This window comes from Tympanuchus pallidicinctus, unplaced genomic scaffold (assembly GCF_026119805.1).
Source record: "Tympanuchus pallidicinctus isolate F22 unplaced genomic scaffold, pur_lepc_1.0 scaffold3, whole genome shotgun sequence".
Taxonomy (NCBI): Eukaryota; Metazoa; Chordata; class Aves; order Galliformes; family Phasianidae; genus Tympanuchus; species Tympanuchus pallidicinctus.
The window spans coordinates 67392648-67532790 of NW_026294747.1; the positions used below are offsets into that span (position 1 = coordinate 67392648).

At 40.8% G+C, this 140143-nt stretch overlaps 3 protein-coding genes and 2 long non-coding RNA genes across 7 annotated transcripts; 1 reads left to right on the forward strand and 4 right to left on the reverse strand.

Moving 5' to 3' along the window:
* Positions 1–4172: 4172 nt before the first annotated feature.
* LMBR1 (limb development membrane protein 1) lies at positions 4173–67472 on the reverse strand. 2 transcript variants are annotated; one of them, XM_052693313.1, is made up of 17 exons: positions 67129–67472; positions 54582–54654; positions 52605–52644; positions 50207–50346; positions 43504–43607; positions 26518–26644; positions 25974–26042; positions 23523–23587; positions 22384–22456; positions 17069–17149; positions 16039–16115; positions 15739–15816; positions 14844–14917; positions 14515–14605; positions 13009–13075; positions 8727–8888; positions 4173–7587 (listed from the first exon to the last, which is right to left on the reverse strand). In XM_052693313.1, exons 1-17 carry the CDS (start codon positions 67189–67191, stop codon positions 7505–7507), a joined length of 1467 nt encoding a protein of 488 aa, XP_052549273.1. In that variant the 5' UTR covers positions 67192–67472; the 3' UTR covers positions 4173–7504. The 2 variants fall into 2 exon arrangements, with proteins under 2 accessions (XP_052549273.1, XP_052549274.1); XM_052693314.1 differs by lacking the exons at positions 50207–50346; positions 67129–67472 and having other exon boundaries at positions 54582–54652.
* Positions 57488–60786, reverse strand: LOC128085632 (uncharacterized). Its single transcript, XR_008209033.1, has 2 exons — positions 59174–60786; positions 57488–58014 (listed from the first exon to the last, which is right to left on the reverse strand). It is a non-coding gene; the product is annotated as an uncharacterized LOC128085632 (long non-coding RNA).
* A 14201-nt stretch (positions 67473–81673) lies between the features above and the next one.
* LOC128086640 (uncharacterized) lies at positions 81674–85738 on the reverse strand. The gene is made up of 3 exons (XR_008209453.1): positions 85316–85738; positions 84836–84937; positions 81674–81863 (listed from the first exon to the last, which is right to left on the reverse strand). It is a non-coding gene; the product is annotated as an uncharacterized LOC128086640 (long non-coding RNA).
* A 1996-nt stretch (positions 85739–87734) lies between these two features.
* NOM1 (nucleolar protein with MIF4G domain 1) lies at positions 87735–102590 on the forward strand. Of its 2 annotated transcripts, XM_052694888.1 has the most exons (11): positions 87741–88610; positions 89376–89500; positions 90055–90250; positions 92416–92739; positions 93208–93318; positions 94211–94378; positions 95008–95129; positions 98712–98844; positions 99238–99369; positions 100374–100483; positions 101324–102590. In XM_052694888.1, the coding sequence occupies exons 1-11, from the start codon at positions 87756–87758 to the stop codon at positions 101499–101501; spliced, it is 2454 nt and encodes an 817-aa protein (XP_052550848.1). In that variant the 5' UTR covers positions 87741–87755; the 3' UTR covers positions 101502–102590. The 2 variants fall into 2 exon arrangements, with proteins under 2 accessions (XP_052550849.1, XP_052550848.1); XM_052694889.1 differs by lacking the exons at positions 100374–100483; positions 101324–102590 and having other exon boundaries at positions 87735–88610; positions 98776–98844; positions 99238–99361.
* A 9087-nt stretch (positions 102591–111677) lies between these two features.
* Positions 111678–114336, reverse strand: MNX1 (motor neuron and pancreas homeobox 1). The gene is made up of 3 exons (XM_052695764.1): positions 113739–114336; positions 112292–112452; positions 111678–112139 (listed from the first exon to the last, which is right to left on the reverse strand). The coding sequence occupies exons 1-3, from the start codon at positions 114271–114273 to the stop codon at positions 111795–111797; spliced, it is 1041 nt and encodes a 346-aa protein (XP_052551724.1). The 5' UTR covers positions 114274–114336; the 3' UTR covers positions 111678–111794.
* Positions 114337–140143: the final 25807 nt, after the last annotated feature.

Genomic DNA, 140143 nt, shown 5'->3' on the forward strand with positions numbered 1-140143 from the left:
CTTGCTTCTGCTTGAACAACTGTGACCAATCCCAGTTCGCTGTTTGCAAATAAGAAATGACCCTCAAAGCCCAAGGATCACTTCAGAACTTCTTAGAACTAAGGAATCAGTAAGTACCCATCTATTTTAGCAGGAATAAAAATACGGTTACGACTTTTCAGCTGTACGTTGCTGAAACCAATTCAGGTCACCATGTGTAACTTACAAAAAAGTGACAACAAAAGAATCATAAAAGTAACAAGAAAGATCATTTTGCACAAAAAGGCAATGGCTGATTAACTATTCAAATGGAGAGCTTTCAAATAACACTGACAAGATCAGATTGTGTCAAGCATCAAGTGAGGCAGACATCACATGCATTTAAAGACTTGAGCTAGAATAGATCAATATCCTACTAGGAGTTCCTTAGGTAAGAGGTTTCTACAGAGGACAGCATCAAACTGCTGAGAGAACTAGGGAAGTCACTTGTGAAATAGAAGACAAAGGGAAATACAGTCTTTGAGCCTTGGAAATGCTCACGCAAGCAGAAGAGTTGTCTTGCTTACTGTGGACACCTGAGAACCAAATTAAAGCTTTGCAAGGCTTTGCAAAGCTTGCAAACGTTGCAAGGACCTCTTACACTTGGCATTTAGGGAATCTTGGACAATTAAACAACAATATATTGTCAGAAGTCACAGATATTCCTGGTATTGAACCTGCATCTTAGGGACTAACATAAGTATTTTTGATCCTGTGCAGTCGAATGGCTCAGGTGTCTGCAGGTCCTTTCCAAATGTACAATTCTTGGACTTCTTTTAAAGAAAACACTGAAGTCTCCAGTGAGAGTTTCAAAGAGTTTAAGAACCGTCACATCATTAAAGAAATTAAGAATTGCACTTCAGTCGTACTGTTAACATCACACAATCTGGATACTTTTCCATGAACAATCCTCACTTGCTTGGAGTGCTGGAATTCATCACATCCTTGTTTTAAGAGCAGGGCTGTCATTCCCCTCAGTGTACACGATATGTGGAATGTGATGGAGATTCACGTAATTTTTTGTAAGAGAATCCCCAGAATACATTAAATGCAGGAGGGATGGAAGGGAATGCAGCTATTCACACCAACTACTCACAGAACCATTCAGAATGCTTGGGATGCCACAGATCTTTCTCATGGCTTTAAATAATAGAATCAAAACCCCATTATGAATCACACTTTATTGAAAACACAGTTTAAAAAAAAAAAAAAAAAAAAAAAAAAGCTTCTTCCTACAAAACACTGGAGGTAACATTTCAAACAATGGGGAAAAAAACTACAAACATGGCTTTTCACACAAAAAAAGTCAACCTGACCAAGGCAGCAAGAATTATTTTCATCAAGTTTTGTAACACAGCAAAGTAACCACAACTGAGAACACTGCGAAACATATTTCTGGTTGACCTAAGATACTCTAAGAAGGGTTTGGTGGGGAGAAGGTATTCATACAGAATATCGTTCTGTTTGCATTAGCAAGGAGAGTGCTATTTTTCAGCAGTTTTACCTTGGTCCAACATACCACCATGTGAGAAAAGCTGTTGCTTAAGACTACAGACTCAACAAAGCTTTAAGCACAAACTGAACCAACAAAGTACAACTAAATCCATTCAACGTCACTCAGGTTTGCATACAGTTAAGATTGTGCAATTTTTTTCCATTTAGAAAAACTCAGACCAATCTAAATGAGTAACACTATAGGGAAAAAACTGGAAGTGCCTGAGGAGAAGTACCTGCTGCCATTCTTACAGTGACAGCAGTAGCAACATCAACACGAACACTCATTCAGTGCTGTAACTCTTATGGACACACCAGCAGAGGCCACCTGAAGGTGGCCAGGTGTGATGGATGGCCAGCAGCATCCTGGTGCTCTCATCTCCTCAGTGGGGATTTTAGAGACAGTGCATTTCAGAGTAATGCACGTTTTTTATCTAGGTAATGTAGGATTTGATTCTCAGCCCAAGGAAGTAAAGGACACCTACCCTCCTTTTGTGTACATGTACTTTTTATGCATGTTAAGATTTCAGATTCTTGACCCAAATGCATCCATTTTCTGTCCGCTTACTTTAAAGCAACAGGACTCAGTCCAAATTAGTCAAAAGTACTTTGAAGTCCACATCTTAAAAAAAAAAAAAAAAAAATGAAGAGGCTCCAATTTGTTCTGTAAAACAATATAAAGTCAGGGTGGAAACAGCCACAATGATTTTGTGAAACAAAGTGTTTTGGCCCAGGTTGAGAAAACCCATGGCTGGGGGGAAAACATGTCATACATCAGCTCATTTCCTCCTTAGGCATTTAAACACAACCATTACATTCCCAGCACAGGAACTGCCATCACACTGCATTTCTTTATGGTCATTTCACATGGAGGTCTGCAATGTTCATACATCGGCTCCTTCATAAGAGCAGCCTTCTGCATGATCTCAGGTACAAGGAAGTTGCTTCTTGCACTGAAAAGCAGGTAGATGGCCTTCACGTTACTGGAAGCCAAAAGCATGACTAAAGGATTTCCGTCTCACTCCAAATTCAGATCTCTTGGTAAATTCTTAGAGCGGCCACACTCTAATGACAGGACTGTTTTAATGGAACCCAATAGCAGAAAACAGATGAAGTGCAAATGAATGAATAAATACTAATATGTTCGTGACTGAAGAACATCATCGCTGCATCTCCAGTGGTGCTCATAAATGGACTTGAAAAGATGTCAATAACCAATAATTAAGGCCAAGCATAGCACAGTTTCATCAGCCCTTGAACGTCATCAACTGAATTTAAAATAAGGATTTTTTCTGCTGTTCAATTCTAAAGATCAACTAGGAGAAGGATGGAAGAGAAAGAAGACAGTCAGCATAGAGGTGAGCTACAGCCTTCTCCCCAACTCTTCTGCTCCAGTTTCCTAAAACTGTTGTAAACAGTGGGGATTCTGAAAGTTACATTCAGTCCTAATTTCACACAAGATGCAAACTCCTTCCCATGGTTTTGACTACAGACTCTGAGAACATCAATCACAAGTGATCCAAAAGTACAGCAACTAGAACTGTGCAGCAGATGGACAACCCATGGGCCAAGCTCCTCATGCCTCAAAGAAAGGAGGAGCATCACAGGTTCTTCGGGCAGTGCTAGAGACTTCATCTGAACGAAGGGCACTGGGCAAGGCAGGAAGAGGTGGCAGAGGTTACTGCCAGCTGCAGACATCACCTGCACACCAGGTTGGTCTGGAATCCACATCAAAGCAGCTGTCAGCTTGGACTGCTCTCTTGATGAGATCAAAAGCAGAATTATTTTAACATTCAAATGCTAATAACGTAACCAGAACCAGACTGGTAGTTAACCAACAGCAGTACATTTAAGAGCACAAGATACTAGGTCCTGAAAGATACAGGTGAGAAGAGTCAGGTATATTTGCACCCTTAGACAACCTTTAACGTTATTTCAAGTCAGCACTAAAATGAAAAAATACCAACAGGAAGGGCATGGGGACCTTACAGCCTTAGTTGAAGCATTTAAAGGTTCACAGTTCATACAAACTTTCTGATCAAACAAAACAAAATTTATTTCTTCTTAAAGAGGTTATAAAATCGGCTGTAGTGTGTTGTCCCCATTGAAATGACTTTCCCTACATAAAGAATTAATTTAAAAATCAGAGTATGCATAAAATAGTAGGATCTAGCTGCACTCCTGCACTTGGCATTCCCAGTTATACACACTGCTTAAATACAGAACAGATAACGCTCAACTACTGTGCACTGCCTGAGCCCACCAACTTTCTGAAAGAGGAGGAAAAGAAGAGAGAAAGTAGGCCAACCTCAACAAATTCATAGATAGTTGGATGGATGGGATTGCTCTTTGCTTTTTACCTTCTTCCTATACATTAGAGGGTAAATTCATTGCAAAAAGGGCCAGCTTGTCCTTCCTATGCAGCAGTGACCCAGATGAGCTGCTGTAGACATGGGTGAGGAACAGGAGGGACTGCTGCAGCCCTCTCACAGCTGTTGTTGCTGGTGGCACACACGTCAGTCACATGGAGGAGAACACGTCCAACTGCAGCACTGTGTGCATCCGTCCCACTCAGCACAGGGCTGCACGAGGTCCTGCCCACACACGCAGCTGCCCCCCGTGTGTCACCCAAGGTGGTACTTTGGAACCAGACAAGGAGAGCAACTTGTCAAATCCTTTAATTTCTATGACACCATGAAGCAGTCAACAGGGGAAAAGACAGTGGAGGAGCAGGGCCGAAGATGAACATCACATTACAAACAGTAAACAAAGCTTCCTACGAAGGCAAAAAACTGTCACTGTATAGTAACCAATACTGCTATTTATCATTTTAAGGTGTTAAATATTGACAGTGTGCTTTACACTTAGAAGAAATCCCACGATATTACAGCTCTGCCACTGCACTTAATATTGTGCTACCAAAACAGAACAAAGCCAAGAAATGGCTGATCTAAAACAACTAATTTACATCTACTTTTTTGGTCTTGTGTGGTATCTCATTGAAGATGGAAGCATTTATGTGCTTTTTGCCTCCTAAGAAGTGAGGCAGATGTTAATGTTACTAAGATCAGTTGTATATACCTTGAAGGTATAGACCACCTGACTCTACATGAGTCAAAATACTAGGAATGCATCATCACATCCATTAATGAATTACCAGTTGTGTGTATTTAAGTGACCATATGCTTCTGTGAAAAGTATACAGTGACCTGTATCTTACACACAGGATATTTGAAAGTACCATTGGATCTGTAAGGAGTTCTGCATAAGCATGTCATTTTCAAGGCCAAACATATCATAATGCAGACAGTGTTACAATATAAACAGTTGGTTTTTAAACAAAACACTGTCACTAACTGCACAGGGTAGTTCTGAATTTCTTATCCACCATGGAAACCACACAGCAATCCTTAAGCATCTGTCATATTCCAATGTAAAATGTTCTCTTACAGGCTTTACCCATCTCTCTGACCACAGAATCCAGAAGGGCTGGGAGCAGGCACGGCTGTAACATTCACTTTGAAAGAGTTTTCAAGTTTTGCCTGAACCTTGCAGGCTCCTCAGCAGGAGCTGCCTCTGTTCAGCTTAAGTAATTGTCCAAATCGCTTCCAGAAGCCACACGCACCTCAGAAGCCCATCTCTTCCTGCCTTCTTGGATGCTGGGACAAACATCTCCGAAATGTTCTGTCTCTACTGAGAGAAGTGTGAACACCAAGACCTATGTTGATACACCCTCAAATCCATTCACTCAAAGACCATATTTATATAAATGCCAAAGCTGCAACAGAAATACTTTAACAAAGCTAACTAGCCTCACTCACAGCTCACCTGCCCCAGTAAGACACTAGGACAACTTTAGTCATACTATCACTTATGTAGACGAGTGGATACATTTCAGATGCTTTTAGCTATAATAACACATAAGGCTGCAAGCTCTGAGAATACCTGAATTATGGCCCTAATAAGAAAACTCCCCGTGTTTAAAATGTAAACATTCTCAAGCAAATTCTAATTATACCTCCCTGTTCTTGGCTGAGGAACTGACTCAGAAAACCTTTCTCACTGAAAGAGCATTAAACAGAAAGAGCATTAAACAGAAAGAGATGCTTGTAAATCTTAGTAAAAAATCAAGCAATTTTACTTAAAGTCCTCCAAGACTCAGTACAACACATCAACAGTCAGTTTAATAACCCTTGAATTTATACTAATCACACAAAAAGTAACTCCAGCATATTTGCTACAGCAGTATTCATATTATGCCCCAGTTCAAGTCAGAAAAGGCAACCTGCAAAAAAACAAATTCTCAGGTACACTGGAGCATGAATTTTGAAACTGTCTCAGAAAACAAAGAAAAAAAAACAACTGTCACATTCACACACACACACACCTGTAAGCCTACAGCCCAGTGCAGCCATCTCAGTAGACACCAGCCAACAGCTTCTGACACAGAGTTTATCTCAGAACCCCGCTGGAGAGTTAACTGTCACAGCCTCATCACACTCAAGACCTAAAGCCACAAACAGACCTACTTCAGTTTAACAGCAACCAGAATAATCAGGAATATTAACTGATCCACTACATACGGAGCACATACTGAAGTTGTCCTCATTCCAATCCATTTGAACACTACCTGTAACAGAGCAGCACAAAAATGCAACTAGAGTTGGAACAGCTGGGGTTCTGTTGGTGGGTGCTGGTTTTGCCATTTTTATATTTTTTTTATTATTACCATAGACTGCTAAAAGAATTCCTAAGGCAGCAGTGATGCTAAGAAAAATGACATTACACTCTCTGATGCCATTCTGAATGTAAGGCCTTTGGGCAGTTAAATTGTAACATCACAGAAATTTGTACTACCAAGCTTGAACACACAAGCTTTACTTATCAAACCAACTATGCCATCTCTATAAGCTTAGATTTAATTTATGGTATCTACACATGTAGTCCTATATACATGCTTGTGTGTACATTAAAAAACAGACTAGTGAAAGATAGTGGATTATGCCACTGAACAGAAATCCTCGTAACTACAGTATAAATCCAGAGACATAATTTACTTCAAATTAAAGAAGATTGTAAAAAAAAAAAAAAAAAAACAAAAAAAAAAAAACAACTACAACCACAGCCTCCTAGACTTGTGCAACTTGCATGAGTTACAAGTACTACTTATACACAGGAGTTCATACAGAATTTTACAGGGATGTACTTGGTAGGGTGAGTGACCTCCACAGCACCACATCATTACAGAATTGTAAGAGTTGTGACATGGGGTCTACCCAGATTTTTTTTTTTTTTTTTTTCCTCCAAAGCACACTAGGCTCAGATTTAACACTGAAGTAAATCTTCACTGTGTGGCTCACTATTTCATTAGACATTGCCTGACTTCCAGTAAAGCAACTGGCATTTACAGCTGGGAACAGAGAACTGAAAACGTTGGCCTTCCAAGAAAGCTTCATGCTATCAGACCTAGTCCGACATCATCTGTGGTCTTTATCAGTAACTTTCTTTTTTAAAACATTTTTAGTGGAACTGCTTATCTACTGTCAAGGATGCCCATTCCAAGTAGCTTACATTTCCAATAAGGGTCATACCGGGCTTCAAGTGTATCTTTTTTTTTTTTTTTAAAGTCCCAAAGTTATTCTTTACAACCTGTGTCTGCATTACACAGGAGATACTATGCTTTCAGAGGCTAGCAGGTTTGTATCTAAGAATATGAGACTGTCAATAAAAAGAAATTAATTATTCTCTTCAGCTTCCAGTCTTCAAGGCACCTCCTGCATTAACTTACTGGGAAATAAACAAGCAGACCAGAAGTTAACTGGAAAGAGAAGAATCTGATACAGCTAAGTTCCTCAGAAGCACACAGCATCAAGAAATGAGACAAGGCTGGACCCAGATTATCAGCAAGAGAACAATATAAAAAAGCTGATGAGATGTCGGGAATGCCATGAGGTTGATGTTTTCAGCTCTGTTGATTGCAGGTGATTGTCAATCACAGTGTTTTCTGATGCCCATTCGCAGACGGCTTTGTCTCTGAGTCTCTTGGATTGTTTGACAGATGAAGTTTATCTAATCCTGAAAAACATTACACAATAAGGAAAAAAGTGAGATTCCTCCAAATTTCATGCATACAGCCATTCAGAAAAATACATGCAGACTAAAAATTGCTTCAACTAAGCACTCTCTCAAATCAACTGTGCAACTTCTCTGAAAATATTTTAGCATAAAATTCAATGGACAGATTTACACACTACTTCCCTAGGAGCTTGAAAGTATTTCAAGTTCCCCTGGAGCTTGAAAACTCAACATCAAAAAAGACAGAATGGCTTCTGTTAGTCCTACAGTATCAGTCATTTTGCAGTGCCCTATTTAGTAGCTCTGAAACTAACTTAATTGCCTCCAGAAGAAAGGCTCATTCTAGGATTTTGTTCAGCAAGTTCCCAACTCGGAAAGCAGTAGTCAGTGAAAACTAATACAAGTACCTTTTAGACACTACAAACTGAGTCCATGTTTATAAACAAACCCTGAAGTCTCACTGTTAGCCCATTCCATTTAAGCAAATACTATTCTCTAAAAAGGAGCTTCATTCATCAGTTGACATGAGATGCAGTAACAACTTCTTAGTATCAAACATTTTTCTCACCTTTTTTGTATGGCCAGACTTGCAAATTTCTGAACATGAAAGCATGATTTGATCAAAATCCTGTTATCAACGCTAGTTGTTACTCAGCCAGTTATTAAGATCCCATACATTTTGTACAAGGACTTTGTAAACATGTAGCACTTAAAAAAACATCAAAACAAAGCAGCTGAGATTTCCACTAACCTATTTTTAGTGAATTAATAAGTTGCTTTGAAAAGCAAACAAACACAGCACATGAACATTTACATTTTGGAATGCAGAATCTGAAAGCAGCTCAATATAATACACATAACAAGAATTTAAGGATTAGGTGTCTCTGTCAGGGTAAAAAGACAGGAAGAAAGATTAAAATCTCCTACTTCTGCCTTCCAATTGCCAATAAATGCCAAGTTCCCCTTAAGAATTACTGACAACCACTGCTCACACTTTGATACATATTCAGACTTCTGCATGCTCAGGAGCAGCAAAGAATATGTTCTGTGCCTTCACAACATGGAAGTAACACTACAAGGTATCAATGCTAGAGAAAAGTAATATGAAGTACAAACTAAATTTTCAGTACTATTATTACCTAATGCCTTCAGGAGCTCTTCTCGCACAGCAGAAGTGAACTTTCTGACCAGACATAATGTTGTCATGATAGCAAAGAGCAAGTTGTAAGATAATACAATATAGAAGTTTCCCAGCCAGTTAAACCTTCCGAAGTCTCCAAGCAGATCAAATCGAGTAATTCCTGTTAAAATTGAATTTGAGACTTGCATTAAAACATTGATTTCATTTTCAGAAAAACACACAACTATCACTCTGTGGAAGTGAAGTAGTTTCAGACAACATACAGTAAGACGTGGTTAAATAGACAAGAAAGTGCTATCAAGTCACTTGCCTCTATGACCACCATAAAACTAAGACATTTAGCAAAATGCTTTCTTAGGTTTCCTAGCAAAATGTTTGAATAATGAGAGCTCAACTCCTTACTTTAAATAAGAATTCTGCCCTTATAGTTTCAATAAAAATAACTGGGAAAAGTCAACACTAGAATGAAAAATGCCTGAAATTTCAGTTTCTGTGAAATCTGTTTCAGAAAAAACGTTAAAATATATTGTGGATTTTCTTGCTGAAAAACACAGGCAGCACAGGTTCCACGAGAACCACAATACTGAGCTTTTGTATGTCTGTGCTCTTCAGAGCATCTACTTTTGAAACTGAAGTTTAAAGACTTCTTTCCAACCACAGCTTTCTTCCCAGAGCTATCCGCCTCTGTTTTCACAGAAGGAAAAGAGCCTGGCTGAAAGATGGCACCGACAGGTCATCTTCACAGCTTTTTACAAAGGTAGACTGTGATAGACAAGGAGGAATGGTTTTAAGCTCAAGAAGGGAAGGTTTAGATTGGATGTCAGGTGGAAATTCTTTTCAGAGACAGTAATGAGGTAATGGAACAGGCTGCCCAGAAGTTACGGACGCTCTGTCCCTGGAGGTGCTCAAGACCACATTGGATGAGGACCTGGACAGCTTGGTCCAGTACCAGATCTGGAGGTTGGTGGCCCTGCTTGTGGCAAGGGGTTGGAACTTGGTGATCCTTGGGGTCCCTTTCAACCCAAGCCATTCTATGACTTTATAATACACAAATAATGATTGTCTAGGATCAATGAGCTGTTACATACCTAAAAACTCGACTCAGAAAATGTCATGGCAACACGTTCTCACAGTTCAGACTAACATTGTGAAGGAAGGAAACCTTGTACCAGAACTAATGGCATCATAAACTAGAAGTGGTCCTGCAGGATCTGGAATATTTTTCTATCATCTTATTTTTGAAAAGACTGAGGTCTTTGAGAACTACAACTTCACCAGCAATACTAAGTGAAGAGACAGAATGAGAGGTCAGCTGCCTTCCTTTCAAAGGTAAGCTCAGCACTTACAAACCTCACTGTGCCATAGTTTAGGTTCAGACCCTCAAGACTCCTCAGCCAGCCACCATCATATTAGAAGGCAGATGTTTCTTGTACTCATTTAAATTGAAAAAAAAAAAACTGAATCAACTTTTGGGTTCAAGCAAAACATGACACAATGAAGAAAATGAGAAAAATTTGAATAAAGGAGGTTTAAAAAAATCAACCTAAAGTTGACCAAAACAGCAAAAGAGAAGCAAGTAGAAATAAAGCAAGAGAAATGAAGCACAAGCTGACTGAATAAGTGGTAAGCAGTTGAAAAATAACAGTTGTTTTCACACTTGAAGCCAAACAGTGCCCTTAAGAACATTTTCAAAGCAGCAGAGTGTTTTACTCAGGCTGCAGAGCTACAGGAAAACTGAGAAAGTCAAACCTGAATGTATAGACTTCCAGACCCTCAAAGGAAAAGAAACAAAACAGGCAGAAAATTGGGTGAATTTATCTGGACACAAAGGGGTTCAGAAGAATAGCTGGCAATGGTGTGGGAGTTCCAAGGACAAACAAAAATGAAGCACAACACTTCTGTAACATAAGCTACACATTTTCCCCTTACAAATACAAAAAAGTCACTGCTCATGAGAAAATCAGACAGCATCATTCTGTAGGCGTGCTGGGGAAAAGGTTAACAAGCTTTTGTGACTCCTCAGAAGCACAATCTACACAGCCTGTAGAAAAAAGAAAGAGTTCCCAAGACCACAACTTGAAAAGCTGCTCAGAACTGAAAGCTGCAGCTCTAGTGGACATTTATCCATGAAAGTTCACGACAGTTTTCCAAATGAAGCACTAAATAATTGTTCAGGCTTAAAAAAAATCAGGTTTTAAAAAAGCTGTTCAGGTTAAAAAAGAAACACTATTTTAAATTGTATTTGCAAATGAGTTTCATATGGTGTTTTGCTCTACCATTACAAGCAAGAGAAGAATTCTGTAAAGCTTTCATCATATCAGAAAATTCCATTTAGTTCACAATTCTTTGTTTCTATATTTCTATCTGTTAAGTGCCCTGTTCTCCATTTGCCTCATAGCAGTACAGTGTTGGTGGGAAACAATTTTCAAGCAGGACTACTAAGGCTGAAAAGCTCTGATAAAATTAGTTTAGCTTAGTAAAAGCTATCACGGACTAAGATTAGAGACAGCTCATCTACATAAGCACACTGTTTAACATTAAAAAGCTCTGCTATTTCCATCGTTAAGACTTGAAGAAGGTCCCATACAAGTATCAGATAACTTTTGCTATTTTATCTTTCACATAACAATAATATTTAGTGCTTTCTGTACAGTCTAGAAACTTACTTATTTAATCATCTGAAAAGACGATGAATCTGCTTAACATATTTCTTTCTTTTCACCTTCTCAGTCCCACAGGGCAGTAGCATGTAGTGCAACACATGTTGATATTTCTGCAAAGCGCCACATGACTCACTGTACTCTAACACACTCTATTAATCCTGTTTGGACAGCTGTGTCTGTGCATTTGTTAGCTGTGTGTTAATTGTTCCATCTTTTTTCTTCTTTTATTTATCTCTATGGCAAACTATTCAGGAATTTCATTTGTCGGCCTTTTTTTTTTTTAAAGTGAGTTTTACCATTAATCTGTTTCCTACGAGACAACAATGCACCCAGCATGTATACTTTCTTCCACAGAAACCACTTATTATCAACCGTTAATCTCATAGATCATTAACAATGATTTTTTTTAACAAAGAAATGATTATTGCAGTAAGGCAGCGAACACAATCCTAATGTTACAATTCTATTTTAATACACTGATTTTTCAACACAATCTTCCTCAGCACTGGAAGTGTTGTACGAAGGTCTTAAACTAGCTGTGTGCTAACTCTGCCTTAAATACCTGACCTACTCCTTTATTTATTTCAAGTTTTGCTACAGTTTTGTGTTTGTTTCTTTTTTTAACATGTGAGTTTTAGAGAGCATACTTTAGGATTCAACATTCCCACATGCATTACACTGCAGTCATTCACTCATTCATCATGTTATGCTTCTTTATGTTAAAGAACTGATTTAGTATGTAACACTCATCTGTAGATACACACCACAAAAATATACAGTGTAGCTTAGTGAAAACATAGTTACTCTTGATTTGACTGTATTCTGGTTGGAAATAATCAGCTACAGAACTGCTGTAGTACAAGTTGCTGCTATGTGGACCTTTAACTTTTAGAATTTGAGCTGAAGATGAACAAATTCAACAAAACTAAGATACAAAACATCTTGAACATCTTGTCTTTCCCACTGGCTAAGTTGTTCATTTTGAATGCTACTGCTGGTTCTTTAAAAAAAAAAAAAAACAACATGAGAATTGCTTCAATTCTGCAATGTTAGAGTCGTGTGATTTGCATTTTAAAACTGAAGGAATGCAAAGTGCAAGAAGATTCAGTGAAAATGAAAGCAGCCTGGTTATCACAGTGCCAAACAGAATGAATCAACAAAGATTCATTAGATTATTTTAGAAGGCAAGTCCGCTTAACGTTACTTCATTTTATATTTGAAATCCTCAAATGTATTTTCTCCATAAAAACAAAGGGCTGTAATTTGACAGTGAACATGACACTATTTTTTTCTGCCCTGTATTTACCATGTATGTATGTATGTGCCATGTATGTATGTATGTGCCATGTATTCTTCACAACATCTCCTTTCAATAATTTTGAAATCTGACCTGCCCTTTTAAAAGTATTCTCCAGAAAATGCACTGCTGCTGTTTTTTAAATGCACGTTTATCAGAATAATAAACAGCTCATGTTATAGAAAGGGTCCCAAACACAGACAACAACATGAGAATTACAACTACACGTTTTGCTGCTCAGTTGTTCGGGTTTTTTTAACCCATTATTAAATGCCCTTTATTCTAACATTTTGTATTACAACATTCTACGCTTCACTTACCCAGTGTCCTTGACATCACTGGCAAAGCTGAGCTCAGCACCAAGATTGAGACACAGTTTCCAATTATCTGTTTGAATATGTCAGATAGCATTGAGATGATAAACAGGACCGTTAAATGAAAAAACAAACAAACAAACAAACAAACAAGAAAATCTGGTCAAGATATAGGAAAAACAATTGCATAAAATATTGTTCAAAATGTATCTTAAGAATTCTACAACCTGTTGGTAGTCTTGATTACCTCTGTAACACCTCTCTATATGGTGTTGCACAATTCATCATCCAAGAGTTTAAAAAAAAATCAAATATGTACTCATTGATTTTTAATCAAAGCATTAAGATTCAAAGCTACTATGTTGCATCAACTATTTAATTCCTGCAAACTGTTTAGAAAAGAACCATTCCATGAGCTTAAGTAGATGACTGATACATCAGCTTAAGCTTTGTATGTAACTGCTTGCAGGATTAGAATTGTTTGAAAAAATTACAACAAAGAGTTTCCTTTCAATTGAATGCCTGTTGGCCACTTTAAATAGTATGAAAAAAATCACAGCTGTTACATTTTACTCCAGTTCTGGTAAAGCCTTTTATAAAGAGTAATTGAAACTTCTTTCTCTCAGGAAGGATCACTTTCTTCAGCCCCAACTCTATCAGAATTCTAAAGAACTCCAAACACCTTAAAAGAGGGTAGATATTCACGCATCACTACTTATTTCTATACAACTTTTGTATACTGTAAACAAACTATACAACCATTAAGAATATTCTAACTCCCTAACTAATCTACTATAACCACTCCATGTTTACCTACTTCCCCCTTTCCAATAATTTATGGCAAAAACATTTTTATCCAATACCTTTTCTTCATAGTGAAACACACTGATATATAATTAAATACAACATCTGTTCCTTGGTTACTGATCACCTCCCCTTGTCAGCTCTGGGAATATTTTGCAAAAAAAAAAAAACAAACAAAAAAACATGTTCTTCAGCATTAGGTAACAGCATTTGTTGTACTCAAGCCAGTACTAAATTGCAGAAAGTCAAATTAGCCTCAAACTGCAAAATGTTGCTGAATAGACCTCCTCAGTCTTAGTTTAATTATTCAAATTTGAATTACTCTGTCTGTATTACTTCTAGCAACCAAGCTCTTCAGATTTCAAACAAGCTCCCTGAAGTACAGTTAGGCACAATCAAAGTTACTCATTAGCAATACATTTCCTTTGAAAAAAAGTTCTTTCACCAGCTTTTCTATAGCTGGTAAAAAGCTGGGAATAGCAGAGCTTGTTAACAAGTGAATGGATGCCATCCAAACTAAACAGAGCACATCCCTTTTCCCACTCATTCAGCATTTTGAAAATCTTCCAGTTTGTGTTTACGCAGCTTACAAACAAATAATGATCACTGCAAATGAGCCATTCGGGGCAATTACTAACCAAAAGAGTCAGTTTGTCTTGGGTGGCAAGAGAGAGGAGGGGGCTGTCACCACCACAGAGTTTACCTTACCTTTGTCATAGTTGTATCATCCTTCCTGGGAATGAAATTTTCAAAAAAACGAAGGCTGTAGAAGCCGACGACAGAGGATACCATGAGATAGCTGTGAGAATCAAGGAAAAAGGAACCTCCAAAGAATGTAAGTTTCACTCAAGTCCTCAGCAGTCTCCTAAAAGTCTGAAGAACCAGAAGGGGGGGAAAAAAAAAAAAACAACACTTGGAGTGCTTGAGAAAGACTGACCTCTCTCTTTCTTCTTTCCAAACGCCTTAGTAAATCACCACTGTCCCAGAAAACTAGACAGAATGCTTGTTAACAGACAGAATTCTTAAAGAAAGGATACAAAATCAAAATGATTTCAAGTGCTGCTCCCACAAAACCAAACGTGGATAGGGATGCATTTCCTATTCCAGGTCCCTAGGAGAAAAATATTTTGCATAATTTAATAACATACACACAACATATATACACAGTTCAATTATACATCTTAGATGAAACAAACCTTTTTCTTTATTATTTAAGGATCGTTCTGATGTTCTGTAACCTGTAAGCCTCACATCCCTTGCAATTGCATCATCTAGCTTTCAAACTTGAGTGAAATGCAGCATAAGTTACAAAGTTTTGCAATTCATGCATGTTGCATCTATCCACCATATTAGTGGAGAACTCCAGAAACTAAAACAGGAGATTGCCAAAGACAAGCAACTGTTCACAATGCAACAAACAGCACAGCCAACAAACTGAATGGCTTTTACTGCTCTGCAACCTCATATATAGCTACAGGCAGGGGAAAGCATTACCAACTTACATACCCTTGTGATTAAAAGGACTACTACTCAGTATGCTATCCTTTACTTTCTTGAAGTTTTTTTGGTTGTTCATCATGAAGGAGGAAAAAACATGTTTTGAAAGATGAACACAATGATCTGAAAGGCCTTTCGTATAGTTTCTTTACTACCTTTTTTTTTTCCTTAAACCGATCATTTCTAGACTGTATAAAAGTAGATCATGCCAGAAAAATGCAAAACTCCACATCAGTTATTTACTTGACTGACTGTTACATGTTTGTAAAGATTATGGATTGGTTTATTAAGAACTCACTATATCATGATGTGTAGTAAATGCTTCAGCAGAGCTGAAACCCAGAAGCAACTTCATAAAGTTTCAAAGTGCACTTTTGTAAAGTCTCCAAAGTGTTACCGAGACTATAGAAACTGCGTAAGAAAAGTTTACTTTACCCCTGATCCTTTTGGCATTGCAGTCTCATCCACCAACAGGTAAAGAATGTTGAAAGCGACTAATAGAACTGAGATGGACTATGAAGAAGAAGAAACAATCTAATTAATTAAAAGGATTCCACATTTGAACAATGAGTATGTATATCCTCACTGGAATTCACAATGGTAACTTCTTTCAAAATGATCAGGAGAAGTATTAAGTTTATTGCTTAAAGATGTTACCCAGAATTTTTAAAACAACACCCCCAAATGACTGAAGAATTCTTCATTATTCTTCCTTTTAAAAATTGGAATTCTTACTGTCTCAATCAGTAGTAATATCATAACAGCTGGATACACTAAATTCCTCTCCCAAGCAGAAGCTTTTTTCCGACGCTCTGTTCAGAAGAGAAACACAGAAGCATATTAACATCGATCAGCTCAAAGTAAAACAATCAACAATTATTTAGGGTTCCATAAAGTCTTGCATGCAGATAACAAAGTAATCTTCTCTCAAATTGACAACAATCAGTTCATCATATTAACCACTCTGAAGAGAGGTACAAAGCAATGCCCAAAAATGAAGACTACTCTGAGAAAAGTTAGGGAGAAGTACAGAAGCAAATTTTTCTTTCTTGTTTAACAGTATTTCCACCATAACATTTTGTCCCCTGGCATGCAGAGGTTAAACTACAATGAATTTAAAAAAACTTTGTTTACTCAGTTCATAAAGTCTTCTAGATAATGGCCATGCTTCTGTACGGTAATATTACACTGAATATTGAGATAAATAAAAAAGGGCAGAACTGTATGTATATTATAGTGTGAACTCAAGGGTAATTTAAATATCTAAATTTTTTTTAATCACATAAATGACAAAATAGGAGACTAGCATACTTTAGATATACTGACATACAATACGACTAAAAAGAAAAGTCAGCAGCTTCTTACTGCAGTCTTACCTCTGCACACTGATAAATGCAAAGTATTGCAAGCCTGTGAATAAGTAAGGAGACTCCTACTGGGTGGCTGCCAAATAGTCACAAATGTCACAATACACAAAAATGATTGTGCTACTGATCTCCATGCCAGGATGCCAAGTATTACAATTTCTTCATAATTGCGTTAAAATTAAGATCTAAATCAGACTCTCTTTTAAAACATTTGTTAGACAGATACAACGATTCCATGTAAGGCAATTCTGGAAACCACGGCAGTTTGAAAGGACTGAAAATGCACATATTTAATTAGAAACAATCGGAATTAATCAGGTGACTGTTGCAAACTGAACATAGTACCTTAAAGTCACTTAAGTTGCAATCCACGTGGAACAGTAAGAAAAGCATATTACCTAGATTTGTTTTCTTGCACTTCACTTTTTCAAGCTCCCATTCCAACTCTACTGTCTGGTTTTCCAATGTGGAAGATATCCCTTTTAAAACACAAGACATTATTTTGTTTTGGATGGGACCAAATATAGTACTGCAGGACATACTGTGAATATTCAGATTTAGGAGACATTAACACTTGTGGGTTCAAACTGCAGCTGTCTTTCTGATATTCAACAACTTTTTAAAATCACTAATGGTGTGGCAGCCTGACATAGAATTGCTAGTATGCCTCATTCTTTTGCCTCCATACGACTACCATATCAAGAAGCAAAGAATCTCTGGATGTCCTTCAAGAGCATTATTATTTAGCAATTTAAAGACAAAATGCACTTCTGCCCCAAATTAAGCCAGGTTGTGACTGGACCTCCAGTTTCAACTTCTATCTCTCCTTCCTCTTTCTTAGCCTCTCAGCCTCCATACTGCTGTTCTACCTCTACCTTCTGCCTTTATCTCCATTTTACCACCAGCCCATTGTAGTCAGCTACTCTGTGCTGCAGCGCTCCTGCCAACAACAACAATTCAATCTTCCTCACAGCCACCCATGAGATTCCATTCTTTCACACTCCTTAGTTTATAGCATATACGTGTCACTAATAACTAATTCCTCAAACTCCTTCCTCTACACCAGCTGAAAATTGGCAACAGCATCAGTACTTCTCTGACACGCTCATCTTCTGCCTAGAAGTTAATCATCAAGTCTTTCTCCCCTCCCCCAGGTAGGTCTAGGGAAGTCAGCCCATCTTTCCTCTCCATCCTTTTCAACCTCCAATTCTCCTTCAGCCAATCAAACTGCCCAGTGCAAGCACACTTAGGTTTCTACCCTTGACTCCAATTGCTGGCTATCTCTTGGCCTCACCTCTGATGGCAGGCTAACCTGTAATAGCATAATATTCCAGCTGTTTTTTTGTTGTTGTTTTTTTTTAATGCTAATAAATTTCCATGAGACTAATAGCATGAACAGGCTTTTATCTCATATCTCAATAATTTGCCTACAAAAACTAGATAGCACATAGATTGCTGGCATGCTAACATGCTGTTTCCTTATTTTCTCTTCTCTGTTGCTCAGTCTAACAATTTCAGTACAAGGCAAGAAGATAAATTTATCATCCTCCACCCTTCATATTCTTGCAGTATTCTGCTATGTGACATGCTAAATGAACATTAAAATAAACAAGCATATTAATTTTTTTTTTTTTTTGGTGAAATATTGAGTAGGAATTTTTCAATGCAGAAATTTTCAGCACAAAAATCTTTCAGAAATCCATTTCTGAAATGTTTCACTGCATGTTTCTTTAACACAAAGGAAATGTGTTATATGCAAAAATGTGTGATGTTTGAATTTATCTTTCTTATGCACGTTGTATCACTGATATGATAATATTTATATTGGCTTCGAATCTTATAAAGATCTTGAATCCTAGAACTTACCACAAAGATGTATAAATGCTGTTTGTTCTAACAATTTTCACTGACTTGAACTGAAGCGTCTGCAATGGTCATTATTTAAAATATATGGTGAGAAATGAAACAGTCATCAAAATATGGTGGTGTTTTGTGTCAGATTTTTTTTTTTAAGAACAAAGGTTGCTCTGCATGTTTGTTTTAGTTTTTAAACAAGTCTCATCATCATTGTAAAAATAAGCTGATGCATTTCCTACTCCTAAGACAGTGTTTTGTGGAACAACTAATTACTGTAAGTTGAATTAAGAACACAGCTTTAGAGCTCAGTTGAAGAAGTTTCCAGAACCTTAATGGAAGCAGTTAAAATAAGAAAAGTTGGCATCTAATATTCTCCTCTCCATAATTGACTTAGTGGACTCTAGGGGAAGCCTTTATTTGAGGTACATGCAGCTTTTTCCCTTTCAATATAAGTACTCAGAGCTCAAGACTGATATCTATGGGAGTCTTTCCAACAAAGTCAGCATAATCAAATTAGATCTCTAATGAGACACTTTCATACATATTCTGAATCGTATCTAAGTGCTGTTGTGGTTCCTCCTTAAAAGTAGCAAACAGGTTACTATACAAAAGGATATTTTATGAGCAGGGAAGGTGAAGTTTCAGATCAGTCAAAAGAGTGTTTGAAAAGGATGCAGCTAAATTCTTAAAAGCTATACACCATTAGCTTTATTTCAAACATGCACAAAGTTCAATGTCAGCGCTGTCTAGCCAATAAATCAAATTGGTAGACAAGACTTGTTTGGACTAGCAATGAAAAGTTAGAAGGGATTCTCCAAGAAAGCCACAAAGCAGCTCATTTAAGGTCAATTTAACGGTATTATTCTGTTTTTCTTCCAGCCCCGACATAAGATTTCAGTACCTCAAAGGAAATTGTAAGAGTATCTATTTGCATTCCCCCTAGGTGATTGGCAGTTCAACACCAATTAGTTCAAAATTACACTGTTACTAGCGTGCAATAAAAACAACACCTTTCATCTTTCTTACATAAGTAAGGATACCTTCAGAGCCAATAACTTTGATCAAGTAAGTATTTTTGATCCTACCCCACCCGTCTCTTTGGATTCAGGAAAACTAATAGCTGAAGGCAACTTTTTTCTTTTAATATAAAAAAGTCCCAGCTTTATTCTTCAACTGTAGGAGTGATGTGGGTACTGAAATATAATACACTGGAAACAAACATTTTCCCAAATCCCAGTATCTCTTCAACAGATAAAAATACTAAGGTAGATAACGTGATCAAACCCCTCCCTCTCTCCCCCTCCAATTTTCACTTCGGTACTGGAGAAGGGAGAAAATTAATTTTCACAAAGAAAACAAGCAGTTTCCCAGATAGATTTGTGTTCAAATAAGAGGAGGTTTACATAAAATTTTATCAATTACACCACAGCCACAATAGTTACATCCACACTGAGAAAGAAGGGCACAGCTCACACAGCCGAACTCTTCAAGAGATGTTTTACCCAGCCAACCCTCTCTGAACAGAGATTCATGCTAACCCCTGACTACATCCAGGCATTGTCTGAGGAAACATTAATTAGGACTGACCACAGTAATATTAGGTGTGAAAGCAATTATTCCACCACAAAATAATCAGCACTGATAACCACCAAGTACTGTTTAAGGCTGTGAAGAAAGGCCAAGAGGTCTGGGGCTGTTCAGTCTGGAGAAGACTGAAGAGGGGTCTTATCAATGCTTATAAATATCTAACAGGCAGGAGTAAGGCAGATGAGGCCAGGCTCTTGCCAGTGGCACCCAGTGCCAGAAGAAGAAGCAAATGGCTCTGGCTGGAACACAGAACTTCTCTAGGGAACCTGCTTTAGCAAAGGTTTGAACTAGATGATCTCCAGAGATCTCTCCCAATCCCTATGATTCTGTGATCCTCTGAAATATGGACTCTATTTTCCCAGTGTAATTTGTGTCTTAGAAAGACTTCTGGCAGAGAGGATGAAACTTTCCAGCCTTGCCACATAAATGAGAACTGTACTTAATTACTTAAATAATTACTCACAGAAATCTTGCAGAATGCCTTGTGCATGTAACATCCACCTCCACGCTATTTAGAAGTTAAGCTAAAAAGCAGATAAAATCTTAAGTCCACTATTTTTCTCTGTATACTGAAGTATATGTTCTCTAGCTTTTCTCCAGATAGCAGTGTCAACATCATTCCTTCAGCATGTGAAGCAGAAGAATTCAGTTCCCTCTTCTAAGAAGAATTAAGCATCACATCATTCATCTCTCCAGCTCTATGAGATATGTGTGGATTGCAGTTCTACTTTATGCTGGATTCCAAACAATTCATCAAAAAAGACCCAATCTTTCTGCTAGCACAGGTGACTTCCTTAGCAAGAAGACCAAAATGTAGGTCCAATTAAGGTTTCTAGTAGATCCATCTCAGAAGTGATTGCAACAGACATCAACACAGAAAAACAGCCATCATCTAAATTACATTCTCCTCCCCAGTGGTGAAAACCACTCTGCAATACTTATAATAGATACTTGAATAACTTCATTTGTTCATTTTCTGTATTGCTTTTTCTCATCCATAAGCACCATCACCATGACAACATAAAATATTCAGTAACAAATATTTTACAGGTGCTAGCCAACATCAAACACACAAAATTATAATTATCCCATCATAGCTTCTAAGATATTCACTCCAAGCATCTTTTTGCATGCTTGTATGTATATGCATATATATGCATACATACATGTCAGTATTAAAACCAGTAACTTCCAAAACAGCAAATGCAAATGTTACTTTTAAACTGAAACGATGCCTGATTACTCCTCCTCCCATTGTAAATGTTGAAACAAGGACCATTACCTACTGTTATCAAAGATCCCTTCCCTGATCAACTTTTACCAGAGACTTACTGAGAACTGAAAGAAAAGATTGAGGTATCACTGAAGAGTAGAAAAGAAAGGCAAGAAATGAAGAAAATTAAAGCTAAAATAAGTTGCTTCTTCCAGAGAAGACAACAGCAGATAAAAGCCATGACATGAAAAATCTTTTTTCCAAACTGAAACAACTGCATAAATTGTGGATCAATAACTTACCCATGCAGCTAACAGCAATTTAGAAAAGAAACGTATAATGTGATTTCTAGATTTAAAGAGTTAGAACTGACACATTTTTCCATAACTTGCATCTCTTATGCTGCAATATTCTTTATCTTAGAAGCTAAAGTTTCACATTGCTTTTAAAATACTTTGAAACATGAACACTTTGTCAAGAATGGCAGAACTGTAATACTACCATCAAAAAGCTCTAAATATTTATAATTTATTATCTGTAATTATTCATTAATGGATGCATAGCAACAATTAAATTAACCATACAGCTCCTAGAATATAATGAACTCCTACAATACATAGATTCTATGCTAACAATTAATTAAACAACTGAAACAGCAACAACAAAAATTCCTGCAAATAAACAGAACCGACAGTGTAAGACATCGAGCCTTCTGATGGCAGAATAAGTTACTGCTCTTTGCAAAGGGATAAAATACAATTGTTTATCAATCCAAATTATTTTTACAGCAAGGGTGGTAGGTTTGGTCAACTTCTGTTTCATTTCTTATTCTGAATATTAACATATTAGCACTGATGAATATGTTAAAAACAAACAAAACACACAAGCTAATCTTGAACACAGTAAGCAATTAATTGTAAGCTTATACTGACTGTTTCGTACTAAGATCTCAAATTCTTTTGAGAGAGGAACCTATCTAACACTGAGATCAATACTCATAACTAGGAGCACTGTACTCTAAATACTGTGTTTTAAGCAGCAGCAGAACAAGCATACCATTAAGCTTCCTCTGAATTGCTTCTTCCTCTAAAGTGATGATATACATCTGCTCATCTAGGTCCTCAAGAATCTGTATTTGGAAACAGAAACATGAATTGATTGAGTACCAACAGAAAGAATCACCTTTTTGATTTACTCAGGCTTGTTTTGTTCCAGTAACCTTTATTTTGAATATATATTCTACAACTTCAAAATATCAATACAAGAAAACTCCATAGGAAATGATTCCATTCTGTTACGGATCTGTTTCTTTGCTGCAAGCAAACTGTTACGTTTTTATTTCAGGTTAAGACTCTTACATTTACTCTCAGCCTAAGGATATTAGGGGAATGGGACATTACAGTGACCTACGCTCACAACCTATTGACATTCACTTCCAATTCGATTTAAACAAAATGAACAGCAGATCTTGAAAAAGTAAATTAAAACCAGTCATTTAAGCAAATAAATTGCTGTTGTATTTTGTTTCTAGCTTCCAAGAAGCCTATCTATATTAATGTCAGGCACTTTGAATTTAAAGCTTACAAGCAGCAAAACAGTTGTATACATTTTCTTTATATTTTCAAAGTTGCCCTGACCAATGAAAAGAAATGAAAGACCTAAACACACCCAGATTTTAGTAAACACAAACTAGGAAACATGACAGCAAGGTGACTAGAGCATCTGCCCATGGTACAGACTTTTTCCATTCCCTCACATCATTCAGCACAACTACAATACAGTATCTACATTTAAGAATTCCTCACAGTTGCCAGCTACCCTCAGGCAATGCCAATTTCTCTTAGCTAAGTGTACTCCCAGGTACCTCTCTGCTCTTGTATCCTTACCTCTTGAGCTCAGAACAAGAAGACACCTTTCAGGCACTAGTAGGCTATATTGGCAATTAATACTAGCACTTGTGCATTAATATTAACACCAGAGGAAGTCTATACTGTTAGAGAAAGCTCTTTGAGAAAAGCAGGCTCTTGTGCTACAAGAAAAAAAACTGAAAACAAGTATATAGGTAACGACTATAGGAATTCAGATAAACTAAAGAGAGAATTATATAGCAGCACAAGTGTTCTGCAGGAAAATACCGAAATGCCACTGTACCTTCTCCCAGACAGCACACAAGGACAGGTCTGTGTAACACTTACTGTTGGCTTCACCAGCAATTGACCCATTACTGTAAACATCCGTGAAAGTCCCACTGGCGTGCATACTGCAGAGGAAGAAATATTATATAAAACAGTCATTTCTAAGTGAAAGACTAGCTTTTCTTTGCATGAAATATGTTAACAGTCCACATGCAACCACATACAGTTTTCAAGATAACTGAAAGATCTTCAAACTATACTCTGAGCTTTAAAACCTTTTGCTATTATATCAATTCTGAACAAGACAAGCATCTCTCCTTCAAGGGCACAACTGATTTTCTGTCATCCTGGAAATCCCTGATAGTGAGAGATCTTATGCTTTGAATAAATAATCCTGTGAGCAAACTTATGACATAGCAGAGGCTATGCCCATTCTAGTGAAATCAGCAGTGCCAGAAGACATTCCTGGGTGCTCAGGGTACATTGCCTACACAAGTACATTGCTGTTAACTATCTCTACCATGAGTTTGCCCTCAGCCAATTTGTATTTTCCCAAACAATTCCCAGGTAGTTGTGGAGCTCATGCAGCCTAGGAACCATTACCTTGGGGCAATATGCATACAGTCAGCTTCTAGAAAACGCAATGTCATTTGTGTGGATGGAATGACGTAGTGGCCACTGTGCTGGTGAACATCAGACATTCAATCTGCTCTCACAGGTGCAGTTGTAAGGTAAGAGATCACAAAGATGTAAAATCACACTGCAACTTCAGTTGACAGTAGGCTCAGACATAAGATTTTAAGCTCTCTTTTCTATGAAATAACAATTTTTTCCTTTTTGACAGTGATCACCTGTGATAGCCTCCAGATACGGAGCATGTAAGTTTCCTGGGAGAAAGGCTCAATCTGACTTTTACTCAATTAATTTTTTATTATCAAGTATTAGGAAGACTAGCCTTCAAATACTGAAGGCTGAAGGAGATGGAAAGGACTTGTATGTAACAACATAAATTTGGACATTTATAGTTTACATTATCATAAATGTTGTTAAAAAGGGAAATGCAGCACACAAGATGTTATAATGAAGATTACATTTGCTTTCATTAGCTAGCACAACACTACAACTACTATATATCACAGAAATAAAGAAGCATTCACAATAGCTAACTTAAGCTAGTCTTCCTTGACTAAAGAGAGAGCCTGCAGGCAAAAGAGAAAAGAAAAAGTAGCACTGCTGCAAATCATCCCAGCAATAAGCCTGTCATTTCCTTACTGGTACACTGCTTCAGCAATTAGGCCACCTGAAGTTCTAATAAAGCTCTACCCCAGCATCTACCATGTTTCAACTACTGAAAGTTGCCCTTTTCTGTTACGCTCATAACAGCTTGGAGGGCTGTGACTAACTGGAGTGATTTGGCTCTTTGAATTCAAAATAACTCCAAAAAATGGCATTTAATCCCAATTATTATGATGTGTATTCCCAGAACACACTCCGTGTTTTCAGCTCCACTGAAATAAACTGCAAGACACACATAGGAAGTTTTGTAAGCCAAGTTCCCCACTGAAAGATTTCATCTCAAATATCCCAAATGTTCATGAGTAAGAATCAGAATGACAAGTTTTCTTTCCCCCCACCTTCACTCCCTACTCCCTGAACATGGGGTTTAGAATCACCACATACAAAGAACCTAAGGAGATCCACTAAGTTCTCCAAGCAATACCTTTCCCAGGTTGACACTCTTGGTTAAGCAAAAGTCTCAAAGTACCAATCCCCACCTTTTCTCTGTAACAACAGTTCTGTAAATGTTAACTGCCAACCTCTCAAAATCAGAGAACAGGTGAAATCACAGTTTATAGCAAGGGAGATGTCCTGATGCTCCCCACACTCTCTATTTCATTTTATTTTAAAGAAATAACATGTGGGCAGTGGAGGTGAAAAGAGCCCTGATGCAAAGTCTGATTTGGAGCATCCTGTCATCCTTCCTATTCCCCTAAGTAAGGATGATGGAACTCTGCTAGGACTAGTTGGAATAAGACTGGTTTCTAACTGTGCTTGTTTTGTCTGGAGGTCTGCTATACAACTGCATACCAACCTGATACCAGTCCTGGATTAACTGTATTATGTTCCAACTTTTGCCTTTACAGGAATATTTTCAATTAAAAACAGGAAGAGCATAGTTTACTGAACACAGGACAAACTAAGTGCTCTAATTTCACTCTGTACTGGTGATGTTTTGCTGACATTTCATGTAAAAATTGTGTTTTCATAAGCAGAATGAGAGCCTCTCCTTTTCAAACATCTGCTTTAAGAAATTACAATTGCAGGTGCAAATGCAACACTGCATTTGTTTACAAACTTCAGAATTCCAACTTATCAAATTTAAACCAAAATTTAAACTTATAAAAATACACAATTTTTCACATCCAACTTTCACAAAGAAAAAGTTTCCTTCAATCTTTAAAAATAAAAAAAAAATTACACTTTTGAAAAAAAAATCAGGAAAATACTTACAGAGAAGTAACAAGCATCCCATTAGTGATATACAGGAATATAAATATGGGAGGTAGAATTCCCAGAGGTCTGCAAGAAATACAATAGGCACAGCTTCAGCTTATTACAAATAGGCTACTTATGTCACAAATACAGCCAAAGTAACTCCTTTCCCTTAGCTTTCTTCCTCAGGAAGAATTTCTGTATTTTGAAGTGTAAACTAAGAATTACTCAGTTAACAAATTTGCAGGCAACAAAATCCTGTAGCACTTAACTTGAAAAATATCTTCAGCTTTGATTCCTATGCCGCTAAAATCATTTGTTTTTAATCATACACATCCAACACCTTGTCCACCCAAGCATGTAAAGTATCAGCATACCGAAAACTCGTCTAATAAACTTACTGAAAGGGAAAAAAGTTATTGACTAAATTAATACAACCTCTCAATCTGTGTAATAGTCAGATAGCATTTAGTAGAAATAAATTTAAAAGAAAACATCTGTGTAGAGAATAAAAGCTAATGCAAAGGAGTCTTTTATTTGGTTGTTCTTCAAAATTCCATACCGTACAAAGACTCCATACTGGCAGCATCATTGTCTATGAGAGCTGAAGCCACCCATACGATTCCAAGGATAAGCAGTGCAAGAAGTATGAGCATTACCAGCGTCTCTAGAATGCGTGCTCTGATCCCCTGCAGGCAGAAGAGGGGGAAGGGAGAAAAGCCAGAGACTTTCAATCAGACATTTTCAAACATAAGACAAATACAAATAAATAGCAGTTTCTTCTTCCTTGATATATACCTGTATTTTATCGCACAGACAAAAGGATAACATGTAATGTGCTTTTAAAATAGAGTCTTCCATGTGCATAAAAAAGGAAGTACTTATGGCTTTAGAATGCCTGGGTTGAGTTTTTTCCCTTAAAACCCGCTTTATGCTCCCCATAGAAAACTGTTTTAAATTGCATATGCCTCACAGTTCTCATTAATCTCATTATTTCATAAAATATTCTTTATACCGCATGATTTTGTCTGAGCATTTTTAAAAGATGGATTACTTTTCTAATACTTTCAGCAAAGAAAGTGGATTAGCAAATTTTTATCTATGATTCCAATCAAGGGAATGGAAAGCCAATTATGGCAAATAGCCCAGCAAGCATTAAACCTCACATAGGTACAACACACCAATTTAGTTAAAATACATTCTTCAACCGAAATTGCTTCTGCTCCATTCCTCACAGTCTGCAGAGCCCTCCAGTGCACGCTCGCAGTAGTGCTCCTTTTCCCAGCCAGCCTGCACACTGCTGCTGCATTGCTTCCAGCAGCACCAGCCATGAGTACTGAGCCGAGCTGCTCTGCAGGCACACACAACACATGCCTGCAGAGCTCTGTCACAGTTGTTTGTGAGTAAAAATGTCACAGCGCACCAACAGCCAAGTGTTACGTTTGCACATCTATGCCAAAAAGCTTTGTTTCACCTATAATACACAATATTATAGTATGCATGTACACACGTGTGTTTTAATGCTTAAGCAATGGAGCAGTCAGAACATCTTCAAGTATCCTCACTATTAACAATACAACTTCAGACTGCTGTTCAAATGGCCATTTTATTTTTCCTCAATTATCAGTATATGCATCTCCACAAACAAACTTATTTTCCTGTTTCTCGTATCCCAGTTTGCGTGACAATACTGAAAATCTACATCACAGTTCATTGAAGGAAGATTTACCTCATTCTTTGCCCACTCTTACCAACCTTTACAAGAGAGTAATAAACTCCACACAATACCATTTACCTTGAAAATTAGGCTCTCAATGAAACTACAGCATCAAGCAATGAATGAAGACCTAAGACATCTTAATCACATGCATTTATTTCCTATAACCACCAACTCCTCCCTGCCATCAATCTCCTGCAGAAGGTTAGCATGAAGGTAGCACAAAGGGAAAACCAGACAACGAGACCTTCACAACATTTCCCTTAAGGCTTCAGTGGGCAGATGGAGACAAATGCCCACCAAGGCATTCAAACATCAAACTTCATATTAGAGGTAGTATGGATAAGAGATTAACTTAATCCTACAGTGTATTTTACATATAGTAGAAGTGGCTTTGAGAGTCATTTATTAAAACGTAATTTTTATAGCGCTCAAAAACTTGCTTTACTTCCATAAGCTATTTTCAAGTCGAGTGTATAAGCAAAACACATATTTAAAGATTAAATATATTCCATAGACATATCAAATACTAAAGTTGTGAATTTAAGCAATAGGTTACCAGAAAATCAATGCATTAGAGCTCAATCTCTATGGTTACTCCACCCCACACCACAAACTTCTTACAGACTCGGAGAACATACTTAAAACAGTGACCTAACCTTAAGAGGTAAATAAAATATGTTAAATCTTCTACACTTGACTGCATCTGTCCTTCTTTCACTACAGGACAGATATACAGAGGCTTTGCTTTGCAGCAGAAAAAAAGACAATGGTTGAAGAAAACCAAAACATTCCAAGATATACAGGAAGAGGCCTGCTCCATGCTTTACAAGAAACTTGAAGACTCTTCTTCTAAGCAAAGGAAAGTTTGGAGTTTCTGGCAGCTTCAAAAGCAGCCGCAAACCCACCTGAAACAGCAGCTTGTAAGAGTACATTCATTGTTCATGTTCAGCCTGCATCGTATCTACCTTGAGTACAGAGCTAAGAAATGCAGGTATACAAGACTACTTCACGCTAGCATTTCAACTATGAAAGGAAAAACAGTTGCACAGTGCAAAATCTTAACGTTGAAGTAGTGATTGCATTTGTATCACACCTGGACATGTTCTTTAGATTTCTTTCCGGTGCGCAACTGGAAACTGCTGAAACCTGTACAAGTGTCAGAGGTGAGCTACCAGCAAGTTGCACGTGCAGGTACACACAGGGTTAGGGCAAGTTCAATTGTTTAATTGGGAGAAATAGCCTCATCTACACTTGTGATCTTTGCTTAACATTCCCATGAAAACTAAACTGATTACAAGAAAGAATAAGGGAAAAACCGTTCATGTTCTTGGTTTTCTGCATTGTTTTCACAAGGGAAAATGATGATATTGAGTCCTCACCTGGAACCTGATGATTCTGTCAGGTAGGTAAGAACAAGAAAAGGAAGGACTATGAAACCAACCACCTTGCATTGGGGTTTTTAGAAAGTTTCTCAGTATCACAACTTTGAAGCCTGCATGATAATACAAATACTAATTCCTGTGGTGTCCTTGATTTAAGAAAAATGCGCAGATCACGATTCCGTTTCATTAATTACTTCAGTTCAATTTAATCTGCAATTCTGGATTTATTTCCAAACCAAGCACAGAAAACAATTCAGAGCCAAGAGGGTACATCAAAGATGAAAAAACTGGATTGTATCTATTGCACATTCTGGTATATAAAGGAAAATTCAATACCTTCTTTCAGTTTGCATTTTTTTTCTGTAAGTATCTGTGGAGCCTGTAAGAAGGGGCATTAAGAGCACAATCTTAACAGCACTATGAACTAAAGATAGCCAATTAAGATATCAAACTCAGATTTCAGTACAGCATTAACCACACAGCCTTAAGTAATATTCCCATGCTGCAGACTTATGAGATGAACACATTCACAACCTTTCGAAATAATTAAACATGTTCCCTTCTACCTTAGGCCAAGTTGTGTTGTTGTTAAATACAGCAATAAGACAACTGTAGAGAGAGCTCCATAATGCCCTTGCATTATTTTTCAGTAAGACAAGCTTTATCCCTGCAGTACTTCTATCAGCATGTCAATTTTAAGGAGGTCAAATCCCCTGCTTTCTCTTGGTCAATTCATTGCTGGGATGCTGGTTATGATGCAAAGACAGAAGATTTTAATTTATTTTTTTTTTTTTTAACTGTGTTGCAAGTACAAAACATTAAAAAAACAAAAAAAACTGCATGAAATACAATTGTGCTTGAACTAATAAAATGAACCGGTGAACGGAAATAAACATTAAGGTATTCCTAGTTTCACTGCTCTGCAGCAAGAGGAGCACTGTGACCTCATGACTTCAGTTTCCATTTGTGGGCACAAGCAGGAGTGGGAAAGTATGAATACCCAGGGAAAAACAATTCATTCCCTTTAAAAAAAAAATCTCTAATGCCATGCTTGATTCTCGACGAATTGACAACTTGTCAGTTAGAAAGACTAGAAAATTTCCATCTTTGACCAAGATGAACAGTCCTCATAATGAAACAGATGAAGTGATATGTATCATAGTTACTTCTTCAGCTGCTCTCTGAAGATCTCAAAAGATAAACACACAAGAGAGGGAGATCAGGAAGCGTCCTGAATTGTGTAGCTGCTGATCTTGCGTCTCAGGAAACTGCAGGAACGAGGGGAAACTATATAAAACCTTAAAAAGGAGAAAGATGAACTGGATGTGAAAGATAAAGCCCAAAAGGGAAAGGACAGCAATAACAAGAGGTAAAAAGAACACATTAGAAGTGTCAGGAAGAAGAATCCAATCCTGTTCTTCAGTCTTCAATTTGTAGGCTCAAAAAGGAGAGGAAAAATTCCCCCAGTACAGACTCATCTACTCAGGGCCATCCTTTAGGAACAGTAAACCTCATCTGAAAGGAAAATGTCATTTCCTTTGTCAGGCAATGATTTTAGTTTTGGTAGACCAATCTAAAATCTTTATCCACAACGTTATCTGACAACAGATCCATTACCACTGTTTCCAACACTTATAAGCATGTGATGATCTTTGATAATTGCTGAACAGGAAATCAAAACACATCAAACAGCTTGCAATTTCCTCAAGTGAGTTTCAGATCATCTGCAAAGCAAAACAAACAGACTTCTCTAAGAAAATTACCTACATGGTTCCCTGTTGTCAGGAAAGGAGAAGCTTGGCATCACACAGGCCAACCTGACACAAAGTGTTTTCCAGAGGGAGAATGGAAAATTATGCGGTCAAGAAAAACTTTAGAAACTAATTACAAGTTCAGATATTACAATTAAATTCTTTATTAAGAAAATTGGGAAGGAAGACTGGCAGATGACATCCTTTAACCTCTCCCTTTAAGTCTTTTTCAACTTCAAAGAATGTTTCACAGTCTAGACAAAAGCTCACCTATGCCTTTACTCACAGCATTTTCAAAATTCATGCAGTTCTTTAAAGTGTGCACTTAACCAAGTGAAATACTTTGTTAAAGAAAGATGTTTAACACATCAATCCCAGCAGCCTGGAACTTGCCAGAAGCCTAGTAATATCTGTCATCTTCTGTGTACTCTAACGAGAGGGGGAAAAAAAAGCCAAAAGATGAACAAAAAAAGCATTTGAAGCTTCCAAGGCATGCGTACCAATAAAGCTGTCCTAAGAACAAATTCTGAGGATCTTGTGGTTTGTAAAGCCTTGCAGATATCAGACTTTCAGACTTCCAGTTCTTTAAAATTCAATTGCTGAGACATTCTGAAGTTTTTATACTGCTTAATCCTGAGCTACTTGTACTGCCTGTAGCAGCGGGCCTAGGGGTTCATGTTTCCAAAAATGCTGTGTTTTAACAAGAAAGGTTTTAATTATTCTAAGTGTTCTGACAATCTTTTTTTTTCCTTGCAACTCTGGAAGGCATCATCAGAATCTTACCATGTCGCTTTCATCCCGGATAACAAATATCCAAAATGTATTAAAAACAGCATGTGGACAGAAGAGGTAATTTGTGCTGAAAAGCCCAATGAAGTACAAAGAGCAACAAGCATTCTGAAAAGATGATAGACGTCATAAGAAATTCAAAACTAATATATAATTACTCAGAAAAAATTCATTTCTGCTCTTCAGTAAACAGGTATTAAATGGGATTACTCTTAAGTAATTGCAACACATTAAGATCTGTTGCACACTGTGTGTTCACACAACACCCAGAGGCTGAGTTTTACTGCAGAAGAGAATGCATATTTGATAATAGTTGTAGAATTTAAAATGAAAATTAAAACTCCGCTTATTGTCTCAGCTAACAGGAAATTCTTATTTTCTTTATTGAAATTTTGTATTGTTACATTTATACCATCCTAAACATTTTGTCATCAGACAGCATACATAACAAATGAAGACCTTCCTCCACAAAGATTGTCCAAAAGGTTTTGGGTAGTCTGCATAACTAGCAACCACCATGCAATAGTGCTGCTGTCTGCTCCTCTGTCCATTTAAGAGTCACACAAAATCTAAAAGGCTTAAAAGAACATCTCTGATGACTGCCATTCTTGCAAAATTAAAACAAAACATGCACTATATGGTCAAGGAATACTCTGGTTCCAACCCAGAGCCAGAAACACACAAAATGGTACATCTGATAGAGGGACCACTATATAAATGACAGCAATAAAGCCTGTTTGGGCTCATTTGTGATCTTCCAGTTGTGATTAGGAAACAACTGTTCTTTCCCAACAGTTTAAGCATTCATTCATAAAAATACACACTTGTATAGAAATTTGCCAAGAGTTTCTGTTTTAACACCAATTAAAGAGCAGAAGAAAGTGCAGAACATTATTTTTAACTTTCCATAAATAGCAAAACTCCTCACCAAACCAAAGAACCACTGCCTATCCCAAGAAGTGTTTTTTGTGCCATAAAACTTCCTGGCTACAGTAATTTTGGTGAACAAATTATAGCTCCTGTAAGATGAACATTTCTGGAAGTACATTACAAAAAACACAGCTTTACATGGATTTGGGTAGATTTTACAAGGGAAAAAGGTAATGATCAGTGAAGTAAAAATCACAATGTGTTACATACAAGGAGTCCTAACAATGTTTCTATGGTGCAGAAAATTTAAACACAGTTCCCCATGGACATCTTGACCTCTCGTAAGGTAGGTAAACATTACTTCTCTTTTCTACACTATGCCCTCACCCATAGGAAAAGCCTGGGAAACATTTCTGCCATCACAGCACATTTAAAATACACACGAGACCTATTGTTTTCACGTGACAAAAAAGAGTCCTAGTAACCTTAAGATGTGCTTGTTGAGACACTGGCTGCAACAAACACCACTCTAACATCTGCAAACATAACCAGAAGCACTACAGAATTAGAATTATGGAAGGCATCAGGTTGACAAATGTTATTTTTTGACGTTCTATATGTTACCTTTTTAGCACCTCATACCTCCTTTCTTTCTTGGTCTGTGAGCATTAGCAAAGTGATCAACTATTCCTGCAGTTAGAAACTATACTTTAAACATCCTTTGCTCTGGCCTATTCAGAACAGCATAGAAACATATTTCCTAATAAATAAAAGAGAACCATACCATCAGGCAACAAAGGAATAAACTAAATCTAACATACTGATACTTGGTCAAATGGAGACCGTATCTCCTCCAACACTGCTTCTTGCCTTGCATTTCTGTCCCATAGGAATTTAAAGATTGAAATGAACATTTTTCACGACACAGCAAGAGTAAAATCTGGATTTCTTTTCTGTACAACACAAATCTTAAAATTCCATATTTGTAAAACACTGCCAGCAAATTTCAGCTGATTTCTGTTGGTATCTTTTCCCAAGCGATTACTGTGGTTACCATTCTTCCAATGGAGCTAGAAGAGGCAGATGAAATCACTCTACTCTGTAGAAGCTTATAGTTATACAGTATAATTAACAAAATATCAAGATTATAAAAAAGAAACACAGAAAATAAAAACAAAGTGAAAACTATAGGATTTTGATGGAAAAAGAAATCAAGAATTTTTGGGGTACCAGATAAAAACATGAACGCAGTATTACAGGTGTGGCCCACACCATACTGGAAACAAAAGTCCAAATTTACCTAATCAGAGATCAAGAAAAGATGCCTATTTAATAGGTTGGTGAAGACATCTCTCCTGGATGCAGTAAACCCACTGCACCCACTGGAGTGACTCTCTCCACCACGACTCTTGTTTTCTCTGCTGACCCAGAAGAGTATCATACCCACTTTATTACATTATATTTTGTGCTCTACAACTGTCCATCTCTCAACTAGCCTAGGATGCTAAATGGACTCCTTGCAGGTTTGCATCTTCACATCAGGATGGAAGAGGGTTCTGACTCTTTTTTTTTTTGTTTTTTTTTTTTACCCTAGGGTTTATTTACTTACCCAAGACAAGTCAAACATCAGGAAGAATGATAACATGAGATTTATTGGTGTCTGGCAGCTAAAGCATTGTTTCAAATACATGGACTCATACTACTTGAGGAAAGTGCACGTCTGACTCTTCCCACATCAAGGCATCATTCAACTACGTCAAAGATCATGTTAAAAAGGACAGATGCAGATCTCCTATTGAGATAGTAGTAGAAGCACAAAGCCAAAACTTTTGGGCGAAGAAAAGTGAAAGGATACATAGAGTAAAACAATGGCTGGCCGTGCTGCCCCTTTCCTCCACAAGTTTCCTCTGCTGCTCCACTGGCCAGCTCAGCTCTCACTAATTAGGCCTTTGGTGCTCCACTCCCTCCGCCTACCAAGTTTCCCAGACTTCCCAAAGCCACCTGCAGCAACAACAAGGGAGCCGTGGGATTTCTGACAGCGTAAGCCTCCCTACAATCACTTACTTTTGGATAAGAATCTTTCCTGCTACACAGAAGTGATAGGAAGAAAAATAGATATTTTCCACCATCTTTGTAGCTGGCAGAAGATGAAAATAAGTCATCTGAAAATATAAAGGAAGACTTGGAACTTATAATAGTGGTCTGGTGGAAAGAAGCCATAAAGATGAATTCTCTGAAGCAAATGACACATAGAAGAATACAGATTGCTACTAAAGCTCTAAAATAAAATTAAACCTGAAGGTTTTTTTTGATGCTGATCACGGCATAGCTAAGTAAGATCAAGAAAGCACATTTCTAGGAACTGACCAGAGCACCAGACTGCTGGAAGCTCCTTGCAACAAACTGGGAAACATTTTAAGAAGTGCCTGAAAACAAATAACATGGAAGCTGCCTGGGATGGGAGACAACCTGATTGCTTTCTTGAAGCCTTTAATTCAGACATGCTTAATTCCTACACATTCCCATTCAGATAGTTTTGAACTGCTCATTTCTGCCTTAAAAAAGAGTACCCAAAATGTCATTTCAAAGAATTCCAATTCCAAGTTAAACACTTTGGCACACAAAAAGTTCAGTAACAAAAAAAATATAGCTCCCATGGGAATACATTATTTCTAGAACCTACTGCTTCAAGTTTACAATCTAAAGAGATTCCACACAGAGCTGTACCATCTGTATACTTTACAAACAGTATCTTAACATGTGTATATTTATTTACACAGAGCTCCAAAAATTAGCCTAAATTCAAAGAAAAACTGTAAACAAAAAAAATCAGAAGATATATTCCTAAAGAAAGCAATGATTGACAAGTTATTTTATTTCCAGCTCCATGTTAAAGCTTTTAATGAAGAATTATGGAAATTCCACAAAATATAATCACGTTAAGTACAGCAGAACTTTGTAACAGCTGCACTGTACAAGTTCAGAACAACGTAGGAGTGGGGAGAGCAAAAAGTTCAGCAATGCACTTCGTTCCTGGCTCAGATGAGTTGGAATAGCTAATTCTCCAGTGCTAACTTCTGGAGCCTGATTAGTTTCACAGATGACTATCTACTCATGCAGGAGTCATCTAATATGGTTTCTCACACTATGCTAGAGAGGTAATGGTCAGAAATCTACTTTTTGAAATAACACTAAACTTGTTTGATATTTTTATTAAAAAGCATTTTTACTCCAATATTACTAACACTGTTTCATTCTGTTATCCTATTGATTTTCATAGATCAAACATGAAAATGCTACACAACCATACATTAACCCAGCACAATTTGCTTTTCTGCCTACGTGGAAGAGCTCATCAAAAAAAGTAATTATAACCTCAAACCCATAAACTACTGCGCAAAAGCAGAATCACTGCTCAGCTCTGAAGTCACAGTGCAGCAGGTATTACAGAAAAGCAATGCAGAGTGAAGTATACTTTTAGTTTATGTCTGGTTACCCTATTTTCTGTAACTTGCTCTGAGGCATTTTAAAAAGAAGTACATTCTAATTTATGGAAGTAACCAACTGACATTTATCTGCTTCAGTGAAACGGAGCACAGATCACATCTCCTCACATTTTGATCCAATGTGTGCAACAAGCAACATCCACTTACTCCCCTCCTCAGTTGCCTCCAGATTCAAAACTGGTACGCACCTTCAGCAAATCATGGATCTCCTTATGGTGACAAAGAGGTCAGATTTTGCTTGTAATGCCCCTGAAGGAGTTAAGAAGTCTTACAAAGCCTTATGAAATGTTTTATATGTCTACAAAAACAAATTCTCATTAAGCCATTCTTTCTCAATGGCCACAATTTTTTCCACCCTAGCCACCGATTCTCCAGTTTGTTTTTATCTTGTTCTTACTGAAACACAACTGGATGTGAGGAATGCATGTTATCTACCAAGAAGTTGCTGTCTTGCATAATCTTTGTTCCTACATGTCTAAATACGGACACATTACACACACGGAACTCCAGACTTTGAAAAACAAAAACGAACAGAACCAATGCTCCCAAGCTCTTTCTGACCTACACATAGCACTTCTCAGGTTCTGTCTTTAACTTAACCTTACTTACATTTATTTTGATCAGGTAGTAGAGATCCCTGCTTCGCTTTAATAGACAAATCTATTTTAATCTTCTACTAATCTCAAGTATAGTGACATATTCCAATCACAGGTCCTCAAAAGTCCATGCACTCACCTCAGTCTTTTTCGATTTATTTGCTGGAAAAAAATTTTCCTTTCCTCTGCAGAACTGCAAGTAAAGGATCTGGTTTTACAGAACTGCAATTTCAATATGATTTCAGGCAGTTTAGTGCAGATACTCATCAATGTGACGTGCTAACTGGCCTGCTAATCCTCCTCATCTACTTTTTTCCTGTCATTTTAAAGGCACTTCTCATATTCAGTGTTAAATGTGCCTGAATCACCTTCTACATCAAAAATGAAACCACCACATATCACCGCTCACTTGCTGTTTCTGAGACTTCAAGGAAAGTAGGAGGCATATAGAGAGTCAAGACACACATTCTTTTTGCAGGATTTACCATTAAATATGTTCCTTAACTGCTACCCACCTTGCATCTTACTGATTATGTTATAGGTTTGTATAACTGCCAGTTAAATATGCTTTTATTTCAGTAAGGGAGGAGAAGCCCTGATCTTGCCAAATCAGAATCCCAAAAAAAGCAGGATCTGCTTCTAAACATCAAAAATAGTCTAATAAACATTAAATGGTGTCATTTTAAATGACTCAAAGACTTAAACTAGCCTTCATATCTGGAGCTAAGATGTTAGCTTATGTCAAAAATACAAAACCAAACAGCTGCCTTTGATGTGACTGATTAAACAACTTTTGTCTCTGGTATTACTAATGGAAAGAGCAAATGGGCTGCAATATAATGTACAATAATTCAGTTACATACTAGTAAACATTTCATAGACATCAGAGCCCTAAAGTTTCAGTTCATGCTGAATGATTTTATAGACAAATAAATATGAGCTTAAACGCCAAATAAACATCCACTGCTAACAGGGTACCCTGGGACTATTTGGTGAGCCACTACACACAGTGGCCCATGGCTATTGCCATAGAGGTACACATAAGCACAATACATGAAGTCAAAAGTTTTCCACTAAGGTACAAGTCTCTTGCATTCACTTTTGCAGAGTAAGTGGGATAAATTCAGAAAACTGATTGGTGAACTCAAGACCATCTCATATTAGGAAGGATTTCCAAGCAAGCTTCCCCAGGAATTTGCTATAAAAACAAATCACATTCCATGAAATACTTCTTGAGATTAGCAAAACAGTTTCTAGAAGCACATACTTCAAAACCAACTGTGAGCAGACTTCCTATATGTTCATCACCTACCAAAAATATTTTGCTGTGTTCTACACCTACAGTAAAATCTGAGACCTGTAAATACTAATAAGAAAATTAGGAATGTTTTATTTATATTAAGCCTGGAAAAAAACAAGGAAATTACAATTTCCAGTTTGAAATGCAATACACTGTAACACGTAGCATGCAACATTTAAGAAGAGTTTAGCCTCTTTATTAAGTCTAACATGAGTGGGAAAATCTATCCATAGCAATGACAAGCATATCAACCAACTCAAATGCTGGAGATGTAAGCTGTATATACTATAGCTCCTCAGCAAGTTACAACAGCTTATCTTTACAGAAATAAAAACAACATTCATTTGCAATGTCCGAACATTTTTGCCCCCCCCCTAATAAGTGATTATATTTACAATGGACACTTTCAAAAGTTGAGCTCTGAAAAGGTACAAGAAGGGAAGAATCAGCCTTTACTAGCAAAAACCAGGGAATTTCAGTATTAAAATGGAACGTACATCCCAAGTTTTACTTTCAAGGGCTAAGCTGCAACTGCTAATGCAACTGCTAATGCAACCAGGACTTCGCAGCCACGGCAACTGAATTTAATACAGCAGCAAGCACTATGCAATAAACTGTTCAGAACACCGGCCCATCTCACCTGCCTTAAGCATATGAACATGTTGCTACATTTTTAAGTGGTGTTTTTACTAAAATAAACTAAATGAGACTTTGGGAAGAGATATCAAGGAATGGCAAGCAGATGGAGAGCCTAGCTGACACATAACAATAGCTGGTGAAATATTACTCTTATTTTCTGTAATAAACACCAAGATCAAAACATTATGCAAGTTAAATTTCCTTGAAAGGTTCCCAGCAGGAGTTTTCCTTTTTGTTTGTGCAGTACGCGATTTCCTCTCACCCACAAAAAACATACCAAGAATGTGCATGTGCCACTAACACTAAGCAGCACTTCCTTAATCACTCATTTCCAACAATTTATGGATGATCAGTGGCAAAAAACGAGCAAAAATAATGAAAGCATGCAATGAAAGCTCATTGAGACAAACCTGTTTGGACTTCCTACTCATTTCTGTGTGTCTTTAAGATGAGGGTCTGATACAAATTAGCCACTGGGAAAAAAGTCATCTGGTCATAAAATACAGTACAGGGTCACTTTTATGTAAGTTTGCCAAAAGGGACATAAACCAGGACAATTTCAAACTGTGACACAGGATAGAAGTATATTAAAAAAATCTTTGTTCCTCCTCCATTGTGCTGTCATGTTGCTCAGCTTTATAGACATTCTGAGCACCAGCTCTGGCCTCTTCGCTTCCACCTGGTCTACCTAATTAATTAAGCAAGGAAGTTACCTCAAATTTTTGTACTATTTGGTTTTATTATCATGCACTACTTTGATGTTCCAGGAGTTAACCTCTTAATCCAAAGACTCTGTGTGTTGTGTTCTGAACATTTTGGGATGTCTGGATAATTTGGATAATTGGTCAGGATGTTGCTGTCGCTCATGTTAAACTTTATGCCGTGACTTCGAGTTCAAAGATCAGTATTAAGGTAAAATACTTCATAAAGCCTTTTTAGAACTCTGCACTCCTGATTACGCAATACCCAGTTATACCAGTTTCTCACGGTGGTAAATCGCACTTCTGTATTTTCTTACAAGGAAATTACTCCTAAACATCTTTATCTTTGTCATCTTCAAACAAATACAAATTTCAGTTGAAGTTACATCAAGAGAAAGCACATTTTAAGGTCAAGGAAGGTACAGCAATTATCTCTTCAAAAACCTTGCCTTCTTCACACAGCAGCATTCATGCAACTCTCTGTGCGGCCTTATCGCACACGGAAACATCAGCACTGCGAACTGTAGATGCTCAACTACAAATAAGTTTCTTCTTTTAGAACACTATAGAACAAGGTTAATTCTGACATAAACGAACACAGCTGACATTTTTTTGTTCCACAATTGTACTACAGAACATGAAGGCCCATGACAAAGAGCTGTCAGAGGATCTAAACACAAAATACAACTTGATGTAAAGACTCTACAAAGACAAAAAATTTATAAAGCCATGCAGTGGTGCAAGATATTGAAGGTACTTCAGACTATTCCAGTTAATAGCACTGGCTAAGGAAAATGTTACAATGACACAATGAACTCTGATTACTTCAATAGTCTTGAGAAGCCTAATTCACACCTGTTTACATGTAAATGTGTGCACAAATTCACACTGCAAAGTTTTGCACGTCTCTGTAGATGTACATACACACACACACACACACACATTATTCCAGATAATAATGGCATCTGTTATTAGATGGAAATAAACTATAGCAAGAAAGAGCACTTAAACTCTTTGAAAGTGCACTGTCAGCCCTCCCTTAGGCCCCAAATACCCTTTCTGAATTAAAACAGTGGTTTTAATTAAAAGCTAAGCAGAGAATCAGTTTGATTTTTCAGTACAGCGCTGCATCCGCCCATGGTGAGTGTCTAATTTCCGTATTTCTCTCCTCTGCATAATATGCAAGCGGTTGGTTGTTTTAAACTGTTGCCCTAGGGAAGTCAATGAGTCTGTAAGAGGGGCCATGTGCCATTTAGAAAGTATACTAGCGACCAAGAAAAAAGACATAGTAAATTGGAAGATGGTTAATCAAACCCATTCAGATTCATGAAACTTCAAATAGTTAAGGGGGCAATGCTTCCATAAAAGAGCATGGAAATAAAAGTATACAGAGCTTGGAATACTAACCTCTGTGCTATCTGAAATACAGCTTGCAACATGCGACAACAAACAGATTAAAATTAACTTCTAGCATAATTCATGATAAGCAGACAAACATAAAACTTAGGGATTCAGGCCCATATGTAATGAGAACAAACATTACTGTCACAATATAAGCTGAACAAAGAAATCCAATAGCAGAATAAAAAATCAGTCTATTTCAGAACTGAACGTCTTATTCATTTTTCATTGCTTCTATTAAAATCCAATATGTAATTCTTACAAGGACATCTTCAAATTGATGGCTTAACTGTACACCTAAATCACAGAGGACCTACTTACTCATTGTAACAAAGATTCATCATAACAAAGGCAATTCAATGATCCATTTAAAGTAAAGTCCATAAAAGCCTCCAGTGAAACAGTCCTTTCATCCAAATTAGATCTGAGCAGGTATCTAAAATCAACTGTTTTCCCCATACCACATATCCAACTCCCAACTGAAAGAATAAAGATTATATATTCTGCACCAAACCTCTTTAATCAACATCCTCACATCTACAGTAGTTCACTCTTCTCTGAAATGCTGCAATCTTTGCTACACACATGAAATGCTCCTTTAAATGAAGACCACTGAAATCTGATTTTGTCAATTAGCCGTAATAGCTTTCAGTGGAGCATTTGAGCATCTTTTTTTTAAACCTCTCTGGCCCATTAGTATAATGCAATGAATGACAAGACTTGCACAAGTATTAAGAAACTGGCTTAAAGTACCACAATTTTACAAGGCAATCATGGTTTCAAAGTCTTCATTGAAGAGAAAGTGTTAACCAGTGCGTTAAAATATAAGGGAACTCTTTTATTGACATCTACAGACAGATTATGGTTTTATCTCATCTTGAGTTGTAAATGCTTCCAAGTGTACACATGTAAAGGTGACCCTATTTATCTTGTTACTAGCTACCAACAAACTTCATTCATAAGTTTAACAGCTACCACATAACTTTTAAAGTTTAATGTAAATTCCAAGTCTAAAGCAGCTAGGATACACAATGCAGTCAACAGAAATCTACAAGTGAAGGGAACACACTGTACATATAATGCCTGAAGGAAAAACAATAATTCTTGTCAGCACTCCAACCAAGAACAAGCTTCACTAAGACTAGCCAACCTACTTCTGAAATACATTAACTATAGCAAGACACAGGCAAAAAAGCAAAATGGAACACTCTCCACTTGAAAACTGAAAGGACAAACTGAGCTGCTGAATGTGTTATTAAGGCCTATGGATATCAGAAGGGAAGGAAGGACCGGAAAGCAGAATGTTCTGCAGTCAAGGTTGGATAAGCAGAACTAAACACAGTAATACAGACAACAGTTAATCCACTGCCAGACTTCAGAACTGAACTCAGTAGCGTGGTCATCCAAGCTTACACTGCAGTAATTTGCATACATCTACAGTTCAGTCAGTAAAACAGGATACCAGACAGGTATTTATACACCATCCCAGTAGGGTCCCACAAGTCCATTCTGACAGTGCTATCTTGCTCAGTCTATGTAATCTACCAGAAGCTTCAACTGTAGAATACAATCCCTAATTCTTCACATTATTTGTTCCAAATTGAAGTTTTCTTCATGCTATGCTTTCAAAGAATACTTCTTTTGTTTTCCCTTGTTCCCTCAAGCGTCTATATGAACTCAACAATCCCAAACTGAATGTTGGACTTGTCTGGAAGCTTCCCCAATTCCATCAGAACAAAACAGTGACTTCAATTCTGTGCATATGGCCTTGTCAACGCAACCAAGAATTCTGTTTTCCTCCCCACCACAATCATCACCTTGCTGATTTTACATGCAAACCACTGATATCTCAATAGTCTCCTGTGCTCATTCTTTTCATTTCCCTTATTTCAGGGCACTTTCCAAAGTCCTTTGCTACTAACTGTCATCCAAAGGGTGTGCTATCCCCTCAAACACAGTACCATTAAAACCAAAGTGCTATCTTTTGGATGATGAAAACTAAAAAAAGCACGTGCTTCAACTAGTCCCTAGATGGTCATTCTCATTTCAGTCATTTAATGTTCACCATTTGCAATTCATTTTGCTGTGTCTCTCATTTCTTTAGATCACATTATTATTCATATATTATTATTATCACATTATTGAGAAATTGCTTTCCCAAGTTCCATGCTTCATCAGAAGTCAGTCCTCTCAACTTTACTACATTCAATAAACTTGAAAATTGTTTGTTATTTTCTACTTGTTTAAGATAGCTTTCTTAACACACGGTTAATGCTGGTCACAGTATGCCCCACGCGTGTCAGTGCTCAAGAAGCACTTGGATGATTCACTCAATAAAATGCTTAAACTTTTGCTTAGCCTTGTAGTAATCAGGCAGATGATTTCTGGAGTTCTCTTTCAACTGAACTGTTCTAAATAAAATCTTTTTTTGTAACATTCTAATTTTTAGAACTCACACATCACACTGTTCAGTTTTCTCCAGTTCATGTTGTTTAATCAGCCATCAAGAAGCCTGTACTTCTTCCCACTGCTTTGTTTCTACTGCATTGATTGAACTTGTTTGTTTAAAAAACATCCCAACTAAATTATCTTCCTCAAAAAAGCCTCAGTTAAAACATTATTAAAAAACAAACCACATGTTAAACCACTTTCTTGTGTTTTCTTGATGTCAGCATTCACGGGACTTTTCCTAAAGATTACTCACAACCACATATATTGTACTCACTTCATCTGCTTGTTCAAGTTGGCACATCTGTATATACACATTCACAAAAGCATACACAACGCAGCACAGAAGTCCTCCCAAATCTGTAACTTGTTCCACTAGAAATGAGGACTGAGAATGGAACATGTACTGCAAATACTCCACGTGCATTTCACAGCATTTTCCTACCTTTTTTAAGCCAGCAAATCCTTCTGATTCCAAGAAGAAAAAGGCAAAGGGCATCAATACAAACAAACACAAATTGGAAAAAAGAGAAGCAAGATTCCACAAACCTGAAATGAACAAGAAAAAGTTTACATTACAAGTTTCTCTATATTAGAAGTTAGTTATGTTACATTTTCCTTTGTTACATACAACAACAAAGCAAACATTTAAGTACTAACAGAAGCCAGAGTGTAATGGATACATATCTATCTATGGGTCACTGCTTAAAAAAGAAAATACTTGAATCATTCTGTATTATAAGCTTTGAACAAGAAGTGGGTACCAACTTCAAGAGGGAAACTGGGTGAAATCTTGGGAAACAGGCTGCAAAATCAGGTTGACTACTTTCACTATATCCCACTTTTTGGTGTATTCAAAAAATAAATTTCAGGAGAAAAGTACTTTACCACAAGCAAATACCAAAAAATCAGATCTATATATTCACTATCTCACACATTTTTCCTTCAGAGAAACTCAGACAAACTGTGGACATTTTGAAAAATATTATCACTACCTCCAAAGTGAAAGACTGCAGTAACAACAACAGCAGCTCCTCAGTTACAAAAGGAGAGTAGATTATCTGAACCTTAATAATGCTTTCAGCATTATCTCCCAGAACACTCCCATGGTGTAGCTCATGAAATACGGGACAGACAACTGGACAATGAGGCAGACTGAAAACTGGCTGAGCTTTTGTGATCTAAAGGTTGTGAATAACAGTGTAAAGTCAAGCTAGAAGCCTGGCACCATTGGTGCACCTTGGAATACTGAGGTTAACATCTTTATTAATGACCTGGATGATAGGAAGGAGTGCATCTTCAGCAAGTTTGCCAGTGACAACAGGAGGAGCACGCTGAGGACCAACTGGTGAGAAAACAGCCTTGTAGAGAAGGTTCTGTTAGGTACCAAGTTGAAGAGGAGCTCTTGCAACAAAGACATTTAATTGCATCCTTTGTTGCATTAGGAGAAGTGCTATCAGTACTCCAAAGGAGGTAACCCTTCCTCTACTCAGCACAGGTGATGGAATGCTGAATCCAGCTGTGGGCTCCTCTATACAAATGGGAATATATTCTAACAAGCCCAAAGGACCCCCAAAATAATTAATCTTCAAGAAAGAAGAGCTGATCTTATCAATGTATATAAATATCTGTTGGGGGAGATGGTAAAGAAGCAGAGTTGGACTTCTCATAGTGGTCTCCAGTGAAAGGAGACAAGGCAACAAGCACAAACTAAAAACAAGAAGGAAAAAAAATCTTTTTTACTGTCATTGTGGTCAAGCACTGCAACAGGTTGCCCATAAGCATTCTGTAATTTCCATTCTTAGGGATATACAAAACCCAACAGGCCACTACCTTGAGCAGCTTTTCCAACAGATTACATTGAGCAGGGCATAGACAAGACAGTTTCCAGAGGTCCCTTCCAACTTCAACCTCTCTGACTTAGAAGAAAAGCCAGCAACTGACTACTGCTAGGACATCTGTAAAACACGTGACATCTGCAGGAAGGGAAAAGGTTTAAGAAGCAATCTGAAGTGATAACTGATCTTCATTAAGGCTATCTACTTTATTAAGATTTTCTGATATGGGCACGTTCTGAACAAATACACAGTCATCAACATCACCCTATCAGCTGTTTACATGATGCTGTGTTTCTTCTTAAGTATTACAGCTTAACCTGCAATTTCATACTAGTGTAACTATCAGGTTTAGCTAGTGTTACAAGTACTGCATCTGAAAATACAGCTTCTGTTTTGCAGCTGAGAAAAACACACGCATATCCACAATTCTACATGACTAGTTTATCATCTGAAATCCAAAAAAGAACATTCTCCATGATAAAAAAAAAAAAAGAAAAAAAGAAAAGAAAAATCAAAATACCACCTTCCTTCTTACAAACAGGCTTGTTTCCTTTCTAAAAACTGTCCAGTTTGGAAAAAATAGGAAGAGGTGTGCGCTAATGGTATGAGAAGTCATTATGGAATAAAATCCCTGTATTTAGTTCAAAATGTGAAATGGTTAGAAGTTATCTTGCACCTTAAAAAGAAACAAAAATGAAAAGTAAAAGAAGAAAAAAGACTTTCACCGGACTTATGTTTTTTCCCTGTAAAATACTGAAATTTAAAGGAGAAAAAAAAATGACAGGGAACGTACTACATCAGTTGATAGTGCCAGGACACAAGCTTAGTGATACAAATAAGACAAGAAAAACCCAAAAGATGCATGAAATACAATACTGAAAAATGCTAAAGAAAGCAGACTGCCTGAAGGTGGCTAAACTTAGCTAACAAAGAGGGGGATTTTTCTCTTCAGAATTTGCTGTCAGGAAGCTCCTGTTACCACGTGAGGAACATTAATTAACACACAACAACATCAGGAAGAACAGAATCATAAGTCCTTATCAGAAATACAAGAGTTCTGTTTACATGTGTATATATCTATATACATGTATGTATGAACACATACATACACACCCACTCCTCCAGAAAATGCACAGGAGTTTCTGAGCTGAAATATTACCCGATTTTGGGTTTTTTTGGGGAGGGATGGGGAGGTAGGAGTCTTCCTAATTTAGATATTTTCTCTAATGGAAAATACATCTGACACTAACAAATTGAGCTAACTAAAACTGTATACACAGTTGTCAAAATTTCATCAGCTGTGTTACATGTATCTACAGATCAAAACAATGCTAAGGGATGCACATAATAGTACAGAGCATTTTGAGATGGGATGGTGGCACACATCTCAAGTGATGCCTAAGAAGCTGAGAACTAAAATTTACACATTAGCAGCTGATACACAATGTTAAACTGCAAAGGTACAACAGAAATACACCATTTTGAGAGGTAAGGACAGTGCTGTAGTGCTGACATACATACACACATATATATAAATATATATGCATACATTTCAACAAGTTCTCGTTTTTCTTTCTTTCCACCTACTTCACTGACTGAACAGAAGGCCTTCTTCCCCTATTACATTTCTAAGTTAACAAATTAGGATAAGAAATCAAATTAAAATACACCCTGAAAATAAACAGTTACTATTATATAGATTTTACCATGAAACTGCCTAAGATGTTTGCAGATCTTAACATATATAAAGCTTTAAGCAGTTCTAGTGGTTTGCTTTGGGGGAAGGTCTCTTTTTTTTTCATAAAAGTTTCTGCAGTGACTTAAGAAAATCCCCAAAGTTAATAAAACAAAAATTAAACACTTGGTCTTTGGCAACCAGAGAACAGCCTCAGCAATTCTTTTCTGATTCATGACAGTTTCTTTGCATTCTACCTCCACCTGGTGGCTGTACCTAACAACAGCACAAGTGAACACTTTACAGCTGTTAGAAGCTCAACCCCGTCTGGGTTTAGCTCAACACACATTAGTTAAGGCTATTTAATCTGGGCCTAGCTAAGGGCCCTCTTCCTAGTTTCAAAAATTGAAAGCATATACTTTATTCTACGGGATTATCCTATATGACAAAACTAAAGCAACAGCCAACAGTAAAAACAATACACCTTAACATTACAATTAATTAAGTATCTCACACTACACGTGCAATTGATAAATTAACACAAGCATTTTAAAGCAATACCAATTTTCCCATTCAGTAACATTTAATAATAAATGTTAGTAATAAATACATAAAAGCAATGCCAGAAAGTTACAGAGATGGTAACATTTTCTCTATCAGCTCTCAGGACATATTATTCATAAATCACTTCAAGAAGGTAGACTATTCATTCACGGGAACAGGGTTTTACAAAGCAAAGCAACACTACTCTGCAAACCCAGTGAATGCCACAAGAGGGAGCCCCTTCCAAAGGTAAAGTTTTGAAATAAACACCGACTTGTTCCCAAGTTCTGAGAAGCCCCTCGTCATACCTGAAACCTGCTAAAATTCTGATGGCTTCACACCAACTGAGGTAAATCCTGGTTTAGTTCAGTCACCTCTACCACTAGCATCAGCTTTGATCAAACTTGGAAACACACTGGTGGTGACTGCCTCACATGATGGCCGTTGCTATTGGCCTTAGAAATGTTTATGACATCGTGCAGGCATAAAGACTGCAACTTTAGGCTGTGGATGCCCCATCCCTGGAGGCATTCAAGGCCAGGCTGGATGTGGCTCTGGGCAGGCTGATCTGGTGACTGACAGCCCCACACACAGCAGGGGGTTGAAACTCGATGATCATTGTGGTCCTTTTCAACCCAGGCCACTCTGTGACTATGACTATCATATTAAATCAAAAGATGATGCTCACAGGATAATTCAGAGGCCTTCCTATCTGAAAACTACATTTTTCCAGCAAATTTCCAAGTAACCTGCATTTTCTGAAGTACTGAAAGAACTCTAACATACACAGTACTGCAGAATTGCTCACTACAGAACTTTCATCCTTTGCAACACATTCTCCCCAAAATAAACTCAGACACAGTGTGAAGGATTATTTTCTATGAAACAGTCTCTTTTCCTGTGTTTGAGAGAAAAGAATATAACTGCCTGAACAGCTGAACAGCCCATTACCAAGTAGGAGACATGCTAAATTAGCAGCCCCCAATTACAAGTGTGACTACCAAAAAACTTTAAAGTCATGGAGCCTGATCTCTCACTTAAAATAGATAACCAGCAGGTCCAGTCAGGCTACTCAAAGCTTTAGCCAGTTAAATTTTGGAAAATTTCCAAGGATTTAGTCTGTCTGGATGGCCTTTTATCCATCCATGCACACATCTTGCTTCATACTGCATGCAGCAGAAAAGAATCTGGCTCTTTTCTCTCCATCCCCATGTAGGTCAGTAAATACTGCAGTCAGCTCCCTGAGGTTTCTGTTTTCCAGAATCTCTTTGCACCCAGGGATGCAACCCACTGATCTGTTTGTTCCCGTTTGTTATTTAGCACAATCCTCTCCTACAACACTCAGGGCCTTTATCCTCCCCTGCCTCCTTCTCTGTGCCACAATTTGGCACAGAGACTCGTGAAATCCTAAAGCAGACCTTGCTAGCAAAGATGGAGGCAAGAACTACCTCAAGTTAACAACAGGATGACGCTTTCCTTCATCTTGCTGTTTGTGTCCCTATGTCCCAGTTAGGAAATCAGGTTTCCCTAATTTCACCCTAGAATATTAGCACAGGTGCTATTTCTATACTCCTCCCAGGCAGCTCATCCCCACTTCAACCATCCATGAAACTCCTCTTCAGATTTGACCTCAGGAGTTCCCATTAGGCCAAATCAGCCTCTATCACATCACACCTACTTGCTGTCATGCACAAGCAGGTGCACTCTTACAGCACTTTAAGGAGGTTATCCCTGGAAATAAGCATCTCTCCTGGGTTGCTTCGTCTTTGGGGCATTCTCCATCGACATTCCACTTCCTGAACAGTACAGAGTCCATTCCCTTAAAGTATGTCTTTATCCCATAATTTCTCTTATTTTCTTGTTTTGCTATCTAGATCATACAAAAAAAAAAAAAAAAAACACTCAACTAATTTCAGAAAGATAACAGATGATATGCTTTATCTCCTGGCTTTACCTACCCACACATTAAATCTGTTGTAAATTTACTTCTTCTCATTAATGAAACCTTCCAAGTTGGGGGATGGGGAAATTCAGGAATTTGCTATGCATATTATCAGATGTCTTACTGAAGTGTGTATCACCAAAGAAAAAATGAGATTTCATGCAATTTCATGCAGAGCCCAATTACCATCTTAACTTCATTCATTAGGCCCTGGAATGGGCTGCCCAGGGAGGTGGTGGAGTCACCAACCCTGGAGGTGCTCAAGGAACATTTGGACATTGTGGTGAGGAACATGGCTTAGTGAGAACTATTGGTAATGAGTGGATGGTTGGACTGGGTGATCATGTGGGTCTTTTCCAAACTTGGTGATTCCATGATTTTATGATTTCAGATTAAGTACCTCTGAAATAAATTAATACTCTCTGAAATAACACATTATCTCCTTCCTCCTACCAATTGCACTGAAGAACATCATGTTCCCACTAGCTATTTCCCTAGACACGTAGAGGTGTGCAAAAAGTTTTCTAATTAGTTAGTATTCATTACATATATTTTCTTACACTCAAGCATATTCATCAGTATTGGAAAGAATACAAAGCTCAAGGCATCATCCCTGCAAATATGTTACCAGAAATTACACTCTTCTTGAACTGTTTCAATGAAAACAAGTTGCATTTTTATCATGCCTCTTTATTACACTTGATGCATTTACATTCTGATTTTCCTTGCTTACAAACAATTAAGAGTTGAATTTAACTATCTAAACATAACTAAACATAACACAGCTAGCATCTTTCTTCAAATGAAATATGCCCTTTATATACAAAGTTATCATCATCAACAGGCTTATGAAATTTCCATTTACACACCAGGAAGTTTAACAGAATGTTTTCAAGTTACTTAGGCTCAGGCAAGTCTAATTTACAACCGTACTCAAAGCAGTCAATTTGGTTTATTAAAGAATTACTCAGGCTTAAAGGGATTAAACAACAGAACAATGAAAACAGATTTTTATGATGCACAATCCAGCAGCAAACCCATCTAACCAGGAAAATATCAACAATTCATCTAACATCTCAAAAGAAAATAGTGTTATTAGTTTAAAAATAATGAAGATATCCATTTTAATTACATTATGCTGAGTACTAACCATGAATTAGTGAGCCATTTAACCACTGAATATAGTAGTTTTGTGGAAAAGAAAGCAGGATCTCATTGCTGATTATTGAGAAAGGCAGAAGCAGGACTGCACCAGCTGAAACTGCTAGAGTGAAGGTGCTCAAGAACAGCCTGAAATTTAAAGAAATGTACCACTGTTACCAACATCAACATGCTCTGAACAGGGTTAAACAAAGTAGTTAGCTACCTATTAATTGGTATCTGAAGGCAATCCTGTGATTTCCACAATATTTCACATCAAAAAAGCAAATTCTAATACCAAGTAGTTTACAGAATATATTGAAATACTTACTAGTAACTAATTACTAGTAACTAACTAGTAATCCTCTTTGGAATTGTATGCATTCAAAATTACAAGGTAAATTGCTGAAATTCATGAAGTTTCTTTTGATAATTCCTTTTAATTTCCTCCTAAATTCTTACTATACTTTTTTAAAAGCAGAGCAGCTTTTTAGTGTCTACAAAATGGGTACAATTACACAAATATATTAACATCAAACAAATAATTGCTGCTTTTTTTCACAAATTAGATATTTGAACATCATGTCACATCTTGGGGCTTTTTGGTAACTGTGAAGTCAATACAGAGGCATCATTAGGATTAGGTAAAGTATTCAATCTTATTCCTTTCAGATCAAATACAATTCAAATGAAATGCCATCTTGTGGCATTGGAAAGAACTGTGCTCTTCAGAAAAAAAGGCAAAAATTTGTTCTCACAGAACAAATCCACTGACAGAACAAAGCTGCATAACAAAGAAATTGGGAATTATCTGAGTTTATAACAGGAAAGTCAATAAGCTACTTACAGAAATGTTACTTTTCCATAATAGTCTCTGCAAATCTATTATTCACTCCACAGTACTTAATTTGCAGAAGAAAGTCAGTGTGGCTAATTTCATTTCAGAAGAAGGTACTGCTACATGCTTTTGTTGTTGGTTTGAACTACTTTTCTTTTCCTTAAGGATACTGAATTATTCTAAGCCAGAACTTAAAAGCTAACACACTATATACTAAGATGCTACTGCAGTTTGACTGTTTTCTCCCCCACTCACCTGTTAAGTCCTGAAAACTGTGCTGGGAAAACAAATACCTATCTGCATGATTGACAGTCGTTGCTTTCTGAAAAATAACATTCCCACCACTTTCTATGAAAAGATATTATACTGAAGTGCTAATGCTGTCCTGACTTACACAGCAGTCTTATAAAGTACAGAGTATTTAGAATTGATATTCGTTATGTTTATAAGCTAAACTAGGAAAGAAGATGCAGGGACATAACAGCTACCAGTTCTTCGGATGCTGAAAAATTCAGTGTGGCTAAGATCACTGCTGTCACAAAAATCATTCAATCTAGAAGAGTTTTAATTCACTGCAGTTTTAAAGCAGAGGAGAGAACCTTTTCTCTAAATTACAGCTGAGAGCTTCCTACACTAGAAAAGTAGGTAGTTTTTACCTCTCTTCATCTGAAGGCCTTGTGGCAAATGAGAATTTTAAATTCACAGAAAAATATCAGACATCAGTGGGCAGAGCATGTCTGAGATTTGTTTCATCTTTGTGCGCCTTTCAAGCCTGCCACAAGTGCACAGCCAAAAGTGAACAGCTTGCAAATGTACTCGGCACTTTCCCAGAGTACAAGACAAATCAATAAAACATGCAATGAAGCTCTCCTTCCAACAAGATGACAGTACCACCACAGAATAGCTAAGAACATTATAATAAGTCAGTAGCAAACCCACAGAGTATTGCAAATTACAAAACTGAGAGGGCAGCAACAGCTTACAGATGTTCTTTAAATCTTCAGATATATCTAAATAGGAGAGATTAATATCTAGCTTTATTAAAAAGAACAGGAAGAGGACAGTCTCTGGCAGACCAGCAGGCCTGGCAAGAGTTTCACTTCCATTCATTACTCTTTTCTAAGCACTCTTCAGATGATCAAATGCAGACGTCTACTTCATTGTGAGCGAAGTCGCTCCCCAGACCCCACTGCTCCCCTTGACAAGATTGCCATTGAGTACAACAGTGGGACATACTTCATATATAGACATCTACATTTTAAATACCTTAACTTAGATGCAACCCTTGCACTGCACTGTACCTCTAGCATCAGGTCCCCATGCAACCTTTTGACCAATACAGTGCTTACCAGGAAGGGCACAGGTGAAAGAAGTCCTACACCAAACTGCCTTCTGTCATTACGCCTTTCAGAATGCAAGTTGCCACATAATCAAGTATTTTTCCTCTGCCCTATGAAAGCACCATTTATTTGTCATCATATTTCAAATAGATTTTTACTTGATTTGGAAGCATACACAATTCCTATCATATATTCAGGTAAAAAAGTCTTAAAAAGAGAGCTATACATACGATATTCTGTTAACTATGGCATCTTCATCCTCTTGCTCATCTGAAAAATAAAAAAATTAATTGTAGCCAGCAAAGGAAAATCTGTTGTTGCACATTCCAATTTTTTTTAAATAAAAAAAGGTCAATCACTTAAACCCTTCTTCAGTTCTTTATAACCTTTTCTGTACCTCTGGTGTTATTTATGCATTCGATACCATCTTAGAGTGAGTTTTTTCCTTTAAAGTCTGAGGTTTTCCATGAGGTTACTCAAAAATTATTTTTCAACTTAAGAAGAAACAAACCTGATGTTTCAAGCTTAAGTCATGGACACTCAAACTAAATGTGTAGTCACCAACACAAGTACTTCTGTACTAGAATAATTTCATAAGAACAGGAGTTTTGCTTCCATTTCTTTGAGCAGAATCTGAAGCTGTTTTGATGGGAATCTTACGGCATTTTCAGAGATCAAGTGCAGATTTCTTATGAATTACTTCGGCTAGAAAAGTTGTACAAACAGCAACTTTTCCAAAAAACCTCCAGAAGCGCTAACTCTACAAACTTATCAGTAAGAGCCCAGCAAGCAAATGAAATTTGTCTGTGTGAACAGTCACAAAACTTTCAAAAACTAATGACAGCTGCAAGCATTTCTTCTCACTAGCTGATGAGATCAACCGCCAAAAAAGGAAAAAGCATCCTTACAGCCAACAGTTTGTCATAACAATTCTTTCTCCCCTTTCTTCTACACACCTCCAAATAGCAGCAGATTTGTAACACACCAGGACACATACCAGGATAACAAGTCATTACATTTTATTCACTTGTTTAACTATTCACTATGTTTAAAGAGCATACATCATTTAAAAAAAAAAAAAAAAAACACTAAATTTATTTAATATTTTACTTTTTATCTTGTATACAAGTCCATCTATGAAATAAACTTTATTCTTACAGGTCCAACAATCAGTTTCTACCCAAATTTGAAGCATCAACATCTTGTAGCAATCAAATGTTTTTCCAGCATGATTGATTGTGCATTAAGTCCCAAATAAGCCATCGAAAGTCAAACATTCTGCTGCTGTATATATTTGTATGGTATTTGCCTCTAGCAGAGATAGAAGAAAATGACAGGGATCCCTACAGATTACAGATTAGTTTCAGACATACAGCGTTTCAAAAGTAAGGGAAAAAATTATTACTTCGAGGAATAAGAATTCAGTGAGGAGGTCATAAAGAACAGATTAAGGAAGAACACCAAAACAACTACACCTGAACAAAGCAAAATCATTGCACTAAATCTACTACTTCCCTTCAGTAGTACTGGCAACCTTTTCATTTACCAGCTAGAGTTCTGAAGTTGATTTTGACACTAAAAGACACTGATTCTAGTAAAGATTATGTGAAAGGAGAACAAGATCTGAAGGCAATAGAGGCAGAATTTCCCACTTGAAATTCTCCCCTTTCTTTTGTTTCAAAACAGTTAAAATCCAGGCTGCCACAGTGCCATAATGGAACAGGTTGTGGCCACCGTCACCTCCTCCCCCCAACCACATATTTTCACTCAATCACAGTGGCACACACTGATCTTTACAGACACTTAAATGTGTTTCCACCCTTCACTCCAAACTGAGTTTTAATCTCCACTTTGATCCGAAATTGCAAAATTGCTCCATGAGACAGCATTTAAACTACTTCTTTAACTGGTTCTTTAAAGATCTGTTGCCTTTAATGCACACTGAAGGCTCCAAGTGCTAGAACTGGCACAACAGAAGGGATGGAGAACTCATGGCTTGGGGACAAAGGGAGCAGACAAAAGGTAAGACAGCAACATATACCAACAGATCAGCACAGGATGACATGATACAGCAGTCAGAGAAACAAATTTCATCAGAGATCCAGGCAGATTCTTCTGCTGTTCTTGTGGAAGCAGAGAGGAAAGGAATCACCTATTCACTCAAAAAATAAAACAAACGTTGAAGATATTAACAACTTCATGCTTACCTGCTTTTCTTTTGTATCTTGTGATTATGAAGTAGGACACTATGTAGAGAACAGCAAATAGGAGAAAACAGATCTGGAATAAAAAAGTTGTATTTTTTAAATTGTGAAAAATGTCTGGGTATAATAAAAAATAAGAAAATACAGTATCAATAATTTAAAGTTCAGTGCAGATCAACAGAAGCACTGGTACCACTATCATAAAATTAGCACTGGATTTATGGGTTCTATCTTATAAATAGAAAGTTAAACCAGTGAGAACAACTCAAAGTAATACTACTATAGAAATCCACCACAAGTCCATCAGGTTTTGCCTTAAAATGGAAAAAAAAAAAAAAAAGCCCTACCAGCAGCAGTATCTTCAGTTTGTTTGTTTTGTGTTTGGGGTTTTTCTTTTGTTGCGGTTGTGGGTTTTCTTTTTTTGTTTGTTTTTAAGTTTGAATCCATCTACGTTATGACAATATAAAGAGCAGTAACACATTTAACATAGGGGTAATTGTACAATGGGCTTTTGAAGATCTGTAACAGAATAAGCTATCAACATACATAAAGAAAAAAGCAGCTGTTTGCTGTTTCCATCGCATCTTGAGCCCAGCCAATTCTAGGCAACAATATACACCAGTAAGACTGCCACAGTGGACATCCATGTGTGAGCCAGTCAAACACAGTCTCCTCTACAGTCACTGAAGCCAAGGGCAGAGCTCCTCTCCTCACAAGTCAGACAGCTCATTTAGGTCAGACATACCTGCAGCCTGGGGTGACTTTAAGTCTCTAAGATTTGGCACCAGAACTTCAATACAATTAGACAAGGCCAAAACAGCTACAAATACTTCAGAAATTTGAGAGGGAAGGAATTGAATGATAAGACAATTTTAATCCTCCATGTCTTAGGGGGTAACTAAAAGAATCAAGTCTCTTGAAGGAGACTTCAACGGCTCAGCATTGCTTCCTTAATCTAGTTCACTGATGCCTATTAAAAACATGAGTCAGTCAGAAGACAGTAAAGCATGTCTCCCTGTGATGATGTGACCCTTAATCTTCTTTAGTACTTGAACAATAACAGTAAGGTGGTGTATACCAGCAGTGTAGTTCATTTTTATTAGCTTGCAAACACAGTAGCTATGCACAAAGGCTGAGAAATTACTTGAAGTAGCCCTAATGATTAAGACTATTTCTCTATCTCGTTTTGCTGGTGCACAATACCAGCAGTCACCAAGGTCTCAGAACACAGCAGTTAACTGAATAAGCCCAAATTGTTTTAAGAGGTTTTATGAATACAGAGAGTTCACCCTATTGCCTGCATAGGCTTCTCAGTCAGTTCTGCCTCTATCTGCAAATCATGACATTAGAACACAGATACGTTTTGCTCCAAACTGAGTTTTAATCTTCACTTTGATCTGAAATTGCAAAATTGCTTCACGAGGCAGCACCTAAACTACTTCTTTAATTGGTTCTTTAAAGATCCGTTGCCTATAATCATAGCACAGCTTGGCTTGGAAAGGACCTTGAATATCATCAAGTTCCAACTCCCTATGAGGAAAGAAGGACTTATTAAAAAATACAAATAAAAGTAAACTTGTGGTGTAATTTCCCTCAAGCAGCCAGACAGATAAGAATCAAAGCACAGCCAAGAGTCCGAGCACGGCTGTAGTTTCCCTACATGCTCTCCCCAGCAATAGTACCATGCCATAGGTCTGAAGTGACAACTGAGCTCATTTTGAACTGATAACACACAGTGGTGACGTCCAAAATACTGATGCTAAAAATCAGATTTCATAACTATGTCTTTGAATTCAACTATTTCATCCAAATAGAGCTCACTGCCCCAGCTTCCCAGAGACTGCTTCAAAGACAGCAACTTCAATAACGGAAAGTGGTTTAATAAAAAAAGTAATAACATGCTGGTATACTTCTGAATTGGAAAGGGCAAAAACCTTGAGAAGCACCTTGGGTTTTCAGAGCACTTCAACACAGCCCATCCTGTCAGTAAGAGATGACGCAGTGCCAGGGCTGAAAAGAGTCCTTCTCTAAGTTTCCAGTTCCTTTGAAACTAGACCAAGCCTGCAGACAGAGGCATCTAATTTTAGGCATCCACCTTGGAAAATTAGGTATGACATACACGGGGTCAAGTAGAATTATTCTGAAAAGAATCCACAAGACCCAAATAACTTCGTTTCTGTCTAGAATACTGTTAAGCCCTCTTTTATTAAAAAAAAAAAAAAAAATCACCACACAACTATGACTGCAATCTCAAATAAAATAGATGCCCTTTACTCTAGCTGTGATTGCAAAGTTACAGTGAAAATGTGGGTCTGTACTTAGAAGACAGCCGTGAGATAACCGACCTATTTGCAGGGCACAGCAGGAGAAAGCTGCCCAGTAACATGAACTGTCAAACACTGCATTTGTGGTCTTAGATGACAGCTACTTAACAACTCAGCAGTAATGTGTAACTATATATCTTGGTGTAATTACCCTTCTACTTCTGTCAGAATGAAGAAAAAATGTTGCCATTGTAAACATTTGGTGAGGTGTTTATTATTGAAAATACATCAAATTTTTAAAATAAAGAAAAGAAAGCAGCAAATTCTCATCAGTAGAAGCTTCAGGTTCTTAACAAGTAAGGGTGTTCACAAGTTAAAGCTATGTACTGTTCAAAAGAAGTCAAGGAAACTCAGAAATGTGTCTCCAGTCTCAATTTATAACCTGTGGAACCCACGGAGCTGTTTACAACCAGCTTTCCAAAGGGAGCAGCAAAAGCCAGCATCCTAACTATTTTTAGAGTAGAACTCCTTTAGGATGAGAAAAAGGAATGTGTTTGTCCATGAAAGCCAAAGAATAGACTCCACTGTCCTGTCATGCTGCAATCCTGGGCTCTTACTCCTCACACTGCTCTTTGTTTCAAGGTATTTTTGGACAGCATTAAAAAAAAAAAAAAAAAAAAAAAAAAAAAAAAAAAAAAAAAAAAAAAAAGTACTTGCTCATACTTGTTCTAGTTTCCGTCCATGTTTCTTAATTACAAATGAGAGAGCTGGCATGCAGTGCTCCAGGTAGGCTCATGGCTGCCAGCAGCACTACGCCATCCCTTCTGCACTCAAAATACTTCAATCTGTTCACCAAAAACCATGTTAGCAATTGAGTTATCCTCCAATCACCAAATTCATCCCTGCTGTTCTCCCCATCTGCTGAGCAGCTCTCAGCACAGGATAGAAACTTGTTTTCAGGGCTCAAGGGCATCACCACCTCTTTTTTTTATCCCTTTTAGAAACCACACCTTAATCTCTACTGCCTCTGTTTCAGGGTAGCCAGGTCCTTTGTGCGCTGTGTTCCACTGACGCAGCGTGTTTACCAGATCTCCTAAAGAAACGAGTGCATCCCAACAGCAAGAGTTCTCTTCGTGGTCAAAGCTGAGCATGAATGCTCTTCCTGCTGAGACCTGAGGAAAGTGAATAGCACATTTTTCCCAGTGTGACATCTGTTGTCACAGACACTACAAGCTCCTTATTCACTTCAAAGCTCCACTACAAAGGCGTACGTACTCAGTTTAAGAAGCATATTTATATGTATTCTCTGGATATAACCCTTACCATATGCAAAGGAAACAATCTAACAGTCATGCATCTTTGAAAAATAATTCTTAGCAACTCTTTCTTTCCCCCCTTCAAAAAAAAAGCTTAAAATAGGGCAACTCCACAAATAACTTTTATTTCTAATCACAGCTCTTAAGAAGCATCCAGGTAGTCATACTGAAATAGAACACCATTCTAAAAAGCACACCATGCACAAAAGTACATTGGTATCTTTAGTGAAGGAAGAATCCATATTCTTTAAAAAAAAAAAGCTTTCCTTCAGAAAAGTATTATATATGACAGTAATATACATAAGCTAACACCACAACATGCTATTAAATCCAAGTCATGCTGCAAGCCATGTTTTCCATCAAGAAACAGCGTTCTATGCCATCATTCATCTCTGCAAGAAGATCTGACAAAAGGTGAGGATGCTGCAAATGCAGTGAATCTGGGACAAGTTGTATTGCTCATAACCTAAAATCTTCTGCAAAGTTTTGTCACTGGAGCTCAAATTAAGCTCGTCCAGATGCAAAGGGAAAGTGAAGACAGAATGTACACCGCTGTGATTAATGAGGATTCCTGACACCGATAGCATTAATTAACAACCTTATGACTTTAAGATTTTTCAGTTCCTTAAATTTATTTTAATTTTACAGAAGCAGAAAGCAGTCATCGTGCTGCTGTAGTTAGGCTGCTCCTAGGAAGCTATGTCAAAGCTAACCATGGCATGTTCTCACATTATAAAGGAAGCACACAATCTTTGATTGACCAGGTGTACCCAAATGCAAAGGAAACCAACAAGAATATAAGAATTTTTATTGTCAGAGCCCAACAGTTACGCAAAATAATTTGTGTTGTTTGCTTTCTTTTTCTTCTAAACACCACCAAGCAACTGAAAACAAAACACATGGATGTGGTGCTACGTTTAGGGTCTTCCTTTTAACTGGGAGTAAGTAATTCATTTGTGTTTCTCTGCATAGAAGAAAAAAAAAAAAAACCATCTGGCTCAACAAGCAAACAAACCCATCCTTTCCTGGAGGTCTTTCACATTCATTTAGGAAACAAAGTGCTCTGTTAGACACTGGACACACCAAGAGAAACCACTTCTGGAGATACACTGCACTTTGTTGTCTTATATCCAGCTCTTCCACAGAAAATCATACTTCTGGATCTGTACCAGACAGCTCAGTTCCTGTGAGGATGAAGCTGGAGATGAACTGCATGCTTTTCAGCTTGTTGCTACATGCATCTGAGGGGCTGGCACTGCAATCTAATATTAAACACAAGTAACAAAAGTCTGAACTAGCTCAAGTTACCTTGTACATATCCCAATATTTATAAAGATCAGCTGACATCAATTTGTCCATGCTGATGACCTCTAAAACTTTGGAGCTAAAGTTCACGCCGTGGACTGAAAACCATCATACTCTTTTGTTAACTACTCCAACTCTAGCCAGTGATGCTCTTCTGCTATGAAAAAACTGGGTATCTTACAGAACACAGTGCTTTAACAGTAAGGAACCACCACAAAACTCTAATTTAAAGTCTTTAGTACATTTTCTTGATTTAACACATATGTAACTTTCTCACTAGAAAAGCATCCAAATGGACAAACAATCACTCCTTCTCACTTAACTGCATACCAGTACTTAAAGCAGGCAAAGTAAACCTGGAGAAACAAAACAGAGAAGACAGTGTTGTACTGTGCTCAAGTGAAATGAAAAAGGAAATATGGAACAAAAAGGAAGAAAATAACTTCAAAGCAGCAACTATGTCAGATAGAAAAGCCACTGTTATTACTCATCCATCAGCACTTCTAGGTGAAGCACACACAAGAAAAAGGCTATGGACATAACAGAGAGTACCTCCACTTCCTCCTGTTACATGACAACATATCCTTTTCCCTAAATAGAAAAAACAGCACAGAAAGAAAGAGAAGGCAGAATACACCATGCAACACCACCCTGCAAAACACATTTAAGAACATGCTTAAGAGTTGAAAACTGAACTGATGGCGGTTTTGCTTGACCAACTGTTACCTAAAGTAGTAGCGTTAATTCAATACTCTTCATTATCTTTATCGATGACCTGGATGACAGCACTGAGTGCAACCTCAGTCAGTTTGCAGATGACACCAAGTTGGCTGGAACTGTCGATCTGCCTGGGGGTAGTGAGGCCCTACAGAGGGATCCGGACAGGCTGGAGAGCTGGGCTGGTGCCAATGGGATGAGGATCAACAAGACCAAATGCCGGGTCCTGCACTTTGGCCACAACAACCCCAGGCAATGCTGCAGGCTTGGGGCAGAGTGGCTGGAAGACCGTGTAGAGGAAATGGACCTGGGGGTATTGATTGATGCTTGGCTGAAAACATCAGGAACGTTGCTGCCAGCATGAACAGGGAAGTGATTGTCCCTGTGTACTCAGCTCTGGTGAGGCTGCACCTCGAGTACTGTGTTCAATTTTGGGCCCCTCACTGCAAGAAAGACACTGAGGCCCTGGAGCGAGTTCAAAGAAGGGCAAAGCTGGTGAGGGGTCTGGAACACAGGCCTTATGAGGAGCGGCTGAAGGAGCTGGGATTGTTCAGCCTGGAGAAGAGGAGGCTCCGGGGAGACCTCACTGCTCTCTATAACTACCTGAAGGGAGGCTGTAGTGAGCTGGGGATTGGCCTCTTCTCTCGTGTGATAGGACCAGAGGGAATGGCTTCAAGCTGTGCCAGGAGAGATTTAGGCTGGATGTTAGGAAATAATACTTTTCTGAAAGAGTGGTCAGGCAGTGGAATGGGCTGCCCAGGGAGGGGTGGAGTCACCGACCCTGGAGGTGTTCAAGAAATATTTGGATGTTGTGTTGAGGGACATGGTGTAGTGAGATCTATGGGTGATAAATGGATGGATGGACTGGATGATCTTGTAGGTCTTTTCCAGCCTTGGTGTTTCTGTGATTCTGTTACACTACTGAGTTTCAATTTTCGTAATATAAAACACAGCACTACACATCCATCCTGCTGCTTATATAGTGTCTGAATGTGCATTAAAATGCCACACAGCCACTGAAAACCTTCCTCCTACTGTTCCACTTGGCAAGTGTTTTTGTTTACACCTGGGAAGAATGGCAGGAATTAAGAGTAGGGAAGCACAGGTGGAGATGGATCAAAGCTGAACATAGGAGTCACCTCTTGTCATGTGAACAACCAACAAGTCAGCTGCAGCAGTACCAAATCATCTCTACCTAGTCACATGCTTTGCTTTTATAGTGATGCATCATCCAAAGCTGCTAATTGCTATATGCACAAAAGCAAACTATAATCATGATGTTTAAAGTCTCTCCCGTTCTCACCTTACACATTATGCAAATGCTTGCACACTACTAGCTACCAAGAAATCAGTGCCTCTAGCCATTTACAGAAGTATACATTTACAGCCTTGCAGGGACATTGCAGAAGTTAAGGTTTTCTCAACAAGATCATCACTAACCTCCAAAAACAAAGATATATACCAAATCAAATATGAAAACAAGACAATACAGGAAAGGTGAAAACACATTAAAAATACATGAATTAATAGATAACTTGAAACCTTTAAATAGAATTAGCAAACTGACACTGCATTAAAAGTATAGTTCAAATAGTTTTCTTTAACCCAGAGCCAATCTCTCCCTTGCTTACCACAGCTTCACTGGGAGCACACTTCTGACAGCTGTACTTTCACCACCACCTGGCTCACCCTGGAGGCACTTCTCTCAGAGGGTCTGGGACTTACAAGTTCCAGCATCCTCCCTACATCACAGCAAAGCCTGAAACATTCACACCTTTCTTTCAGATGCATCCTGCCATCTCATTCAATCCATGTGTAACACAACCAGCTATCCAAACAAAACCCAACTTTGGGTACACTTACCTGTGGTCATAATCAGTAACAGAGCTTGTTTGCTGTCAGTTCTTCCACTGTTTCTTAACTTCGTCTCAAATCCTACCTGCACCTTGACAGTATCAAGTCTATGTTTCCAATACAGATTTTTTTTTTTAATATTGAATTTAAGTCGATCTAAAGTCTTAAAGAGACTTCTGCACCCTCCACGAAACTGGCCTCCCTTTTGGTCAACTACAACAAACAAACATATCAGCTTTCTAAAGGAATTCTTTTGAACTGCAATAACGTCTAACACTTCCGTCTTCCTTGCTCCTTTTGTATAAACAGAAAAAGCAGAACTGTCCAGAAGTTGCTTGTTTTGAGAATAAGCACATCTCTATCTGCTCATCCAAGCCAAGTTTAGAGATACCTATTGATTCCAAATGGATCCACCACCACTGATCTTCAGTATCAGCAGCCAGAGGATGACTCACTGCTTCACAAGTACAAAACAGCACACATGTTTACCAGTAAAAGTGTACTTTTAAGATAATACGATGCTGTGAGCATTTTATATATATATATATAATTATGTTATTATGTGCAATCTTCTGTCTTGTTTCTCATGCCACTGCCACAAGTACTCCTTTCTCTCTTTCCACCCCCCACCTTCCCCCCCAAAGAATGTTTTGGAAAAAGGGCGATACTGAGAAACCTAAGCAAAACCATCTTTGAGATGCAAGCAGCAGTTCAACTTATAATGTACTCCACAAATATTCACCGCAAGGATAAAAGAAGAGAAGAAACATTAGTGAATAAAATAAACTTGCATAAACTTTGAGGTTCTTCTTCTACATGAATTAGAGTAATGCAGTTACTGCTGGCATTTGTCCCCTATATGGCTGTACAACAAACCAGAAGACGTTTTACAAAAAACAAAAACATCAGTTGTTTTTAACAAGCTGTTTTTAAAAATTACCAGTGCTGCTAGTCAGCATATTCCTCTTGGCCCACAACCAGAATATCATCACTTCTGGCATAAACACCGCTCTGCAAGGACCACAGCTATTGTCCAGAGCAGAAGCTGAAGGAAGCAGAACTGGTCACAAACAAGAGCAGGCTGCCAGCAGGCACACAGCACTCCGGGGAATCGCTCTCCCGACAGCCACATACGGGACAAACACCAGCAGCAGCCACACACCAGATCCTAGTGAAGAATCCTGAACACCTCTTTACCCTGAAACACAACAAGAGGATAGAAAGTATCAATAGAAAGCAAGAGAACAAAGCTGTTTCAATATTTGCTTATACTTGCATGAAGGAATTAAAATAGCATTTTTGTGTTCAAACTTCTTCTGCCAGGAAAGGGTGGTCAGGCACTGGAATGGACTGCCAAGGGAGGTGGTGGAGTCACCGACCCTGGGGGTGTTCAAGGAAAGACTGGATGTTGTGTTGAGGGACATGGTTTAGTAGGAGCTATTGGGAATAGGTGAACGGTTGGACTGGGTGATCTTTTAGGTCTTTTCCAACCTTGTTGATTCTATGATTCTATGACTGACTTCCCCCCTTCCCCCCCATGTCATATTTAGTATAATTAATCATTTCCAAATCTATTTTGCTTTTTAACTAATGACTCCACAGTCACCTAGTTATTTTCCTCCACATTTTCCCCTCACTCTATACATAAGCACAGGCACACCACTGATTTTGTCAAAGAAGCCTCATAACCAAGTGCATGTGTGTGATTTTATAAACTGAAAATTTTCTAAGCAGAAGAATGCTATCAAGAATTAGCAAACTTAAAAAAAAAAAAAAAAAAAAAAACAACTAATATTGCAGAATAGAAAACTCAAAATGGGAACAAATATTTTTCAAAGCCAGAGGAACAAAGAAACTGAACCCCCCCACTTAACTACTTCAAGTTTGGCTGTGAAAAGTTATAGCAGCAATCAGGACATTTTAATTACGTTGTATAAACAGATGTAAAAATAGGACACAAGCAAAAATCAACGCCCCAAAAGCTTACATAGCTTCCATGGACGTGCAAGAACTCAACAAACAAGAAATGAGTCAAAGGATCAAGAAAGGTACACTAAGTGTACAACAAAGACAGCAGTAGACTAACACACATTACCTGGCATTTATGTATTACAATACTTGCGCATGCATGCTGATCAAATAGAGAAGGCATGCTGCCATGCTCTGCTGATTTGCAGAACGATGCAACCAGAACAGAGCACGAGTTCAGCTCCGTGAGGGCAGGGCTTCACCCGACTTAGAGCAAACCCATTGTTCTGTCATGTCTCATGTTTCCAATGCTGGGTCATCAATCTCCACATTTACCTTATAGAATTCTAACTACAAGACTGACAGTTGTTTGTTCCATTAAGCATTCCAAACAACAGGCCCTACAAGCAGCAGATTAACCCAGATTCAGTACGATTCTTGAAACGTGAGAGACCTGACCTCTTGTAAGGAAGGGATCATCCTCATGAAGCAATAGAACAAGGCAGGCTATTCTCGTGCAGACAGGTACTCCTGAAAAACCAGAAACCATCCCGACACACCAAACAAGTGGCTCAGAGGTGGATGCACCTAAATTTAATCACACGTTAAACCACAGGGAAGGTCACCTCAAAAGCAGATTAAAGATTTATTTTATTTTTTGAAAAGTCTTTAATTATACTTGCTTGATCCATAAACATACATCAAATACATTTCTCCTTCAATGGAAAAATTATCAGAAGGTGGCACTTACAGGGAAAAAAAAGTCAAACACTGCCAGCTGAAGGGCAACAAGCCTTTGTTTTACATTACATAGGAAAACTTCATGGAAACTCAGAAGCTTGCTTGCTCTGAACACAGATGAAAGAGAAGTGAAGCATTTCACTGAAGTAAAGGTTTGCATGCCTTTAGGAGTCCTTTTAGAAGCACGATCTAGAAACTCCAAAACCATTCAAAGAGGATGAATACAATTCACAAAACAGAAGAGAAAGGAGTTTTCTTTTCAACTACGTCAAACTTGCCCTGATTTCCTTCCTCTCCTGAATGCATCATTTTGGCTTCCAGTAGAGGTCATGCCACAGAACAAGGTCTGCAAAGTCAGGAAGATATCAACAGATTCCATAAGCTCAAGCTGTTTCTGTTAACATACAGGTTTCCTCCACTCTGATACTGCAAAAACTTCAATTCTTTCATTTACCACCCCAGTGATCCCACTCCACCTGCAGCTGGAACAAAAGCCTCATGCACATCAGACAGCAGAACACATTCCCTCCTTCAGTGAAGGCCCACACCTGTATCCACAGCACAAATGTTCATCTACATGTTTGACAACATGATTTTCACCATGCAGCTTCAAGACCAGCCAAAGCAGAACTAATTGCACAGGCTGTAAGCATAATGGTACATGTAAACAACATGCTCTGTGTATTTCATTATCTGTAAGCTAACAAGAGCAACAGGAGGCCAGACAACATGCACTCTTGCAATACACTTCTGAAGCTGTGCAAGTGCTACAAGAAATGTGCACACAACTGCAGCCTTCATAGAGAAATTAAGGGCAAGAACACAACACTGTGTGTGTTTTAAAAGTGAAAACTTACTATCCTCACTGATTAAGCAATAATGTAGAAGGCTTTTCACCAAACCAAAGATCAAACTGTAGCTGGACAAAAAGTTTTTGCCAAATATTTTTTCTTCACAAGCAGCAGCACTGCACTTCTGAATTGTGCATTCTTGCTTTCCCTTGTGAATACTTATGTGACTACACCAATAGGAAGAATTACTAGTTGCTCTTAGAAGAGCTGCAAAGCTTCACAGAAGTAGCTGCAGTATGCATTAGTTAGTTCTTTAAGAATTCAATACACTTCAATGAATTAATGAAAAGAATTGGTTCCCTACGTACATAAACAGTACATAGCACACAAGGTGTCAGAACAAGACTTTGGGGACAAAAGCATGAGATTCAGCACACAAAAAAAAAACTCAAATGGTAAAACGTACACTGGGAAACTATTCTAGTACCCAAAAGAGCTGCAAGATTTGTGTATACACTTCTGCTTTCATTACAGAGGACATAAATACTTCCTTACAGAGAAGTATTAGTCTCTCAGTGCTCCTCCACAGGTCACGGCTCTCCTGACATACCTAACATCCATTCACACAAACAGGAAGAGCCAGAAAACACTCCAAAACACCAGCTCTCCTCATACCAACGTGAGTTGCACTCTCAAGAAAAAGGTATTCTGAAAGTGTAATACCACAGCACGAGAAAGTTAGTGTTAACACATGGATTTTAAAGATACAGAGATTATCAGACTAGGGATCCAGTCAAGTCTCTTATTAAATAACCGAGTTACGTAGGCCTATGGCAAAATTGACAATGACATTTAAGACTGCTTCCTCATACAGCTGAAAAACACTCAAAGCTAAATTATGAGATTATATTTTTATTCAAGAAATCTCCTAATACTCACACAACAGTATCTGCAAAAAGAATGCAGTTAACCCATAAGAGTTAGGATGGTATGTGGCAAACCAAAACACTGCCTCCTATGTGCAACAAGAGATAAGCCCCACCAGAACACCCCAAGGGCTTTGAATAGCCCTGCAAATAATGATGAGGCAATCCGGGAGGAAACCACAACAGCTCTCTCCATCTGCATGTAAGGCGCAGGGCTGAGGAAGATGGGACAGCACAGGTGCTGCTCTATGGGCTGTATTCCTTCACCCAGAGACGGACCTGAGAGATGTGAGCAACTGTGAAGGTTATACAGCGAAGGATGCGCGTTCCTGCAACCGGAGGAGGGTGCGAGCAGCACAAGCAGCGCCATCGGAACCCACACGTATCCTCACGGACACAAGGCTGCACTTAAAGGCTAAGCTGCGCAGCACAGCACGCACGGGCTGCTCAGAAGCACACCTCTACACACAGCTGTACGCACACAGCCGCATCCACGCTCACATCGCGCTGCCCCGCCTTGCCGGAGGCACACAGAGAACGCGATGCCGCGGGGAGCCCGGCGCAGGGCCGGGCACGGAGGAGGCCGAGCCGGAGGGCAGCACGGCTGCGAGGAAAGCGGCTCTCGGGAAGGGTCGGGAGGGGGAAGGGCCGAGGGTGACGGCGCGTACCGTGTACTCCCGCACTTGGCTGTGGAAGTTCTGCTCGCGGATCGACACCTCGTCCGCCTCCATCCTTCATAGTCCCGCGGCCCCCGCTCGCAATGGCGGCCGCCGCCGCCGCGCCTGCTGCTGTCCTCCCGGCGGCGGGCGGGCCACCATGGCCGGTGGCAGCGCCCGCTGCTCCCCCCGAGCCCGGCCGGCGATCGAGAGACTCCAGCGACGATCAGCTCCGCCGCTCTGTCAGCGTGCGATGGGAGGCGGAGGAGGAGGAGGAGGAGGAGGAGGAAGGGCGGGCAATGCCGCCTCAGCTCCTCCTGCTGCGTCACCACGCAGCGACAGCGCGCACACCGCGGCCGCACCTCCGAACCGCCCGAGGGAGGGGAGGAGCCAGTGGGCGGAAGGGGGCGGGGCTCCGTGTTGATTGACAGGAGGAGGGCACTGTGCCTGGGAGTCTGCCTAGCAGGAAGGCGGGAGCTGGGCGGGGACGGGGCGGCTTCACCTCTTGTTTGCTCTCGTACGTGGTATCTGTGGAAACTGTCATTCTGTGTATGCTTCTCTCCTAGCCTCTGTCCCGTTTTCTTGCTTAAAAGAACATATCGAAGTGTTTTATTAAATTTTATCGTTAGAAAAGGGGGAATGGTTTTAAACTGAGACAAGAGAGGTTTGGTTTAGATGTTAGGAGGAAGTTTTTCACACAGAGGTGGTGAGGCACTGGAACAGGTTGCCCAAGGAGGCTGTGGATGCCCCGTCCCTGGAGGCATTCAAGGCCAGGCTGGATGTGGCTCTGGGCAGCCTGGTCTGCTGGTTGGCGACCTGCACACAGCAGGGGGTTGGAACTGGATGAGCACTGTGGTCCTTTTCAAGCCAGTCTATGATTCTATGAAAAGTCATCTTCGACTTTGATGCATTGCTTGAAGTTCTGAGTTTACAAAGAACTGCCTTCTGCTTCAGCACAGCTGCAGTTTCATCCTGGTTATTTCCGCACTTTCAAAGACACACGAATTTTGCAGGCAAGAATCGCAAAGTGAGTGTAAGAGGTGAGAAAAATCCCACCTGTCCTTCTGAAGTCCACTGCCTGTGCAGGGAGAGTGTCTCAGTACTTACTGAGACCTTAGCAGTGCAAAAGGACCACTGAATATAGATCTGGAGGAGCAGTGAGAGCAGCGTTTTTGACACAGTTCTTGGGAAAAGCTGTCCTGCTTCAAGCAATTCAGTCCACAGCACTAGATTGTATCTGGCAGATAACGTAATTACTTTTTCGTGTTTTCTTCCACTACCCCCCCTTATCTTCAGTCATCTCTTTTTCTAGGGGTGCTCTGTGCTGAAAGCGTCTGTAGCTGCCAAGATGACTTTTGCATGAGACTAGCTTGTGAGAAGGGCTTGCTCCAGACTAGAGAGAACAATCAGAGATTAAGCCTGCAGTAAGCAGGTAAGAAATACACATACTGATATGAAGATGAAGAAGGAGCATGGTTGAAGTTCCAGCTGTAAATTCAATTTGAAATACACCCAACAAGTAGATACAGGAAGTAATTTGTTTCACATCACAGACTGGAAAGTTCTTTCTTTCATTTCTAGCAGCTGCATCATCAGAAACTTGAAACATATTTATATTTGCTGAAAAGACAGAAAAAAAAATAGCATAATTCCTTTGTTGGGCAGAAGTTATTGCTCAGTTCCAAGGTTCCTGCACCACAAAGGAAGGTCACAGTAGCCACCACTGCAAAAGCTATTTATATGAAAGGACATGCAGTCTTGTATAGGCTACTGTAACAAACTGATGAGAATGTTTAGGGACAAACACACTGATGTAGGCTCACCAGTACGAAAGTAATATTTGAAGCATACCAAAAGAAAAACACAAAATACAAAATGAAGCCTGAGGTATCTTTATGAGTAGGTAAAAGACTGCTGGAGGCTTTCATCCATACCTCAGACACAGAGAAAAAAAGATAGTGTTGGAACTGTCCTCAGTGATTATTTTGACCTCCTCAGTGAGCCTTAGTTTGTTCTAAGTGTAATCAAGAAATTTTTCTCAAGTTGCCAGTGTAGAAGTACATGCACACCCAAAAAGAGTAATGAAATGCAGACTATTAAAATGACTCGTAGTAGTGCTTAACCCCTGTGTGTAAGAGTTGAGAGGATTTAATAGATTGTTTGTTTTGTTCTTTTTCAGCCTTTTTTTCTACCTTGTTTTTCAGAACAGTTTTTCTACCTCAAGATAATACAGTATTCTTAATCTCAAATGAAGGTTTTACGTACACTGGGTTAACTGAGATACTCATGAAAAGATGCTGGGATATTCAAGCTAATAAGTTGAATTGGCTAAAATTGAAATCACTAGAGCTGGAACTGCTTCACTGGGAACATTCTCATAGAATTTGTCAATGAATTTTAGATCACCCTTTTTAACTGTAAATATGAATTGGTACCATTTACCAAGCAACGTTGGAATAAGTGATGCTTCTTTTCATCATCATTCAGCCAAGTGCAGTTTTGAATAAACAGAAAATGGAGCATTATTCTGTCAATTGATATGACTACTCACATTATTACATTCCAGATGCTACCAAAGAATTGGCCAGACTGAAACCTAATGCCCAACTTATTCTGTTGTTGAGAACAATCACTGATTTTATATGGAACTTGGGGCAGACACATGCCACAGATGATACCCAGGACCTTACATATTCAGAATCTATTTATGGAGGAGAAAAAAAGATTGAAAAGTTAGAATAAGTGGTATAAAACAATATATATATATATATCATTATTATGCACATTAAGAATATTTCTTGGTTGGCCATTGCAAAGTATGTATTTTATAAGTTAAATCACAGCAGTCATTACATTGTAACTTAAGAAAGCAAGATCAATCAGTCTTGAATCTGGATTCAACTTCAAATACTGCTGACTGGTTTCGTTTTTATTCATACCTTCTCTCTATTTTCTATTTGTTTTCTTTTTCTTTATGAAACAAGTGTGATTTTTATTGTTGTTCCAAATATTCCCAGACTGCATCTTTTCACTGGTCAACACAGTAGCATTAGCTCCCCCTCTAATATATGCCACAAAATTGATACAGTCAAGAAAAAGAACTTCAAATTAAAAATGAGAATGCTATCACAAAAATTGGATATAAACTAGTTCAGTACAGATCCACATAGGTACATGCTGGATTTTGTATATGTATGTATATATTATCCCCAAAAGTAAAATGTAAAAAACACATCAAAGTAATATGGTTTTTCATAAGCTTTCAAAATGAACATTAGAGTAAAATATCTCCACTATTGTTACCAAAGGACACTGATAACGTGGAGTTACTGAATGCTCTCTTTGCTTCATTGCTAAGATTGCCCCTCAGGAATCCCAGACCCCAGAGGTAAAAAGCTGGGGAAAGGAACTGTTTCCCTTTGTCAAGAGGATCTAGTCAGAGATCAACTAGGTAAACTCAACACACACAGATCCATGTATTTTAATGGGATCCACCCACGAGTGCTGAGAGAGCTGACAGAACTGCTCTCTATCATCTTTGAAAGGTCATGGAGAACAAAGAGATGCCTAAGGACTGGAAGAATACCACTGTCACTGCAGTCTTCAAAAAGGACAAGAAGGAGGAGCTGGAAAACTGCAGGCCAGTCAGCCTCACCTCCATGCATGGAAAGCTGATAGAATAGCTTATTCTGGATGTCATCTCCAAGCAAGAAGATTGTCAGAAGTGGTCAGCAGGGATTCACCACAGGGAAATCATGCTTGACCAATTTGGTAGCCCTTTAGGATGTCATGACAGGGTACATGGTACAAGGGTACACGACAGGCTGGGTACCTGAGGGGAGAGCAGTGAATGCAGTGTACCTTGACTTCAGTGAGACTTTTGGTACTGTATCCCATAACATCCTCATAGGTGAGCTTAGGAAGTGTGGGATAGATGAGCGAACGCTGAGGTGAATTGAGAACCAACTGGCTTGGAGAGCTCAGAGTGTTGTGATCAGCAGTGCAGTGTCTAGTTGGAGGCCTGTAGCAAGCAGTGTTCCCCAAGATCAGCACTGGATCTGGTCTTGTTCAACATCTTCATTTATGACCTGGATGAAGGCATAGCATCCACTGTCAGCTTTGGTGATACAAAGCTGATACACCGGCAGGCTGCCTTTCAGCAAGACCTGGAGAGGCCAGAGAGCTGGGCGGAGAGGAACCTGATGAGGTTCAACAAATAGGAATTGGGAGGAATAGCCATATGCATCGATACAGGTTAGGGACTGACATGCTGAAGAGGAGCTCTGCAGAGAAGGATCTGGGTGTTGAGGGAAACAGCAAGTTGGTCATGAGCCAGCAATGTTCCTTCACATGCAAAAGGAGCAATGGTGTACTGGGGTACATTAAAAAGAGCACTGCCAGCAGGTTGAGGGAGGTGATTATAGAATCATAGAATCATAGAATCGCAAGATGGAAATGACCTGAAAGATCATCCAGTCCAACCACCCTCCCATTCCCAGTACCACAAGCTACTAAACCATCTCTCGTAGCTCCTCATCCAGCGCCTCTTGAACACTGCCAGGGATGGCGACTCCACCACCTCCCTGGGCAGCCATTCCAGTGCCTGACCACCTTCTGAGAGAAGAAGTTTCTCCTAATGTTCAGCATAAACCTCCTCTGGTACAACTTCTGGCCATTTCCTTGGGTCCTACTATTTGCCTGAGAGAAGAGGCCAGACCCTTTTTCATCACAACCTCCCTTCAGGAAGTTGTACAGTGCAGTGAGGTCTCCCCTGAGCCTCCTCTTCTCCAGACTGAACAATCCCAGCTCCCTCAGCCGCTCCTCATAAGACTTGTGCTCCAGACCCCTCACCAGTTTCATTGCCCTTCTATGGACACGTTCCAGGGCCTCAATGTCTTTCTTGTAGTGAGGGACCCAAAACTGAACACAGCACTCAAGGTGCGGCCTCACCAGTGCTGAGTACAGGGGGATGATTACCTCCCTGCTCCTGCTGGCCACACTATTTCTGATGCAGGCCAGGATGCCATTGGCCCTCTTGGCTTCTTCCCCTCTACTCTGTATTTATCAGTAGTCTGCCAGGGTCAATAAATCACCAAACAAAAAAAGAAAAACAAAGTCTCTAGACAAGCCTTGCTTTCATCAGTCTGTCTATTTTGAGCTCAGAAGTTAGTTTCTGACAGGTATTCAGCCAGATTGGATGGATCAAAATAATAAAAACTCACTACTTCTTCTCATGGTATGTTCAATATTTAATTACCATCTACATTAAAAATCATACTTTGCTTCTGATTTGAATTTTACTGCCTTCAGCTTCTAACTACAATTCTTGTTCTGTCCTTCTCAAGTACAATGAAGAACTTTAATACTTGGTATTTCCTGTTAATCATAGCAGTTCACCTCAAAATCTCCTTTTCAGTCAACTAAAAGATTTGCTCTAGGAAAATTTACTCCTTATTTTCAACCATGAACTCATGTGTTGTTTTTTTTTTTTCTTTCTTCCTTTAATTCTTTGCAATCTTTAAACATAGGCTGAATGCCTGTTTAAAGGCATCATCTGTGAGGAGAAGAGTGGTTTGCAGGTAGATCTTGTTGAGCATTCGGACCTGGAAGCTAGGGAAGTTTTGTGGTCCCTTCAGGTTAGTTGGAGTCACTAAATCCATTTTAGGAATATAGTGTTTCCTCACTGAGATCTTGTATCAACCATCAGCAATCCATAATTTCTATTCTGAATCATGGTTTTCCTGGAATATCTCTGGTTCAATAGACAAGATCTTGAATCCTTGTTTTTCGTGCATCCATTGACATTTAATTGAATTTGAACCCATTCTATTTTCTGTTTCCCAAACACTTCAGATTTCTCTGTATAATTACTTTGAATAATAATAATAATAATAATAATAATAATAATAATAATAATAATAAATATAATTATTATTATTATTACTGTTATAACAAATAATTATTAATAATTATTATAATGCAACAGCAATAATAATAATAATAATTGCATTATAATAATCATCTTTGTAACTCACCTCTCTGTTATTTTCCAGTGTTTGCCAACCTTTTCTTTCTTGTGTGTATCATCTGCCAGTGATGTTAGCCGTAAGTAGTTTATCAACTGGAATAAATACTTGCACGGAAAAAAAAAATTGTTTCCTTTTCTACATTTTCATCCAGTTTTGCTCATACTTTTTCTCATCTTTGTGAACTTCCTTAAGTAGTAAATATGCATAATACTTACTGTACTGGTTGGAAATGTTGTTTGCTCATATGGGATATGATCTTGCCAATATCATGTGTTGGCTCCATGGCAACACTACAACAGTATCCAAAAGAGTCATTTAATAGTGAAGCCAATATTTTTTGTGTTAGCAAATAATCATTAGAAGCTTTAGTGTTGTTCTACACTAGTGGAATGACAGCAGCAGCATATGTCAGTCCAACCAATCTCAAACAGTTTTTCTGCTCTTACCCAATACATGCTTTCTATTCTGATATGCTTTCTGCTCAGTGTTTAGTTCTCATCTTTAAAGCACTTACATTGCATGATTTAAAAACAAAACAGTCTCTGCTCTGCTCACACTGCACTATAACATTACATCTACGCAACATTCTGCACTGGCTTTAGAGTTTCACTCATCATTAGATTTTTGGTTTCTTTGCAAGTTTTGCTGATTGCTTATCTTCCATTGTTTCTCTCTTTTTTTAATATTCTCCTTTGATTTTTGAGCCATTCAACACATTTCACTGGACTTCTTCTTACAGCAATTCAATATTGATTGTAAAACTTGACCATGCATTAGCTGTATTATAAATGCAATGCAAATGTCCACCCATACCATCATCTCCTGACTACCTAACATGGCTGTACTCATTGTCCTTTAAAAATAAATAAATAGATAAATAATTGGCAGGACTACATGCTTATTTGGAACTATTCTCAAATTATTTTTCATGACCTCCATATTTTTTCGGCATTCAATTTTACAACAATTTTTTGAGAAAATGGATTGCAATGCCAAATCTTTAAACCATAAAAGCCACTTTTCTATTAGTTAAACCATTTTATTTTTTTCTCTTAAATTTAGTATCTGACTCATCATGACTAAGATAACTGTACTGTTAAATACCACATGGAAGGCATTTCAAAAATCTATCCAGTATTAAACTACAACCATTTTTCAGTTAGGTTCACAAAATCACATATATAAATTTTGTCTTTGACAGAAAGCCCTGCACTTTTTATGAAGGACTTTTATCCAAAATGCTAGGAATTTTAAAGGGAATAAATCATCTTAATTTCTAAAATTAATAGGGGCAAGATTTATTCTTAAATCATGGATACTCATTTCTAATTAAATTCAAATGTGTTTAATGCATCTCAGGAGTGTTAAGATAATAAGTAATCCTTTTCTGGAATTTAACAGCCTCGATCCCTGTCAATATTGGGTGACTAATAAAATATGATGCAGGCGTTTTTTAAATCTTTATCTTTCTCCTCTGTCTCATTAGCAAAATGAATAGGTTTGTTCCACAGGCACCATGTAATTTGGAGAATTCAATGTAGCTCAAGGACATTCCATACAAATTTCAGCAGGTATTTCTTCATGCACTACTCATTCATTGAGTAGACTTTCCCATGTATAAAATGGACTTCCACAATATCTGCCAGTTACCATGCTGAAGTTTTAATTCGATGCGTAAGGTCATTGCTAGTGTCAGAGGCTGGAAGGCCCAAAAGGGCCACTGCAGCTAAGGTCTCCTGACCAGCAGGACTTTGTGCAGTTATCCCGTCAAAGCCTACACTTCAAGCTGAGCTCCAATCATCAGTATTTAATAACAGAACATATAACATCCATCCATTGTACCAGTGGTCTATCAGGAAATGCTGAAACTAGGAAAAGATAATTATGTAACATATGCCAACACTTATTTTCAGTAACAGGCCTCACATATTGCAGACCTTTTACCAAAAATCATGCCGATAATATCAAATCAGCTCATTTAGTTTAAGAGCTTAGCTTCCTTTCTTAAGTAAAGTCATAGCCTCCAAATGATGAAAATATGGCAGGATTTTCAAGACCTGGCACAGTCTTCTGGCATTCATATAAAGCAAAACCTATCTATGGTGAATAGAAACCAAAGCGTTTGGGTGTCTCTAAGTAGTTGAGTGAAGGACTGAGGGATTTCATACTGTCTTCCTAGTGGGAGGATAGAACAAGGAATAGGTTGTGACTCATCCAAGTCTAAGATATTTCCACATTTCTAATTTTAGCTCCTGTAAACCATACATTATACTCAAAGTGTACCCACTTTGGTTGTTTTGGTGGTTTTCTTCGTTGATGAAGATGTTGAAGAGCACCAGTCCCAAGACAGACCCCTGAGGAACACTGCTGGTGACCGGCCTCCACTCAGACACAGAACCATTGCTCACAACCCTTTGGCTGCATCCAGCCAACCGATTCCTAACCTAATCCATTGAACAGCCCAAGGAGGTAATAATACATTTACCTTTGCATTAGTGTCCCTTGGTTTTCCTCTTCCTAGCTAATTCCCCATTTTCTACATAATCTACATTGACATGGCTGTTGCAGTCAGATTTTTCCGAAATTCTGGTCCCACCTTAGCCAGAAAAATACATAAAGCTCTACACATCGTGTAACAAGTTCAAGAGCTTCTGGTGAGCTCACCACAACATACTGACTCTGTATCATCTATGAGAGGACAGAAGTCTGCAGAGCATCTAAAGGGGCACACAGATAAGACGTTTCTCCAATTTTAAAGCAGGTACAGCATTCATTCATTATTTTGTGAAGCTTTTTCCCTTCAAAGCGGTTACCTTGATAAGCTTGCAGCATCTATTTTAACTATTTTCAGTGCTGTTAAGGTTACAAAGAAGTCATGTTTGAGACAGATGGTCTTTTGTTTCTAAATCATATTGTTCTGTTATTAATCACAAATGCAAAGGATAGTACAAAGTTATTGAGGTTTCATTGGGAAACTTTGATAGAAATGGGTTATTTCATCCTGAATAGTAAAAGCCATGGGAAATCATTCAGCAGTTTGTAGGCATTGGTAAAACACTGAGTTCCATGATCCCAGAGTTATCATAAATAGAAAATTATTTCAGACCTACGTGCTGCCCCATTATGCATTTAACACCTGGTTCTCATCAACAAAAGAAGGAAACAACCTCTTTCAGATGAGTCTTCTTCATTCTTCAACTCTATTACCAAAGTGACATTTCATCTCGAATGCATTCAAGAAATCCGTGAAGGAAATAAAAATTGAATGTGACTGTTTTCCCAAATTATACTGCTTGTATTTTCCTTTGCAGTGGTGAAGGCAGAATCTTAGAATGCTCATAGAATCATAGAATCACAAGACTGGAAAGGACCTCCAAGATCATCTAGTCCAACCGTCCCCCCATTACCACTGCTATCAAAACCTTTCCATAACTTTTCCTTTTCATAACCTTTCCAGACTCTCCTCACCCTATCTCAGTTGCACCCTTCACTGGTACATACTTCCATTCTTCTTATTTTTCAGTCAAATAACTGACAGAAGCCTCAGATTTCTACTCTGTGGTCTAAAGAACTATAAATGAATCAAAGCCTATTCTGTCTGCTCATGTTATGAAATGTATCACATAATTTGGCACCTGTAAAGTAATCCCACCAAAGATACTGTGCAATTCAAAGCTTCAGTCCTTCAGTCTCTCCTCATAGCGCACATTCTCCAAGCCCTTCACAAGCCTTGTTGCCCTTCTTTGAACCTGCTCCAGCACCTCCATGTCCTTTCTGCACTGAGGTGCCCAAAACTGAACACAGTACTTGAAGTGAGGCTTCACCAATGCCAAGTAAAGGGGTGGGATTACTTTCCTAGTCCTGCTCACCACAACATTCCTGATCCAAGCCAGGATGCCATTGGCCTTCTTGGCCACCTGAGCACACTGCTGGCTCACATTCAGCCAACTGCCCATCAATACACCAAGGTCCCTTTCCATCAGGCAGCTTTCCAGCCACTCCTCCCCAAGCCTGTAGGGTTGCCTGGGGTTGTTATGTTCAAAATGCAGGACCTGACATTTGGCCCTATTGAAACTCATACAGTTTGCCTTAGCCCATCGATCCAGTCTGTCCAGGTCCCTCTGTAGTGCCTTTCTCCCCTCAGGCAGATCAACACTCCCTCCCAACTTGGTGTTGTCTGCAAACTTACTGAGGGTGCACTCAATCCCCTCACCAAGATCATTAATAAAGATGTTAAGCCACTCCAGGTATCAGAGAAAAGTGCTTGTGAACTACACCCTACACTGAAAGCAATCACAAACTTGTTTTTCTGTCTGGCCTATCCCATTTTAAGTACTGAGAGTAACAGAAAGTGTGAGAAACTATACTGTCCATTTTCTTTACACACATCACAGAGAATTCATGAGTCAAGAAATAACTACAGTCTTCAAATAATAATTCCTGTCCTCACCTGAAATAAGAAATAGTTACACATAACGTCAGCAGGACAAGCTGATGGCATTTTTGGAAGAATTTATTTAAAGGCTCACTCTTGCAAAAAGTTATAAAGTGTACATTTAAAAAATTTTATGAATGTTTATATATTACATCGTATGTATACTTATAAATGATGTGTGTATATTTATATATCTGTGTGTGTGCATGCTTGTTTTTATTTAAAGTTCTCTGAAATACATTGTTATCCTGCAACAAAAATAAACTGCCACGGAATACAGCATTGCACAGTGTCCTCCACAGGATTTCTCTACAAGCATCAAAATACACTGATAGCTACACTGAGTTAATTTGAATTAAGGTATTTATTTTTGTTTCTTTGACAAAATCACTATCTACTGACTTAACTACGGATGGTGGTTTTGCCTTTGTAAAGAAGCAGCAACTTATAGTGTTCTTTTAAATGAGTTTGCATGAGTATGTAGCTAAAAAAAAAAAAAAAGAAAAATGCAGTTTAAGCTCTTTAACGTGTTTTAGTTAATTATTAAAACTGGCAAGTTTAAATAATACAAACTGAAAAAATACTCTACTGAAATACAGGTAAAGTATTACCTTAGCTATTTCCCCTTTTTACTTGCATAAGTGCATTCACACAATCATTGCACCCCAAATCTCTGTCTTTACCAAAGACATGCTATGGAAAAAAAAAGGGGGAACTTGAACTACACAGAAATATATTAAGAACTTCACAATGTGACCTGTAGTTTTTACTGAAATAAATTAATGGGTGGCATGCAGATGCCCAGATGAAGCAGAGCAGTAACAAAACATTAGTAAGCACTTTTAATGTAATTAATTTTTGATATATTACAATTTTTAGCATGTAATTATTTTTGAAGGAACTCCAGAGTAATATTGGATCATGTGTTTATTCCAACTAGTTAGTAAAGAATAAAATGTGACAATATTTTGAAATTTTATTGCAGAATAAGACCGAGTTGTCCATCACAAATAATGATGCCAAGATTTCTCTCATCTGATAATCAGTTTCAATGATTACCTGCTAAAAGGTCAATGCTTGGTACTACAAAATCCCTTGGTCAGCCTAGAATCCAAGTGGGCATTGAAATGTGCTATATAAAGCACCTAGGCTTGCAGTGACCTTGAATCTGTTTCCTTATTGCTGGAGGCTGGGATTGTTCCATGGCTGCATTCCCAGTCTGCATCAAGAGGCTGGTACGAACATCAATCTTTAACACCGGTCTTTAAAACAATTTTTGATGTTGGCCTTGAATAGGTCTAATAATTTTGCTTAATCACCTCTGTTCCAACACAAAAACTGGAATCTAGGCTGACTTCTAATTTTTCATTCTTGTGAAATCCAGCCACAAGCTTCCTGTCTGCCATCAAATATCTGGAATCACAATTAGACAAAATATGTCAGATGCCCTGTGACACCCAATCATCTTTATTGCATAGAAGTTCACTTTCAAGCTTAGTGTAGAACAAATTCCACTTGGTTCAAAGGTCTGTACTTCCAAAGAAAAATGAGAACGCTCATATGCATATTTAAATATGCAGATGTGATGTATCCAATTTGCACTGTCACCTAATGAGAATGACCTTTTCTACTGAGCAGAAACAGCAATTGTTGAACTTGAGCATGTGAAAGTTGTGGTTAAATACAGAATTCCAAATGTCCATCTAAGTAGATCAAATGCTTACTTCTCTTAATCAAAAACAATCATGGTCATATTGAACCCTAAATCATAGAATCATAGGATGGCTTGGGTTGGAAGGGACTTCAAAGATCATCAAGCTCCAATCCCCTGCCATGGGCTGGTTGCCACCCACCAGCTAAGGCTCAGGGCTCCATCCCAACCTGGCCTTGAGCACCTCCAGGGATGGGGCATCGAGAGCTTCTCTGGGCAGCAATGCCAGTACCTAAATGCCCTCTCAATGAAAAATCCCAGTGCTTCTTCATCCTTAGGGAAATCCAATTAGGTTCAGAACTTGAATTTTGCTGCTTAGATCTATTTCTCGTAACACTTCTTGCCTAGCACTCTTCCTATTTGCCAGTCTTTACAAAGAACATCTAAACAATTTCCTCACCATCACTGTAGTGCATGTTAACGCACAGCATATTTATAAGTATTTTGAAAACCTAAATTCAAAAAAAGAGATTTAGCTCAGGACTTAGAGGCAGTTAATATGGCAAGACTGGAACTCAGTTTGACCTTTGTTTTGATCCTGTGTTCAAATACATTAGATCAAGTTTTAGCAATACTCAAATTGAAATGGAGAAAAAGCCATGATCAATTTACCAAGCAGCATTAGAGTCGTATAACCTGTGTTGTTCTATTTCTGTGAATGCCAAAGAAGGGAAACATCTCCTGCATGTAGGTAGCTCGCCTGTAGACAAATAGCATCAATAATTGGCTGTTTTGTTTACCCTCTTTAGTTACCCTCTGTACTGAAACAAAAGGTCAAATTGTCAGTATGCTTGCCTTCCTCTACAGCATACTCTATATGCATGCATGATTGGGGATTAAAGAAATGTAAATTCAAGCAAGCAAACATCTTGGCATATCTTATAGGCAAAAGCACAATTATCTATTCTCTCTGTTGTTTCTTTTTCATTAGGGGACTGCAGAATCTTCCCATAATAGATCAGGTCTCCATATTGTGAGAATTTAGAAATACCTAATGAAAATATGGCACCTACAGTTATGAACTTATAACTGCCAGTGTAAGATCAAGAATAAAACCCTTCCAGTTATTTCTGTAACTGTAATATTCTACACGATACTAACACATACCATCTTCTCCCATGGTTATATACAGGAGAGGAGTGCAGTAAGTTTAACAGTGTGGCTCTGTAAGTGAATCCAAACAGATATGCATTGTCCTAAAAATAAGTATCTTACCTTACACATCAGTGAGGAAGGAGAAAATTCATACTGAGAAAAGAAATTCCAACTATACAGATGTGCACACACATACACAGTTGTATAGAGCCTTGTTATTTATATTAGTTTACTTGTCAGCATGCTATTTTTGCAAAATAATTGAGGAGAACAAGAGACAGAAAGCTCATGATAAACACTGCAACTATATTAAAAGGGGTTTTGTAATTGTTCTTATTTTCACCTGTGTTTCAGAATCTATTTCATATGTGGCACAGGTGTTAATACGGATGGGTACAGAAAGACCAGCTGTACTTGTAAAGTAATGAATTCTCATTTAAATCAACACGGGAACTAACTGTCCCACCAGCAGGATTTCCTGACACAGTACATTTTTGTAATCTGCTAATGGAGCCTTTTCATAACTCATTTAACCTAGTTGCAGCCTGTACTGCCATTGGAAAGGGCACTTCCCTTTCCTATTGCTGTCTACCTCTTTCTGAAGCCAAAAAACAAATAAACAAACAAAAAAAAAAACCCTGATCCAGGACCAGTAACAATTTATTAATTACATTTGGATCAAATCTTGGATTTGGTGAATTATGCCATAAGTCCTGGTGTTAGCATAAAGAAGGGTAAGGAAATATATTGCCAGGACAAGTAAGGCAGAATGTGTTATCCTGTAGCAGCTGCAAAAAAAATAATAAGTTGATCTGTAAAGTTAAAGATTGCCTGAAAGAGACATTACCAGGTATAGGAGTATATTAGAGTGGCTTCCAGAGTCAGGTATGTGCCAGACTCAAATATGAGGTTGTTAGAATTTGTATATGCATGGTTTTGTTTCACTGCCCCATCCTTTGGGCAGCAAAATGCCAAATACTCTCTGGCTGCCTTAAACAATTGTCTGCAGCTGTCATGCAAAGCTGCCTCTTGAACCAGTGGAGATCTCATCATCTGGTTAATGGAGATTGGGGTGCTGTCCATCTCATTCTGAAACTGAAGTTTAAAATGAGTTAGATGAGTTTTCCTCTTGAAGTGACTCCATCTTGTCTGGCAGAGCTAAATCGGTGCTGCAGTTTCAAAGCACTTTGTGGGAACAGTCAGGGAGGAAAAGGCTTTGTCAGGCTGGAATGTTCTGATGATGGTGGACATTATCAATGTCTTGTGAGGACTTTCTAGATTATAGATTTATGGATTAAAACTGGCGGTGATTATAAAGTCATTCGTGAGTACGTTATGAGAAGTATTATTATAATGCACAACTACTCACCAATCCAGCTTTCAGCACAGTCACAGTTGCATCAGCAAATCACAGGGTGTTATCCCGAAATGACAGAGGTACAAACTGGCCATCACATGGTGGATGAAGATGTGGCTGCTGAGAGAAGGAAATAAGGTGCATACAATCTATGAAAAAACTCTTTCACAGAGCACATTGAAGCATAGAATTGACCTGGATGTATCCAGAGGAATCTCACTTAACCCTCCCAGGCAGAGATCTGAGGCCTGAGTTAGCGGGTGTAACATCACAAAGCACAAGATATTTCTAAGTCATTTTACATGTAACATAACTAAGATTGGATTAATCTCACTCAACAGCAGATATCTACAATGATTTTTCAGCTGGATTGATCTCTGCAGGCTCTCTTTACAGTCATTGTAGATTACACAGTGATTAATCTTTTTCTAAACCAGTTCCTCACCTCTAGAAGCTACTTTTCCTTTCCTTTGAGTCAAGAGGGACCCTAGGTTAATTTGCTCAACTGTAAACATCTATTCACAGATAACTAAAACTAACTGGTAAGATTCCATCTTCAAGGCATGTGGAGACTAGGAATCCAATCTTGGGAAAAGCCTGAGAAGTTCAGATACTTTGATTTGCTTAAGGCTCTGCTGAGCTCTCTGCTTTCTATTTAAACTGCAATAGACATAAATCTCATAATTTGCTTGCAAGCAAAGAGAAGAAAGTCTCTAACTAAAATGCCATGTTCTAGTTACAGTTGGCAAGTAGAGTTCCTGAATTAGAACTGTATATAAATTGCTTTGTCAAGAACAATAACGTAATATACTATAGGAACAGATATTAAGATGTGGAATAGCAACCAACAATTATAAATTGGTTTTACTGTTACAGCACATGTCACCGGATCCTAAGCTTGCTGTCATCGTGGAAAGGCTTCCAAGTACCTGATTGCACCTTGACTCAGATACATATCATGTTTTGTACGTTTAACAGAGCTGCAGGAATAATGGAGTAAGACTTTTGGTAGTAGTTAAGAACACCCACTGAGCTAAAGAAAAGCTGCTGGAAACTGTCTCTGAAAACAATTAACTTACCCTGCATGTTAAAAGACAGTGGAATGAACAGTAACACTGAGCATCACTATTGATGCTCCTGTGAGTGCTAATAATAATAAGTAACATGCTCCTGTGAGTGGCATGTTACTTATTATTGCCAGCACTTTCACTTTTTACAGTTAAATGAATAGGAAAAAGGTGATTTGTTGAACTCTTGCAGTCATACGTATCTATTCCAGAGCACCATTCCTACTCTCGAGCGTTTGTTTTTTTTCAAGTTGCCCCATCAGAATTAAACAACAAAAATGGGCACAGATTGATCTTTGGGGGAGAGAGTTACAAGCAATACAGTGAAACTAAGTAATTAAAAAAAAAAAGGAGAAAGAACAGAGGAAAAAAGAAATGTTCCTTGTTAAATATTTACTTCATCTCTGATGAAAATTGCCTTGTCAATGACAGCATAATACAAGTGTTCTTTAAGTAAGGTCAACTTGCAGCACAGACTTTAAGTCTTCTATAAAGGCATTTCATTGATTATATAAATGTCATATAGGAAATGCAAAGTACCATAATGTGGGAGTTTGATCAATGATGTTATCCTGATTTATAACTGTGTATTTTTGGACTGTGATGTGCACAAAGCACTAATTTAAAACCTCATTTTAGTTGCAACCTACCTTTTCCTTTTAATAACAAGAAAGTCATCTGATCACGTTCTTTCAGTTATCCCCATGTCACGTATTAGATAATCCCCTTATAGTTTAAAACTAAAAATGCTAATGGATTGGGGAAATGGGATTTTGCTTTCACACATTATACCTGTCTTTTTATGCTTGCCTTTCAGATCATTTATCTAAATAATAACCTTCAGTACCCACTCCTTCCTTCCAATGAACTAAAACACATTAATGATTAAAGTCAGTGAAAACATCCTCTCCCTGATCTAATTTTGCTTGCTGAGATTACCACTTTCAGCTCCTACTTTCCTACTTCTTTTTGGAGGGAGGGTGAAGGGGGAGTTACAGACTTGTAGAGCTGCTCTTATAATTAATTCCTAGTTCATTTCAATTAAAACAGCCTGTACTAGTTTACATAAACTGTAGATAGTTGTTAATGAGTATCACCACTCAACAGTGACTGAGAGGGCATTGATTTCAGGGACTAAAAGACAGAAATGATATGGAAAACTCAGCAAACAGCTTTTAATCAGAAAATCTGTAGGGGCAGCCTAAAAAAGGGGAAGTACTATACCTTCACACTTGCATGTGAAGGTGCTGCAGGTGGTAGCTTCTGCTGGCAAACTTGGAGATAAAGGAGGAGGCATTTCAATGGTCTCAGTGTCAGAATGATGGAAGATAAGTTAAAAAAAAAAGATAACTGGCCCAGGGCCAGATACAAAGATTGTGGAAATTCTGGAACTACCAGGACAGCGTACTTATGTAGTTCAACTTTAATTATGCCTGACTTAAGTTGTAAGACTTTGTTCTGAAAAGAAAAAAAATAAATAGAAATCTCAGCAACGGAGATGTGTCTTCAAAGCAATAAGGAAATAACTTCTCTCACCCACCAGTAACTTCTGAGACAGATGGAACTGAAGAGCCATCAACTTTGTACTGATCTGAGACTTTGGAAAACATATTCCAAAGGATAAGTATCCTCTCACAGAAAATCTCTCGCAGCCCTTCTTTTTCACACAAGAACAAATGTCAGTTCTGCTGACCACAGTGGTGGCAACATGACATGGTAGTGAACAGCATCTCAAGTAAGCAGGTGCCATAGGATGTCACAACTGTCTCAAGGAAGCTCACGCTATTCTGCTGCACTCCTTGCTCTGAATAAATTCATCCTGGTACTAACTGTAGAGTCAAAAAAGGCTTTGGATTTAAAGAGAAATTTTTACATGAATCAGGCAGCTTTCTCCATTGATAAGAACAAAGAATGACCCTGTGAAATCAACCTAAAAGTCTTCCTGGAACAACATAGATATTTCCTGTGCTGATAAATAGCAATATGTTCTCAACAGTGGCAAATTACAAAAGAGCAAATATCTACCTATCAGTGTAATATAGACACTAAATAACATATTCATAACTTGTGGGAGGTGACCAGGAAAAATAGCAGGCAGGTGGCTAAAGGATGGGTGTCCAAATCATTCTGCAAAGGAAAAAAAAAAAAAGCAAGCATGGATAAAATTTAATAGCAGAAGACATCTGCTAACAAAGGTTATCTCAGCAGAAAGCAAAAACATCCAGAAGCAACAATTCTATATGAAGTTTCATTTCCAGTGAATTATGCCATTACATTCAATTTAATTCTGAATAGGAAACCTGCCATTACTGCTTGTTCTCTGCTGTGGGATCACTGTCAAAACAAAGAATTATAAAATGTTCACCCAGTTCTGAGTTCAGATTTGCTAAGCGATGCTGATAGGATGCAGAGATCTAAATGTGAAATCCACGCATATTGTTATTTCTTTCAGTACAGCATTTTCTTGATGATTACTTTTAGATTTTCTCTCAAATTCTGCTTTACCTTGATTCTTAGAAAGTGTTTGTAGCAAGTGATGGTTACTTCTGTATTTTTTGCTGAAGTAGCATGTCCAATTTCATCCAAATTTTGGATTATGTATTCAGCAAAATAAATGTTTTCCTCTGGCGCATGAACTGTTGGTGATCATGTAGGTGGCAAATATTGCCATTCTCTTTCTTTGAAGAAATATGAGATATCCCATTATTGGAAAGCTCTGTTGCCCTGGATGACAAATTACACGATGAGACAGAAGAAGGATGCAAATCTTAGTTTTAAAAGCATCTAATATTTGCTCAAATTATATTCAGCTGTATCTATCTACCATTCTGGCATGCTGATGGAATAGTATTATCAATAAATCTATAAATAGGATGCAAAATGCATGTGAGCTGTCTGTGGATGAAGAAAGAGCAGAGCAGCAATAAATTAGAGCATAATATATAGTTTAAAATGTAGCAAAAGGAGTGCCTCGACAAATCAACGCAACATATTTTGTCACTGCGAGGGAGAGATTCATTACACATCAGCCTTGAGAATGCTGGATTTCTGAAGCATGGGGTCATCTAGGACACATGATGTCATTGAGAGAGTAGGGAAACATGCATAGGAAAGCAAAAATAATCTGCAGAATAATAATACCATGTTAAATTTTCAGCTAAAACTGAAGTTCTCTCCAGTACTTCATTGCTCAAGAGAGTTCAGGAATGCAACAAGAGAGAGAAAAATAATGAAGCCTGACTTCTTATAGGTTTGGTACTCACAGGAGATTCAAGACTGATCCTCCTTCTGAGTCTCAGTCACGTGTGCAGGGTTTTCTTTGCCTGGATTTTCTGTGATGTGTATTACTGTCTAAGTTTTGTTTAGCTGAGAAACTTTTCTCCCTACAATGGAAAATCTGATAAATCATAAAATTTGGGGAAAGTCTGTGTTTTGGAGAACTGAGCTGGGAACTGTCAAACACAACTGAAACTCAGCACTAGATTTCAAAGTTGGCTAGAGGAGAGGACACAGTCATGAGGCCAGACGCAAACACCCAGCAGATTACATAAGAAAAAAAGAGACTAAAAATAAGATCAAGCCGCCAATTGGTTTTCCTGCTGACAGCAGCAAAGTGACACAGGACATCTAATTCCTTCTGATCACAAAAATGACAGACAAGTTTGCATCTACTTTGCCTGTGATTTGGGCCACCAATCCCCAGGAGTGGCATCATCACATCCCACTGCCATCAGGGAAGTGCCCCAGTGACATTGGCTGCTGATGTCAGTTGCCCTTTGGCATGCTCAGAAAGAGCAGTGTGGTAAAAAGTTTTAAATAAGGAATGGGGAAGGTCGTGATGAGCCTGGGGATGCTGAACTCTGGGATCCTATGTGTTGAGAGGCCACAGGAACCTCCTGCCTGCTTTGCTGGTGGCAGGGCTTTGAACTATGGTTATGAGGGAGGAATTGTTTGCTTCCCTTTTGTAGTGAAAGGACCAAACAGATTTATATTAGGAAAAAATACAAGCTGGGGGACAAAAGGATAGAGTACAGCCCTGCTGAAAAGGACCTGGGGAGGTGGTAGATGGCAAGCTGGACACGGGCCAGCAGAGCTTGCAGCCTAGAAAGCCAACTGTATCCTGGGCTGATCCAAAGCAGCGTGGTCAGCAGGGAGAGGGAGGGGATCCTGCCCCCTGCTCTGAGCTGAGAGACCTCACCTGATGCACTGCCTCCAGATGAGGAGTCCTCAGCACAGGAGAGAAATGGACCTGCTGGAGTGTGTCCAGAGGAGGGCAACAAATGATCCAATGATGGAACACCTCTCCTACAAGGCTGAGAGAGCTGGGCTGTGCAGCCTGGAGGAGAGAAGGCTCAGGGGAGACCTGAGAGCAGCCTGTCAGCATCTAAAGGGGCTGTAAGAAAGAAGGGGACAGACTCTTTGGCAAGGTCTGTGGTGGCAGGACAAGGGGGAAATGGTTTCAAAATAAAATGAGAGATATAGACTGGACATAAGGAAGAAGTTTTTAACAATAAGGGTAGTGAAGCACTGGCACTGGTTGCCCAGAGATATGGAGGATGCCCCATCCTTGGAGACACTCAAGGTCAGGCTGCACGGGGCTCTGAGCACCTGATGGAGCTGCAGGTGTCCCTGTTCATTGCAGGGATAGCCTTTAAAGGTCCCTTCCAATTCAAACGATGCTAAGATGATTCTATGATAAACACTTGTGTAACCGACCCGCAGCAGGGGGCTGGACTAGATGAGCTCCAGAAGTCCCTTTCAACCCCCACGATGTTGTGATTTCTGTTCTGTGACCGTCACGGATTGAACAACTTTGGAACGCGCTGCCAACGGGCCGCCCCGCGCCCCAGCACACGCCGCTCCCGCCCCACGCCGGCCCAGCAGGGGGCGCTGCAGCCCCAAACGGCGCCCGAGAGGCGGAAGCGAAGCACCGCTGTTACCCAAGATGGCGGCGCCCAGGCGCGGCGTGGCTGGGGTCAGGATGAAGCGGGCGGGGAGCCGCGCTCGCCGCGGCGACGGGAAGCTGGACAGGCTGCGGCTGGCGGTGCGGGAATTCGTGCAGGCGGCCGGGGACCAGCCGTCGTCGCAGCCGCCGCCGCAGCACCCGCTGAAAGGTTCGGAGAGGCCGAGCGGAAAGAACCGGCGGGACGCGAGGAAGGAGAAGCGCAGGCTGAAGCGGAGCCGCCGCCGCCTCCTTCGACGCGGAGACACGGGGGACGTCCCCGCCTCTGCGGCCCGGCCGGCTCCCGCTGCCCGCCCCACGGCTCCGGCCTCGTCCGCCGCCACCGAGAAAAAGCAGCCGGAACCGCCGCGACAGAAGAAGAAACCGGCCCCAAAAGCGTCGCGGCCATCGGTGGCGGCCCCGCGGCCGTCCGCAGCCGCTTCGTCGAGGAAACGGGCGCTGCTGGAGGCCAACGAGGAGGAGGACAGGGAGATCCGGCGCCTGGAGCGGCAGCTGAGGCTCGGCAAGCGCCGCAGGAAGAAGGGGGAGGCCGCGTCCGAGGAGCTGCCGCAGAGCTTCCTGCGGGACGGGCTGGGCTACGTGCTGGGTGCTCTGGGGTCCGGCGCCAGCCTCGCAGGGCTCTGCCAGAGCAGCGACGAGGAGGAGGACCCGAAGCCGGGGGGGCGCGGTGAGGACCCTGAGAAGACTGAGGAGGACCCCGAGGAGCTGGTGGAGGCCTCTGACGACTTCGAGGGGTCAGATGGGGAAGGGATGTGGGACAGTGAAAGCTCGTCCCGCGAGGACGGCGGGGTGCCTGCCAGAAGCGAGGCCTCGGACCCGGAGGAGGAAGAGCAGGAGGTAGGGAGCTGGCTTGAAATTATGCAGACTTGCTTTTCACAGTACGCACAAAGCAGATCTGACGTCACCTCTGCAAAGCGCTGGTGTTTGATGTCTGACCAGTGTGGAGACGAGATGGTGAAAACCATGCTGGGTGCAGCAGCAGCGTTGACTTCTGAGCTTCTGCCAAGTCTAAAGGCACATGCTGGCACATTGCAGCCTAACACACAAAGCCGTGTTTGTGTACACACAACCAACAAATAAAAGGAACAATAGTGTCACCATACCAGAGCCAGATTAAGCACTTCCCTATGATCATAAAAAGCCCATAAAACAATGAATACGCATTGGAAATTGGACTTCCTTCTTCCTGTGCATCCCAGATATTCTGCTTGTTTTTAGCTTTGTAGTGCAAGTGGAGAAGAGGAAGCCAAACACCATTCAGCCACGTAGCACTGGATTAATCTGAGAACACCAGTGCAGCTGAGGCTTTTACATGTGGGGGTTTCTGTTGTCTGTCTGGTTAAACTAGCAACCTAAGATGTCCATTTTATTAAAAGTAATTTACTTAAAACTTCATGGGAAGGGGAGAGGTAGGTTCTTTTGCTTCTCTCAAGCTGATCATAAGCAGTAACTTGCTGCATGCTTTTTTCCTGATGAGGCTGTTCCTTTGGCATTACTGTATGCTTCTCAGAAAATCTGATATATCAGTATTAAATTGAAATGTATACTTAAATTCAAGTGTTCTAAATACTAATTTCATCTGCTGATTGTTTTCTTTATAAGGATCAAAATCACAGTGCTACTAAGTACATTCCCCCTCAAGTGAGAAAAGCTCAGGAGGCTTTCGATGGCAAGAAGAAAGAAGAATTGGAAAGACTAAAGAAAATGGTGAATGGTCTCATTAATAGGTAATGGAATAAGGACAAGTCATTAATCTTTCTGATTCTATGTGACAGTGCTCATCATTCAAAGAAAAGTGGCATGGATGTGAACTTTTGTCTTTGCAAAGTGTTTTTAAGTTGGCAGCTGTGTCTGCTATCCTTAATAATAATTATCTTTGTTGATAGAAATTTTTCAAAGTTGGTAGTTATAGAAGTTGAAAGACCTGGAAAATAAATTTAAAATTGGGCTGAATTCCACACAGCTGCTGCCCACAAGTGCTAGCTATAATTCTCCAACTGTCAATTTCATTACATCTGTTTAAAACAACAACAACAATCTTGCAATGGGAGATCCCTACTATTCCCCCACCAGTATGCCATGTTAAAATTGAATAAAACAAACTTGGGGGTTTTAGTTTAGTGAACACAGCAAAATAGAAGAGGTCCATTACATTCATCTTCTTGCTCATTTTAGAGGAGCTAGCTGGGCTTATAAAACAGGTTGCAAGTTAGATACCTTGAGAATGGTGGAACCGTGCAGAGAGACAAAATAGCAAACACTGAATTTTGTTTCTCAACAGGTTGAGTGAGCCAAATTTGTCCTCCATCAGTGGACAGCTGGAAGAGCTCTACATGGCCAACAGCAGAAAGGACATGAATGAAACTCTAACAAGTATCCTTATGAATGCTTGTGTTACTGCAGTTGCTATGCCTGCAAGACTGATGATGGAACATGTCCTTTTGGTCAGCGTTCTTCACCATACAGTAGGAACTGAGGTAATTCTTGTGGCAGGGACTGATACTGTTCAATGATACAAGTTAGGGAACATATTCATATTCCACTTTGAGTGCCTTTTAGTTTCTGATTGTGTGTCACTAAATAAAATCTGTAGTTGAACAGATATTCTCACATGCTTAGGAGAACATTTGTGCACTGTATGCATACAGGTAAGAATGACTGCAGTTACAGGAGTCCTTCTGCATCAGTGGAGAGAATCCCTTTGGTTCTCTTAAAGCCCGGTTGTGCAAATCACAACTAGGTGTAAGGACTCCAGAATGTCAAAAACGTAAGGAATTATGGCAGCTTTCTCAGAAGTTGGGGTTTTTTGTATTTTTAAAGTTAATGGATGATTGAGGCATAACATGTCTTGCTTAGTGTCAGGAAGCTGAAATTACAAAGGAAGTATTTGAACTAATTTCAGTGACATTTTCATTAGAGAATTGAAGTGTTTCAGTAGAGTATTCCCATCTAATTACATTCTCATCCTACATCCAGTGCACAAACTGTGTTGATGCAAGTTCTTCATTATGTATTTGTTAACCCAAATAATAACTGATCTCTGAAACCATATTAAATACCAGATGGATGCAGTTACACCAACTTCCCTACGCAGCCTTGCTTTAAACTTTTTGTTTCTCTGCTTCCTGGAAGGCTGTTGTTAATACAAGTAATGCATGATACTATTATAATGCCACTTTAAGAGGAGAAGTGTAATTCACTCAGAAGATGAAACTTACTAGAATACTGTGTGATAGGCAGCTGATATTCAGACTATCTTCTGTAGAAATGACCCTCTTACTCAGCACCTTTGATGATAAGCGTTCTGTTTGTGAAGAAGCAAAATTGTTTCTGACAGGTTCTCAGCAATACTAGGCAAAGCTTTCACAGGTAGGCTAATATACAGAAAGAAGAACAGAGCTCACCCAGCTGGTGAAGAGGCATTTTAGCTATGCAGCGCTCCTGAGGAGGCAGCCCAGGTCCGAGAGATGCTCTCCTTTCAGTGGCTGGTCCTCATATGAAACCAGTGGAACTCCGCCCTGCGTCCTGCCCTTCTGGTCAAGTGGGGAGTGCAGGTGCAAACAATTTACCTGTGCTCCTTGAGCCAGCTGTACCCCTTCACCAGGTGCTCTATCACCACTGCAAGCTGTGTCCTGACAGTTCCTCTTCAATACGTTTGTAGCATTTAACTATGTTATGAAGTGCCATAGGGTTGGTTTTTTTCAGTAAAATAGTGTATGCACTATGCACAAATGTAACACAGCTGCATTTTGGATTAGCTTGGTCAGTGCAAAAGTTAAGATTGTAGTGACTGGGTGTACACATTTGTGCAGTGGGATTGCTGGATAGTTTAATCTTTAGTTACTGGAGGTTTGGCATGCAAGTCAGTGCTACTGCCAGGACTTACATATAGAACAAGTTAAAAACAACAAACAACTAGCAAATATTAACACAATAGTAATGGTGAGGGGAGTGGGCTGAGGGGAGTCATGTTTGAACCCTAGCAGTAATGTGTTCATTACTGTTATTTACCTAACATTACTGTCAATTACCTAACTGTGCTTTGGTATGCTTTTTAATTCCAATCCTTAGCATTCTTTTTTTCCTCTTAAATACAGATTCTGGGTTGTTTTTTTCTTCAGCTCTACCTCTGACAGCTGGCTGAGTCTTATTCTCACTTTAAAATCAGCATAAGCTCATGCACTGCAAGTGAAAACTTGTTATGTTTGGGTTTGTTTTACTTCACCACCTATTAAATACTTTGGTTTGGAATGCTAAACTATGATGGATGTGGTTTTGAATGTGCAGCTTTTACTGGATGAATGGTTAGCAGTAACAGTGTGCCAGTCCGGCAGCAGAGAAGATGTGTTTGAAAACTGTGTGAGCAAATTGTGATGTGTGTGTACTGTAATTTCAGAGCACTTGCTTCTTTTTGCATAGACTTTAAAAGGCATCTGTGTGGCATGTATGAGTTAAGTAACATATGCTTTAAGAAAATGTGACACAATGATATCTGTATAGTACATCCATATTTGTTGACGGGAACAACAATATTTCTTTAAAATTAGTGTCAGTGTCCCCAAAATGAGTGTTTGCAGATGTCTGTGAAATCTACCAGTGTTGAAATGCTGACTATTGTTTTCCTTCATGGAATTATTGCCAGGTCGGCGCTCACTTTTTGGAAGCTGTGGTGAAGAAATTTGATGAACTCAGTCGCAGTGATGCTGAAGGGAAAGAATGTGAAAATCTGCTTGCCTTGGTCGCCCATCTTTATAACTTTCATGTAGTTCATTGCCTGCTGATCTTTGATATTCTGAAGAAACTTGTTAGCAGTTTCACTGAAAAAGATATTGAACTCATTTTGTTTCTTCTGAAAAACGTGGGCTTTTCCTTGAGAAAAGATGATGCACTGGCTTTGAAGGACTTGATCAGTGAAGCCCAGCACAAAGCAAACGCAGCAGAGAAGAAACTTAAGGATCAGACTAGGGTATGTGTATATTATGGATTTTCTTTTCTGAATCAGCCTTGCCAAGTATTTGGGTACATGTGTTAATTTACCAAAATGCTTTCTGCTACACTCCAGGTTTTCATTTGGAGCTCAATCATTGCATTTAGTTATTTACTTTCTCCTTATCTGTCTAGCAACTGGTGAAACTAGAGCTGTTGTGTGTATTATGCAGTGGATAATTCTTCTGTTTCATCTTACTTTTACACTTCAAAACGTTTGGTGTTTAGCAGCTAAGACTTTGAATTCAAGCTTGAATCCAGATGAATACAATAGGAGTTAAAGTAAACGTCCTTCTCTGTATTTGTATCCATGCCATCTGAATTTCAAAGTACGTTGCCAGATCAGTTCCTTATTCCCACAAAACAGTATTCTTAAAACACATTTTCTACTTCTTTACGAAACAATCTTGCAGCATGTAACTCACACAACTATTTCTTTTCCCTGTAGGTTCGTTTTATGCTAGAGACCATGTTGGCACTGAGGAATAATGACATGCGTAAGATTCCTGGTTATGACCCTCAACCTGTTGAAAAACTCCGCAAATTGCAAAGAACGTTGGTGAGAACTTCCTTGACAGATAGAGCACAGCTGCTCTTACACTACAGATGATTACTTCTGGCTTATGTCAGCTTGATGATGTGCAATAAACTGTGATGTGTAGTATAGGAGATAGTTATGTTTATTGAATACATATATGTACATTGTGTGTGTATGTGTCTTTATATAAAAGTAAATTTTTGGGAATCCTTTTAACAATCTTCAACTCTTGTGGTCAAAAATGGCTTTCGTACTTGAACAGTCTCCTGCCAATCAGCCTTCTGCAGAAGAATCTGCTAAAATACGTAATACTTAATCAGAGGCGTTGAGGCAAAGTCCACGTCTCTGTCCATGACAGAGATTTTGAACATTTAATGATTGTGTAGAAGGAATGAGTCATCATAACAAGTTCTGAAGATTTTTTTAATGCATAGATACAGATACTGCTCCTAAGTTGACCATAATTCTGGAAGCTCTGAAAACTTTAATGCGTTGCTTTTTTTTTCCCTTATTTTCATATTTGGGAGTCTTGTGGATAGTGTCTAAAACAATTCAGTTTTGATTTCAGTTCAAAATTGATCAGCTTCATCTTTAAGAAACTAGAGCTAAAGGAAAATTGTTAAATTTTCATCAGGTTGCTGTTTGGAAGAACAGATGGTGGAATTAAATTAAAGATCCTTTGGAGATCAACTTTTCTGTGTTTAGAATAGAATCATAGAATCATAGAATCACCAAGGTTGGAAAAGACCTAAAAGATCATCCAGTCCAACCGTTCACCTATTCCCAATAGCTCCTACTAAACCATGTCCCTCAATACAACATCCATTTATTTATAACATTTATTTAAAAATAATTTTTAAGTAGATAAAGTATCTTAAAATTGTTTTCAAAAACACTGTTTTTGTTCTTGAAGATTCACAGCAGTAGTTCTGGAAAAGAAACACAGCTCCGTGTCTCCCTGGAGTCCCTCCTCAATGCAGATCAGGTTGGTCGCTGGTGGATCATAGGCTCATCCTGGAGTGGAGCACCAATGATCAATAACACAGACAGCAAGACTCAGCAAAAATTGCATATTGGAAAGGTAAGTTCAAGCAGGACTGGTTATAAATCTAATTGTTGTCTGTGTTCTTCTGAATGTTCTTGAGATAGGTGAATAATTCATTTTGGAGCCTACAGAAACCACTTTGTGGACTCCTGTAAGGTGAAACTTCTGAATTGTAAATTCTGCTCTTAAAATTTTCGAAGTATTGGACTCACGACCTTGGTAAGAGCTATTATTCTTGTCATACTTTGTTATAGTTTTTCTCTTTTTATCCTGTGCAATTTTAACTGTGGCATTGCAAAAGTAACTTGTTACATGGAATGGAAGAAGGCACTTAGAGTAAATTTGATTATTTGAATTCTTCTATGCAGTGTTGTCTGTCCATGGGTGGCATATATCTAAGCTGGTTCTAAAAGTAATTTGTTGAGATGGTAATGGCATGGTCCCATACATTAGAGAAGCACTTCTTAAAAGTAATTGGCACAATTAAGTAGATTTCCATAGTTGAAAAAGCTCCTGATGACGCCTATACCTCTATTGGACAAAAGTTCAGGACCCTTGGATTCATGCTTTACCGTTTACCGGAGATTTTCATTAATGCTCCTATTGGAGGCTGCACAGAAATAATTCTCTTAAAGCTTTTTTTTTTTTTTTTTTTCCCCTTTCAGGTGAGTTCAAAGATAATGGAGCTTGCTCGTAAGCAGAGGATGAACACTGATATCAGAAGAAGTATTTTCTGTGTACTGATGACAAGTGAAGACTTCATGGATGCCTTTGAAAAGTTACTTAAGTAAGTACTGACTTAGTCAGAGGAAAGCCCAGAACTAAAACTAAAGTGACGTTTAGCTGGGTAGGAAAACTAACATTGCTGGTCTGGGCTTAACAACATGTAATCAATAATGTGATCACAGAAGTGTGTAACTAGGAATGCACATGAGGATGGATAAAAGGTTGAGAGGGGAATCAATTCTGTAAGGACTATTAGGGGTTGGGCAGAACTAACTGCAATCAGGAGAAAGAAGTAAGTGAGAAGTAAGCTCCTCTTATTGGCATTCATGTTCAGAACTGTGATAGACATCATCGTGTGATTTAAAGAGACTCAATGTTTTTTCCATTGAAAAAATATGGATCCCAGTCTAGCAGATCCCAGTCTGTTGCAGGCTTACTCTTGCCACTTTGTACATCTCTGTCCATACTTGTAGTAGTGCTCTAGCACCTGAGCCCCCCCTCCTGCAGAATATATTCCATCCTGGAGACTTCATTAGTTTTGGATTTGCTCCAGGGTCACTTACCATGTTAAGACCAGTTTCCACAACACTTAGAAAACAGTTTTTTAGAAGACTGATCAGAGAAAAGCTCAAACTAAGTTATTCTTTGTGTCTGTCAGCGTATTAGTTGCAAGTCTTTAGTAACTGGTAAGGGGGAGATCAGGTCTGAACTTTCCTGTTGCAGCCTTGTAATTCAAAGGAATTGTTTTACCAGGATGGCATGCAATTATTTAATTTGCTAACCAAACCAAAACAGACTCTGTAATAAAGTCAACTAATATTTGATTAAATGCCACTTCTGCAAAACACAGCTTGGATTTAAGACTGCGGTGGAATCATTCCAATATCTTAATATGGCCTTGTTCAATTAAAAGAAATTAGCTGCTGCTGCTGCAGTTCTTGCCAAGGCCTGGTAGTTCAATTTGCAAATTGATCCTTGCCTCTCATCTGTGCTATTTAAACTAGTATACAAATCTGTATACACACAGGCTTGTCAGAAGAACTACGTCTGCAGATTGCCTGATGTGCATCAATAATGATTTTTATGCAGCAAATGCAGATAGAGGATGACTCTAAAATCTGCCCACATCTGGCGGAGTATAAGGCAAAGTACACAGAATTGTCACTGAAGGAATTAACTTCAACATGAGCATGCTTTCCAGAGTGTTTGGAAATGTACATTCATATATTTGATGTCAGTCTCTTGAAGAAGAGCATGAGAAATACATAAAGATGTATTTTAATTGCACTTGTTGATTCATCTGCTGCTAGGTATCTGGCAGACTTGAGGTGTGGTGAAATAGTGATTTAAACCATTTTAAATCCAGGCTGCTGTAACTTGCTTCTCTTTCTCCTTTCAACAAAAGCAAGCCATTAGCTTGTAGCCAGAACAGCTCCCTGAAGTGGCTCAACATGTGAGTGCTGGGAACACGACTGGAGCCGGAGTGAGACTTGATCCATTTCATTATCTGAAAGGCTGCACATCCTTACCAAATCACATACTCATGTGATGAGTGCTGCTTAAATCTGATGAACAGGCTATTTCTTAAACTATTTCATAGGCATGAAGACTGAAAATGCTCTGCATTTCACGAAATAATTGAAGGAGATGTAGAAGTCTTAGATATCCTGTTGTACTGTGTTCTACAATTCAGAATAATGAGTATGTGATTGTATCTACTGTAATCACCTGTATCAACTTCTAAAAGGTGATACTGCATGTTGCTATATTTGATCTGGAGCCTATGATAGTTGTGAGCTTCAGCTGATGATACCTAACCTACTTGGAGGCAGGCTTATGTTGGTGATAAAATATCTACTTTAGAGGTAGTTATTCCATATATAGAGGGAAATTTTTAAAGTGATGAAGACTTGCAAGTCCATGAGGGTGTTGTACCTCTTGAGCGATTTAATGGTTGAGGTGATTGCAGCTTCTTTGTTGAAAATTACCAGGCTTCTGGAATTCGTACAGCTTTGCAGTGAAGGTATTTAGGAGTTCGAGGTCTGAAAAGAAGAAGTACTGCTGGGTCTCTGAACAAGTGAAGATAAGAACAAAACCAAATTTCAAAGTGCTGTTTTACTTGGTTACAACTGTTGGGCAACTTGAGTATTTCCAAAATACCTAATTCATGTTAGAAGTGATAACGAATAAGGAAAAGGAAACTGTACCAAATCAGTGACTGCAGTGTAACTTCATCCCTTAGATACGTTCCAGGTAGCTGAGAACCTGTATATTTTGATCTGAAAACCAACTGCGACACGCTTTCACTGATAGGAGAGCAAATAAATGATATCCAAGACCTAGCAGTTACAATGCTGTTTTGTTTTGGGAAAACAGGCTTAAGTTTTCACTGCTTATTAGAAATCAACCTAGAAATCATGCTAAATTTTTCAGTTGTAAAACCTTAAATTCTATTCTTTGGGTGAATGACAGTATTTTTTTCTGGTACATATCTATGATCAAATGTAATGGCAGATGTCTGGAGCAGCATACAGCCAATGGCTGTTAGACTCAAACTGTGACAGCCTGTACTCTACAGACTGCAGAGCAAGTTCCAGTGAGGTCGAACTTAGTTAGAAAATACATTGAGTTATATTAATGCCATAAGAAACTTGAGCTTGAAGCAATGAAAATAATTTTGTTTGACATTTTTTCAGATTATAATATTAAGCATTCTTCATTTTAATTGGTTTTAATGCTGCCAAGTGTTTGACAGGCCTGGAAGCTAAATCATATTATTCACAAGAACAGGTGCATTGTGAGTTAGTTGCTGTTCCTTGCCAAAGTACCTCAGCCCTCTTTCAGAGTGGTCAAATGCTCAAGTGGGAAGGCTATTCGTCCTTGGCCTTGATGTTAAGAGACAGACAGTGTAACTTCTTACTGATATTGTTTTCTTGCTTTTGTTTTGATAGATTGATACTACAGTACCAATACTTTATCCCTTTTGGATGTCAGGGTGAAATTCTTTACCATGAGAGTGGTGAGGTGGTGGAACAGCTGCCCAGAGAGGTTGTGGATGCCCTGTCCCTGGAGGTGTTCAGGGCCAGGTTGGATGGGGCCCTGGGCAGCCTGGTTTAGCATTAAATGTAGTGGCCCTGCCTGTGGCAGGGGGTTGGAGATTCATGATCCTTGAGGTCCCTTCCAACCCTATGATTCTGTGATCCTCTGTAGTGGTATGCTGAGTTGCAGTGCTTACTGCAGTATTTCTGCTTTCAAAGGTGCAAACAATGACAGACTCCATGATGACCTGTCATCTCTGTTTTCCTTTGTGGAAAGCTTCAAACAGGGAGTTGGGCTACTTTTCCCTTCCCAGGAAGGAATTATACTTGGATCACTCCACCTCTGTCCACTTTGGTGTTGCTTTTGCAGCCACTTCTTTAACACCACTAATCTGCAACTTCCATGTTGCCATACCAAAATACTGATTTAGCTTACAGTTTAAAGGGTTTGATTCTATTCAAGAACTTCCCAATAGCTAGAATTGAATTAGATTTGTTTGTGGGTTTTTTTGTGCTGTTTTGTTTTGAAGGTATTAAAAATGTTGACTGCTGTGTCTTTTTTTTCCCCTTACTAAATTATTTTCATTCTCTTGCCTAAATTTTAGGCTTGGGTTGAAAGATCAGCAGGAGAGAGAAATTGTTCACGTTGTCCTTTATTGCTGCTTACAGGAGAAGACATATAACCCCTTCTATGCATTTTTGGCTAGCAAACTTTGTGGATATGAAAGACGATTTCAGGTAAAGAAGTTTCTACTTTCAGTGCTTTATTGTAGTGAGACAGAAGTAGGCATTTGACAGTAGATGCATGCCTGTTGAGCTCTCATTATCCTGAGGAAAAATTCTCACTGTATGGATATGCATTGGATGCATATGGATCCAATATGGATGCATTCAGTAAGGTATACTCTGAGTCAGCTCTGAATAGAAAACAAAATTTCTTCTGCAGAAGGTTTGCATTCTTCTGTTTTGCACGTTTAGAAAGGAATTGAACAGTCTGACCAAACATTTCCTGGTGAAAAGAGGACTCATAAAGAATAGAAGATCCAAAGATTTTGCTATTTCTCACTTAAACAGTCATTTGGTTGATTTGGTTGTTTTGTTTCTTTTTTTTTTTTTTTTTTTAATACTTAGGTGACATTTCAGTTTAGTATTTGGGACAAAATCAGAGATTTGGGAAACCTGTCAGCCAGTGCCATCTCTAACTTGGTATCACTGTTGGTTCACTTACTAAGGACAAAGTCATTGCCACTTTCAGTTCTCAAGGTTGGTGTATTTTACTTTAAAATACTTCAAAATAATTGTGTGCTCTCATTTACAAGTTCTGTGTAGAATGTATATTCTCTGTTACCTAGATGGTGCTCTAGCTGTTAGTTATCATGAAGATGAAAGGTTGTTCTAAAATCAGCAGATTAATTTCATTGCCTACACTAATGCTGTCCTTTGGGGATAAGGGAGCCTGAGGTGGCCAAGACATACAAAAATCCAGAAGAACACAATGTAGAAACATCTTTCTATCTGGTACTCAGTCCATTGAGCCTAGTAGGCTTGGGTAACTGCCTTGCCAGCATGGCTTCTGCACCAAACTCACAGTTCTCATGTTTTGTGCTGCCCTTCAGTCCCTAATTCATGGGGGATTACATCTTCTTACTGACGTAACCCAGGGAACCAGTGCTGCTGCTCTCCCAAACTGAGAAGCTGCCTTGAACAGGTGATTTCAGTCTCATGACTGTTGCCAGAGGCAGTGTTACTGGATCCCCACTATATGTACAGGGTAAACAAACCATTACAATCCCAATAGAATTCCATATGTAGAACATCTGTAACATTTGGAACTGAAGCCCTTTCATTGGCAGGCTTTGGATTTTGTGCCATGCATTTTAGTTGCTGTTGGTTTTTATTAGACCAGGAAGAAATATACAGAGTGCTTGGATTTCAGAATTAGAAGACTGTAGAATTTATTTAGAAGAGTGATTGCAGTGTGGTAAGCAGGCAATATTCTAGATTATTCTAGGTACTTCTGAAGTACTTATCTAATTGAAAATGTATATATGTGTACTCTGTTACTGTTGGACAAGTTATTCCTTAGAAACTTGACTGCTTCCTTTTTGATGAGCTTTATGGAAGCAGTGTGCTCTGATAATTTTGTGCCAAACCTCAGACTCGGTGTATATGGGAGCAGCAGGTTTGCTAAGAGTTCTGCTCACTGTGAAGAAGATTCAGTTGTTTGAAATACTGGAGCTGAATGAATTTTGTCTGTTCTAAACCAGGTAATTGAATTTGGTGATCTAGATAAACCCAAAGTCCGTTTCTTGCGACAAGTACTAAGCACGCTGTTAGTCAGAATTGATGATGATGACATTAATGATATTTTTGGGAGGTAAGTCATCAGAGAATCTTTCATTGGTAGTAATTTATAAAAGGATAAGAGCTGTGCCTATTTTGTTTGGAGTTATACACTGCCTTTCTCAAAGGCCAGACATCCACTCTTGAAAAGCAACCTTGCCTGGGGGAAGCTGGAAGGTGGGGGGCAGCAGGTATTACTTGTTTGTTAGTGCAGGTTGTGATATACATGCAGCTGTGAAAAGTATTACATCGAATATCTGAAAGCCTTATTATGTATGTTTCATAGGATTTTCATGAGCAGAGCTCTGTGACCCTGAATACCTTATTGCTTTGCCATCTGTGTGCACCGAGTTTCAGTCTTTGCTGGTAGATTTCTTTAGTAATTCTTCCTTATTACTTTCTTTCTTCTCACACTAATGAGGGAAAGCTTCAAGGTTTTGTTTTTATTATTATTTTTTAATGAGCGTTGTGTAGAAGATCTTATTTTTATACACGGGACAGGGAATTCTTTATAGTCCTTCTCCACAGTGTTCAAAAGACATCAGTTATTTTGAAGGGACTAAAATATTGTCCCGATGCTTCCATTTCACCTAATCTGCTACGAACTCTAAACGTACCTGCAAACAGCCATCTAAAATTGACTTCCAACATTTTGGTTGTAGTGGAGACAGCCATAATTTACAACTGACTCCAGGAAGTGAGTTGTATTGCAGTCACAACGTCAGATAAAGTTAGGAGGAAGTTGTTTCAGCCATTGTGCTACAACACGAGGAATTTCAAATTCAGTGTTTGCTTTGGTTCTGAGGTGTTGTTTGTTTGTTTGTTATCTGCAATGTAGAAGTCTAATATTATGTTTTCATCTGTATCTTTACAGGATATCTGACAATCCCAAACTGGGAATGCTACGGGAAGGCTTGAAATTGTTCCTTACCCACTTCTTACTGAAAAATGCACAAGTCCAAAACAGTGATGAAGAAACTGGCTTGTTAAAAGACAGAGCAGAACTTGCAAGCAGAGCTTTGCAAGCAAAAGAATCCAAATTCAAACTGTAGTTCTGTTTATCAAGTAAAACGTGCAGAAAAACTATGTTTGCATGTAGCTGCCAAGCTTGTTCAGTCTTTCAGACCCTAGTTATTGGGAATGAGGAGAAGTTTGTATCCATTTTTGCGATGGAAACTGTGCTCAGCACACTAGTTACTGGAGTAACTGAAGGCGATACAAGGTGTTTCTGAAGAGAGGGAAAATGTGGTGGGTTTTTTGTCAAGTCCCTTTGAGTATGGGTACTTCGTGTAGACAAGTATCTGGAGAAGAGTTTGGATTCTATTGTGTTGTATTCCTGGTCATCAGTAGTGTTCAGCAGTGCATATTTCAGGCTTTCAGGAGACTGACCACTGTATGTTAAACAGCCTTAACCACAGCTAGTGCATTTTTCTGAAGGAGTGAGCCACTAGATGGCACAAGTACTGATGAGTCAGTTTGGGAACACTTTTTTCTTAAAGTGTTGAATTGATCAGCTAATTCTGTGAATTGTTGTAGTAAAAAGACTTGGGGATCTGACTTTGCCCAGTTATGTTGGGTGTACAGATTATACAGTTTTATGCTCCTTTAACCTGTTTTACTCAGCTTTAAAATTGGAGTTACCAGTCTTATTATTTGTGCTGATCAGATTTTCTAGGCGTGAATAATAGTAGTCTTTTAGTAAGGGAGTATCTTCTTTAAGGGTTTGTTTCCACTTCCCATTCAAATGCCTTACAAATTTGTGTATGTTTCTTTGTGTAACACTCAGATTATTTTGTCACCCCACAACTACACATGAAACTGATTTTCTGAAGTGTTCTGCTGTTCATGTTGTCTTTATTCCAGCAGGGGAGTGACCTGAAATGTGTGAGGCACTCCCTAAGTTCATAGTAAGTACTGTGTTTACCTGTATGAGGGCTGCCAGCTTACTTTCTATGGTGGGCTTGCCCCGAGCTGCTCAGCAGACCCATCAGTTACAGTGCTTCCTAATTGCATTTGTTACCACTGATTTGTTCTCTTTCTTTGGATCTGATCCCATTGGGAAAATTTTCTCCCAGAAGGCATCTGCAAGGAAGTCTTGAGTTCTGCAGCAAATGAGCATTACAAGAACATTTCTTCTTTTTTTTTAATTGGAGCTGAATGTGGAATTTTTTGCTTGGTGTGAGACTGACACACTTTTGGGAGGAGGTCTGCTTCTCCCAGCAGGGAGGTGTTTTTCTGGCCTTCCTCTTCTGGGGGCAGAGTGGTTAAAGGTTATCCTGGGATTGGAGAGACTCAGTTTCAAAATCACAGATTATGCTTGCACATAGTTTGCAAATAAGAGATAACTAAAAAAAAATGAGCAAAGTAAGATGCTTTTTTTAGCCTGATTCAGACCACTGGCAGCTTTAACCACTTAGAATGCACATTTTTGCTCAATTGGGTCTTAGATGCAAAAGAAGGAAAAGTATGAAGTCTTTCCAAAATCCATACTAATTAGAAGAAGTGTTTTGGTGGACTGCGTGATGCAGAAGGCAGAATGCTGAGGTGTCCCCATAAACAGCACCTTTACAAACAACTGTGGTAAAGCTGGTCAAGTTTTGGAGGCTGGGCATGGGAGAAAATCCGCGCAAGCCTCTAGAAATTGTGTCTGCTGTGGAATGCATGGGACACAGGTAAAAAGTCACTCCCTCTGGGCCGCAGCAGCCACCCAATTAATTACATTTTTGCGGGGATTGAGGATCCAGCATTTCAACTTGTTTGTGATTTAATAGCATACAGTGCATTGCTCTAAGAAGGTGGTTGAGGCAGCTTTGCTCTTGAAGGCAGATCTCAATCCACCTCCCTGGAATTCAATGCAGCAGGCTGTCCTGCTTGTGTGCCTCACTCGGTGATCAGAACTGAGCACCACTGCCTGTGGAAACACTGCCTGGTGTTTTATGGGTCTGAGCCCATTCCCTCACTGCAGCTGGCTGAGGCGGTGCAGTGCAGGTGTTGCTGTGCAATTAGAGGAGATGTCTTTAACCTTACAGTCTAAAATTACAATTGCTATTTTTTTTAAAGCATACTTGCCTTATTATTTATGTCAAACATCTATTGTGTTTTGTTCAAACTCACAGCTATTGCTTTCTTTCTGAAGGAAGCAGACTTTACCTGCCTGCAGCATCACATTTATGCACAAACATAATTTTTTTTTCTAAAAACTGAATTTCCAAGGAAAGCAGCCAAAATCCACTGCATCCTGAGGCGGTAAGGCACATGTGGAAAGGAATACTGAGATGACAATACATCTCTTTTAAACCCTGGAGGAAAAAAAACATCCCCAGCAAAGGCAGCCCTGCCAACTCTTATGGCTGGGCTCAGACCCTATAACAGCAACAAGCCTGAGCTGGCAGGCAGCTCCCTGCAGAACTGCAGGATGAACATAAGCTGCTAGGAAGAGTATGACAGCTTTGATACTTCCTGCTTTGTCTACCACAGGGTAGATGCTCAGCAGCACATGTACAAAATGCATCTTGCAGACAGTCATAGAACGAGTTGGGAGGGACACTTAGAGCTCTTAAAGGTCATCTTGTCCAACTCCCTGCAGTGAGCTCCATCAGGTGCTCAGAGCTCCATCCAGTCTGACCTTGAGTGTCTCCAGGGATGGTGCATCCAACACCTCTCTGGGCAACCTGTGCCAGTGCTTTACCACCCTTACTGTAGAAAGAGACTTTTTTAGAGAAGCTTTCCTGCAGGCAAACTCCTGTAAGAAACGTTCCCTTTTTCATACTAAGATGCTGCAGAATTCTTAATGAAGCAGAAGAGGGCTTTGAATTGATATAAATATCCCACACCGGAAAGGCGAGCAGCTGCACCACTCCTTACATGTGACAAGCTGGTGGAAAACAGTGGGATTTGCATTAGGTGCCTTGAGCTGCTAGCCGGATGCTTAGGGTTTTTTTGTTTTGGGGTTTGTTTTTTTTTTTTTTAGGTATACAGCAGAAAGTTTCCCACTTAAAACTGCGCAGTAGTACCCCCTCACAGCTATTATCACTGCTTCAGTTTTTGTTTTCTTTTAAGCTGACCAATGATGTTTTTCCCTTTCTCTGTTTTTTGTATCAATATTAACAGGGCAGTAAAGTCTGGTTTTCAGCTTTGGCCGGAGCGTGAGGCTGATAAATCATCCCCAGCCCTTCTGGCAGGGCTTTAGCTCTGCACCTGAGCTCTCCAAGTTCTCCAAGCTTCTGAACTTCCCATTTTCCATTGTCCCGCGCAGGGGGGACGATGAGCTGATAGCAGCCGTGCTCCGAAAGCGCAAACGCAAGCAGGTCTGCCCTGTTAGCAAAGGTGTGCAACTCAACACCGTGCTCCCAGCACATCTGGGATCGCTTGGTTTGCACTGTGAACTCTGTGTGCTGGGGGCTGCAGCCCGGGAGCAGCTGCCAAATGCAAACGGCAGAGCTTTCGGCACAACGAGTCCATGAGTGTCAGCACAGAATCACAGACTAGCACCAATTGAAAGGGACCCATAAGGATCACTGAGTCCAACCCTGGCCCCACAGCAGCACCCAAACCCAGCCCTGTTCTCAGAGCAGTGTCCCAGTGCGGCACAGCCTTTCCCTCACCCCCAGCTGCCCTTCCCCTGACAGCTCCATGATATTCCCTCAGGCCCTGCCGTTGCCCCTGTGAGGAGCTGCAGTCACCATGATGCCTCCCCTCAGCCTGCTCTGCTCTGTGCCCAACAAACCCAGGAGCCTCAGCCTCCTCACACCCTTGGCCTCCAGACCCTTCACCATCTCTGTGACCCTCCTTTGGACACTGTAATAGTTTGATTAGTTTCTTATAACGTGGTGCCCACCCAGCGCAGGAGGTGAGGCTGCACAGCGCACAGCAGGAATTCCCTCCCCAGCTGCCCCCAGGGTACGGTTGGCCCTTTGGCTGCAGGGCACACTGCTGGCTCAGACCCAACCTGCCCACAGCCACAACCCCCTGATCCTTTCTCCAGGGCTGCTCTCTGATCTCTCATCCCCCAGTCTGTACATATATCCATACTAATATCCAATACATTCATTGCCCCATCCCAGGTCCAGAATCTGATGCTTGTTCTGATTAAGTTTGGCAGGACAATTAGATTTGTAGGTCACTTTTCCAAGAGGCATGGGCAATTTGGATGGGATGGATTTCAAGAAATCGTAAGTAAAGATGTGACATTCACCATCCACCACTTCTAGCTGCTTCACCCCCTGGAGGAGCTCCCTTCACCCTCTGGTGACACTCATGGATCCCTACTGGTACCAAAATTTCTTAAAACTCATAGGCTAGGACAAAAAGCTTGGTTGACTCATGAAAACCAGTGCATGGATGGAAGGCTTTAAAGTGAAAACATTCAGAAATGGCAAAGAAACATGATGTAAATGGAAGGAAAGGTGCACGGCAACACTGCAAATAGAGACCCTTTATGAATGGTTCTATTAAAGCCTGCTGTCAATAGCAATGAAATAGATGTTTCGTTTCCAAATGTGAAAGGTTTCCGAGCATGGCACAGTTTTCACTAAAAATCAGCTTCAGCTGGGAAGAGGGGAGTGCATGGCTCTGCTACAAAGACAAGAGATACAGATGTACTCAGCTTCACCTTGGGAAAAGAAAATCGTTTTGCTTTCATGTTCTAAGCTTCCACCTTATACACAAAATCATCTCCCCTCCTCAGCCAAAGCCTTACATTCTGGATGGATTTTTTTCTTCCTTAATCTTTATTTCAGCTTGCCCTGAAAGCATTAGCAAAATGATTCTTACTTTCCAGATTTCTCCACCTAAATGGTTAGATCAGATGGAGGCAGCAGCCTGCTGCTGCAGCAGTGAATGGCTTTGGCTTTTTTGTCTGTAGTCTAAAGGCAATATGGAAACATCACAACCCAATGCTTATGGCACTGCCCTTCTCTGGGTCTGGGAGCTCTCAGAGCTCTCCTTTGGGCTGCTGAAGGAGAAGCAGACCTTTGTTCTTGGCCAAGTTTTGACACCTCCATGGATGCTGAGTGATGCTTTCCCCAAAATGGTTCCCGCAGGCAGGAGCTGGGGCTGCCCAGGGTTGATGCAAAGCTACCAGAGGCACATTCAGCTTTTCCAGCATTATTCCTCCACTGCTAAAATGGATGCTCAAATATCAGTTCTGGGTGTAGTAAAGAGGAAGTTCTGGAAGAGCCAAAGAGTGCCTCTTCCACTTTCAGGCATTTTGCCTTTTCCCAGCTGATAAAAGACCTTCCCACTCCGTATAATCAATGAATATTAAGATGTTTAAGATGTTATAATTACAAAATAAACAAGAGACTTAGGCAAAGCAGATTATGACCACAAAAAAAAGAATAGATAGAAAGCTTACCCATATCCTGGGCTCACTCACAAAACTCCAGCAGAGCAGATCTCTAGAAGAGATTCTTTCCCCCCTAGCTCTTAAATAGGTCTAGGAGGGGGGGGAGCCTGGCTCCACCAATCTTCCGGCACACAGCTGAATTGCCTTCACCTGTGCTCCTCTGGCTGACTCATGGCTCACCTCAGGTGATCAGTCAGAGGTTCAGGCTGTGACTCAGCAGTCCCCATACACCACCCTAAATCAACCAGCACCACGAGGGCCTGTACAATGACTGAGGCATTCCCTCTGACAGATGGTCAGCGGAAAAACAGAACTACCTGCACCTGTCAGAGCTCCTGGATGGTTGGGACACCCACTCCAGATCCACCGAACAGCACCTGAGTATGGGCTGAAGGTTAAAACATGGACAAAATCTATGTTTTGTAAGAACAGACGTTATGCTGCCATAGCTGTTACTCCAGCTCCTCGATAGTGATTAATAGTGGCTGTGATCCTTTCAGCAGAGGTCACCAAGGCAAACGAAAAGGCACAAAAAGCTGGGAAGAGCAGCTGGGTGATGAAGTGGAGGGCAGGGAGAGGTGAGGCTCCAGGCTCGTGCTGTCCCAGCAGAGTGCCTGCAGAGCAGAGCTTGGTGCTGGGATGCTCAGGGCAGGACTGCAGGGGCAGCAGCTCTCTGCCTGGCATTGCCCCAGTCTGCTTCTCCTCATACCCAAGAATAAGTGAAAGTGGGAGCTTGGACATCCTCTGGCCTCAGTCGGGCACTTCAGGGAAGATGGGCACCAAAAGGTGGAAAGAAGCAGGAAAATCCCTGAAGAAGAGCAAGAGATGGGAGCTGGGGAGGGAGGAAGGCAGCACAGACAGTGGGAGCCACTGTCTTGCGTTGCTGGATTGCTAGCTTAATTACCCCTGGCAAAAGCACAGTGATTAACATCACTGACTGCAGACAACCTTTATGTAATTACTCATTAACATTTCTAAAATTGCACCCACCTGCTGCAGCAATACATGCTCTAGAGATTCATCACGTCGAAGCCCGGAATGAGCCATCAGCTGTGTGCAGGGTGCTGCACATTGCCAGCTGCTGTTACACTGCAGAAATTAGCAAGGGGAGACTTCCACTCACCTTCCCAAAAAGGTACCGGGGGACTCGGGGTTCCCAGCTGGGCTCAGCCCTGTGCCCCATCCTCAGGCTGCAGTCTGTGCTGCCTGCTCTGGTTTGTGCTTATGGAAGATGCAATCACAGCCCCTTACAGAGATGGGAATTCTCCATCCCTATGGCGTGGGTAGGGGGAGGCAGAGCGAGGGGTGCTGCTGCACGCATGAACACCAGCTGCCAGCAGTTGCAATTGTCCAAGAACATCAGCAGAGGTCCTGTGAATAATAATTCAAATAATGGGTTAATTAGAGGAAACTGTGATGTGCTTGCAAATGTCCGGCAGGCAGTAAAATGGAGCTCAGCTACACATTGAGGAGCTCTGTGGGGCTTTACAAAAGCAAGAGCTTGTTGTTCTCTTCATCTGCTGATGTTGGAGAGATAGTTAGCAGTTAGAGATGACTCAGGGAAACCTGTGTCTTTACCAAAAGGAAGCTGGCAGCCAGATTTTGATAATAGTTTGTGACCAGACAAAGATCTCTCTGAGCTCCTAAATGCTGTGAGCGATTCCAATCCATGAAGGTACTTCCATTTCTTCACCAACAGCCCCAGGGCTCAGTGAGCTGAAGTTGTTCAGTTCCCAGAGCATATTCTTCACAGCAAAAAAGTAAGTCAGAAGTTGGAATACTTGATCTCCAACCCCTACAGTTCTGTGATTCTGTGAAATCAAAAAGCCCCAGAAAAGGCCAAAATGCCTTATCTCATCCAGGATAACTCCAATACCCTTAGCTGGAATGCTGACCATGTGAGCACCAGTGAAAAATACAACACCAACCTGCTGTACCATGGTCACCAACTCCCAGAACCACACTCAGCTGCTATTGAGTTATGGGCAGACGTGAATTCTGCAAGCAGAATGGAATTTGGTCGCCCCACACAATGCCAAAGAGAGACCATGTTTCCCTGACAGCTTTTCATTCCATCGTTCATTCTATATGTCCATTCCCAGGATTCAAACAGGGCTCTGAGGTCCCTTCCAACCCCAATCATTTTATAATTCTATGAGCCGTGGGTGCCAGCAGCAGGGGAAAGGGGAAAAGGCACTGCAGGAGGATGTGGTGTGGGATGGGATCCTCCTGAGCACTGCATGAAAACTTTATTTAATCCATTTAGCTTTGGATGAATGGAGGAGTTTGGGCTTCAGAAATAATCAATAGTCCTTCTGCTAGTGAGGAATTCCATCCCCAGAAGTTTCATGGGGGATTATATATTTATGGTTTCCCATTTGAAAGACTTTTAGCAGGTTTACCTCGACCATATGGCTCCTATTTGGGTTCTTTTGTTTTAGCACTTAATGCTTATGAAATTGCCAGTTAATGACATCCATGCCTAAAGCACGGTGCTTTTTTTAAAGGAAAACGTTCTCTTCAGGTCCTTGTTCGTACCTCACCACTCCTCGAGTAGGGCAGAGAGGCTTTAAGAGCCCTGCTACCTCCTGAGGATGGGTGGGGGAACAAATAGAGCCATTAAATCACAACTGGGGCGATGAGGTCACTATTGGGCACTGGGTTAGAGCCGTGCTGGGCTGTATGTGGGGATGCTCGGTTGGGAAGCGTAAGATAATGGGGTCCCACAACCCCCTCCCATCCATCTCCACGTTCCTTTTATCCCTCTGTTCATGAGCCTCGTCCCTTCAAAATGGAAAATCCCAATTAAAGGGATTTTCTCCCCATCGGGATCACCACCTTTGCATCCCACCGTGAGAGGGGCCGCCGGGTGACTGCAGAGCGTTTAATTCCTCCGTGCCCCCTCCTCGTTCTCTTCCCCCCTTCCTCTCCTCTCGGTTTTGGAAACACCTGGTAAGCTGTAAAATGATTTACGAAGTGAAAGTGTTAAATGAGGCCACCAGCTGTAAGACTGACAGAGCTTTATGAGTTTTATTAGGTGCCCTATTATGGAAAATAAACTTTAATCCGTCCATAAAAACAGAATCTGAAAAACATATTTGCCCTTGTAGTCTGGAACACTGAAGGTATTCTTGTAGGGGCCGGGCTTTAAAGAGATTAATTTTATTGAGACAGACACAATACACCGGCAGCGCTTTGATACGGAGCCCGGCAGCGGCTGCCCGCACCCTGTGCTGCTTTTCCATGGGCTCGGGCACACAGCTCCGCGGTGTGCTTCATTAGCGGGGGGCTAATTGGGTAATTAATGAGTGAAGTGAAGTTCTTTTTGAGGGTGCGATCTCAGGTCGCCCTTGCTATATATATATATATTTAAATTTAACTTCTTACTCTTGTTTTCTCCTTATGATTATTATTACCATTATTCAGGATAACGAGGAAAGTTGCCCGATTTCGGGTGTCTCGGGGGAAGAGCAGATGGATCTCAGCCAGAGAGGCACATTTGGGCTCGGAGGCAGAGAAGCCGCGGTGCTGCGCCGAAGTTGTGCATTGAAAATCGCAAATTTGAGATTGAAAATCGCAAACCCATCTCTCTTCTCCTTTCCTTTCCTTTTTCTCGCTTTACATTCCCCAAACCCCGCGGCCTGCAAACGAAAGGAAATCGTTGTACCGATTTAAATCAGAGCCCGTAACTCGATTGTTTCCCTGCAAGGGGAGCAGGCATCGATCAGCCTAAATCAAGTTTCCCCCGATCAGGTTTTTGACACCTGGGATCTGCCCAGATTTATGCTCTACCCCGGGAGCGGCTTTGAATTACAGCGTATTCCCGAGGAGTGTCGGGCAGTAAAGTCATAAATAACAGCGGTGCCGCTAAATCCCATCCCGGGGAGCAACGCTTGAAGCAATCCGGGATCGGGAACGGGTTTCCTGCATGCAGAGGAAAACTGGGGCTGCGCTCCGCGGAACGGGAGAAGTGAAGGTTAAGGAGGGACTGTGAAAAGATGCTTTAAAAATAACGACAATGATAAAATAAGAATGAAAAGAACAACAGTAATAATAATAATAATAAAAAAATAGAAGTATATATGATTTTTAAATGCAAAAAAATAAAAACGTGACATAGATCTATGTAGAAAACGTCGGAGGGGGAGCAGGACGCGTTTCGGAGGTTCTTCAGCCCCTTTTCTCCCATACAAGCGGTTGCGCCCGGGTGCGCGGCTGCGGTTCCCCGCGCACGTTGCGCGGACGCGGTTCCCCCGTTCGTTAGCGGAGTTGAGCCCCGGGGAGCAGGCGGGGCCGAGGCGGTTGATTGTATTTAAATGCTCTCTAATTGAGCCGAGGAAACGCCGCCGTGACAAGAACCGATTGATCCGCGGATTTATTGGAGAGAGAAAGCCCGGAACGGCCTCGCTCGGCCCTCGGAGGGACTCTCCCCGGCCCCGGGAACCCCTCGTCCCTGCGTACAACCTCTCTCGCTTTCTCAGGAGGCGAATTAACGCCGCTTTGGATCTGCAGCCTCACAAGCGGGTGGAAATCGCACGTCCGACAGCCCCAGCCCCCCCGGCCCAAGGAGCCGCACACGTCCCCACAGTACAAAACGCTCTTTATTTATATTCCTCCCCCCCACCTCACAGCGGGAGGGGCTGGGTAATAATTTAGCATGCATAAGTAGAGGAATTCATTTTTTTTTTTTTATAAATACGATATACAAAAATAAAGACAGTATTGAGATTTGCAGCAGTTTTAACGTTCATGACATAAACACTTCTCCCGATATATAGTAAGAAGGAAACTGTTCCGATAGGGCATGGAGGGGACGGGGGCTCAAGTCGTGGCCGCTTCTCAGTCAATAATAACACTGTGTGAATCCTCCCTCCCGCTCTGCAGACGGGAGATCGCCTTCCGCGTCCCCCTCCGGGCAGGGAGGGATGGGAGAGCGAGATGGGGAGCGGGGCCAGGAGGCTCAGTTGCCGGGGGCGGCCCCGACGGAGCGGCCTTGGGCTCACTGCGGCTGTGCGGGGAGTGGCGGGGGGGCTCCGGGCCGTCCCCCGGGCTGCGAGTCTTCCTCGTCCGCATCGGAGCAGTCGGAGGAGTGATAGGGGCAGCACCGCCCGGCCTCGGCCTCCTCTTCTTCCTCCTCTTCCTCCTCCTCGTCCTCGGGCTCGCTGTCGGGCAGATCCCGCAGCCGCCTCCCATCGCCTTTCTCCGGGCCGGGCAGCAGCAGCTCCTCGGCCGCTTTGTCCTCTCCTCCTCCTCCCTTCTGCTTCTCGGCCTCCTGTGCCGCCTGCTCCTTCGCCTTTTTGCTGCGCTTCCATTTCATGCGGCGGTTCTGGAACCAAATCTTCACCTAGAAACGGGAAACAACCTCCTCATCCACCGCCTCTCGGTGTGTCACCCTCCGTGCCCTCCCCATCCCCCCCCCCCCTTTTTTTTTTTTTTCCTTTCCAAATTTTCTTCCCCTTTTTAATTATCACTACTTTCCCTTATTTCTCTCCGCACCTGCGTCTCGGTGAGCATCAGCGACGTGGCCACCTCGAAGCGCTTGGGACGGGAGAGGTACTTGTTGAGCTTGAACTGGTGCTCCAGCTCCAGCAGCTGCTGGCTGGTGAAGGCGGTGCGCGGCCGCCGGCACTTCCCCAGGAGGTTGGACTGCGCCTGAGCTGAGGAGGGGAGGGAGAGGGGGGAAAGAAGGGGAAAACGCGGCCATCAGCGCGGGGCGGCTCCGACGGCGGCCCCGAGTGGGACGGGGGGAGCAGCGGAGAGAGAAGCGAGAGGGGAACAGAGGAGCGGTGGTGATGGGGATCCCTTATAAGGCCGAAAAGATGCGTGTGTGTTGGGGGGGGGTGAAACAAGTCGTTTAAATAAATAAAAAATAATAATAATTAAAAAAATCTCTTCGTTCTCCTGAGGGCCGCACAACGAAACGCTGCCGGGGATCGCGGCGAAGTGGCATCTCCCGGGAGCGGCGATTTGTTGCGTTTAACAAATCCCGGCGGCGGCAATTAGAGGGATGTGTTAATTAATCCTAACACCAATGGACGGGATACGATGGTTAACCCCAATCCCTAACCCAGAGCCACGGGATGCGGCAGCGACCGCATTCGGGAGCACACCGATAAGGGCCGAGAGATGGGAAACGAGAAAAAAAATATATATACACACTCCCTATATTCCATATATTTGCCCATTCCCCCCTTTCAGTAACGCTTCAAATCGAGGATTTCATTAACAAAAAATAAATGAAAAGAATGCGGCGGGTTACCGCGCGGTTCTCACCGCAGTTTGGCACTTTCGCTCCTTCGGTTTAGAAAACAGGGAGGGCAGCGGAGGCCCGGGGCTATTTTCGCACCGCGGTGCGATTTTACCATCCCCGTTCCCCCTCCCGCCCCTGTTTGAGGGCAGCGCTCGGACAGCGCTCCTCTGTGGGTTCCAACCCCGTCCCTGAACGCCGCAGTCCAAACAACCCCAATCCGAGAGCAAACAATGAGGTTTTGTCTCCACGAACGCGCGTAGAGCAAGCGAAAAAAAAACCACCTCATATATATTGAAAATCGCGACTAGTTTTTCCTGGCGTGATTTTCGTCAAACGACACCGCGGGTGCCGCTCTGCGCGCAATTCCCGAGCTCAGAGGATGGGGTTTTAAACCCATCAGTCAACAGAAAAAAAAAAAAAAAAAAAAGAGAGTCAATAAGCACAAGGGTGATATGGAGGAGATGCCCGGAGCTGCCCCTGGGGCTGCGCGGAGCGGTCGGGGCGCGCTGCCATCTCCGCGCACGGGAAAAAGTGGGGGGGAATCCAATAGGAAAGAATAGCACGGGACTGAGGACGGATATCCCCTCGTTATAATAATTATCGTTTTAAAGTAGTAATAACAATACAGCCGGCCCCGACAGGGAGCGTTTAAAGGAAGCCTCGGGAGACAGGGAGGGAGCGGCGCATACTCACAGCCGAAGTCGGGCATTTTGGGCAGGATCATGCCGGCCGTGCTCGCCCGCAGCCACTGGTCCAGCTGAAAGGTGCCGGCGCTCAGCTTGATGGGGTCGGCGGAGGGGTGCGCGGGGTGAGCTCCCTGCACTTGCGAATAGGAATAGGAAAGCGCCGGGTGCTGCCCCCCCAAAGCCGGGTAGCCGTACACCGGGTGCCCGTAGATGCCCGGCCCGCCCGGCCCCGCGGGGTGCAGCCCCAGGGCGTGGTGCTGCGGATGGCCGCCCCCGGGCCCCCCTCCGCCCAGGAAGGCGGCTTTGGGCAGCAGCGCGCAGTGCGCTGGCAGCAGGCGAGGCGGAGACGGGCTGTCGGTGCGCGGGCAGTCGGCGGGGAGCTCGGAAGAAGAGGACGACGACGACGACGAGGAGGACGAAGACGGAGGGCTGCCGCCGCCGGAGCCGCCGGTGACCAGGGCCAGCGGAGCGCTCTGCGCCGCCGCCTTGGGGGGATCGACAGCCAGCAGCGCGTCGATGCGGAAATTTTTGGATTTTTCCATGGGAGCGGCGGAGGCGGCAGCGGGAAGCACCGCGGCCCGGGCCGCGTCTCCCGGCGGCGGGGGCGGAGTGCGGCCGCGCGGCGCGGAGCGCCCCTTCAAGGCCCGCAGGCGGCTCCCATTGGGCCGCCGCCGCCGCCGCCTCCATTGGCGGCAGCGGGAGCCGGAGGCCGCCATTGGCCGCGCCGCGCACCTGTCACGGGCGGGGGCCGCGCCCACCGACGGCACCGCCCCGCCCCGGCCCCGCGCCCGCGGGGAGAGCGCGCCTCGGCGGGACCCCGCGGCGGGAGGCGGACGGCGGCGCCGGGCAGCGCCACGCACGGCGCGGTGCCCGCTGCGCTCCTTCGCCTCCATCGCCTCCGTTCCGCGTCCCCCACTCTCCCCGCTTTAGACGGCCGGGACGCGCACCAGCGCCTCCGCTCTTCCCACCCGCACCGCCGCCGGCCCGCACCCCTCTCCTGCCCCATCGGGGTCATCCCGCAGCCCCACCCGAGGGCGCAGCGCGTGTTCAGAGAGCGCGTTCGATTCTTCAGATATTTTTTCCCAATCGAACAATATCATCTTTCTGCCTCTTTCCCCCCCGCCCCCCCCCCCCCTTTTTTTTTTCCTTCCTTTTTTCCTCTCCCCCTCCCCCGTCTCTTCCCTTTTTTCTTTTCCTTTTTTCTTTTTTCCCTTTCCTTCCTTTTCACCCGTTCCCCCTCCTTTTTATTTTTTTCCAATTTTCACTTTTTATTTCCTTTATTTTTTCCCCTTTTCTTCCATTTCTCTCATTATTTTTCCTTTTCATTTTCCTCTTCCACTTCCTTTTATTTCCTTTTCGTCTTCCTCCCCCCCCTTTTTCTCTTTTCCTCTTTGTCTCTTTTCTGTTTCCTTTCCCCCTTTGCCGTTTTCTTATCTTTCTCTTCACTTTTCCTCCCCACCATTTTTTTTCCTTTTTCTTTTTCATCTTCCTTTTTTCTCTTTTCACATTTTTCCTTTTTCTTTTTTCCCCTTTTTCTTTTTTCCTCCCCTTTCCTTTTTCTCCTTTTTTCTTCTTTTTTTCTTTTCTCAGTTCTTTTCCTTGTTTTCCCCTTTTCCTTTTTTTTTCTTTCCCTCTTTTCTACTTCATCTCCATTTCTTCTTTTTTTTTCTTTTTATTTTTCTATTTTCTCTTCCTTCCCTTCCCTTTTTTTTCCCCTTTCCCTTCCCTTCCTTTACCCTTTCCCTTCCCCTCTCTTTTTCTCTAATTTTTCCTTTCTCTTTTTCCTCTTTTATTTTTTCTTATCCTCCATTTCCTCTTTTTCCTTTTCCCCCTTTTCCCTTTCCTGTCGTTCCTTTTCCTTTCCTTCTCTAACATTCCCCACCTCTCCCCCCTCTCTGGACACCCCGCACTCCCGCAGCTCCCACCTGTGTTGATCCAACGCCCTCCCGGGGCCCAACAATGCTCCGTTATCTCAGCGGCGATAGCGGCCCGCCCCGGTTCTCCCTTTGACCCCCCGTGCCCGGGGCACACCGTCCCCTCCGTTCCCTTCGGAGGGCTCCCCGTGGGAACGGCCGCAGCCCCGCTTGGGACTGGCGGAGCCCCGCGGATCCCCGAGCTGCTCCGCACCTTCAGTGCCTAAATACCGCGACGTTCCGTACGTGGGATAATGATGCATAACCCCCCCTGATAGATGTGACAGCCCCGGGATGGCTCTAAATGAGCCGCCCGCATCGACTGCTGGTAATGGCGCGTTTATGAAAGCAATTTAGGTGCGAGCAGCGCAGGGTCTGCTCGGTGTAATCAGGCTGCTCGGCTAATGGACGGGGCGGGCGGAGAGCTATTGACACTCCGCTGCCCTTAACCTGTTTCCCAATAAAGCTGATTGGTTTTTGTCAATTCATCAGCTCGCCGCCCTCGCTACGACTGCATCAAAGCCGGATTTGCTCAAGGGAAATCAACAAGTCTCTACGGGGGAGTTGCAGGGGTTGCGGGACTCAGCTCCCCGGCACGGCACGGCCGGCGGGGTCTGCCTGGAACTGGGAAGCGTGGGACAGGCGGGGTAGGGCTGGGTGAGCCCCTGGTCCCCTCTTTATATCCCCCTTCGGGCGCTCTCCCTGGGTCCACCCTAAGCCCTACGGGTCCTTTCCTTCGGTGCCTTCCTTAGGTTTCCCTCCTGGGTTCACTCCCTGGGTCCCCCCCGCATCGTGACCCCTCCCGGTGTCTCCCCCCCAGATCCTATTAGGTCCCATCTCTGAGTCCTCCTCCTCAGCTCTCCCTTCTATGAGTCTCCCTCCGGGGTCCACTCCGAGGAAAACGACACGTAGGAGGTGTCAGCCCTGCAAAGAGGGGCCGGTTTGCGAATGGGCTGCTCGAAAGCCTCCCGTCCTCTTCCCACCGCACCCGTCTGCTGGGGGAAAAAGCGGCCCCTGCGCGGGTAGGCCGTGGTATTGGCATATTTCCCTTAAAAAGTATTTTATTTATCTATTTGCAAGTCCTTTTTTTTTTTTTTTTTTTTTTCTTTTTCCTTCAAACCAACTTCCACAGTTTCGCTCCTCACCGTTCACACAACCTCGGGCAAAAAACCCCCAATCATTTCGTTGTTATCAAAATCGCACCTCTATTTCTACTCCCGCCGCAATCCCCGCGCCGAATGCCATTCCTTTACTTAATTTCCTTGTTTTATTGTATTATTATTTTATTTTCCCGGACTAACCGAAGCCCGAAGGCCCTTGCTCTCCCCCGGCCCCACCCGCAGCCCCCGCCCGTGCGCGGCCCCTTTAAGCGCCCAGCGCCGGCCCCGCAGTCCACCCCCCTTCAATTTAATTTCATTAAAACAGAGCATGAATATTTCTATTAAACCTAAAATGAAATATGAAGCCATTTAGACTCTGCCTGCACCAATCACGCAGATTTATGGCTTTTATTCATCACATCAAGAGCTGGGAAAAATGAATTTTCTTCACCCAGGAAGGAAATAAAACCCCTGCCTTGGTCATTTCCAGAAAGCTGTTAATTTGCCCATGTGGTAATTACTTTCACAATTAACTAAAATACAAATCAACCTGACAAATTGGGTTAGTTTATATATTAATTAGCCGCCTTAAATTTATTCATTATGAAAAGACAATTTCAGAGGACCCCGGGTGTCTGTTTTATCGCCATAAATTACGGTTAGGAAATGGGGACCGATAAAATATCCCCTTATCGGAGGGCGGCGTGGACGCGGGGAGCCGCTCCTGCTCCGCGGGCGCGCAATGGGCGCGGGGTCCCGCGGGAGGGGCCGGGGCCGCTTCCCTCCGTTCAATCCCCCCCCCCGGGCTGCGCTGATTTAGCGCCGCGTCGATGGGATCATCGGCCGCCTTTTAGCTCGTGATCTTTATAAATGTCCCGCTATTAAATTAGAAAATGATTCTCTCCTCGTTTAATTGTATTCTTTCGTTTCTTATTTCCAATTAATTAGTCCTATCGACGTTGCAATATTTTAAATGACTGGAGTCCGTTTACAGTTTAAAATATATGGGTCAGCACATGCGATTTTAGACTCTGTAGAACTATATAATGCGGCTTTTAACTACTCCGCGCTCATACGTCTTCAACATCTGCCCGAGCGCAGCGTCGGGAAACGCGGTGCGGATGTCGCACAACGCGCGGATGTCGCAAACTGCGCGGGTTTTGACCGCGGCGCGGATGTTTCGCCCTGCGCGGATTTTGCGCGCCCCGCGCAAGTCCCGCCCGCGGGCGCTGCGCTCAGCGGAGCCTTAAGGGAGCGGTGTGGGGTTCTGGAAATGGCTCTGCGCCGCTCTTTGCGACCAACCGTGGCGGGGGCGGTGCTGAAGGTGGGAAGAAACTGCGCGATTTTGGGAAAATCGGGTTGTGACGGGAGATGATCTGAGGGCTGCTCTGAAAGATGGAGGATGTCCCAACTGAGCCCCTCCCCCGCCTGGGCTGTCTCGTCCCATCGCAGAGCTCTGCCCCAGTGTCACTTTTGGGGCTCTACATCGTCCAGCCCTGGGATTGTTGGGCCCCCGTGTGCGTGTCGGAGGGGCAGCATAAATGCCACCCCGGATAAAAGGTGAATCATAAGGGCAGATTGATAATGTGACAGAAGCTGTTGTCTCCTCGCCTGGGTTCTGAGGGTCCCTCCCATTCGTGGAGGCACAGAAAGCACCAAATGCAGCAAATCCCCAATGCTGGCCACTCCCAACATCAATTGTACCCACTGTCACCCGAGTGACATCAATCACAGTGAGTTTAGGAGACAGTGGGATGTGATTCCACGGGGCTCTCGTTGTGATGTAGCAGTGATTAATACCCCTCATAAAATGATATAAAACTTACTTCTATTCTATCATGCGGCCCCAAACCGCATCCCAGCCCATATTTCACACCCGTGTTAATGTAACTGCTCATTGCAGAGGGCGATGGTGATGGGGCTGCATGGGGCTGTGCAGAGAGGTCTGGAGTGGGGGCAGGAAGAGGTTAGAGAAATTATTTCCAAAGCAGAAAATTGCTGCCTGCTCTAAATTATTCCAGGTGCTGTGGGGTCAGAAAAAGCCTCCATCCTTCCATTCCACATGGGCAAGGGGAGATGCAGAGATTTGCACTGGTCAGAAACCCGATAATATGAGATAGAGTTGCCCCTATGGGCAGGAGGCAGCAAGTCCCCAAGTGCTGCTTCTGCCTGATGCAATTCTTGGGGCTCTGCATCCTTAATAATTCTATGATCCCCATCACAATTCGCTCACATACACACGGGATTTGATCTGACTCAAGGACCTCGGCTCTTAGCACTTGAAAAATCCAATGGTTTGGTGATGGAGCCTACAGGATAGATACCTGTAGCTCCTCCATTCCCTTCTGCTTTTGGCTCGCTGCTCAGAGCACACTCGGCCAGACACTTTGCTCTCATTGGGTTTCTGCAGGCTGAAGGCTCTGCTTGGCACCAGGCCTGCTTCGAAATAGCTCGTGCTCTTTTATTTCCTTTTTCTTCTTTTTCAAGCCGCATACCAGGGATGGTGATGTGCATGCATAATGCTGTGCGAGCCGGGATCGCGCTCTTGCAAAAAAGATCAAACTGGGGAGGCGGGGAGGAGGCTGTGCAGGGCTGCAAGGGCTGGAAAAATAAAGAGGAGAAAGGCTGAAAGGTGACATCTGGATAAGGAGTGGTACATGATTGGGAATTCAACATTTGTTGCTTTACTGTATGTAATTTGGGTACAGATAATAGATAATAGAGAATCCACAGGATCGCTTGATGGGAAATATATTGGCGATACAATTTTTCTTTGCAAAATGTATGCAACGATTGCAGTTTTGGTTTAATAATAAATTCAACTTTGAAGAAGCATTTGATTCAAACCTCTGCTATTTTCTAATGGTGCTCACACTTATTAATACCTGTCTAGCCAGCTAAAGAGGTTTTTAAAAGAGTGCGCAGGGTGTTCTGCAATTAGAGTGGCCATCTGCCCTTTATTAAAACTCCATTAACCTTTACATTAAAATACATTTAGAATGCAGACATGCTGAAAATATCCAGCACAAATAACAGAGATAAATCGGAGTGGTGTCCCTGCTTTGCTGGCTGCTTTGTGCAGAGCATGGCAACTTGTGGCACCTCCAAGCTCCTGGGGGCAGATAGCACCACAGCATCAATTTTCCTATGCTGAGGATGGGAAATAATTACAAGGAGGTAATGGAATTTAATACCATCTCTGATGAAGATGTTGTAGAACGTGAACTTGTTTACAGCAGGCTAGAAAGTCGTTTGAAGTTCATATTATTAATTTTGGAACTAATTGCTTTATTTTAGGGGCAGAACTGATTTGCTTTGCTTATGCATTTCTTGACTACAGCCAGAGGGATCCAAGTAAATACAATGACGGGAGGTTTTCTCAAAATATTCTGGTACATTTGGATTAAATTCAAAGTATTTCCAGTAGATCCCGTCACAGCGCTCCCCAGAGCGTCGTGTGTGTCTGTAAGGAGTGAGAGAGGCAGCACTCCCCTGTCTGAGTTACTGCTCCTGTGGGCAGAGCTGCCAACATGCTCTGTCAATAAATATCCCCCAAACTCCCCTTCTGCTTCTCCCTCTTTCTGAGCCCACCAGATTTGATCAGCAGGGGCTGAAGTTCCTGAGCTGAAATGTCTGCCTGATTCTTTTTTATCATTTTTAAATTCAGCAAGGAGGACTCAGGTCTTTCCAGGCATGAGGTTAAGAACCAATGGCACCACAGTCCCTGCCCTATCGGTGTGGTGTCTGCACGCCTGCTGAACCATGATTTATGGCTGCACACAGAGCAGATCAGCTCCCCTGGCACAGGGGCACACCTCCTGTCACCGACCCCACAAACCCAGCCCTGGGCCATGTCATAAAACTGTCCAAAGCAGAAACTTCGTGAGCTCTATAGCCCAGATCCTAAGGTTCATCTTTGCTTGGGATGTGAGGATGCTTCCCTCCCTTTGGCTGCTGTCTGCAGAGAGCAGCAAGACGTTGCACAGTGATGGATGCGTGAGGAGGGATGGGGATGGGATGTGGATGGGATGGGATGACTTGGGGAAGGGGATAGAATGAAGATGGGATGGAGATTGGATAAGAATGGGATGGGGATGGGATGAGAATGGCATGGAGGTGGCGTGGGGATGGGATGGGGATGGGATGTGGACAGAGATGGGATAGGATGAGGATGGGATGAGGATGAGAATAGGAATAACGGTAGGAATGGAGATGGGAATAGGGTTAGGGTTAGGGATAGGGATAGGGATAGGGATAGGGATAGGGATAGGGATAGGGATAGGGATAGGGATAGGGATAGGGATGGGGATGGGAATGGAGATGGGGATGGGAATAAGAATAAAGATAGGAATGGGGATGGAAAAGGCTGGAGAGGGCAGCAGGGGGACAGATATGATACTGGGAAGAAGCAGCAGCAGTGCCTTGCAGGAGATGCTGCAGCTGTGCTCTCCAGGGCTTGGAGAGGAGCTCGGGATTGCAATGCTCTCTTCTCATTGCAGAAGTGACTTTGGAAAAATCCAAGAGTTTCAATTATAGCAGAGAGAAAATGCTTTTATTTGCTTTGACAAGGTGTTCTCAGTAAGTTTTATACCATTTGGCAATTTATTTTTATTCAGAACAAACCCAAATGACAAAATCATACAATTTCCCTCAAACTACAAATTCTGCTCCCTCCAAATCCCTGGTCTGAGTGATTCTGATGTATCAGAAGCTGCAGTTTAAGTTCAGGTCCCAGCAAAGTCCCGCCAATAAGAAAATGGTTCTGGGGAAATAAACAAAATACTCACAGCCTTTCAGTTGCACTGCTGGTTTCATGGATCCCTGTGCCATTTTCTTAATTGCATTTTTGATAGCACATCTCCCTGGATTGAAGGATCATCATGGAAAGGATCATGGAAAGAAAAAAAAGAGCTTAGCTTTCAAACTGTTCTGCGGTTTTCTAAGCTGGGTTTATATATGGTCCTTATATTGACAGTACTTTTTGATTAATATTGTGTATAACATTCCTTAATGCATCAGGAGAATTAATTATGCAGAAAGATTTGGGACACCTGGACGTTCCATTGGTGAAATGATGTTTTATTGACAAAATGACAGTTTAATACTGAGCTTTCCTAAAGCTCTTCAGTGAATAGCTGGTTCGCTGCAGTTAGCATAATGGCCTGTGTGGATGCAGAAAGAATAATAGAGTCATGGAATGGCCTGGCTTGGAAAGAACCTTAAAGATCATCCAGTTCCAATCCCCCTGACACAGGGTTGAAAAAACAGCTTTTGAAAGCTTGTAAGTGATTTTGGAGCACATGTCCTATGAGATAACCCGGGTCTTTATCCATGTAGGCAGTACTGACAAGAAATCATACCCTCTATCGGGATCTTAGCTTCTCTTTCTTTCAAAATTGGAGTGTAGAGGCAGTTCTGGTGATGGAGAACAATATTGACTTTCTGTAGCTGATAGCAGAGATCTGAGCGTGCTGGGAGTTTTCCAACTAGATGGTTTTTTGTTGTTGTTGTTTTTTCTTGGAAAATGCTGATTTATTGAAACTGAAGCTTTCCATGGGAACGTATCAGTACTGATTAAATTTTGCTGAGAGAGATTGCTGAGGTCTGAGCCAGAACTTCTGGCTGTAAGCAGAGTGAGGTCCCTGCATGGGAAGCGGGCAGCAGGTCAGGGCAGCGCTCCGTCTGGGTCAGGTGGAGGATAGGATGGACTTTGGAGATCTCCCATAACTGACACAACCCTCGGGCTGTGGCTGCTTGCTCCAAGGATCCTCTGCTTGTTTTTCATAAAGCAAACTTGAAAACTCCCTGGGCTTATTCTGCAACGGAATGGGAAGTTTATTTCTTTTCTTTTTTTTTTTTCAGATTTAAACATTTTCTCTCAAAGGTCTTTGAAGATCTAATCTGCTGAGTTATCAGTGCACAGTTGTTGCTCCTCATTTAGACAGAGCACTGCATTGCTGGCAGCGCTCAATGCGACTGCTTCTGAGAGGGTGTCTGGATGTGAGGTCCAGAGACTGAATCCTATGGAAGCAAATTACTGGTAACTGCATTACAGTGATGCTATTATCAGTAAATGTTATTAGTGTGAGGATTTGTCCCTGTGTCAGAGCGATGTTAATACAATATTAGTGAGGTAGGTCTTTGGTGTCAACATGAGAATATCAAATGCAAGCGGAGGAAAATTGTATTGAATTGTGGAGATGATGGCAAATCAATGACACGGAAAATCTATGGAGAGCAGTTCATGGTGACACAAGAAAGCAGTGTCCACATAAATCAGTAGAGACCAACGGACACTGAAAAGGAATTTCCATGCAAGATTACGCGGACACTGTTATCATGTCAGGACTATGTGAAATAAGTGCAAAATGAGGATGATACCACGATAACAACACTTAGACTAGGCACTGTCAACTGAAATTACTTTCCCATAAGGAGAAAAGAACAGACTAATGGCCAGCTCTGTTACAAGCTCTGACAGCAGCAGTAGCAGCTATTGGGATAACTGATGGATCAGGGTGATGGCTCAGCACCATAGTGTGTTTGGTAGTGGGCAAACACATCCACCCCACAGTCCCTGGCCCCAAATCTGCCAGACATGGGCTGCAACAGAGGCCTGAAAAGGGGACAATAATGTACAGAGAGATCATTGAAGCATTTAATAATTTGAGTTGGAAGGGACCTTCATACGTCACCTAGCCCAACTCCTCTGCAATGAACAAGGACATCACCAACACGGAACTCACTTTGGTGCCACCAACTCAGAAGAGATTACAGAAGAAGTTAAGATTGGAGGCAGCCTGTGCTGCAGCTGCGGTTGAACTTGCGATCTCAAGGAATGTGAGCCTGGCCAAGAGTGGAGTCAGGTCCCTGAACTTCAAGAAAACAAACATCAAGCTGTTTAAGGAATTGCTGCATGAGATCCCCTGGGAAACTGTCCTCAGTGACAAGGGAACAGGCCAGAGCTGGCAGAACTTTAGGGATGTCTTTCCAAGAGCTCAAGAGGTTTCTGTCCACCAGAATAAGAAATTGGATAAATGAGGCAAGAAACCAGAATGACTGAGCAAGGAGCTGCTGGTCAGGCTGGGGGGGAAAAAAAGGTAAATTATAAGCAATGGAAATAAAGGAATGGGTAGCCTAGCAAGAATATCAGAATACTGTCCAAATGTGCAGGGATGAAGTCACAAAAGCATGGTGCACATGAAATTCAACTTGGTGAGGGATGTGAAAAACAACAGGAAGGGATTCTTTAGATACACTGGGCAAAAGAGATGGGCAAAGGAGAGCATACCCCCTCTGATAAATGAAAAGGGAGAGCTGGCCTCCTCAGATATAGGGAAGGCTGAAGTACTTAACGAGTTCTTTGTGTTGGTCTTCATGACCAGTCAGACTTCTCATGTCTGTGGTGTCCCTGAAATTCTACGTGGGGGCCAGGTGAGCAAAATCTCTGTAAGGGTAAGAGCAGAGCAATTCCAGGACCACCTGATGATGCTGAATATGTACAACTTTATGGGGCAAGATAGCATGCATCCCAGGGTTCTAAAGGAACTGGGCACAGCATGTGACATGCTTTTCAGGGAACACTGTGGAAATTTTGCCACCAGTTGAAAATGAGTAGAATCAGGCCTTGTGTCGTAAGAGTCCTAATGTGTTTCAAGTGTTTAGAAAATTACTGGAGTCAGACCCATTTTTCAGCCCAGCCCATTAGCCTTTCACACGTGTTTGTGTGGAGAGCAGTGCCCAGGCAGACTGGCGGCTTGTAAATGTTAAATGAGCATAAATATCCCAGTCCTTGTGATGAGCAGCCATGCGGCGACGTCCAGTGCGATTAACATAGTGCAGGGGAAGGAAATATTGACATCTTATACATCTGTATCTTGATAATGCTGCAAGAAAAGTGATATCAGTAATGCTAATGGACGTGTAATTGATGTTACTGCGATCCTTACCACTCGCTGGGAAGCCTGTAGAAGAGATAAGATTAAAGGAGATAACAGCCGTAGTAATTCCAGCTACATTGCTGGCAGCAAATCCTGGGCGCAGCAGTACTGGTAGTGTGACTACAGGCATTCACCATTCTGCAGCCCCAGTGGGGGCAGGGGATGCTGAGCACCTCACAGTGCAGAGAATCTGAGGGTGCTGAGGAGCAACAGGAAGATGTGGGCATCAACCAAAGGTACTGCTGCTTGGCTTCAGGCAGTGCAGGTGGCTGTTCAGGGAAGGAAAGGCAGAGCTCTCTTCTGGTGCAGACCACAGTAGGGCTGTGCTCCATCCTTACATCCCCCAGCTTGTACTCATAGCAGAGGATGCTGTGACCCAGGTGCAAAACATTGCACTTGGCTTTGTTGAACCCCGTGAGGTTCTCCTGGGCCCACTCTCAGCCTGCCCAGATCTCTCTGGATGGCATCCCATTCCCTCAGGGGTGTCATTTGCACCACACAGCTTAGTGTCATCCACAAACTGCTGAGGATACATTCGATTCCACTGTCAATGTCACTGATGAAGATATTAAACAGCACCAGTTCTGAGCCAGGTCCCAGTTCTGAGCGCTGAGGGATACCACTCATCACTGGTGTCCATCTGCATATTGAGCCATTGACCACCAAACCATTTCAGGGCTGCTTTGTGACCTGCAAAGCACTGATGTACACACGTACATCATGGTTTCTCGGTGCTCACTCATCCCCACCTCCATTGGTGTTGATTTTGCTTTTGCCGCACCTGAGCAATCAGGTTCAGTGGACAGAAAACGTCTTTGGGATGTTTAACAACCTAAACTCTTTAGTCCATGATTGTTTACCCCCAGAGGGATTTCGATAACTTCTCTAAACCTGGCAAGCACCCAGTATGTTGTCTTGAATCACGGCCTAGTTCCAGAACAATCTACTCTAAGTTGTTTAAGAAGACCGTGTACATTAAAAGGGCTGTAAATCAGCATAACAAAAGCAACAACACATGCAGAAATTCATTATATATCTGATACACTGGGGTGTTATTTTATTATTTGATGCATTTATGCTTTACTCCTGTTTCACAGCATAAAAACCAGCTGATGAATGGGAAATTACAAACTGCTGCCACATCTCTCACAGTAAACAGAATGCATTAAAAAAATAAAATAAACACCAAAATGTTTTATTATAATAAAGTTACTTGAGGCCAAGAGTTCAATAAGGAGAATTTATAAACATATCATCTCAGATCTTGGAAGGATTTCAACATAATTTGCTTGTGGTATGGTAAGTGAGGTGAAATCCATCTACAAGGCTCTTGGGAGTAATAAATATAGGGAAGTGTCTATTTATATTTGCTATGAATTTACTGTAGAACAAAAACACTCCTGACTATCCCAACCAAATATGCGTGACTTTGGGGCAAGGAAGGAATTACCTGCTCATCTTATTCTGAAATATGATCAATATTATTTCTCGGTGAAACAAAAGCCTTGTCCTGTCCTCACACACTGGTCTTGGTGCCAAGAGCCACTGGTGTAGCTGAGGCTTTGAAGGATCAGACCCCAGGGCCCCACTTCCAGCAATATTTTTGGATATGCTTTCATCTAAGTTGACAATGTAAATAAATTACCATAATTGAGTCTTCATTTTATGTCCATTTGTAAATGAACATAGATTTTTCAATTCATCTAAGTAATTAACCTTTTTTAGAACCACTGCTGTAATGCAATGACAATTTCATACACAAACAAGTGCTGGTGACTATCTGGAGGCATTTTGGCCTTGCTAACTAAGTCAGCTCTTGAGCAAGTTCTCTGTTCTGCAAGTGGAACACAGAATCATAAATTGGCTAAAACGGGAAGGGACCTCAAATATCACTTAGTTCCAATCCCCTGCTATAGGCAGAGCTGCCAGCCACTGTGTCAGGCATCAGATCAGGCTGCCCAAGACCTCATAGTGGATAAAGTGAACTGCGCCCTCCTGCTAAAAGTCCCATCACTGCAGAAGCAGCAGCCTCTGTAGCATGGAGAGATGTGGTTGCACTGGTGGACAGCTTTGCTAGAGCAGAACACTTGTCCTTAGAGGCACAGTTGGGATTCTCATCTTCGCTGCCATTTATCATTTATCAACTTACTTCACTAAACATGGGACTTTGAAACCTTGCATAAGGAGCAGAAGGAATGAATGGCCACCCAAAACCTCTGGTGCATTTCTGTTTAGGGGAGCTGCCAGTGGCCACCACAGTTCACCAATGTTGCTCCAGCAGAAATGCCACCTCCTTTCTAAATGCGTAGTTTAGGGTTCATTTTGTGGGACTGCTTTGTTCACTCTGAGCCAGCTCCTCACATGCTGAGACTGATAGCCCTTCTACATGTTTTTACTTTTTTTTTCATAGAATCATTTGTGTTGGAAGGGATATCTAAAGATCACCTAATCCAAATGAACAGGGACACCTACAGCTCCATCAGTGCTCGGAGTCCCATCCAGCCTGACCTGAGTGTCTCCAGGGATGGCATGTCCACCTCTCCAGGCAACCTGTGCCAGTTTCTCACTGCCTTTAAGGTAAAAAAATTCTTCCTTATATCCAGTCCAAAGCTGCCTTCTTTTAGTTTGACATCATTTCCCCTTGCCCTATCACAACAGACTCTGCTAAAGAATCTGTCCCCTTTTATCTTATAGTTCCCCTTTGGACACTGAAAGGCACCTGCAATCTTCGCTGCATAAGCTATCTCCTTCCAACACACCTGTAAGAAAAAACGGGTTAGGAAAGGCAGGGATCACTACAATCCACCTTTTTTCAACTCTATTTCTAAGACCTAAGCTCACAACCAGCTTTTCAGTTGCCCCACCATGAAGGGGATCTTGCAGGCATGCAGTGTAGGAGCAAAGCAAAGCCCATGTTTATCCACAGCAATGTGGAATATAATCCAACAGACAGCAAACTTGTCTTTCAAACTTCTGCAATTCATTTCTAGTGCAGTCTTACAGAGGCTAGATATCTGTTTGCTCCAGTTAAAAATAAAGTTTTAGAAAGGACCTCTTTATTCCAGCTTTACAATCAAACCAGAATTTAGGAAAGTGGTGGGTAGAATCAAAACAGGATCACAGTTAGGATTACACCATCAGAGGTCTGGTAAAGCACGAAGGGATAACTACAGAAGCAGGAGGGACGTGAGGTCTAATACAGCAAAATCATTTTTAGCAGATTAGGCAGCAAAAGATCAATCAGAGATTACGTAGGTGTTTTTGGGGTTGGATCAAGGGCTTCTCAAGGTCTGTGACAACTCTATTTCTAAGACCTGACAGCAGCTCCAGGCTGAACTGCTGAAAACCTGCTCTGTAATATAATTGATTTTAAAAAGTACTATGAGTTATTCTGGCCAATCCAGGGGAGAGAACATGTCCCTTCTGTCCTCCTGGCATGCAAATGTAAGATGGATAATAAAATACAGGCCATGACAGAATTGCTTTTCCCTCTGTTTTGGAAATGAATGACTTTAAAGCATTGGCAATCTCCTCTTGCCTGGGTTTTGAACTCCCAAACCCACTTTTTAGCATGCTAGGTTCTTTCCATTGAGAGAGGCAAGGCAGCATTTAAATGGTTTTGATTTTGGCAAGAAGAGCGAAAAACCATCAAACCTTGAAACTATTAAACTGCTCAGAAAGAAAGCAACAAAGTCAGCAAAAAGTTGCAGTGGGAAGGAGCCTCCATTAACAAGGATGTAGAAGGAGGATCCTGAACTTACTTTGGGACCACAGAGTCATTGCCATCCCTGTAAAAAGGCAGAAGCTGATAGTGGGAACTTTGAACTGGGAATAGCTATAACAAGGAGAAAATAGTTGGCAATGAGTGAAAGTATGCACAAAATTAAAATTTGGAAGAGCTTTGAAATCAGATCCCCAGAGGAGGATGTTTGCACACCTCTGCTCATCAAAAGGAAAAGATGAAGTGGGAAATCTCCAGTTCTGTCTGAATAGTGGAAGGTGCTGTTACAGATGAGGAAGGGGAACTGGAACTTGTCCCTGACCTCATCAATCTAAGGAATCTTATTTCCTGTTAGGAAAAATTTCATTGTTGATGCATTTAGAAAATCCTTCCTGAATTCAGACCTTTTCATAGTTACCTCCCTAACTGATCCCAACAAACAAATGACAGGTAAAAAAAAATTATATATATATATATATACATTCTGTTTTTATTAAAAGAAAGTGATTTTGGAGAATAGAAGTAGGCAAAACCAATGCTATGGAAGTCAGAAAACAGTCAGAATTAAGAAACACAGCAGACAGATTGCTTAGGTGTGTTCAGTCTGTCCCAGGCTACGGATAAAACAAGTAACACATCATAAAGTGCCCAACGAGCACCTAGTAGATGATAGTACCTAAAACAGTGTGCAGTCCAGAATTCAAGAACCTGATGGAAGGGATGACAGAATTTGAAGTCTTACAGTTCAGGTCCTTGAACATTGCTGGATGCTGTTTGAATGCCACTAACACCTGATTTGCTTGCAGATTAACCATTTTTGGTTTTAGGATGTTTCTTCAGCTTATAGGTGGACTAACCCTACACTGTGGCTTGTACGTTCATTTATCATCTCCCACTCAACTTCCTTGCATCTTCCCCCCACATGGCTCCTATGTAAAATGCCCGCAAGACATCCATGCATAGTTTGACTGAGTCTGGCTGAGAATTCCTTCTGTGAGATGCTGAATGAATGACCAAGCATCCCTTGGGTACAAAGGATTGCTCATGCCCTGAATGCGCTCAAATACAAGCCATACTTGAAAACCTTCTCTTCATGTGGAGAGAATCTGGCCAGAATTGTATTCTAGGTAGTCTTCAATGGGCAGTGTAGAAATACCCAGCCCTTCAGTCTGGGCAGGAGCTCACACAGATTTATGAGTCTTAAGTGAAATAGAGACTGCTTCTACAGCACTTAAAAACTGAAACAAAACAAAACAAAAAAGCAGCGCAGAAGCCCTGATGCTGCTTGGATACCCCAATATACGGGAACCATCAAGGGGATTCCCAGAATCTGTTTGATTCAGATGTGTCTCTGTCCCTTTTAATTTATATTTCATAGGCAGGTCAGTGTATGGTTTGTGTCTGTGGTGTTTTCTCTTCCTGTTTCAAGTCATTATCTGATCGTCAGCTTTACTGCATCCTGATACCAAACTGACCAAGCACAGTGGGATGCAAACAGACCCAAAACAGAAAGTTTCAAACTGGTGAAGACTCAGCCACTAAAATCAAGTTACCATATGCTTTTCCTATATCTTTTATCCTTCAAACTAGGTATTCTTAAATTCTGTTAACTAAATATAGTTTGATTAGAGTGATTAAGCAGAAGTGGCAACATACACTGTGTCAGGACAGAAATTGCACTCTCATTCAGTGCATGCTGCCTGGAGTGAGGCAGCCCTTTAGGCTTACATACAGTATTAGAAATTAATATAAAGTGAAGACATATGGATTCATTCTCCTCTCAACTGCAGTTAAGCAACCTGGGAGCAATTTCATTAAAATCAGTCTTAGTGGTCTGAAGGTCAGAGGTACCAGATTTTTGGAAAATTTGCTTTTGCACAAGAATATCTGCTTTCATTTCTGGCTTCTTCTCAGTTATTGATTTGTCTCTATGGTGCCTAGTCCAGTATCCACAAACGGGTTTCTCTCTAGACATTTCCTCCATAAAGTTCAGAATATTCTTTCTGTTTTGTATTTATTATGTGATCTGTGTGTTTGGTACCTGGAAAAGAGACAAGTGCAAGTCTTTGTTCCAAAAGAATGGCAAACTATTGCAATGGGAACGTAAAACTGATACCTCATGATTAAGGAAGTAGCTGTATTGGATTCTGGGAAGTATCAAATCTGATTCTGAGTTTTAATAAAAATCAGCCAATCTGAAGTGATGATATCTACATCTGATTGCTGACTTCCACATCCATGATACAGTCAAGTTCATTATGTTTCTCTTATAAAAGGGACAGGGGGGCTATTGGAGTTAGGAGCACATTTGTGGGTCCCAAAAGTTACAGGAGAGGAGACAAATATTCTCAAGTCAGGGGTAGAATGGTGTTTAATTGTGGTCACTGCAGCTTTGGAAGGAAAAGGCGTAGGTTGTCCTACTCTTCCAGATAGTGTGACATAAATTGATGGGGCAGTTAGGGAATCTTTGGGTCAGCTGGGAAGCATTTAGGAGGTTTGGTATGGAGAGCACAGCCAGACATCCAAACCCTGTTACATGAAGGATCTGATTCAAACCCCTGTGAGGTGGAGCAGGAACATTTCTGTTGACATCACTGGACTCAGGCCATAGCTCAGGGCAGGGATATGTTGCCTTCTTTGGACCACATTTCCAAAGTGCCCATAAATGAAACAGGAAACTTAGCAGCCCACAACTGAAATCATAGAATCACAGAATTGCTCAGATTGGAAAAGACCTGAAAGATCATTAAGTCCAATCATGACCTAACCATACTACCCTAACTAACAACCTCTGCTAAATCATGTCCCTGAGCGCCACATCCAAACGGTTTTTAAACACATCCAGGGACTAAATTCTAGTGCTTAGCAACCCTTTGTGTAAAGAAATGTTTCCTAATATCCAATCTAAACTTACCCTGGTGCAAATTAAGGCCATTTCCCCTCATCCTGTCACCTGTCACCTGTTACCAGTGAGACGAGACCAACTCCCCTCTCGCTTTCAGGTATTGGAAGAGAGCAGTAAGGTCACCCCTCAGCCTCCTTTTCCCCAGACTAAACAGCCCCAGTTCCTTCAGTCTCTCCTCATAGGGCACATTCTCCAAGCCCTTCACAAGCCTTGTTGCCCTTCTTTGGACCTGCTTCAGCATCTCAGTGTCCCTTCTGCACTGAGGTGCCCAAAACTGAACACAGTTTTGTGTTCACACTCGAGATGAGGCCTCACCAATGCCAAGTAAAAGGGTGGGATTACTTTCCTAGTCCTGCTCACCACAACATTCCTGATCCAAGCCAGGATGCCATTGGCCTTCTTGGCCATCTGAGCACACTGCTGGCTCACATTCAGCCAACTGTCCAGCAATACACCAAGGTCCCTTTCCATCAGGCAGCTTTCCAGCCACTCCTCCCCAAGCCTGTAGGGTTGCCTGGGGTTGTTATGTTCAAAATGCAGGACCTGACATTTGGCCCTATTGAAACTCATACAGTTTGCCTTAGCCCATCGATCCAGTCTGCCCAGGTCCCTCTGTAGTGCCTTTCTCCTCTCAGGCAGATCAACACTCCCTCCCAACTTGGTGTTGTCTGCAAACTTACTGAGGGTGCACACAATCCCCTCATCAAGATCATTAATAAAGATGTTAAATAGAAACCGTCCCAGTACCGAGCTCTGGGGGCCACCACTTGTGACCGGCAGCCACTTGGATTTAACTCCACTGAACACAACTCTTTGGGCCCAGCTGTCTACGGAGTGTTTCACCCAGCAGAGCATACTTTCCAAATGTTTTCCACCCCTCTTACCCCTTGGAGCCATCTCATGTGCTCACTATGGGCATTCCTGCACAGCAGACTTCTGCAGGTTTAGGTAAGCGAGTGGAGAATGAGAAGCGACTCTGATGAACACCTCCTGTTGTAGCCCCCAGTCTTTGCTGCCCATGGCTGCACCTGGGGATCCATCTGGCCCATGGTTACAGCAGTCTCTGCACTCAAACATTACCTCTGCACTGCTTCTCCAGTCCTGGGAAAGGGATCATAAGTTGTCTGGAAAAGCCATTTGACCTCTAGTAGCCAATGCAGAGGGGAAATATTTGCACTGGCCAAGCCTCATTCTTGCTTGCTCAGAACTGAGCCCAGAGCTCTCTGGAGGTCTGTCCAAACTTGCTCAGCGCTGAAGCATTGGCCAGGCCATTTGGCTTGCAAGAGCAAAAAATATTTCTTGGCCAATGTGTATCCCTGGTTCATTCTTTCTGAGTTAAGTAAAGATGGTTAAATCCCAAGTCCAGGTAAACAAGTCCGCAAGTTGAGTAGAAATGATCTCAGGCTTAATCTTCACTTCAAGTCACAGACACAGCTGTACTCCAAGGGGCATTGTTCAGTGGAGCCTGGTCCAATCCTAGAATTAGGATGCCTCAAAATGAAACCAATGTAGTATTTTGCCCTCCCTCTTCCAGCATGATTTAAAGAAGCCAGGTGAACCTTGTTTCAACCTTGTTCTAGGGTTCTAAGTGATTGTTTCATTTAGGACATTTGATTAAAAGCTATTCTCATGAAACCAGCTCCTGCAGGAAAGATGCCAGCAATTAATGAAAGATGATAAAATAATAAAAGAAGTAATACATTAACTATATTATCTGTGCACATTTGGACAGTCCTTTTTCATTATATCCTCTTTATAGACATCCTTCTGCAACATTTGAAAAGGTACTTTATTGCTGTTCTGTGACTGTTTTGATTACCAGACATTAACAAGCTATTTAAATGCAAAAATCTTCTTCTGCTCCTCAATTTCCTACTGATAGATTTGATGCAAATAATAATTAAAAAAAATACATTTCACTTATACAACTTCAGTGTGTGTGTGAATACCAATACAAAAGGAATTTGGACCTTTGGCTTCTCTTTCTTTCTCCTTCCTGCAGACACTCAAGTGTACCTTATGGATACTGCTGTATACTCTTCTGGTTGAGTAGCACAGTACTATGAAGCCATATTATCCACATCACTTTGATTTAGATTATTTATCACCTGAAGCAATATCTAGTTTCTGAGCAAAGAAACCAGAGTCCACCAGTCCATGACACAAAGCCTTCTTAGCACCTTGGAAGCAATAATCTCTCTCCCTTTTGGGTTTGATGGGAATCGCATTGGAGGTTCAGGGCAGATTCCTGTCTCACAAATGTTTTAAGGTTGAGTTAGTCCTTTGGTGCTGGCTCTAGGAGTAACATGAGTAAAGTGTATGAATGGTCTGGAGGCATCATTCAAAGCAGGTGGGAATGGCTATTTTTGGAACCTAGGTTTAACCTGCAAGTTGGATTATTTTGAGATATGAAATCAGGTGTGGCCAAGCCCACAGGCAAAGTTAAAGGTCAACTTTGTGTTATTCATTTATTCAGTGCTCCCCAGACATCTACAGATAACTCATTAACAAATACAGTAGTGGAAGTAGGGCGGAGATGATGTGGTTTCTAGGCTGCTTTTATACAGCAGGTCAGGATGTTTGCTTCAGAGTACTTTTTACGTAGCAGACAAATGCTGTATCTGATCTCTCATTCTGCAATAACCCTGTAGCTATAGGGATAAATGAAAACTGACATGATCCTCAATGTTACTTTTGTTTTCCCTATGTAGAACTTTTGCTCTAGCTTCATACATACATACATACATATATACATCTGTGTATACGGATGCATATATTTCAATCCACAACTATTAAACAGTAGTTTGCCAACCTGGAAGAAGAATGTGAATGAACTGTCAATTCTTCATACTGAACAGTTGATTAACTGGCACAATGTTAATCTCTAAATCAGGAGCAATATATTCTATCATTTTTAATCTTGACCTAAAAGTACTAAAACACTTCTAATTGTCACTGTTGCTGTTGTAGAATGACTAATTAAACTGCTTTCATATCATCATCTTTGTTGCTCCCAGAATCTCCAAATGACAGTCATATCAGTGACTCAGTGCCAAGAAAGCAAAGGGATCCTGTTTTCGCTTTCTCTCAGGAATGCCTTGAATGGGAAAACCTGCTGTTTTTCCATGGCAGTACTGGACACTGGCCTCTAATTTTAGTTATTGTTGCAATACTTTTTATTTCCTGTGTTGAGTCCCAATGTGCTAGGTGTTATACAAACCCGAGATAAAACAGTTCTAAGGCTGAGAGGTGAAGAATAAGTATAGGTAAGGAAGAAAAAATGCCCCAAAGCAAACGGTACAAGACACCAGTTCCATGACATCAATTTCTTGAACTATTGTCAAGTTTTCATCAGACGTCAAAACAAACGGGTGTTTTAAGGAGAGGAACATTTAATATTATCTTATACATTATGACATTTTCTAGCAATTCAGCAGCACATGTACCTTGGAAGACAGCTTTACCCTGACTCTTGTATCTATTCATAAGGAAAGGGCTATAGACCAAAACAAATCCCATTCTTCTGGTGAACCATAAATCCTGGGGGCCACAAGCAGATGGGACTAATGAGAAACAGCCTAGTGGTCGCAGGATTAGGATGGCAGTGTCCACACTTCCTTTCATGTCTTCTCTAGGCCTAACATAGCTCAGCCTGACTGGAAAACCCAACTCTCTTGTACTATCATCATGTGCAAATAGAATTTGTAGAGTAGTATTTTAACCTTGTGAAAAACAGTTTTCTGACAGCGAAGCAAAGCAGACCATCAGGAGCCAGCCCTGCTTTCTTTGAAGTTAGGGGAATAGGGGATGTTTTCTGGCAGACAAAACACCGCTCACCCTTCCTGTGTGAGTTATCCCAACTGCTGAGAGATTTGAGTGGCAGCTTCATGTTGTAAAAACCTACAAAAATGAAGTAAAAATAATAAAAGACCTAAATCCTGCTGGATTAAGCTGAGGCCCAACTTCTAAACTTTTGGGAACTAAGTCAGTATAAAAACTCAACTAACAAAGTCACAATGCTTTCCATTCCAGATCCTTGGATTCTGTTCTGTTTTCTTCATTATCAACCCAAGTCTTGTAGCTGCAACTTTATTATCGTTCTCATTCCACATGTAGTTTGCAGATGAAAAAATGTTGAAACTGTACCAGATGTGATCTGGAAGAAACTGAGAAAAAAATAAATCCAGACCACCATGTCACTGAAACCACAACTTTAGATATCGTAAACTTTATCCTGCAAGCAAAATTGCATTTGACAGTATTATGCTCTAAGTGGTTCTAATGCCTGAAAGTAAGAGTTTACAAAGCTGAATACTTGTGTTGTAGCAGAAAATTGACTGAAGGTATTCAACACATCTACAAAGCCATTAGAAGGATCCGAAAACAACATGAGCAACATCATTCCTTTGCCTCCCTACATGTTCTCGTGGCCCCATGGACAGCACTCTGAGTGCTGCAGGATTTTGGAGGGAGGCACTGGCAAGGCAGAAGAAAAGAAGGAATGGAAAGGCACAGCCCTTAGCTCAGGCTTCTCTCAGCAAATACAAAGCAAAATGCCTGTGGGTGGAGATTTAGCCATACGTGTTTTCAAATATATGCGTTGCCATCTTGTGAAGCAAGAGTAGCAGTGTGAGGTGGGACAGAAATGCCTCTTGAAGACAAAGATATAATGTTAGCAAGTGGTGGGCAGTGACTGAGTGAACAGAGCAATGAGCTGAAGAGGAAATAGGGCTGTGAAGCCAGCCAATTTAATCTTCTCCATGTAAAACCTATGGTGGGGAGGAGGAAACTCCATCTGATGGCCATCTTTCATCAGACGTTCATCACTTGAAGTTTCCTCTATGAGGGTTAGAAAGTATAACAGTATAGAGCACTAATCATAATTGATCTGGCTTTTAAACTGACCTCTATAATTTCTTTAGGGTTTCCTCTGCTTTCAGAACACCCAATTGCTCCATCTTGTGCTCTAAAAGTCACCTGAAAACGACTCTTCTGTCTTTTGCTACTGGCCTTTATAAAGAACACATGAAGGATTTGTCTTGTTTCTTAAATAAAGAGCTTACACTACTTTTGTTACTACCTAAAAATTAGCAGAAATCTTGTATCTTGTTCTTTTTTTCTCTAGGTGGACCTGAATTCCTTGGCATGTGTATGCTGAGCGCACCTGTACAAGTGGGAGAGCTCCGACTCCAAAAGAGAGAGCTGGTATTTAGCAGCCCAAATATCCGTGCCTGAAATGATATGGCTATTAAAACCAACACCACCCTGGAGTCCTGTGGGAGCCACCCGACCAATAACCCCAGTTCACAGCTGTCAGTCTCCTGTCCCTTGTGATGTCTCGATTCATCAGCTTCAAGGCACTCTGGATTTCTGGTGCAGGCAGGAAATGACTGCATCTAAACAAAATAAATAAAAGCAGACTTTAAAAAAATGTCTTACGAATCCCAAAATGCACAACTACAACAGACTTTAGGTCTTCTGTGAAAGTCAAAAAGACAAAAAAAGGGTACGAGCTCAGTTTAAAAGAAAATTCTAGTAATCTTTGTCCTGTATAGGGGTAATTCCTGGAACACATCCAGATGTCTCATACCATTTTCTCATTTTTAATGTATATGTGTCCAAGCTGATATATCTTATTACAATGCTTGCATCCATAGGAAGATTTGTACAATAGGTAGAGATCATATACCTCTAAAACGACTTAACCGGGAGCAGCCATGGGTGGACTTAGTGAACTTTTGGCACAAATCCTCCAGTACTGTGGAATATGTGATTTTTCACAGGAAGATGTGGGATTGCTGATGGATTTTCTTGGCTTTCATTATGTGGGGTCACATTCATTTCTCATGCTGCTCTGGCCTTCAGTCCTGTGGCCAAGCATCTTCACCACAGCCCCAGAACTGCACTGAAGCAGAAATGATGGAGTTTTAGCTCTGAGGGAAGAAAACCCTGCACACAGGAATGGAGGAAGACATCAAAATGGGTGACTCTGTAAGATCTCTTGAAAGACCTTGTATGGCCTTAGAAATGGTAACAGAATCCATGAGTACTGAATGCTTTTGATTTCTAGCTTACAAATGCCCTCGTTGATATACATTTCAAGCTTTTCTCCAGAGTTGTGGAAGCTGTAACCGAAAGCTGAGCTTCCCATAGAGCCACTTGCTCTACGAGCTGGCAGAAAGGCAAAGAGAGAGAACAAAGGGCAAGTATGGGGCTCAGATTTTGGCGACAGGGCCTCAGCAAGGGGCTTCTGCCAAGAGGCTCTCACCCAGCAGGAGATAAGTTTATAACTAAGTCTCTGCAGTGCTGCATCACTTGACTGGAAAAGCTGAAGTTACTCCACAGATAAAATATGTTATCTCTGCTGTTCTCTGGGTGACTTGTTCTGGGGAAATACAGCACATCGCTTACGTTGCATCTGAAGGAATTAATACAAAATCAATTACGTGATGCAATATTTGCCATGAAAAATACTTTATGACAAACTAATTTGAAAAGTAATTTACATCAGATACATTTTGGGAAGAGTTCTATAATACATAGCAAGACCTGCATTATGAAATTGTGGCGGCTCTACTAAAGCCAACATCTACACATTACGAAACCTTAAAATAGCCCGTGTTCTAAATTTCAGAATAATCTACAAATGGGTCATTTTTCAACCTACAGACTTCAGAAACTCTATTGTTAGACAGATCCAAAGACGATTTTTATTTGCCAATAAAATTTTCCAAAGGAACTGCTTTAAAAATGGTTTGAACATAATGTAACGACTTTATCTAACAATTTCAGCTAATGGGTACAGTTTCCTATGACTAAGAGTTTGGGACAGAGACATCTTATTATTCATATATTATAAAATAATTTCATTCCTATTTTAGATGCAAATGTCAGCACCGGGCTGCCTTTTAAGTATTTGTCATCAGATCCATTAGTCATCCGAATTTCAAGTCCATTTGTGATTGGATCCATTTGTCACATCAGACTATATTTCTTTTAAGGTAATAATCATTGGAACATTAAGTGATAACATTCACATGATGATTTGAAGATTGCAGAGGCAAGGCAAAAAAAGATATTACGGAATCGACTTCCAATTTTTCCCCAAATTTAAGAGTTTTAAACTGCCAAGTTTTAAAAATAGTGCATTGCAGTTGCTACAAACATAAATTAAAAGTAACAAATCCAAGGAATAAGAAATGCATCATTAGCAGATTCATAGAATGGGAATGTACTTTCTGTCTTTACGTGACCCTGGGCAACCCATGAAGACTCTTCATATAATTTCTCCAAGGTTATAAATGCTTCCATTCTTCAAAATCTTTTTTTGTCTATTAGTCCCACAATTTGATAGGATGAGAGGGAATGGCCTCAAGTTGCACCAGAGTAGGGCCAGGTTAGATGTTAGGATAAACTTGTCCAGAAGAGTGGCTGGGCATCGGAACAGTCTGCTCAGAGAAATGATGGAGTCACCCTCCCTGGAGGTGTTCAAGAAGCGTGGAGATGCGGTACTCAGAGACATGGCTTAGTGAGCAACACTGGCAGCAGGTGAATGATTGGACAAGATGACCTCAGAGGTCTTTTCCAACCTCAATGATTCTTTGCTTCTATGAAAATAGGAAAAGCGTTGGTTGTTTTCTACTACTTTTTCAAAAACAATGTAGCTCCAACTTCAGGAAGGCACCGGATAAGCTACCATGATAGAAAACTGGATTTCTTGACACTTCTCTGTGTCTCTTGTTTTGTTTTTCCTTACCTGTTACACTGCATGTTTTTGCAGCCATATTTCTCATTTCATACTGCAGCATTTGGTGACGGCTGCTCTAGGAGGACTGGACAGTGAGGGCTCTGCGACTGCCTTCTGCACTTTGCTACAGTGATCTGCTCATTGTATCTCATTATCAAGCAGAAGGTTAAATGCATTACAGAGACATTTTAGGCTTGAGACTTGCAAGGTTAATGCAAGTACAGTGGTAAATGCTCTTTGAATATAATCATACTTTTACCATATTCACTCAGCTCTATCTATTTTTTCTGCATACCGTAGTTACGTTATGGGAAATGTTACTTTCCACTAGGCTTTGCTATTGGGCTTCTCAGTGTTAGGATTCTTAAAACCTATAATCTATGAAAGATTTCACATCTTGGGAAATTTTTAGCAGAGATACTATATGTAGTGAATTAATGATCATCAGTGACATACTGCAACCATATTAAATATAATATGGAACTGCTCTGTAAAACTGTCATTCTAGCAACAACAGACTGAAACTAAGAAAACAGTTTTTCTAGAGTTCAAAAGTTAAACATATCTGTAAAATTCAGTTCTCCTTTCAGACTCGTGTACTAGATAGCGGGCAGGGCCAACAAACATATTTCTTGCATCATGTGGTGCTTTGTTTGCTTTTGTGGCTCCTGGGGACAGAAGCTTTATCTAAGAAATATCAGCTCGGTGCAGAATCAGGAAGAAAAACTGAACTTTATCACCATAGTTTCTAAAGACGAACTGCACCACAACTAAAATTAAATATTCAAGATCTCATTGTTCTGTCTCTAAAATCACATAAATAAATATCTAGAGATAATTTGTGGCATGGTATCTAGTGCCTCAAACCCATACTAAACATGCCACAATATCGTAATTTAAAAATAACTGAAGTGGAGACAGGGGGATAATAAGAAACTTCCTAAAATGCTCTGCTACAGTCACCTGAAAAACATTATCCCATTCTGTAAGTGCTAAGAGGATCAGATGCATGAGTCAGCCTCTGAAAGGAAGTCATGATCTTCTCTTCACTTACAGTTAGCTTTAAAGCATGCTGTTTCTAGGAAG

Bases quoted from the DNA above. Each gene is read 5' to 3' on its own strand.
- LMBR1 (XM_052693313.1), bottom strand. From the start codon at position 67,191: ATGGAGGCGGACGAGGTGTCGATCCGCGAGCAGAACTTCCACAGCCAA. The intron at 23,588-25,973 runs GTAAGTATTTTC...CTTCCTCTGCAG, and splicing joins GGGATGCTTGTTACTTCTCT to TATGCACGCCAGTGGGACTT. The intron at 14,606-14,843 runs GTATCCTTTCTT...TGATTCTCACAG, and splicing joins CTTGAAATCATTTTGATTTT to CTATCTCATGGTATCCTCTG.
- NOM1 (XM_052694888.1), top strand. From the start codon at position 87,756: ATGGCGGCGCCCAGGCGCGGCGTGGCTGGGGTCAGGATGAAGCGGGCG. The intron at 90,251-92,415 runs GTAATTCTTGTG...AATTATTGCCAG, and splicing joins ACCATACAGTAGGAACTGAG to GTCGGCGCTCACTTTTTGGA. The intron at 94,379-95,007 runs GTAAGTTCAAGC...TTCCCCTTTCAG, and splicing joins AAAAATTGCATATTGGAAAG to GTGAGTTCAAAGATAATGGA.
- MNX1 (XM_052695764.1), bottom strand. From the start codon at position 114,273: ATGGAAAAATCCAAAAATTTCCGCATCGACGCGCTGCTGGCTGTCGAT. The intron at 112,453-113,738 runs GTGAGTATGCGC...TCCCCTCCTCAG, and splicing joins CAAAATGCCCGACTTCGGCT to CTCAGGCGCAGTCCAACCTC. The intron at 112,140-112,291 runs GTGCGGAGAGAA...TCCCGTTTCTAG, and splicing joins TGATGCTCACCGAGACGCAG to GTGAAGATTTGGTTCCAGAA.